General features: G+C 38.3%; 8 protein-coding genes, 3 long non-coding RNA genes and 1 pseudogene across 12 annotated transcripts in view; 6 read left to right on the top strand and 6 right to left on the bottom strand.

Moving 5' to 3' along the window:
* The window catches only part of LOC146458440 (integrator complex assembly factor BRAT1-like), a 16,029-nt gene extending 5,202 nt beyond the window's left edge, over positions 1-10,827 (top strand). Inside the window, exons 6-10 of one of the 2 annotated variants that reach the window (XM_085090926.1) lie at positions 420-594; positions 1,424-1,524; positions 6,165-6,450; positions 7,980-8,146; positions 9,635-10,827. In XM_085090926.1, the coding sequence (XP_084947052.1) occupies positions 420-594; positions 1,424-1,524; positions 6,165-6,450; positions 7,980-8,146; positions 9,635-10,495 (1,590 nt within the window). In that variant the 3' untranslated portion in view covers positions 10,496-10,827. The remainder of the gene's footprint in view (positions 1-419; positions 595-1,423; positions 1,525-6,164; positions 6,451-7,979; positions 8,147-9,634) is intronic. The other variant, XM_085090927.1, reaches the window with a different exon arrangement.
* Positions 10,828-10,967: 140 nt separating this feature from the next.
* Positions 10,968-12,717, top strand: LOC146458439 (nuclear apoptosis-inducing factor 1-like; annotated as a pseudogene).
* A 14,836-nt stretch (positions 12,718-27,553) lies between these two features.
* LOC146458438 (DELTA-actitoxin-Afr1c-like) lies at positions 27,554-31,823 on the bottom strand. The gene is made up of 7 exons (XM_085090930.1): positions 31,678-31,823; positions 29,956-30,085; positions 29,610-29,673; positions 29,296-29,375; positions 28,951-29,014; positions 28,461-28,658; positions 27,554-28,042 (listed from the first exon to the last, which is right to left on the bottom strand). Exons 2-7 carry the CDS (start codon positions 30,076-30,078, stop codon positions 27,675-27,677), a joined length of 897 nt encoding a protein of 298 aa, XP_084947056.1. The 5' UTR covers positions 30,079-30,085; positions 31,678-31,823; the 3' UTR covers positions 27,554-27,674.
* Positions 31,824-38,209: 6,386 nt separating this feature from the next.
* On the bottom strand, positions 38,210-43,938 carry LOC146458437 (nigrelysin-like). The gene is made up of 2 exons (XM_085090945.1): positions 43,834-43,938; positions 38,210-41,928 (listed from the first exon to the last, which is right to left on the bottom strand). Exons 1-2 carry the CDS (start codon positions 43,853-43,855, stop codon positions 41,579-41,581), a joined length of 372 nt encoding a protein of 123 aa, XP_084947071.1. The 5' UTR covers positions 43,856-43,938; the 3' UTR covers positions 38,210-41,578.
* A 2,101-nt stretch (positions 43,939-46,039) lies between these two features.
* LOC146458436 (uncharacterized) lies at positions 46,040-46,986 on the top strand. Its single transcript, XR_014858274.1, has 2 exons — positions 46,040-46,146; positions 46,501-46,986. It is a non-coding gene; the product is annotated as an uncharacterized LOC146458436 (long non-coding RNA).
* Positions 46,987-49,471: 2,485 nt separating this feature from the next.
* Positions 49,472-50,759, top strand: LOC146458435 (uncharacterized). Its single transcript, XM_085090938.1, has 2 exons — positions 49,472-49,847; positions 50,319-50,759. Exons 1-2 carry the CDS (start codon positions 49,472-49,474, stop codon positions 50,729-50,731), a joined length of 789 nt encoding a protein of 262 aa, XP_084947064.1. The 3' UTR covers positions 50,732-50,759.
* Positions 50,760-50,836: 77 nt separating this feature from the next.
* On the bottom strand, positions 50,837-52,580 carry LOC146458434 (uncharacterized). Its single transcript, XM_085090939.1, has 2 exons — positions 52,346-52,580; positions 50,837-52,233 (listed from the first exon to the last, which is right to left on the bottom strand). Exons 1-2 carry the CDS (start codon positions 52,384-52,386, stop codon positions 51,489-51,491), a joined length of 786 nt encoding a protein of 261 aa, XP_084947065.1. The 5' UTR covers positions 52,387-52,580; the 3' UTR covers positions 50,837-51,488.
* An 877-nt stretch (positions 52,581-53,457) lies between these two features.
* Positions 53,458-57,978, bottom strand: LOC146458433 (DELTA-actitoxin-Afr1a-like). Its single transcript, XM_085090940.1, has 4 exons — positions 57,910-57,978; positions 55,919-55,961; positions 55,306-55,500; positions 53,458-54,768 (listed from the first exon to the last, which is right to left on the bottom strand). Exons 1-4 carry the CDS (start codon positions 57,970-57,972, stop codon positions 54,314-54,316), a joined length of 756 nt encoding a protein of 251 aa, XP_084947066.1. The 5' UTR covers positions 57,973-57,978; the 3' UTR covers positions 53,458-54,313.
* An 11,148-nt stretch (positions 57,979-69,126) lies between these two features.
* Positions 69,127-78,121, bottom strand: LOC146458432 (DELTA-actitoxin-Afr1e-like). Its single transcript, XM_085090658.1, has 5 exons — positions 78,055-78,121; positions 77,209-77,353; positions 75,827-75,902; positions 74,743-74,904; positions 69,127-72,835 (listed from the first exon to the last, which is right to left on the bottom strand). Exons 2-5 carry the CDS (start codon positions 77,344-77,346, stop codon positions 72,489-72,491), a joined length of 723 nt encoding a protein of 240 aa, XP_084946784.1. The 5' UTR covers positions 77,347-77,353; positions 78,055-78,121; the 3' UTR covers positions 69,127-72,488.
* Positions 78,122-95,373: 17,252 nt separating this feature from the next.
* LOC146458431 (DELTA-alicitoxin-Pse2b-like) lies at positions 95,374-98,090 on the top strand. The gene has a single exon (XM_085090726.1). The coding sequence runs from the start codon at positions 96,276-96,278 to the stop codon at positions 97,758-97,760; it is 1,485 nt and encodes a 494-aa protein (XP_084946852.1). The 5' UTR covers positions 95,374-96,275; the 3' UTR covers positions 97,761-98,090.
* Positions 98,091-101,135: 3,045 nt separating this feature from the next.
* Positions 101,136-140,545, top strand: LOC146458430 (uncharacterized). The gene is made up of 5 exons (XR_014858273.1): positions 101,136-101,204; positions 101,309-101,493; positions 105,152-105,252; positions 129,559-138,088; positions 138,148-140,545. It is a non-coding gene; the product is annotated as an uncharacterized LOC146458430 (long non-coding RNA).
* The window catches only part of LOC146458428 (uncharacterized), a 19,038-nt gene continuing 9,917 nt past the window's right edge, over positions 135,059-144,179 (bottom strand). The window contains exons 2-3 of the long non-coding RNA XR_014858270.1: positions 141,743-141,812; positions 135,059-140,791 (exon numbers count right to left, since the gene is read on the bottom strand). This is a non-coding gene — a long non-coding RNA (uncharacterized LOC146458428). The remainder of the gene's footprint in view (positions 140,792-141,742; positions 141,813-144,179) is intronic.

Raw genomic sequence — 144,179 nt, 5'->3', positions numbered from 1 at the left:
GTAAGACATGTTGGGTTCAAGGTCAGAAAAGTCTAGATTCTACACATCTCAAAATTAGAAAGGCATTAGGATAAAATTTGTGTAGGTGGGGCATTTAATTTCTTTTTACATAAAACATATTTTTGTAGGTTAGGAGAAGAGAGAAAATGATCACTAGAGATTAATCATCTTGATGTGTGAACAAAATTTTTCCCAAATTACCACCAGAAGTATCATATTCATGAGGAACATTGACCATATGCAAGTCAATATTGGGCTGAATGTGGATCCACTGTGCGTCATCAGTGAAAATTGGGTTGCCATAGTGACAAGCCAGGATAAATCATAGCCTTGATCTTGGTGTTCTGCTCATCCTGATGGTCAACAACCCTTAACATTCTCTAAAATTATTGCTTTTTATGTTTGTATTTTTACCAAAGGCTTCTTCAACACATTGTTCTTATGTGTTGCGTTGGATAAAGCATAGCCTTGACCTTCTCCAGAACTGTGTTGATCCAACCCAGCAATGTATATTGAAGCTTCATGGCAACCAGAAAGTACTCAAAGCTTCTTTGGAATTCATCACCAGTTTCGCTGAAGTTCAAAGATCGAGAGGTAAAGAATATTATTTTTGTGGCTATGTTTTACTAAGTAAACTAGAATTAGAATAAGATTAGTTCTAATAAAATTATAACATTTAAAATCTTATTTTTTCTTGGGAAGTAACTGAAGAAAATCAAGGTTAGGATAGGTCCTGTTTCACTTCAGCATGGACTTTTAAAATTGCCCCTGTAATAGTCTGATATGGGAACTGTGGGACAATGGCCTCAGGCTTTGGCCTTTTCCTGCACAGGAGACTTGCATTTGTCAAGACCCTGACAAGAAACACATCTTGACACATATTTTTCTCTGTGGAATTATATTTTCAGTTCTATTTAGCAGTGGTAGTTTTTAGTGAAAGCTACAATTCTGGCCAAAATGTCGGGACGATTTCCAAAAGTCAACACAAAATACCTCCCCCTCCCATGCCCCCATGCTATGTTGTCATGTTGCTGTGTTTATGTACTATTCAAATGATTCTATAAACATTGCATGGGGGAGAGGATGGGGGGGGGGGGGGGGGCTTCCAAAAAATCGCAATGACAGCACCACCAAGCTTATGGCAACTGGTTATAGATATCCAGAACATAAAATTAATGCACACTGCATATGCTATTTTTATATCTGTCCCAGAAAATATTGGCCAGGATTGTAGCCTGATTTAATTTTTCACATAGAATAAGATTCTTATAGATTATTGTAAGGATTTAATTAGTGAGATGCACATGCCGGCACAACATACTTGAATTTTTCAGACCCAAGTTTAGCAAAAAAAAAGTGTGCTTAGTCAATAATTATCTAAATTCTGTTCATCTTTTTTAATAAAAGGACCATTGACTTTCAGATGTCCTTGGAGCCACAGATCCCTTCTCAGTTGACCAACTGTTTGATGACCTGGTCAAAAGATTACTTCAAGTCATTGAGAATTCCGATTCCAGTGCAACTGTAAGTATTGTTTCTGCCGGACCACATTACAGAATGAATGAAAAATGCAACACTGATCCTCTCTGTCAGACCTTTAGAAGCCAACATCATTGAAGCGAATGATACTTAGTGCAAAGCCCGCCCTTCACATATAGGTTTTCGAAGTTTGCAGAGACCTGTGCTTGGCCTTGTTACCTTTGCGTATTGCTACTCTTCCCCTACTCATCCCTGCATGGGATGCTAATACATCCCAGAGACACCACCAGCATTTTTTGGGTTACCTCTTCCTCTTTTTACTCTTTATTTTGGAGTTCCACACTAGTGAAAGAGCCTTTCCACAACTGATAGTCATAAGTCCTCAAACTGTGACATGGCCAGATCCAACCTCGGTCCCAGGGAGATGAAAGACCCTGGGAACGAGGTTGGGCCTGATCAACAATGCAGATTTTTCTCGTCATAAACTTAGCTTTCACTGTATATCGCTATAAAGAAAATTTTTTTTATTTGGCAATTTGTGGTGGTGTCCCTGTTAGGAGAACTCGGATTTTCTTTTCCCCATGAATTTGGTATTCCAATTCAAGGGTGCAACTCATCTACGACAGTATTGATGGCAAAGAACATCAACTTCTGACTTTTGTCAGTTTTGTCTTATAATTTATTAGCAATTAGGGAATGGCGCAGAACACTTAATGAGCAGAGATATTCCGATATTGTGCGGTGGATTCTGTCTGTAAAAATTACAAATGAGGACTAATATCGCCTTATTACACGCATGAAAAGGTTTAATGACTTGGTGATGACTCAGCTTATTGCTTCATACACGTGTATTTCAAAGATGAATATGCACAAGCAAAAACCGAAATACCGCCTTCATCAGACTCCTTTTGATATAACTTTGGTGGTTAAAGATGGAACAGAGTTTGAGGCTCACAGGCAAGCTCTTTCAGAAGCCAGTTCTTTCTTCGAAAAACTTCTCAAGAGCAATATGAAGGAGAGCAAAGAAGGGGTTATTCACCTGGAGATGCTAACCGAGCCTCAAATGGCAGATGTGCTGGAATTTATATACACCGGCAACATTAAGATTTCGAGTCAAAAGGATGCTGAGAACCTGATCGCAGTGGCTGATTATCTGTTTTTATCCAACCTCAAACATATCGCCGGAAAATTTCTAGAGCACAACTTGACCACTTTGAATTGCTTTTCAACTCTTCATTTGGCAGAAAAATATCTGTGTGATGAGCTAATCGACAGCTCCTTGAAATTCATGTGCTCAAATTTTACCGCCATCAAGGAATCTGATCACTTCATGAATTTGCCGAGTAATGAAGTTGAAAAATTGATTTCAAGTGATGAGATTGCCATAACGGCAGAGGAAGATGTTTTTAAAGTGATCCTAAGGTGGATCAATCACAACCAGAGCGAACGAAGCGTGAAATTCAGCGAGCTGTTTCGTCACGTCCGACTTACCTTTATATTACGTGACTTTTTAATTAGCAATGTCGTGACTAATGATCTTGTGACAGGTAACGACGACTGTCTTGATCGCGTGACTGAGGCGTTAGCGTGGATTGACAGAGGCACTGATCGTGATGTTCCACGGCCAGATTCTCCCAGGAAGGCTCTTGAGATGTGTGTTGTGGCTGGTTGTGGGAAGACAGTGCCTTTGCAAACGTTTTTCTACGTACCTGAAAAAGATGAGTTTTATCGCTTACCCAAGAGGCCCAGAACTGATCTTGACCGCCGACCAGAGCATGTATTTTCATGCCGAGGTCGACTGTTCGTTGTTTCCCAAGACATTGACAATGCCCAATACTATGACCCGGAAGCAAATCTCTGGCTGCCCGCTCCGTGGACGAATAAAATGGCTGTAAACCTTGAACTTGGTCATTTGAGTCAACGCCTTTTAAGTTCGGTATTGGTTGTAGAAAACTTTATCTGTTTCGTTCTAGAAAGAGTAGCGCTTGGCTCAACTTGGCTTTGGAAGTACGACCTTGATGCTGATTCGTTTGTTTCAACGATGCCTCAGCTCTGGCTGAAGATAGTACATTCTTGCTTAGTCGTCGTTGGGAAGTTCATATACATTATTGGTGGAGGGATCAACCGAAGTGGTTCTTTTATTGATGAAGACTTCGTTGCACTCAAGCTTTGTTCGAGATTTGACATCAAGGAGCACACGGAGGAAGCCAGAGCACAACTAAAACAATACAGATTTCATTCCATGGCCTCTGCTACAAAAGGAAAGATTTTTGTTGTTGGAGGATACACTGATTTTCAGTGCCCTGCTAAAACTTGCGAAGTGTACAACCTAGAGACAGACGAATGGCATTTCTTTGCCAATTTAACGGTTCCACGTTCTCGTGGTAACATGTTGTTGCTTGACGAAACGTTATACGTGCTGTGTGGACTTAATCACAACTCTGAGGATGAATGGACTGTGGAGTTCTTCAACCAAGAAGAAAATAAATGGAATGTAAAGACGCGTTTCCCAGCCGAAACTTGGTTGATGCACAATTATTTCGCTTCTTGTTTATTTCGAATTTTTACAAGGGAGTTTTCTCATCTTGAGTTTGTAAAATTTTAACCTAAGTTGCTTTATTTCCATGCATGTATCTTGATTTGCTTTGAAAAGTCTTGTTTCAGTTTGTATTTTTACACATACTACCTAATTTGCCCTTTCCTGGCCAAAGGAAATGCCTTTTTGCAAAGAAATAAATTTAAACTCTGTGTCCTTGTCTGATGTCATTCCAGTAGTTTTCATGAGTGAAGGAGACGAGTCTTTGCTTGGTAACCGAACCTACTTTTTCATCTGACTCGTCCCCAGTCGTCTCTTATGACCTCGTGCGGTCGAGAGGAGACTAGGACGGCAACGCAACGAAGGGGACGAAGGGAAGGAGGAAGAGAGAAAGAAGAGTCTTCTCCCCTTCTTCCTCCTTCCCATCTTCCCCCACGCGCATCTCCCTCGCGCTTCTCTCTTTATAATAACAAGACGACTTGGGGACGAGTCAGCTTATTCGTAGCGTGTTTTCACTTGGAAGCTCAAATCAGTGATCATGATTTCTCAAACTCATTAATAATTCGTCAAGTGAAAACAAAGAAAATCACTGCCTTGACCGTGGTTTGGATATGTGATCCTAATTGCCATAAAATTTTGCCAACTTTAGCCTTGAATTTCTCCAAGAATTATTGATCATTTGAGGTCGAAGTCGTTTAAAAAAACTCGGCTGCGCCTCGTTTTTTTAACCTACTTCTCAGTGTTTGGATATCTGATGAAACACTCTTCCTCGTGTTTGATATATTACATAACAACTTCGCAACAAATAATGACTAATTGTGATCATCGATGTAAACCATGATATAAGTTAATTTCTGTTACATTGAAGATGCAAGCGCATTATCGTATTTCGCGTGCATGTACTATGAACTGACATTTTTAATTTATTTTCAAATCATTGTATTTATTTAATAAAAGAAAATCCTGATAGTATAGAGTTGTAATCATAACTATGGTAAAACGTGATGTCGCACTTCGAAACTATCAGACTAAGTGGCCAGAGCTTAATTGGTGTAACAGTTTATGGAAGATGGTCTTCGTTGTACGAAAAGTTTATTGTTTCGTAAATTCCACCTATTAAATGTTGGTAAAGCTTTTCACTTGTTCTCAATTTAAAGCAGACGGAGTCTCCTCCCTTCTTTTTTCCTGGATAGACAGTAAATGTTATAAATGAATGTTGTGCCGCTGGCACTAATAACACAAATGATGGAGTAGAGAATTAATTCTGCAGTGTATGTTGTGATGCTAAAGCGAACCCACGAATTTCCTACCGAGTATTAGCCCTAGTAAGGAAATGGGAGATCACACGAGGTGAAGGAAAAAATCTTCCACCTCGACGGGAATCGAACCCAGGACTTCCGTATTTGATCAACTGTTGCTGTACCCCGGGAGCTACTCCTCGGAATTTTGGTAGGGTAGCCTCGGTTCTCCAAACCCCGACTCTATTTCAGACCAAAATATTGAAAATTTCCTGGTACCCTTTGTCAGACTTGGCCTTAAAATCCATGCCTATTTTCAGACCTGGTTTCTAGACTCCATACCCGTTTTCAGAACTTAAAACCAGAATGGCTATACTCTATACCCTGTTGCAGACCAAAATAGCTCAAAAACCATACCCTTGGCGCCGCACACACCTATATAGGGGTGTACCCCACTCCCCCACCGTCCATCCCCAGGTGCTCTAGCAACTGAGCTATGACGGAAAAACTAGCCGATGGCGGGATGGTGCAGTGGTGAGAGCACTCGCCTCCCACCAATGTGGCCCGGGTTCGATTCCCAGACTCGGTGTCATATGTGGGTTGAGTTTGTTGTTGATTCTTGTCTTTGCTCCGAGACGTTTATCTCCGGGTACTCCCGTTTTCCCCTCTCCTCAAAAACCGCCGAGGTGGAAGATTATTTTATTTATTTATTTATTTATTTATTTATTTATTTATTTATTTATTTATTTATTTATTTATTTATTTGCATCGTGTGATCTCCCATTTCCTTACTAGCGCTAACACTCAGTGGGAAATTCATGGGTTCACTTTAGCATTTTAACATACACTGCAGGGTTAATTCTCTGATGCATCATTTGCAAAAATGATAGCCAACTTTGATTTTTTTAAAGGTGATGTCTAGTTCCTTGAAGACGCTAGGTAAAGTACTCAGCGCTGCAAGACCAGAATTTATAACGGAGCTGTTCAGCAGTGATAAAGGAAAGGAAGACACCACCAGAAAACGTGTTCGACTCGACAGCGATGCTTCATGCGAAGATGTTCACCAGGTGATGTCTATAAAGGCTACAAACTGCGAGAAATTAGCTTTCGTGTTGTTTCGGAGATTATGGGACTCAAGATGGGAAGTGAGAGACTCGACTTTGGAATTTATTGCCTCTCTCTTGCTGATTAACAACGGTGAGTGTTTTGGTACGTCTGGTCACTCTAATGATATATCAACTTGCATGTTCTCCCAACTGTTCCTGTTCATTCGTAGGGTACAAGTTGGGAGAATTTGTTTCAACATCAAGACATTTTATCTTTGATGATCATTTTCTTTATTCTCATGCCCTGTATGTTTGATCAAGTAGGCACATTGTAAAGAGAAATTAGATGTTGATCAGTATTGGAGCTTAGAGGGTTCATTGACTTTTTTCTTGTTTTCTGAATGTAGGTGCTAGTACTGAAATCGCATTAGGAACCACCTACTTCTTAGAATTTATTTGTAATGTTGAATTGAAAATTTTGGAAACAGAACCTCATTGGTAACTGCGTTGTGGTGGCATCGTCGCGATTGCAAAAGATGACCGTGCTTTCCACGTCCCTTATCGTAAACATAACCAGCCCTTCTTCCAGAACAGGGCCAGTTTCTACAAGTAATTCTGTAATGTTGTAATGTTGAATTGAAAATTTTGGAAACGGAATCTCATTGGTAACTGCGTTGTTGTAGCATCGTCGCGATTGCAAAAGATGACCGTGCTTTCCACGTCCCTCATTGTAACCAGAAAATTAACCAGTCCTTCTTGCAGAGCAGGGCCAGTTTCTACAAGCAATTCTGTAAACTATTAGAACTCTTGTTTTACACAGTAGATCTACAGCTTTCAAAAGCTCTATTTTCACTGGACCCTGATAACCTGCAGCTGCATTGTTTTTTAGGGTTGGGAGCATTGTTCTGTTGTTCGTTCTTTTGTCCTCTCGACCAACCATGTAACACGTTGCAAACGGTGCAGATCGCCCCGTTTTACAGCGCTGTTATAAGGGCCTGATGTTCCCTATCCGTAAACAAGCGATTTGTGGAAACGTGATTGTTCTTTATCGCTGACAGTTCCGTGACAGGTAGACGAAAGGCCAAACCATAGAAACAAGTAATTTCCAGTGGTAGAGCATCCAAACTAGTAATCGGAAGTTCAGGTTCGACTCCTGATAAGAGCACTCAGATTTCCTTTGTCCGAGTATGCCTGTGTCACTCACTGAATAAGACATCATTCTGATTCATTCATCAGGCTTAACATATTCCATCACATTTAATCCATTGCGCCTATGCCGCACAGTGACATTCCAATCCTAGCAGTATGTAGGATGTTTGTCCCATGAACCTAGTTTAATGGCCTTAGCTCCCATAAGTCTCCCGACTGTAGGTCAGTGGTAGAGCATTCGAAGGTCTTAGGTTCGACTCCTGAAAGGAGCACTCGGATTTCCTTTTTCCGAGTTGCCTGTGTCACCACTGAATAATACATCATTTTCAAGCAATTTCCATTTTCATAAATCTCCACTTTGAAAGCGTTTTAAATGATCTTTGCTTACGATGCGTTTTCGATCCATCGTGTGCGTGTGAACGGAAGGCCTAACCTAAAGAAAATCTCCGCTTTCAAGTGAAAACCGTTACAAAAAGAACCCGGATTACGTTATTGCAAGGCCTGAGTGTTGTTCGCTGTCATATTTTTCAGATTCTGTTCACGATTTTCTCTGTGGACGCAGCATACCTCTGATAGTGTGGAATGCCACTGATGATGCCGACAGTTACGTCCGTGCCTCTGCTCTTTATGTGATTGGTTCCCTTACCTGTCAATCACAGCTTTGGGTATCTTTACTTCAAACTGGTCATGTGAATGAGGTATTTTCTTATTTTTACACTGGACTTCACGTGCGTCGCAAGGATAAGGATAAGCGCAAGCATAAGCTAAAGAAACCTACGGGTAGTGTAAACGGGTGCGTTTGCAAGGATAAGCCGGCTTATGTTTGTGCTTATGCTTGCGTTTTGCCCGGTTTACACGTGCATCGCCACGACACAATTTTGAATAAGCTCAAGTACAGGAAATTGGAACTTTCATTGTTCTTGCAGTACTTGTACTAATGGCTGGGTTGGGTCATTAGCGAGGTTTAGAATCGCGGGTTTAGAGAATCAAATGAATAGTGGAGACTAATTAATGCTGGCCTTAAAGCTTGGTTCACACTTGTGACATAAGCATAAGCATAAGCATAAGAATGTGTAGTGTGAACCGGTGTGACATAAGCATAAGCATAAGCATAAGCATAAGAAAAAGGAAACTTTTTCTTTTTCTTATGCTTATGCTTATGCTTATGTCACCTTATCATAAGTGTGAAGCGGTGCGACATAAGCATAAGCATAAGTATAGCGAGGCAGCAGTGTTTGGTATCAGCGGAAATATAATTGAAAATAGTGCCCAATCTCTGCCGGCTGATCTGCAGTTCCAAGATGGCGTCTTCTACAGATTTTTGCGGAAAAATTAGCCGAAGCTGTTCGCATTTATCCTTGTTATACGACAAGGCATCACCTGATTTTAAAGACAACAAAAAAAAACCTAGCCTGGCAAGATGTCGCCAAAGCCGTCGGCATAGAGAATGGTAAGTTGACATGATTTGTCTGAGTACTCAGCCTGTATGGAGAGTTTTTCGAATTTCCCGCTTGTCCTGGTTCCGGTTCCATTCTCCTGCGATCAAAGTCTGAAGCCCAATGCGCCTGCGTATGTCGCCTTTCTTATGCTTATGTCACAAGTATGAACATTCCTATGTTTATGCTTATGCTTATGTCACAAGTGTGAACCAAGCTTTAATGCTAAAGCAAAACTACTCAGTTATACTGAGAAACTGAAAACAGCGAGCGGCAAGCGTAGGATAGGCATAGTCACGTATTCATTTCTCAGTGTCGTTTGCCGTTCGCCGTAAACGCCGAAACTCGGCAAGTTATTTAAACAGTCTAACTTAGGCCGCGGCTTAAGACAATCAGTGAGCCTCCAAATCTATTTATAATTGGTTTATTTTAAGTAGATGAATAGTTTCCTAGTCTGGGATGCAAGCCTTCTTGTTATCGTCAGCAGCAGACAATGTTTAGATATGATTGGTGGCAAAATTGACTTGAACGTGGTTGTGTTAAACACCGTCTAAACTAGTTGTCTTTTAATAAATGACCCAAAAATTCTCTTTTGTGTCACACGTGTAAACAAGTGCGATGCAATCCCAGGCCAAAGGGAATTCCAAGTGTTAGGACAGCGATAGGACCGCTTTGGTGACGAGCTACTTCCCGAGCATTCTTTTGTGATGAATATTTGTTGATTGATGATCTATTTTCGTTTTTTTACAGGAGGGTATTTTGGAGAAGCTTTCTTCTGTTCTCGAGAAGGATGACGAGGCGTTCCCGCGGCGTAGAGCCATGGAATGTTTCACACTGTGGATACAAACACGGCATCGTATGGCGGACAGAATTCTTCGCTCTGACGAGTTCAGCCGTCGAGATGATGTAAATGCGTCGCCGAAAACAGGCACCACGGACACATCGTACACCGAAGGAATTCATAGTTCCAACGATGTTCAGAATTTCAGCGTCCTAAGTCTTCCTGAGGCTGTGAAAACACCTTCAGGTCTTGGAATTTCCCGAAGTGTGTGCCACGCTTGTCAGGATTTTGACTGGGAAGTTAAACTGCGGGGACTCGAGTTTTGGGAGGCGGTTATAGGGTTTTTCACCGGGTCCAAAACTAAGAAGGGAAGCGAAAACACAGGCGATGCTAAGTCCTTTTTTGAAGAAGCTTCTACTTGCTGCGATGACAGTAAACGTGAATGTGTGAAGACGGGTAAAATTCAACTGCTCTTTCAGGTGCTTTTTAACATGGGAGCTCTTAATATCTTGAGCGAAGCTTTAAACGACTGTGACCACATAGTCTGCGAGAAAGCTCTTGAAATATTAGCTCTTTTGCAGGGTTTCGGAGATCCTGAAAACTGTAACTTAGAAAAATGCATCAAAACAGCATTGCATTTCCAAGAATCACTTGGCAAAGGGTTTGGTTTGGAGGAGTTTAAGAGTATTTTACAAGCAACTGATTTTCCCGCTCTGACCCAGTCAACGGAGGCAGCGGATAGCGTGGTAAGATCCGACCCAGTCTCACTAATAGAGGACATTCTGATGGCAGCCACACAGCGAGACGAGAATTTACTGGATTGCTACTAATTGGATTTCCTTCTGCTCAAGTGGAATTTTCGGTCAAAAGAAGTCTAAAACGATTTAATCTCTACTACTCAGGTTGTTACTTGGAGTGAAATTTATCTCCGTATAGCACGAAACGTTTTCTTGCAGTTCTATTTTCGGGTAATTAGAAAGTGGGGTGTAGGAAGTGGATCATCGGTGACAAAAGAGGTAGGGTGTTACCCCAACCCAGGCATTTTGACCTTGATTTGCTTGTGAAAACGACTGAAACAGCTTCTTTTGTCAAATGCGCTTTATTGCCAACTCCAATGTACGGTATACAATGTGTAGTACAGCAAGTAAATAGACTAATTGCAGTCACGCTTTTGTAGCTTATATAAAACGAAGCCACTTGAAATTGCAGTTTGAACACGAATTGTGTTTTATGCAAACATCAAACAAAACAAAAAGCGCTACAACAACTTAACCATTACAAGAACACATTTGACCGATAAAAGTCACCTTAATCAAACTAAAATTCCACTGCGTTTACGGATGTTAGTCGCGGCGCTTAATTAACAATGCACCCATCTACTCCCAGTACACGGTTATGTAGACGAGTAGTGTACTTCGCAGCCGTCGTTTGGGCTCGTCACGCAACACGCTCCCTCCCCCACCAAGGCGTGATTGGTGCAATTCCTCATTATCACGTGCAATCGCCACGCACTCAAAACAAAGGGAAAGGAATGCGGTTCTGGTTTAAGCAGCCGTTGGTGGGGGGAGGGAGCGCGCTTGCTCGCAGGCTACTTGTGTAGTTGATTCATTGACCAATTTTAAGCCGTTACATATTTAACAATAGTATTCTACGAGCGCGCGCTGGATATTGTCCGTTAATTTCAAAAATGTTACACCATAGTTAGGAATAACTATACCTGGAATAAAAATGGGTTCCCGGAAGCACTATTTATTCTTGGAATAGCTATTCCAGGTATAAGTTTGCTATTCTAGGAATAAATCTTGAACCAGCAAAGGGGATTCCCACATTACAAACAGATTTGGCGGGAAATTGAGTGCAACGCGCGCAAGCTGCCTGTGGATAAAGCGGATAAAGCACTGTGAAGGGAGTGAAGGACGTGCAGACATGGATCCGGAAGAGGATACCGGAAACAGTGCCGAAAAAAGAAAAAGGAAACCAAATTTTACTACCAGAGAGTTGACAATAATTACAGAAAACGTGGAGGCAAATAAAGGCATCTTGCAAAGCAAGTTTACCGACAATTTTACTAACAAAACCGAAACATGGAAAAAGCCATTACAGAGAAGGTTAATGCCGTTGGTGTAGCCAGCAGAGCCATCTGCGAAGTAAAACAGAAATGGAAAGGGCTCTTCAGCACGGCCAAGAAGGAGTTCAGCCAACAAGAAGAAAGGCGCAAAGGAAGACGGGTGGTGGACCAGCACCGGGCGAGCCCTCCGAAACAAGTAAAATGATCGTCGAAGTTTATGACAACATGCCCGGTTTTTCGGGAATAAAAGGAGGTTTTGAGTCCGGTGAGTACCGCTGTGACCATTTTTTTACATATACCGTCACTGAAAACCTGTGGAAAAATTTTAAATTGTTGGTTAAGTCATGTGACTAAAAAGAAACATGTTTTGACTTGACACGCACGCCTGGCCGTTTTCGCAGTCGGCCATTTTGTTTAGTTTACTTGCGTACGTTGCAGGAAAGGGAGAAGCAATTGCAACTTATCTAAACGTGAGTAAGACCTGTTTGCTTTAATTAACGGGCAAAAGTTAAAATTAAATAACCGAATATTCTTTGGATGAAAGAAAATGAGTGCACGTTGTAGGACGATCTGAATCGAAATGAAACATCAACTGCTTTGTTAGAAGTTGGTACTCGTGCACTTTTGAATGAGGAGTCGATAAAAGGGTTTGATTTGCAGCCGCACTTTTCAATTACCTTCCGCCTGTCATAAAATTATGTCCCAACTCCAAAACATTTTGCAAGATACTTTTGAAATAATGAAAAACAGGACCTTGAAAGAAGTCCTGAAACTTAGTTTATTAGATCTAGACTTAGTCTACCCTGCAGCCTTAGGCAAGTGAAATCTCTAATCAATTCAAGCAATTGTTAAAGCAACATTTTAGTTTATTAAGTTAGATGCACGGCATTCATGGAAAACAGGTGTAGTTTGGTGTAAGTATGAGTAAGACTTTTTAGAAACATATTTATTGTTATTAAATATTGCTATGTAGTTTTGATAAAAGCAGTGAGGAAATTAATTTTAAGAAAAAACACGACACTCCTGAGTTTTACAGACATGTTTCGGCAGTTGCCTCTGCCATCTTCAGTGTGAAATGCCTATGTAGTTGTATTTTATATTGTACCAAAACTGGGTGTCTAGTGTCGTATGCCCCCCCCCCCCTCCCCTCTGGATTTTCCAAAATCAGCCCACAAAATACACCCCCCCTCTCCTCCGGAAATTCCAATTTTTCCGCACACCCCCTGGAAATATTTCTATTTCTAGTAAAAGCAAGAAATAAGCTTATTTATTGTTCAAGAGGCGTAATTTTGATGCTTACCAGTGTTTTCTAGTATTATTACCGTATACTGTGACCAAGATATCAGCAGAAGTCGCGTGGTAACGTACTTATGAAAAATGCATATCTTCATAACAACCAATTCCGCTTCATTATCCTGACAAAACAGCAACACTTCAATGTAGAGTGTTTTCGCATGACGTCACGGCGGCCATGTTGGTGTCCCAAAACAAAGAAACGGCAGCCATGTTGGTGTCCCAAAACAAACCTCTGGGAATTGAACTGTATTTTTATGCAAATACTTTCTTTTGTTTCAGTAAACCAATATGGCTGGTAGTCACGTGAATGAAAACACTCCATAAACAAACAGATATCAAAATCCAAATTCACATTCAAGGGCGCTGGGGAAAGAAACGCTTTACACTGCACCAGTAAAAACAAAACAATCAAAACAGTATCAAATTTTCGCGCCAAATATTTACGTGTTTCAGAAAGAATATGGTGTCTCAGATTACATGGAAAATCTAATCTTTCTTGGCCTTTAACGAAGATTCCGCTGTTTTTAATGTTTTCCAATGAGATAAGGTTCTCCAAGCCGTTCTTTTATAGTAACTGTTATTTTTGTGTCACGAAATAAAAACCTTCGATCTTTGATCTTGTCGGAGTTGCGTACAGTGTAATTCAATCTTTTCCCGCGACAATATTTAACGTAAGAAATACAACACCCAAACGTACGGATTTATAACCCCCGAACGTAAGGATTTACAACCCCCGAACGGAAGAAATACAACCCCCGAACGTAAGGATTTATAACCTCCGAACGGAAGAGATACAACCCCCAAACGTAAGGATTTATAACCTCCGAAAAGAAGAAATACAACCCCCAAACGTAAGGATTTCTAACCTCCGAAAGGAAGAAATACAACCCCCAAACGTAAGGATTTACAACCCCCGAACGGAAGAAATGCAACCCCCAAACGTAAGGATTTATAACCTCCCAACGCAAGGATTTATAACCTTCAAACGTAAAAAGTTAAAACCCCCGAACATAAGGATTTACAATACTGGAGCGTAAGGATTTATAACCCCTGAACGTAAGGATTTTCAACCCCCGAACGTAACGATTTGCAACCCCCGAACGTGAGAAATAGCACCCCCGAACGTAAGGATTTGAAACCACCGAACGTAAGGATTTACAACCCCCGAACGTTAAGATTTACAACCCCCGAACGTAGGATTTATAAACCCCGAAGGTAAGGATTTGCAACCCCCGAACGTAAGGATTTATAACCCCCGAACGTAAGAATTTATAACCTCCGAACGTAAGGATTTATAACCCCCGAACGTAAGAAATACAACACCCGAACGTAAGGATTTATAACCCCCAAACGTAAGGATTTATAACTCCTGAACGTAAGGATTTACAACCCCCAAACGTAAGAAATACAATCACCATACGTAAGGATTTGGTACCCCCAAACGTAAGGATTTATAACCCCCGAAGGTAAGGATTTGCAACCCCCAAACTTAAGGATTTATAACCCGCGAACGTAAGGATTTATAACCTCCGAACGTAAGGATTTCTAACCCCCGAACGTAAGAAATACAACACCCGAACGTAAGGTTTTATAACCCCCAAACGTAAGGATTTATAACTCCTGAACGTAAGGATTTAAAACCCCCAAACGTAAGAAATACAATCACCAAACGTAAGGATTTGGAACCCCCAAACATAAGGATTTATAACCTCCGAACGTAAGGATTTATAACCCCCGAACGTAAATAATACAACCCCCGAACGTAAGGATTTATAACCCCCAAACGTAAAGATTTATAACTCCTGAACGTAAGGATTTACAACCCCCAAACGTAAGAAGTACAACCACCAAACGTAAGGATTTGGAACCCCCAAACGTAAGGATTTATAATTCCTAAACGTAAGGAATTATAACCCCCGAACGTAAGGGTTTAAAACCCCCGAACGTAAGAAATACAACCCCCGAACGTAAGGATTTATAACCCCCAAACGTAAAGATTTATAACTCCTGAACGTAAGGATTTACAACCCCCAAACGTAAGAAGTACAACCACCAAACGTAAGGATTTGGAACCCCCAAACGTAAGGATTTATAATTCGAAAACGTAAGGAATTATAACCCCCGAACGTAAGGGTTTACAACCCCCGAACGTAAGAAATACAACCCCCGAACGTAAGGATTTATAACCCCCAAACGTAAGGATTTATAACCCCCGAACGTAATGATTTACAACCCCCAAACGTAAGAAATACAACCTCCAAAAGTAAGGATTTATAACCCCCAAACGTAATGATTTATAACTCCCAAACGTATGGATTTATAACCCCCGAACGTAAGAAATACAACCCCCGAAGGGAAGGATTTATAACCCCCGAACGTAAGGTTTTGCAATCCTCGAACGTAAGGATATTCAACCCCCGAACGAAAGGATTTATAACCCCTAAAGGTAAGGATTTACAACCCCCGAACGTAAGGATTTATAATCCCCGAACGTAAGGATTTGCCATCCTCGAACGTAAGGATATTCAATCCCCGAACGAAAGGATTTACCATCCCCGAACGTAAGAAATACAACCCCCGAAGGTAAGAATTTATAAGCCCTAAACGAAAGGATTTTCAACCCTCGAACGTAAGGATTTATAACCCCTAAACGTAAGGATTTAAGCCCCCCGAACGTAAGGATTTATAACCCCCGAACGTAAGGATTTACGACCTCCGAACGTAAGAAATAGAAACCCCGAACGTAAGGATTTATAACCCCCAAACGTAAGGAGTTTAATCCCCGAACGTAAGGATTTACAACCCCCGAACGTAAGGAATTTAACCCCCGAACGTAAAAATGTATAACCCCCGAACGTAAAGAATTTAACCCCCGAACGTAATGGTTTACCATTCCCGAACGTAAGGATTTATTACCCCCGAACGTAAGGATTTCTAACCCCCGAACGTGAGGATTTATAAACCTCGAACGTAAGAAATAGAACCCCCGAACGTAAGGATTTATAACCCCCAAACGTAACGATTTATACCTCCTGAACGTAAAGATTAACAACCCCCGAACGTAAGGAGTTACAATTCCCGAACGTAAGGATTTATTACCCCCGAACGTAAGGATCTACATCCCCTTAAGGCAAGGATTTATAACCCTCGAACGTAAGGATTTGCAACTCCCGAACGTAAGGATTAACAACCTTCGAACGTGAGGATTTATAAACCTCGAACGTAAGAAATACAACCCCCGAACATAAGGATTTATAACCCCCAAACGTAAAGATTTATAACTCCTGAACGTAAGGATTAATAACCCCCAAACGTAAGAAATACAACCACCAAACGTAAGGATTTGGAGCCCCCAAACGTAAGGATTTATAACCCCCGAACGTAAGAATTTATAACCCCTAAACGTAAGAAAGACAACCCTTGAACGCAAGGATTTACAACCCCCCATGGAACGTAAAGATTTATAACCCCCGAACGTAAGGATTTATTACCCCCAAACGTAAGGATTTGCAACCCCCAAACGTAAGGATTTATAACCCCCGAACGTAAGGATTTACGACCTCCGAACGTAAGAAATACAAACCCCGAACGTAAGGATTTATAACCCCTAAACGTAAGGAATTTAATTCCGAACGTAAGGATTTAAAACCCCGAACGTAAAGGATTTACAATTCCCGAACGTAAGGATTTATTACCCCCGAACGTAAGGATTTACAACCCCCCAAGGTGAGGATTTATAACCCTCGAACGTAAGGATTTACAACCGCCAAACGTAAGGATTTGAAACCCCTAAACGTAAGGATTTACAACCTTCCAACGTAAGGATTTATAACCCCCAAACGTAAGGATTTACAACCGCCAAACGTAAGGATTTATAACCCCCGAACGTAAGGATTTATTACTCCCGAAAATGAGAAATACAACCCCTGAACGTAAGGATTTACAATCCCCGAACGTAAGAAATACAACCCCTTAAGGTAAGGATTTATAAGCCCTAAACGAAAGGATTTTCAACCCTCGAACGTAAGGATTTATAGGCCCTAAACGTAAGGATTTACAACCCCCGAACGTAGGGATTTATTACTCCCGAACGTGAGAAATACAACCCCTGAACGTAAGGATTTACAATCCCCGAACGTAAGAAATACAACACCCAAACGTAAGGATTTATAAGCCCAGAACGTAAGGATTTATAACCCCCAAACGTAAGGATTTATAACCCCCGAACGTAAGGATTTACGACCTCCGAACGTAAGAAATAGAAACCCCGAACGTAAGGATTTACAACCCCCCCAAGGTTAGGATTTATAACCCTCGAACGTAAGGATTTACAACCCCCGAACGTAAGGAATTTAACCCCAGAACGTAAGGGTTTACAATTCCCGAACGTAAGGATTTGTTACCCCCGAACGTAAGGATTTCTAACCCTCGAACGTGAGGATTTATAAACCTCGAACGTAAGAAATACAACCCCCGAACGTAAGGATTTATAACCCCCGAACGTAAGGATTTATTACCCCCAAACGTAAGGATTTACAACCCTCGAACGTAAGGATTTATTACCCCCAAACGTAAGGATTTACAACCCCCGAACGTAAGGATTTATAACCCCCGAACGTAAGGATTTATTACCCCCAAACGTAAGGATTTACAACCCCCGAACGTAAGGATTTATTACCCCCAAACGTAAGGATTTACAACCCCCAAACGTAAGGATTTATAACCCCCGAACGTAATGATTTATTACCCCCAAACGTAAGGATTTACAACCCCCGAACGTAAGGATTTATAACCCCCGAACGTAAGGATTTATTACCCCCAAACGTAAGGATTTACAACTCCCGAACGTAAGGATTTATAACCCCCGAACGTAAGGATTTACAACCCCCAAACGTAAGGATTTACAACCCCCGAACGTAAGGATTTATAACCCCCGAACGTAAGGATTTATTACCCCCAAACGTAAGGATTTATAACCCCCAAATGTAAGGAGTTATAACCCCGAAGGTAAGGATTTACGACCTCCGAACGTAAGAAATACAACCCCCGAACGTAAGGATTAATAACTCCCAAACGTAAGAAATACAACCACCAAACGTAAGGATTTGGAGCCCCCAAACGTAAGGATTTATAACCCCCGAACGTAAGAATTTATAACCCCTAAACGTAAGAAAGACAACCCTTGAACGCAAGGATTTATAACCCCCGAACTTAAGGATTTTTAACCCCCGAACGTAAAGATTTACATCCCCCGAACGTAAGAATTTCCAACTCCCGAACGTAAGGATTTACAACCCCCCATGGAACGTAAGGATTTATAACCCCCGAACGTAAGGATTTATTACCCCCAAACGTAAGGATTTATAACCCTCAAACGTAAGGATTTATAACCCCCGAACGTAAGGATTTACGACCTCCGAACGTAAGAAATACAAACCCCGAACGTAAGGATTTATAACCCCTAAACGTAAGGAATTTAACCCCGAACGTAAGGATTTACAACCTTCGAACGTAAGGATTTATAACCCCCGAACGTAAGGATTTAGAACCCCCCAAGGTGAGGATTTATAACCCTCGAACGTAAGGATTTGCAACCCCCGAACGTAAGGATTTACAACCGCCAAACGTAAGGATTTGAAACCCCTAAACGTAAGGATTTACAACCTTCCAACGTAAGGATTTATAACCCCCAAACGTAAGGATTTACAACCGCCAAACGTAAGGATTTATAACCCCCGAACGTAAGGATTTATTACTCCCGAACATGAGAAATACAACCCCTGAACGTAAGGATTTACAATCCCCGAACGTAAGAAATACAACCCCTTAAGGTAAGGATTTATAAGCCCTAAACGAAAGGATTTTCAACCCCCGAACGTAAGGATTTATAGGCCCTAAACGTAAGGATTTACAACCCCCGAACGTAAGGATTTATTACTCCGGAACGTGAGAAATACAACCCCTGAACGTAAGGATTTACAATCCCCGAACGTAAGAAATACAACACTCAAACGTAAGGATTTATAAGCCCAGAACGTAAGGATTTATAACCCCCAAACGTAAGGATTTATAACCCCGAACGTAAGGATTTACGACCTCCGAACGTAAGAAATACAACCCCCGAACGTAAGGATTTATAACCCCCAAACGTAACGATTTATACCTCCTGAACGTAAAGATTAACAACCCCCGAACGTAAGGAGTTACAATTCCCGAATGTAAGGATTTATTACCCCCGAACGTAAGAATTTACAACCCCCCAAGGTAAGGATTTATAGCCCTCGAACGTAAGGATTTACAACCCCTGAACGTAAAGATTTACAACCTTCGAATGTGAGGATTTATAAACCTCGAACGTAAGAAATACAACCCCCGAACGTAAGGATTTATAACCCCCAAACGTAACGATTTATACCTCCTGAACGTAAAGATTAACAACCCCCAAACGTAAGAAATACAACCATCAAACGTAAGGATTTGGAACCCCCAAACGTAAGGATTTATAACCCCCGAAAGTAAGGATTTATAACCTCCGAACGTAAGGATTTATAACCTCCGAACGTAAGAAATACAACCCCCGAACATAAGGATTTATAACCCCCAAACGTAAGGATTTTTAACTCCTGAACGTAAGGATTAACAACCCCAAACGTAAGAAATACAACCACCAAACGTAAGGATTTGGAGCCCCCAAACGTAAGGATTTATAACCCCCTAACGTAAGAATTTATAACCCCTAGTTAAACGTAAGAAAGACAACCCTTGAACGCAAGCATTTATAACCCCCGAACGTAAGGATTTTTAACCCCCGAACGTAAGGATTCACATCCCCCGAACGTAAGAATTTGCAACTCCCGAACGTAAGGATTTACAACCCCCCATGGAACGTAAGGATTTATAACCCCCGAACGTAAGGATTTGCAACCCCCAAACGTAAGGATTTATAACCCCCAAACGTAAGGATTTATAACCCCCGAACGTAAGGATTTACGACCTCCGAACGTAAGAAATACAAACCCCGAACGTAAGGATTTATAACCCCTAAACGTAAGGAATTTAACCCCGAACGTAAGGATTTATAACCCCCGAACGTAAGGATTTACAACCTTCCAAGGTAAGGATTTATAACCCTCGAACTTACACTGCACGAAAAATTGGATTTGCTCTTTTTTTGATCCGTATCAAAGATGAGGTCAAATATAATAACATTTTTGACAACACATTTGATGCGCATCAAATATGTGACGCCTTTGCATATACCTTTGACTCGAATCAAAAGTGAGTTCAAATGTATTAACAACTTTGACCATACCTTTGACGCGCGCCGTCAAATTGAAATCAAACAACTTTGACTCCGTCTATGACGCGCATCAAAGGTGGATCAAATATATCACATCTTTGATTCGAAACAAATTTGACTCCACCGTGAATCAGATGCGGCCTTTGCCACCTTTGATTCGAATCAAAGGTAATCAAAGGCGGCCTTTGACAATCTTTGACCACACATTTGATGTGCGCAAAGGCGTTTTTTCACGTTCGTGCAGTGTTAAGGATTTGCAACCCCCTGAACGTAAGGATTTACAACCTTCCAAGGTAAGGATTTATAACCCTCGAACTTAAGGATTTGCAACCCCCTGAACGTAAGGATTTACAACCTTCCAAGGTAAGGATTTATAACCCTCGAACTTAAGGATTTGCAACCCCCTGAACGTAAGGATTTACAACCGCCATACGTAAGGATTTGAAACCCCTAAACGTAAGGATTTACAACCTTCCAACGTAAGGATTTATAACCCCCAAACGTAAGGATTTACAACCCCCAAACGTAAGGATTTATAACCTCCGAACGTAAGGATTTATTACTCCCGAACATGAGAAATACAACCCCTGAACGTAAGGATTTACAATCCCCGAACGTAAGAAATACAACCCCTGAAGGTAAGGATTTATAAGCCCTAAACGAAAGGATTTTCAACCCTCGAACGTAAGGATTTATAGGCCCTAAACGTAAGGATTTACAACCCCCGAACGTAGGGATTTATTACTCCCGAACGTGAGAAATACAACCCCTGAACGTAAGGATTTACAATCCCCGAACGTAAGAAATACAACACCCAAACGTAAGGATTTATAAGCCCAGAACGTAAGGATTTATAACCCCCAAACGTAAGGATTTATAACCCCCGAACGTAAGGATTTACAACCTCCGAACGTAAGAAATACAAACCCCGAGCGTAAGGATATATAACCCCCAAACGTAAGGAATTTAACCCCCGAACGTAAGGATTTATAACCCCCGAACGTAAGGGTTTACAATTCCCGAACGTAAGGATTAATTACCCCCGAACGTAAGGATTTACAACCCCCCAAGGTAAGGATTTATAACCCTCGAACGTAAGGATTTACAACCCCCGAACGTAAGGAATTTAACCCCAGAACGTAAGGGTTTACAATTCCCGAACGTAAGGATTTATTACCCCCGAACGTAAGGATTTCTAACCCTCGAACGTGAGGATTTAATATAAACCTCGAACGTAAGAAATACAACCCCCGAACGTAAGGATTTATAACCCCCGAGCGTAAGGATTTATTACCCCCAAACGTAAGGATTAGCAACCCCCAAACGTAAGGACTTATAACCCCCGAACGTAAAGATTTACGACCTCCGAACGTAAGAAATACAAACCCCGAACGTAAGGATTTATAACCCTCAAACGTAAGCAATTTAACCCCTGAACGTAAGGAATTTAACCCCCGAACGTAAGGATTTATAACCCCCGAATGTAAGGATTTACAATTCCCGAACGTAAGGATTTATAACCCCCGAACTTAAGGATTTACAACCCCCCCCCCCCCCCAAGGTAAGGATTTATAACCCTCGAACGTAAGGATTTGCAACCCCCGAACGTAAGGATTTACAACCGCCAAACGTAAGGATTTGAAACCCCTAAACGTAAGGATTTACAACCTTCCAACGTAAGGATTTATAACCCCCAAACGTAAGGATTTACAACCCCCAAACGTAAGGATTTATAACCCCCGAACGTAAGGATTTATAACCCCTAAATGTAAGGATTTACAACCCCCGAACGTAAGGATTTATTACTCCCGAACATGAGAAATACAACCCCTGAACGTAAGGATTTACCATCCCCGAACGTAAGAACTACAACCCCTGAAGGTAAGGATTTATAAGCCCTAAACGAAAGGATTTTCAATCCCGAACGAAAGGATTGATAGGCCCTAAACGTAAGGATTTACAACCTTCGAACGAAAGGACTTCTAACCCTTAAACGTAAGGATTTACAACCCCCAAACGTAAGGATTTAGAATCCCCCAACGTAAGGATTTATAACCCCCAAACGTAAGGATTTACAACGCCCGAACGTAAGGATTTATTACTCCCGAACGTGAGAAATACAACCCCTGAACGTAAGGATTTACAACCCCCGAACGTAAGAAATACAACACTCAAACGTAAGGATTTATAAGCCCCGAACGTAAGGATTTATAGACCCCAAACGTAAGGATTTATAACCCCCGAACGTAAGGATTTACGACTTCCGAACGTAAGAAATACAAACCCCGAACGTAAGGATTTATAACCCCCAAACGTAAGGAATTTAACCCCCGAACGTAAGGAATTTAATCCCCGAACGTAAGGATTTACAATTCCCGAAAGTAAGGATTTATTACCTCCGAACGTAAGGATTGACAACCGCCAAACGTAAGGATTTATAACCCCTAAACGTAAGGATTTACAACCCCCGAATGTAAGGATTTATAACCCACAAACGTAAGGATTTAGAACTCCTAACGTAAGGATTTATAACCCTCAAACGTAAGGATTTACAACCCGAACGTAAGGATTTACAACCTCCGAACTGACATAAGAAATACAACCCCCGAACGTAAGGATTTACAACCTCCGAACATATGAAATACAACCCCCGATCGTAAGAATCTACGTAACGTGCGGGGGTTGTAAATCCTTACGTTCGGAGGTTTTTTTTCTTACGTTCGGGGGTTGTAAATCCTTACGTTCGGGGGTTGTAAATCCTTACGTTTGGGTGTTATAAATCGTTACGTTCGGGGGTTGTTTTTCTTATGCTCGTGGGTTGCAAATCCTTTTGTTCGGGGGTTGGAAAACTCTTTGTTTGGGGGTTGTAAATCCTTACGTTCTGGGGTTGTAACTCGTTATGTTCGGGGATTGTAAATCCTTACGATCGGGGGTTGATAAATCCATGGGTTATAGATCATAGACGCTATATAAGTGAGACGATTTACATAAGGGGGTTCCTATTTATTTTTTGTGTCATTTTTATATACGGGTCGGTGCCCAGCTACAGATTCGATGATCATGGAGGTTTATCGGCCGCAAAAGAAGCAAAAGAGGGCAGTGAACAACGAGTTTCTCTTCTATTAAGATCGATATCTGTCTTTTTCATATTTAGGTTTTTAGTATGCTGTTTTAAAATAATTTTAGGTGTTAAGTATGACACATTTTACGATTTTAAGGTATATTGGTATCTCAGTGTGGAGAAAATATAGGGTATATTGGTATCCCACTACCCCTCCTGGCCGGGCCTGAGCCTTGTACCAGCATAAAAAATTATTATAGAAACCTCATGAATTCAGAGAGAGAAAAACTGTGTGCTACCGTATTGTTCATCGCAAATGATCCCGTACATGTCCTTGTTTGTCGAAGAGTGAAAGAAACAAAACCTCTAAACTGAGTTGTGAGACGAACACAGTCTGCTGGCCGCTTTACACAAACTCCAGCGAAGCACGAGGCAGAATGCTTTGCGCAACCAAATTGTGACGTCATTCAAAATGGCGCCGAAAAGGTGAACCATGGATGGAACGAAAAAACACGGGTCAGCTCTCGCTTGCGTGCACAGGGAACCTACGCGATAACAGGCAACCCAGAAGATTAGGAAGCGTTCTTCCTTCGTCGAACGCAATTAAATGAATTTTACGTTTCTAGATTGCACGCTACCAATAGTCCTTTATCCGGCTAAAGTTGGCAAACAGAGCACTGCCCTGGCTAATGGATGAAAAAAATTTAACAAGACTCTTAAAGACATAAGAACTGTTTCTTCTATATTAGTCTAGTGGTCTGTTTAAGACAATGTGCTACTAATCGTCAAATTATGAGAAGAACACGGTTAAAATTAAAAATAAAAGAGACAACTTGTACAGGTTGCCCATATTATTACTTTTAGTGGAACAAAGAATTCAAACGAGATAAATGTAAAATTTATTCGACAATTAGTGCTGTAATTTATGTTGAAAGAACTCCACCTCCTTGTTACATATTCTTTGTGGTAGAAGAATGACTGAACCAGCAAAGTGTCTCCTTTTTTTTCTTTTTTTTCATTAAAATTTCCTTTAGGATCCTCGCAGTTAGTACGCAACTTAAGCTTTTTTCAGGCTTTCTTTTCCCAACTGCTTAAGTTTCGTACTAACTGCGAGGATCTTTCTTCAATTTGATCTTTCATCCGCAGTTCAAAATGTATGTTTCAAAATGTATGTTTCATATATTTACATTCATTTATTCATCCTTCACGGGTATATTACGAACTCACAATATGACCAGCTCCCAGTTGGCTTGGTAGCTCAGTTGGTAGAGCACTGCACCGGTATCGCAGAGGTCATGGGTTCGAATTCCGTTCAACTCAGCCTGAATTTTGTTTCAGGCTTTCTTTTCGCAACTGCTTAAGTTGCGTGCCAACTGCGATGATCTTTCTTCTATTTGATCTTTCATCCGCAGTTCAAAATATATGTTTCATATAGTTACTTTCACAGTTTCTAGATTGTTTGATTTTAACTTGTTCGGAAGTATAACCGTGGTAAAAATGAAGCAATAATTTACCCTAGCTCGACAAAAATTGTCTTCACCTGGTGTTCATAATTGAGAAAAGTAATATTTTCGAGAAAACGTAAAACAATTGGACAAAATAAAATAGCCAACAAAGAGAAGCCTTTGAAACTCAAATTAAACTTTTGAACGAAGTAAAAGACTTGACAAAGTATACTTTTAGAAAGTGAAACGGACGGCAATAAATCTAGAAACAAATTGTTACTGCTGCCGATTTGAGTTTTTCCGTCCCGCAGCCAAGGCATGGCCTCGTAATAAATGTGTTAAATATTGTAAAAAAAGGTCCTTTTACAGCTTCGTTTTTTGGGGGTTAATGGTGATTAATTGAAATTACTTTAGGTCACTCTAGCTCACTCATTGCTGTTGTATTTATGGATCTGAATAAGCTACGTAGTCAACGTTTTATGAGGTAAACTATCGCCTCTACACTAAATACAGTAAATAGAACATACATAGCAGACGACAACCATCAAAAGCTTGTATTGTAGACCCGACACCAGAAAAGAAAAAAGAAATACCAACAAAAAACGAGTAAAGTAAGAAAATCAAGAAAACTCAGTAAGAAAAAAACAGAAGGGGAGTGAGAGTAGAAATAAAGAAAAAGAAGAAAGAATTATCTTCAAATAAAAACGTATCAGTGCAAAGAAGTTGTCCGCTTAAATAATCTCAATATCAAAAGAATTCAGCCAACTTATAAATGACTTGATAATGATAAACGATAATCGTTGCAATTATTATATAATGGAGAAATGGAGGAAAAATTAAATAAAAGAATAAATAAAATGATTTGGATAAATATTTTGACAAAAACTAATTCAAATATATATAACTTTAGAAAAAAACAAATCTATTTCTACTTTTGTTTATAAACCAAAACGATTTTATAACAATAAAAATCTTGTATGCACATTACCCTTGATAAATTGACACTCAAGATTTCTTACATTGTTCACAGACTTCTTCCATCAAACTTTCTCTATTATTTGATACTAGATTAGTCTTCTTACATTATTTGCACCCTTGTGAATGGAAAAACGTTAACCAGAAGTGAATAATATTAATGAAAAAACCTTCAAATTACAACTGAAATCTCTGCAAAATTCAATTAAGGACAGTGCCTACTATTGTTTACCTTTAGAAGTGTCTCGCATCCAAGCGATGAAGCACGTCCGGTTTAAACTGTAGATACCTAAATCCCTATATCAAATTAAAGCTTATAGAGCTGGCTATTAAATTATGCCAAAAATTTTGAAATAAATGGAATTGTCGAATTTTTAGCGCTGTTTTCTCGAATCAATTTTTTCACTTGAAGGGGACACTTTAAAGAGCTAAAACTCAAAGAAAATTAGGTCGTTTGCCTTGAAATTTGGACAGTAGCTAGTATAACATATACACAACAAAACTTTGTCTGCGAATGTTTTCTTTCAAAATATTTTTTCTCCGACAGCGACTTTTGTACGATCACTCCACAATTTTTTAACCCTATTTCGATAATGTTCTGTAACTTTTCACTGGAATTGAATATAGCAAAACGCAGACACTATTTTTAGCGCTTTGGGTCCGGAAACTGAGGTGCAAATTAAATGAGCGAAAGACAAAATTCGCTTTGACTTGTAGCTTTCAAAAGGTGATTTGGACGCTCGCATTTAGAGGTCGTGAAAAATTCGCCAATTCATTTTATTTCAAAATTCTTGGTATAGTTTGATAGCCAGCTCTATAAGCTTTAATTTGATATAGGGGTTTAGGTATCTACAGTTTAAACCAGACGCACTATATCGCCTGGACGTGAGACACCTACAAAGGTATACGGTAACCTTAACTCTAATTACAATGAAATTGAATTTTTAATATAATTTCAGTCTGGCAAGCCCACATCGTAGGAAGACTCAATTAACATATACTCTGGTGGCATATCCTTCATGCGACTGTTCTCGTTCATGCCATACCTCGCGCCGTCTTGGTGCTCGTTCATGGTGAGACGACTCTATTGTCTGTCTGTTTGCTCGGTCAAAACTTTGGCTGTTCCTTCCTTCCTTCCTTCCTTCCTTCCTTCCTTCCTTCCTTCCTTCCTTCCTTCCTTCCTTCCTTCCTTTATTTTTCTTCTCGAGAACTCCTACGCCCCCCCCCCCCCCCCGCCACCCTTAATCTTTAAATAAGGCCACTGGCAAATTAAACATGATTTTCGAAAATAGTTAATCCAAGGGTATCTTCAGACGAAATATCAGAAATTCGACTAAGTGGTCGCTGAAATGCAGTTCTCGATTCTTACAGGCAGCCGCTCTTAATTGATATGAGGCACTAAATAACAACGGAAGCAGTAGATAGCGCGGTAAGATCCGACCCAGTTTCTCAAATAGAGGACATTCTGATGGCAGCCGCACATCGAGAGGAGCCGGGATTTACTGGATTGCTACTAATTTGATTTCCTTCTGTGCCTGCGGGTTGAAGTTGCGATCAAAACAGGCCTGAAACGTTTAATTTAACATCTACCACTCAGGTTGTTTCTTGGAATAAAATTTATTTCCGCATAATGGAAAATTCTTCTGGGAGTTTTGATTTTCTGATAAGTAGGAATTGGGGTGTTGGAAGACTTCCATCGGCAACTAATGATGTACGGGACTCCATTAACCTTGAAACATTTTGGTTTTTTCAAATGCGTTTTATTGTCATCTGCAATGTACGGTGCAATGTGTAGTACAGCAAGTACATAGGCTAATTGTGGTCATGCTTTTGTAGCTTTTGTGAAACTGAAGCGGGCAGCTTGTCAATCATTTTTTTTTTTGCCGGGCATGACATGAAGTCTGAAGACAGTCTTTCCAGAAGCAGCCATGGAGCCCCTGATTTTAAGGACTTTATGCTCTGAGCCCAACGATAAGTATTTATCATACCATCCATTATCTCCGTCGAATTGACTGCCATCATACAGGTCATCATACATTTTTTTGTCGGCCTGTTTCTGTCCACTGTAAAGCTTCACATTCCACTTGTTGCTGTAGAGGTTGTAATCATACGGAATGGAGAACATGACGGCCAATGTCATGTCGAGGCCTATAATGTGGTATGTCAGGACTCCCACAGCACCTCTGGCGACCGGTCCATCGGTCTTGCGAGCCTCGTATAGCAAGGCTTTTCCTGATGCAAACAACAAATGAACAACATTTATTTTCCTGCTTGAAAATATGTAAGGATGTTTACTTGCTGAAATGATCTGTCCCAAGATAACTGTGGTGAGAAACAGTCAATCCAAGAACAGATATCCCACCGTATTTTTACGAGAATTAAAATCAAACTCCGATCATGTTAACTGAAAGGATAACGTTAGTCTAATGTGGTGGCATTGCCTGTCTGAAAACCTGCTCTTTCGGACATTACACCCCTTTTGCCATTCACAATAACGCCATATACATCTCCTTTCATTTTCCCACGCTCCATTCCGCCTAACTGACACCTTCCTTTGGCCGGGGGCCAACCAGTCGTAAAGTCCATTGCGATCTTCACTAGATCACCATGCCCCTACAGTTCTTTACTGGGTTGCTAAAATTATTGTTACCTGAATTTACGGTAAAGGGCAAGGGAGAATCCGAAGTGCCTGAGTAGAAGTAGACGTTGATTGCTTCCCAGGTTTGTTTACTTTGGTTTTCAATGCCGATGGCGACTTTACGCTTTACGTCAGCGATGGCGTTCAAAATTGTTTTGAGCAAGTCGACTGTAAGTTGAACAGCAGAGATAACGTCTCCCGCTCCTGGAACTGAAATGAAATAAGTTAGTCTTTTATGGTGGAACCCTCGCACGGTTTATGTACTTTAGACAATCCACTGAGGTGACAAGCGATCAGTTTGCAGAATTCAACAAATCAAATATCTCTATCAAACTAGTCCATTACGTTGTAACTTTCGCAAAAGCCTTAGTTTCTGTCGACTCTGCCTACTCCCTTTACTCATATATCATTAAATTTGTTTGAGATGTTTCAATTCTTCCTTACACAGTAATCTATGTTTGTTAACGCTGTAAAGAAATGCCAAAACGCTGGAAAAACCCACCTTTTCGCTTGACGCTTTGCTCATCTTGGTCGCGCTGTTGGAAATCTGACAAATTCCTTTGACCCTGATTATATCAAAGAAGCATGTCAACACCACATCTCTGGAAGAACTGTAATTTATAGCATCTCAGAGTATTAACGAACGCTGTTTATTTTGTCGGGTTAAACTTGCTTTTGCTACGCGAATAACAAGGCCGTGTTAGGAGGTGTTTATCACACTGAATCACCTGGAGTGAGCCGGAATATCAGCACATTTCTTAATTCGTAAAAGAATCATTTTCATAATTTCATGACAAACAAAATATGCAATGAGGATAACTGAAGTAGCTGCATAATATATCCTAACCTTTCCGTCTGAATGAATTTCATGATACTGCTTGGGGTGATCTTGCTTGATTGGGGATTCCAGTGTTGCAAAAGTCCCCGCTACGAGTAAGACAATCGAGATGTTAGAGAATTCTACAAATCAAATATCTCTATAAAACTAGTTCAACACGTTGTAACTTTCGCAAAAGCCTTAGTTTCTGTCGACTCTGCCTACTGTCGCCCTTTACTAATATATCATTGAATTTGGTTGAGATGTTTCAATTCTTCCTTACACAGTAATCTATATGTTTGTTAACGCTGTAAAGAAATGCTAAAACGCTTGAAAGCGCCTACCTTTTCGCTCGACGTTTTGCTCAGCTTGGTCGCGTTGGTTGAAATCTGACAAATTCCTTTGACCCTGATTATATCAAAAGAAACATGTCAACACCTTATCTCCAAAAGAACTGTAATAGCATCTCAGAGTATTAACGAACGCTGTTTATTTTGTCGGGCTATACTTGCTTTTGCTACGCGAGTAACAAGGGCGGGTTAAGAGGTGTTTATCACGCTGAATTACCTGGTGTGAGCCGGAATATATGCACATTTCCTAATTCGAAAAAATCATTTTCATAATTTCATGACAAACAAAATATGCAAGGAGGCTAACTGAAGTAGCTATATGATATATATATATCCTAACCTTTCCGTCTGAATGAATTTCATGATACTGCTTGGGGTGATGTCGCTTGATAGGGGATTCCAGTGTTGCAAAAGTTCCCGCCACGAGTAAGACAATCGAGGTAACAAGGCTAATCCAGCCCATTTTATTTCTGGAGGGTATAAGAACATTTAGTTATTTTCATTAGGCTTTTCTCCTTTTTGTTGTCTTTTTGCTTTATTGGCAGATAAATTTATAGCCATGCACGAGCCTCGCCACACATAGCTGCGTATTTCACTGCACGCCCGATTCACCTCAGAGATATAATAAATATCTTACTAACTTCGTTTTCTCGGTCCGTACTGTAAGTTATGGATCGGCCTCGTTTTTTCCCGTTGATTTATGGCCCAAGCGCGATAAATCAACATGATTCGAGGTCCGTAACTTACAGTACGGACCTAAAACTTGGTTAGTAATAGGTATGTAACATCTTGCTGACATAAGAATCACCACTGACTAATATCACGGTTGCAAGAATTTTCCTAATCTTTTTCTAAATCGTTCTTCTTTCCGGACATCTAAAAAGCGACAAATGAATAATTTTTAAAATCTCTTAAAGCCATAAAAAGATAACTGGAACTGAATTGTTTTCAGATCTTTAAACAATGATATTAAGAAAAATACAACACCAGACGTGTATCAATAAATAGGTTCTACGAGTACGATTGAACGCATCAGCATTGTTTTTTTTTTTCTTGTAGATTGATTGGTAAACTGTATATGTAAAGCTACTTTATATTCCGTTAAATAAAATCCTTAAGTTCCAAACAAAACTGGCCCTTAAGTGAATGTGTAAGTGGCGAAACGTGTTGTACAACAGGTTATATTGAAGTGTCGTTATTATAAGTTGTTAAAGATCAATACTTTCAAGTGCTTGTTTTGTTGAAGTAGAAACCAAGGCAAATGAAGAAGCAATGTTCTTTACCAATTCCATACTCTCTGGATTATTTCACTGATTTTGTTTTAAGTTAAACTGTGGTAAAAATGAAACAATGATTCCCCTTTGACGAAATTTGTCCTTACCTTGTGGTTAATATCAACAAAAGCAGTATTCGAGAAAACGAAAGCGTTATACCGGGCAAATAAAATAGTAAACAAAAAAAGGCCTTTGTAAAAATAGTAAAATTTTAAGCGTATTAAAAGACTTGACAAAGAATTAAAAAAAAAAAAAAAACGGCCGGCAATAGTGCTAGAAACAAATCTTTACTGCTGCAGATTTCTTTTTTTCCGTCTTTAGGCCAAAGCACGGTATCGTGAATGTATTGGGTAGTATTCTACAGAAACATTTCCTCTATGGAGGCAACTGTGAAAATATTTTAATCACTGAGAGAAAAGCCATAAAAAAATGTTTTCATTACAGCATTCTAGAATGAGAAAAAAACATCTCATGAATGTAGCGATATGTGTGCCGTTTATATCCCTATTCATCGAAACTTGAGAAATGTGAATGACGTCCATAAAAATGCATTGTTTTTGTCTCTATAGTGGAAAACGGAATCAGTTACAAACTTGGTTTCAGAAACTTTGTCACTGCTGTAGACAAAGTCAGATGGAACGCGGGATAAAATCGACAAATTTAAAGTATTGTGGAACTATAAGACCAATTAGTTGATTAATTTTAAACAGCGTATTTGTAAAAGTGTAGAAATGGTCTGTTATCATGAAAGTGTGATTCGCTGGATACAATGAAAGAAAAGTACTTACCTTCACTCTAAGGAGATTCGCTTAACTGAATGGTGAACGTTTTTTGTCAGCTGGATTTATGGAATCTAAAAATACTACTTAGCCAATGTTTTATGAATTAACCTATCTTGTGGAACAATCGATCCATGAAAAAGGAAAAGTTCTTTAAGAGCCATCCTTAATTGGGGGTTAATTGAGATTTATGGAAATTACAGCAGGTCACTCTAGCTCACTCAATGCTGTTGTATTAATGGAATGGTAAATGAGCTACGTAGCTAATGTTTTATGAGGTAAACTTACTTGTGGAACAATCGATCCACGAAAAAGGAAAACCTCTCTAAGAGCCTGTGTTTGGGAGGTTAATGGTTATTGATTGAAAATACAGCAGGTTACTCTAGCTCACTCAATGCTGTTGTATTTATGGAAACTGAATGAGCTACGTAGCTAATGTTTTATGAGGTAACCTATCTTGTAGAACAATCGATCCATGGAAAAGTCCTTCTAGAGCCTTGTTTTTGGGAGTTAATGGTGTTTAATTGAAATTACAGCAGGTCACTCTAGCTCACTCAACGCTGTTGTGTTTATGGAATTTGAATAAGCTACTTAGCCAATGTTTTATGAGGCAACCTATCTTGTAGAACAATCGATCCATGGAAAAATGCTTTTACAGCCTTGTTTTTGGGAGTTAATGGTGATTAATTGAAATTACAGCAGGTCGGCTCTAGCTCACCCAATGCTGTTGTATTTACGGAATTTGAATAAGTTACTTAGCCAATGTTTCATGAGGTAACCTATCTTGTGAAACAATCGATCCATGAAAAGGGATAAAATCTTTAAGAGCCATGCTTAATTGGGGGTTAATGGAGATTAATTGAAATTACAGCAGGTCACTCTAGCTCACTCAATGCTGTTGTATTTATGGAAACTGAATGAGCTACGTAGTCAATGTTTTATGAGGTAACCTATCCTGTAGAACAATCGATCCATGGAAAAGGAAAAGTTTTCTAAGAGCCTTGTTTTTGGGGGTTAATGGTGATTAATTGAAATTATAACAGGTCACTCTAGCTCAGCGGGTTAACTCATCTCAACCTCGTAGCCCTCTGATCGTCTAGGTGGCACACAGAACGGACCACCAAAGGGGCAATTACGTGAAAGATGTGATCGAAGTTTCTTTTCTTCTTAAACAGGCTGATGGAAACTCCTCTCTTATGTCCAACCCCTGGCCTTTTACTGAAATGGTACATGGTACTCCTTCTACAAAAAAAATCCCTTTCTTATACGACAAACATAGCAGTGTGTTCCCTATACGTTTTCTTGTATAGCAGTACTATTCACTATCTTTGTGCTATAATTTCTGCTTTGGTTTTTGTATCCTCTCTGAAAGTTCGTTGCGAATGCTACCTTCTCGGTTGGTTGTCTATCCTAGCAAGCCTTTATATTTCTAATAGTTTTTTTTTAACATTTTCAGTAATATTTTACTGAAAAAACTAGCAGGGTGATAAAGGCACTAATGTCGACGGAAACGTCCCCCATAAGTCACGATATGGAGTAACGGCCCACCCCTCCCCTTAGGATGTTCTGTTGAAAGTAATTCCTTGAAAAAACTGTTTACAATTCTTGTTGCTGAGTAGCAGCAGAGATCATATTTCGGTTGTCAAAAGAGATTTTTTTCATCGTTGTGTTTTAGGGCGAATTTTAATATATTGTATATATTCAAGTTACTGTGGGTCTGAATTACCCGCGCGACCAGTTTATTTTACCGAGCACTCGGAGGTTGCAGATTCTTAACAGGCATTGGTTTCTAAAGCCGTGTGGATGTATTTTAACATCAGTTTTTAAAAACAATGTACAAGCTATTTGAAGTTTGACGACCGCTTTCTGTCCACTTTTTTCACATTTGTGCTTATAAATTCAAGCTAAAGCAAATGTTACAAATCTTCCAACGTGGTATTTGAAGTCAATACCTGCTAAACGTCTTGCAACCAACGGAAGGCCGGAGTAAAAAAATTTCCCGCAAGTTGTCTCAACGCAAATATCTAGGAAAATTAGTTCACGAATCCAATTCTGAGTTGGTAACAAAGTCATATTTTTAGTTATAAACTTACTTAATATTACTTTGTCGTGATGCTAAGCTAAAATAAAATAAGTGTTCACTTTGTTTGTAATTCGCATTAAATGCAAATTAACACTTCCATTGTTGTTAAACCTAGTTCATAATCAAATTCAACATGGGTTGCTTGTTAGTAACTAGCTTCAGAGTGATCTTTTCGTTTCATCAGAAAAACAAGAATGATAAGTATTAGCTCGTAATCTTCTGCAAAAGGCTACTTTTGAAAGAGTCCATCAAAGCGATCAGTTCCAACTGAAATTACGCGCATGCTCAGTCCTTGGACCAACTGTTCATGAGCACGCGTCTCAATTTATTCAAGGAATCCCTTCGTTTGGTAACAAAGTCATACTTTGGTTATAAACTAAGTTAATATTGCTTTATCGTAATACCAAGTTCAGCACTCGTACGTGCTCAGTTTGTCTTTCTTTCTATTTTATACGTCATCTTTTAAGTCATCTGCACGAGCCAGATTCACGAGGAACCTTAAGATGTATCTTAGAAATTGGTTCTGAACAACAGTCGATTGCTAAGATAATAATACGCTATTGTTAACAAACTATACTTAGGACACATCTTTACGTAGGAGGGCTGGCAGGAGAATCTGGCTGGTGGACAACATAACTGAAAGAAGTTAAGAAGTATTCTTAGCATCGTTTCTAGAGAATAGCCTATTGTTAGAACGAAAATAGACTATTGTTAAGGGTCACTATTGATGATACATCTTAACTTTAGGAAACCTTGGTGAATCAGTGGGGCGAGATTTACGATGCTCTTCAAAGTTAACACATATCTTAAGTATTGTTTCTTAACAATTGACTATTGTTAATCCAACAACTTACTTTTGTTAAACGGACAGTATCACGCTATTTTTTGGTAACACATTGAAAATCGGAAAGACGCTATTCAGTTGATAGCAGTCAAGATAGAATGCCAAAATTCCATTAAAAGACTACCAGAATGCAAAGACTCTATCCACGGATATTTTCGCCGGCAGATGACCAAGATTGGGAGGGGTTCAAATTTGAAAACGTCCGCCGGACGTTTTCAAATTTCGTTGTTGTAACGCACTAGAAATCGCCGGTTGTACTATATTTTGGTTCAACCTTTCATCTTAGAATCACTATTAATATTTCTTTAAATTAGTGATTGAGAAATTAATTAGCACACTGTTCAAAGTTTAAATTTAGTGAATTTTGGCCAAAAATAATGATATCTCCCATCGATCTCCCATGATACTGCCCCTCTAAGAAACAATCATTAGTGTACATGTTAACTTGGGGAAATTTTGTGAGTTTGGCCCCTGGTCCCTAACCATTACTTGCATACTTTTCTATAAAAGTGTCAAAAATTAAATCCTCAAGACGAAATAGAGATAGCTGTATTTTTTGTTTAGAATCTCGTTGAATTTTTCAGATGGAGTTTCCCGCTGTGTGCTGTTCTTGTTTAGAACTTGAGGTAAAGGGCGGTATGGTTTCTCAGGCGAACAATCTAGATCGTTCAAATTTATTGCTTATTTAGAAACTATACGGCTCTGCAATTTTACCCATCACTGTATCTTTGTTTGAAACTTATTTTTCAAAAGCAGTCGATATTTTAGTCTTAATCCTGTAGAGCGTTTCACCTGCCTTTACTTATTGTTAGTCGGAGCGCTTGAAGTGGCATGTACCCGCAATTTTTTCCCGAAATTATTCTCCACAGCAATAACATCTTCTGAAAGAATCCAGTTACAATTTATATCATGAAAGCGGTTCTACTAGGAAACAATCTTTCTTCGTAGAATTCAAATTCTGACTTTTTATCCCAATTAAAAAAAAGATGGGCTAAAGAAATATATTTCTCAAACTCATTAATAATTCATAAAGAGAACACAACGGAAATCACTACCGTGAAGGAGGTTTGGAAATGTGATCTTAATTATTATAAAATTTTGTGAACTTTTGCTTCGAATTTCTCCAAGACTCTTGGAGAATTATCAATAGTTTGATAAGCTATATCAAACACTCGAAAGAGTGTTTCCTCCTATTTCCAAACACCTCGAAGTTGGTTACAAAAAACTCGGCTGCGCCTCGTTTTTTCAACCCTACTTCTCGGTGTTTGGAAATCGGAGGAAATACTCTTCCTCGTGTTTGATCTATTACATCAAACATGCGACGACGTTCTACACAAAAGCGAGCTTTATTAAACCTTTCCAGGAAAATAAACTGGTAATCGTCAGAAATCGTAAAGTTTAAAATAAATACAAACTAAGATAACCCTCATATGCCTACTGACACAGAATTTAAAGTGTATTAGCCATAACATTTAATGGCTTTTTAGTGCTGTGATATGTAAACAAATAACTCTACGTTGTCTCAAGATATTCTCAATCAAGCGGCCGGAGCAAAACGACATGTTTCCAAAGGAAATTGAGTGGCGCGCCCACTTGATAGAAAGATTATTTCTCTCATTATTCTTTTTGGTAGCTGCGGAGCCGACGATCTTGGGCTTAACGCTTGTCAGAGTCTCACAGTTTTTCTCTTTTGCATCCATTTTGTATTGGAAGGTGGAACGCTACGGTGTACTATATCAACAGCCTTTGAAAATGGGCCTAAAACAAAGAGAGAAAGGTGACAACGAAATATGACAAAGGACGTATTCTTATAATTAAATGACTTTTACGTTTCAAGATTGCACGCTAATAACAGTCCTTTATCCGGCTAAAGTTAGCAAACAGAGCACTGCCCTGGCTGATGGGATGGAAAAATTTAACAAGACTCTAAATCTTTCTATATTAGCGGTCTAGTGGTCCGTTTAAGACAACGTGCTACTAATCGTCAAATTTATGAGAAGATCACGATTAAAATTAAAAAAAGAAAACGACAACTTGTACAGGTTGCCCATATTCTTGCTTTTACTGGAACAAAGAATTCAAGCGAGATAAATGTAAAATTTATTAAACAATTAGTACTGCAATTTATGTTGAAAGAACTCCACCTCCTTGTTACACATTCTTTGTGGTAGAAGAATGACTGAACCAGCAAAGTATCTCCTTTTTTTTCCATTAAAATTTGCTTTAACCCTAATTTTTGGGGAAGGAATCCTCGCACAAATTAGGACGCGTGCTCATTGAGTAGTTGGTCCGAGGACTGAGCATGCGCGTAATTTCAATTGGAACTGATGATTAGCTTTGATGGAAGAGGAAGTATCACGGGTTCTTTGATATCTATTGTTAAAAATGATGATATAAGACCCTCAATCAGCTGCAAAATAATTCTAGAATGACGAGAGGAAATAAATCAACTCAATTTTTGAAAAGAACAACTCGTGATCTATTGTAGCGCATTTTGGAAACAAAAATACGAGAACTTGAAAAACACTAGGCTAGCTTAACAAAGCCTGTAATGCAGGCGTATTTTTGGAGCGGGAGCGCTGAATAATCCTTCGTTGCTGTCATCTTGGGCGAGGAAGCGCGAGAGGGCTGGAGCGAGTCAAAAGTGACCCTAAGGGAGAGGACGACTGGCTGAAAAATAAAGGAGGGGGGAGGGGGAGAGGAGGGAAAAATTCGCTCTCATTTCCGCCCCCCTCCCCCTCAGCCTCCTTCAAATACGCGACCTAAATTTATTATTCAGCGCTCGCCCATGAAAAACGCCTGCACTGCAGGCTAGCTTAACAACAAAAGTTGTAATTTGCATCAGTCAGTGCGAATTACAAACAAAGTTTTCACGTATTTTATTTTGACGTAGCAGTATGACAAAGTAATATTAAGTTAGTTTATAACCAACATATGACTCTATTACCAACTGAAAATTGCATTCGTGAACTAATTTTTCTAAGTTTTTGCGATGAGACAACTTGCGGGAAATTTGCTGGTACTAGTTGTGACGCCATGTGTGATATCAACAATGGAAAAAGGTATCCAAGAAACAAAAATCAAGACAATTGTGTGTATGAACAGAAGAAGCTAACACAAACTGAATAAGGGGGGTACCATTTCAATGAAATTTAGCACGGGAAAGGTCAGGAGTTGGACATTGGGCGAAGGCTCTATTTATGGGACGGAGAAGATGAGAGGGCTGAGTTGGGTTCACCTGCTGCTAGAGTGACCTGCTGTAATTTCAATTAATCACCATTAACCCCCTCTTAAAGAACTTTCTGTTTTTGATGAATCAAATACTCCACAATATACTTAACTTCATAAAACTTGGGCTAGCTTATTCAGATTGCAAACCCAACAGCTGCAAACCTTTGACAGTTAGTTAAGCGGATCTCTTCAGGGTGGAAGGTGTTTTTCTTCAATCCATTCCCACTTTTCTCCACTACAAACGTTTTCTAAACTTTTACAAATGCAAGGCTTAAAATTTCGTCAAATAATCAGTATAGTTCCACAGTTCTTAAAGATGTTGTATATTTTAGTCAGTCTACGAGAATAAAAAGGATCAATCAATCAATACTTTGTACTGTTATATGTCACACTTTATTTTTTTATTCAAATCATGAACACAATGCTTACAAGGATTATATATCTAATTGATCGAATTGGGGCTTTACATTGGCCGCGAGGTTACAAAAGTCACGGCATGTTTTAAAACCCGGAACACCACAGATTTCTGGAACATTAAACCAACCATATGAGGGTGTGGTCAGGCCTAGATCTAATAAGGACATTAATTGGGCACGTCACGCAACACGCTCCCTCCTCCAGGAGGGAGGAGCGCGTTAGTCCTGAACTTTTTAATTTTACCTTTGTGTTCCAGTGTTCCGATCTATTCCGTGTTGTCACGCGTTCCTGGCTTCAGCCGGTTATGATGTCAAGTGTGTTTCACACAATTCTAACTGTAGATAATATCCTGAATAAGCAATTACACTCAACAGCTAAGGAGAAGCTGTTTGCACACATTTCACACAACTCGAAAAAAGGTTAATAAAATATACTGAAGACGAACCACCAACACTCATGTTTAAGGCCGATTTAGACTATACGACTTGGTCATTGCGACTGACATCCTGGGTCCAGTTGTTCAAAGCCCGATTAAGCTAATACTGGGTTAACTTGAAGTTTGATTTGAGTTTAATTGCTAATCAATCAGCATTTTTCCAAAATATTCTAATTGCCTTTCAGTTTTGACTTAGACTTTTCTTTACCTTTAGCTAAAAGTCAGCTTTTACAAACATTCTAACAAGCGAGGTACAAACCTCGGTTAACTTTAAATCAGGGATTGGCGTTCAGCGGCTTTCGGACAACTTGGCCCTGGTCAACAAACCTATGATGCAAATTGTTTCGTGTAAATTATACAACTTGCCTTGCGTGATACGCAAAATGTTGTAGGATTTTGAACTTTGATAATCGCTGGCGCGGGCAATTTGAATAACGAGAGTTGTATATACGTTATTTTTGCATGCCTCACACGACAGTCGTAAGTAAAATTGAGTTATTATACCGTCTTAGTCATAACCATTACAATCCCCTTGAATGTGATTGATTCACAAACTGCTCTATTTTGCACTAATTATCCTGCAAACAGTGTAATCGGACAATGTAATCTTACAGTTCTATGAGCCAATCACATTAAAGACTGCACTAAATCCACCAATCATAATTATGGTTACAGTTTCTATAGCAACAGTAACTCACAAGCTTGACTTTGTCTAAAATGGAGGATTTCTTTGCCAACAGTTTTCTTTTCTTCTTCTTTTTTCTCCAAAATTGCTTTCAATTAATTGAAGGCGTTTTGTAATGGTCTCGATCAGGATTAAATGTTAATCTTCAAGTTTTCCTCCTTCATGTCTGACTGAATTTTTTGTCACATCCACTTGTTCTCGGAAATTGTAATGGTCATCATTAATTCGTAACAGGACTTCGTGTCGTCCGATTCGGTCTGTTATCATACGACTGATTAAACAAAACGCACTCCCGCTACGCGGTCGTCCGATTTTTTAATCACTTGTATGATTACAGAACGAATCGGACTCCAGTCAGTCCTATTACCATTATAAATCGGCCTTAAGTCTACTCGTTCGCTTGCGATTTAGCAAGTAGAATCGACAATTCTAAAATGTGGAACGCCAAAGTTAAAAATCAAAGTTATATTGCTTAAAGATAAACTCGACTGGTGTCAGAGCTAAAAGGAAATTAAAGTAAAACACAAGGGTGATGGGGGTTGGGGATACTCCTCCATACTAACTATACTGGGGGTAAGGTATGCATGGCCCTAAATGGTATGGTTTTTAACCGTTTCATTCTGATACCTTTTAACCATTTTGGTCTGAAAGTCTGAAAACAATATGGATTTTACAGAAATGGGTATGGATTCTAGAAACCAGTTTAAGGTCTGAAAAGGGTAACCGGTAAATTCAGTTACAGATTTTCGTCTGAAATAGGGTCAGGGTTTGGAGAACTGAGCTGCACACCCCACCAAACATCCCTAGGAGTACCCCCCAGGGGTAAACCAACATCGAGGGGTTTCTGTCTTGGCAGTTTCAAAACTAGTATTGAAACGAAAAAATTGTCAGCCTCAGTCAGTTTATCCAATCGAATCAAATGACATAAATTCTAACATACCAGTCGCTAGTTAATTAAAGCAGTAATCAATAAGTCGAAAATTAAGCAAGCCTGTTACCTATTTAGGGGCACCCAGCGATGATCATTTTGGCGAAGTACTGAGCTGTTTGAAAGTGAGGCCTAAGCAAAGTTAATTGAGGGACTGGTTATGAAACCTTGCAATGACAACAATAGTGCTACAATTCATGCTGGAAGGGCCGCGACCGTACACAATCCTTTTTGTTACGCGCGCTCATGCACACTACAGTTGAATACCTTAACAGAAAAGTTTCTATTGGTCGGTTGGGCCAACGCACTTCAAAATCCATTGTGGTCTGTGCATGTTCGAGCCAAAAATGCTAACAAAAACATATAACAAGGACCTTTTTCAGGCTTCATAACCATTGCCTTTTATTAACTCTGGCCTAAGTAAACAAGGGAGAAATTGAAAATAATGTTGTTTCAATTCAAACTTCCCAATGTGAGGTGGGGAAAAACAATAAGATTTTCCGGCAGATTATCACAAACTACAGCTCACTCACTCAGAATTCTAGTGAATTATCCGAAAAGATAATAGAAAGATTTAGAATCGCGTTTACGGCAAACGCGCGTTTTGAAAAAATGGGAATATTGATGCATGAGAATAGTGCAAAATAATTCTGACCTTTCATAATACCGCAAAACTACTAAATTTTACTGAGAAACTGAAAACAGCGAGCGGCAAATGAAAGATAAACGAAATTCTAAATCTCTCTAACATTTCTTTTCCTTCAAGTTTCATTATTAAGAAAAACTCCCTTAAAGAATCCTGCCAAAATAGAACAGAAAACCATTGCCCGCGGAGCAAAAGGAAGAATGCGTGTATTTTGGAAACACGCGCGAGGGAAGAACTCACGATTCCGCAATATCACTATAACTACTTGTTCTCGTTGCAGGGTGCCCCTAAAAGTGGAAACTAATTAAAAGCATAATCACACACAGTTTTAAATGAAATCACACGCCTCTAGCTGAAGAGGGAAACACATTACTGAGTACCTACACACTGTACGTCAAATGCCACATGAGCAAGGATCAAAAACTACTGACACCATGTCTTCTACCGTCTTCGTATTTTTTTAGGGTACCCTTGCTTACAATGGTAAACAAAAAAATATGAAAACTTACAAGAGCTGCATTATCAGAGAACTGTACGGTCCGAAACGTTACGAATTCTCACGCAAATTACCATTTTAATTTTTGAATTTTCGCTCAGTAGGCAGAGACGAACTTTGGTAAGTACACAGTGAAGTGATCATTCAGTTTTTGTTTTTGTACACTGTAATGTGAAGTGCAGTGTTACTTGAACTTGCCATTGCACCCCTCATTTCGATTTTATCATTTGGGTTGAGGTACCTATGGTACCAGGCGTTGTCCCCTTTGAGCGGGTAATTATCTTTTTTTTCCATCTCTTTGTAAATCGATTCTGTAGCTCGTTCTTTTCCTTTGTAAAGCTTGACGTTCCACAAGTTGGTTGTTGCCAAAGGAACGTAGAACATGACAGCCAATGTTTCGTTGATCTTCGGGATATAGTAAGTCATAACCCCCCTGACTCCTTTTGCTTTTTTGAAACCTCCACCTAGTTTTCCTTCGTACCCGAGAGTTTCATCTGATAATGACGATAGCAAAACACTCGTGAGTCATGTATACCCATCCTTAGAAACCCAGGGGCAGATCATCGTGACAGGGTCATGATCCTTACCCTTTTTTATCGTTTCATGTTGACACGGCGCCTAACCGTAAAACGGACCTACCTCCTACCCACCTACCCACCCACCCACTTACCTACCTACCCTACCTTCCCACCCACCTACCTACCTATCCACCAACCCACTCACCTACCTACCTACTCATCTACCTACCCACCCACCCACTTAGCTACTTTTAGGTGTATTGTAACTGCCTACTTTACGTCTCCTTTAATGTCCACAAATGAAAATGTGGGAAGTTTTTCTGACGTAAGTCAACAATCGTTGCATTGAAAAATGTGGATGTGCACTGAAACGTTCTCTCTCAGCTGGACTGTATGACTTTAATACGGGTTAAATCGCATGACTTTTCATCGGATGCACATAACAACTAACTATCTTGTATTATCTTTGAGCAACCCATCAGTCCGTATTCGCTTTTAAGTTAGCCAATCAGTTTGCGTGGCTTGTAGTAGTTGCTTACTTAGTAATGCTACAAATATTAATCCTTTTTAAACAGTTAATCACTGATGCTGATCACTGATCAGCAAAATTCCTCCTTGTAATATCAATCCTTAGTATATACCACACAAGTGAATAGCCTTTCGCGACGGCTGATTAGCTAGCTCGGAGGTGATTAACCAAGTACTATTCACCTCCGAGCAACCGAAGAGAAACAAGATGATTCCCGCTTCGCCACGGTCACTAAAGAGGAATTTATTTAGATAAACGAGGCAGCTGTTACAAAAAATACAAAAATGGCAACAAAGTTTAGTTTGACGGTATTAAATGGTAAGTTATTTAATCGTTCCAACCTCATATTCTAAGGCAAAAAATGAAACTACAATGCCTTGTTTACGAAAACTGCCGAACACTATAATTACAATGTAGACAATGAAACATCTAGTGTTTAGGAGCATGGTTTCGAAATCAAGACGAATTTCACTCAACAATCGAAGAAATGACATCTTAGCAACTAAACAAGTGTCTCAAAAAGTTTTAGTTGTTCGCAAGAAAGCGAGACGGAACTTTCTGCAACAAGAAATCGCTTACCGCGCGGCGCGCGAGATTTTAAAATTTCCCACCATTTGCCGGTATAATGTCAACAATAAAGGAAATTCGGCCCGCTAGTTATTCTGCTTGTGTGGTATATACTAAAACAATCATTCACCTCAGTGTCGGTGACAGTGGTAGATATTTACCTCGCCACTTCGCGGCTTGGTAAATATCCACTCCACTTCGGTGTATAATTGTTAATTATTCAACCCGTAAGGTCATGAGAATTAAGGATGTGATTATCCAAGATGAATTTTTTTGATATTTTAATAAGTTCTCTCCAGTACTTTTATAAGAAAAGTATTGGGAAAGAATAGAGAATTTATTTTTTGATAGTACGGGTTAAAGGGTTAAAAGTGCCTATGAAGTAGTAAAATTGTTCTAATAAGATAGCTTATTATTTTCTGATTCTTAATATGTAGATTTTAGGCGGTGAAACATTCTCAACGCGGAATAAATCGAATCGAAAGTCTTAAAAGTGTCTCCATCTTGCACTCGGCCAAAACGATCGTATTACGAAGCTGCGACGTAGGAAATTCTTCAGAAGTGAGAAGTAAACAACTCTTCGAGGCATTTGCTACGTCTCAGCCTTGTCCTGAGCAAAGACTCGTTCCCAGTCCCCGCGACACGATTTAGTGAATTTTGAGGTTCTTTGGGAGGCGAAAAATGTCGGTTTTAGTTGATTTTTTCAAATTTCTTTTGTCATTTCGTAATCAGGACACAACAAGCTTCAAAAATACGAAAACAAATTTTACTTCATAGGTACTTACTTGAATTGACGATGTAGGGCATGAGTGCGTTTGAGGTTCCAGCTTGGAAGTGTACATTGCTTGCTTGCCAGCGATATCCAGTTAGGTTTTCAATGTTGATGGTAATTGTGCGCTTAATACTACCAAGCAACTTCGTTAGCGTTGACAAATGTTCTAAACCAACTGAAATACAACAACAATATATTACTGGATTCAGTAAAAGAACTCCGTTAACTCGAACTGCAAAGGGAAACAAAAAATAGTTCGAGTTAATTTAGCGGGGTTGGTGTTAATAATAAACTAGTAGTAATCAGAGATTAGTGAGATGCGTTCGACCATTTGGGAAAAGAAAGTTACATTAACTGCCAGATATTTTTCACATGTTTATTTAAATCACAAAAAAATGTTATCATTGTATAACCCAGTGTTTATAATATAATGGATATTTGGTGTGCTTGCTTGTCGGGTTTGACCTTCTCTTCACGTTTGGTGTGCTTGCTTGTCAAATTCTGTAGTGTGCTTCCTTGCTGTGTGGACTGTTATCAGGGAAGATGCATTGTTTACTTTTGAAGTTTGGAATCTTGCGAAAGCATATCGATATGTTCATTTCCTTCGTTTGTTGCGGGAGTTGAGTTTCACGTTAATAGAGGAATAGAAGCCAAAAGATTGATAATTATATAATAAATAAATAAATAAATAAATAAATAAATAAACAACTAAATAAATAGCTAAAATATACTAAATGAAAGAAAAAATATATAAAAATATATTTGCTGCGTAAGCAGTACGCAACGCGAGATTATACTTGATTGTACTTGAATCTTTTGAATGAAAACTTCGAAAAAAGCATTTCCTTATTTTAAAGCGTACAACATTTACGGTAGAATTCGGCAAGGAACTGGGGAAACTTCAACGTGGCCGTTCATATGCCATTGCCTTTGAGCAGACATTGAAAGCCGCCACGAGACATCTTCGGCGTAGCGTTACAAATTTGCATAAATATTATTGAGATCATCTCAAAAGGCAATGTCACGTTTTCTCCATTTTCTATCAACTGATTCAGATTGTAACCGTGTCTTCCACTGATAGATGACTGGATAACTTGTTCACTAAACCCAGTTTTAACAGTGAATGAAGCGAAACTAAAATATTGCGACTTTTTGGCCGCTGTTAATTCACAAGCCGAGAATTGAAACACGCGCGATCGCTTTTAACCTCGCTAAATCAGTACGCTGCACATAATTATGCTTTAATCTTTTGAATCAAACCTTCGAAAAGAGCATTTCCTTGATTAAAAAACGCACAATACTTTCGCTTGTAATTGGCAAAGAAGCGACAAAACGCTTGAAGAGCGAACTCTTTCCAGCTCGAGCATACACGTGCGCACATCCATAGCTCCAACAAAATTAAGAACGCAAACAAAGTTGGCGGCTGTCTCGCAGAGTTGGTCCCCGTAAAACGGAACCGAACTGTGGCCGTTTCACTACAAGAAACCAACGTTGCCTTGCAAAAACAAAAACTGGGTACCACCAAGTGCTTGCAATCCCTTATAATCGAATGACTCGATAAAGTGTTTGCCATTGCAACTTCACCAATTCGTTTCACTCGCACTAGGAATGTTGCTTTTCTCGAAACAAATCATGGCCATTTGCCGAACTACACAACTCGGCAACTTTTTGCTTTAATGACCACAAATCATGGCCATTTGCCAATCTACATAACTCGGTAAGTAAATTATTTGCCGAGCTACACATCTCCCAAAGTAAATGTAATATATTTTGCTGAAACTACGCAACTTGTCTCTTGATTTAGTCAGCGCAAGCAAGGCAGCGTTGGTTTCTTGTAGTGAAACGGGTAACAACACTACGCTGAATTTATCCATGTGTCTTCGCAGTCGTACACACTTCGTGAAGGCGTTGATAAATCTAAATTTAACCCGAAAGTATTTTTTTCTAACTTAAACAACGCAACTTCCCTAACGAAGCACAGCCGTCCAGCCAGCACACCAAAAACGATGCAAGAACGTGAAACTCGACTCCCGCTGAAACGAAGGAACTGAACATCGATAAGCTTTCGCAATAATTTCGCAAGATTCCAAATGCCAGTAACTCTAACTTCAAGCGTAAACAACACAACTTATCTGATAACCAGTGGTGGTTGGACACGGTCCGAAAAGCATCATGGTAGCAGTAATTGGCCAATCACATCACCATATTCTCTCACCAGCGTTTTCATGAAGTATCTTCACGCGAATAATTCCTTCGTGTTATTTACTGTTTTATTCACCGTGAAGACGGCTTTTCTCCCAAATGAAAGGATTCAACAAGTGAAGAGGTATGTAGGTGACCAGTGATTGTATTTTCTCATAATTTCCTTGATTATTGTCGTCAATATTCGACTTCCTCGCAAGCTTGTCCAATATGGCGGCTTTTCTCCACGTGCAATGATCAATGAACGCGTTTGCTTTTTGACGCTATATCGTCAGGGTTCCAAGAAAAGAAATTGCACCATTTGTTTTATGGAGAGTTACTCTTGGATTTTAAGGCATCGCACCCCATCGCACCTCTCACCGTTTTTCTGCTATGTGTGTTCAAAGTTTGGCAATTGTGAGGAGCAAACAATGAGCTAGTCACGATGTAACATAAAGATTTATTGTGACGTTTTCCTTTTTGCCTGTTTTGTCTCTAGGTGTACAACTAAAGCTAAAGTGAAAGCTATAGCCAGCTGTTCTAAATGACTTGCTATTTCACCTCAGGACAAAAATGTTGAGGCTTCAGGGCTATGGACTATTGGTAGATGTCACCTAAAATATCAGAAATATTATTATCACAAGCACAGATCCACAGAAAAAATAATAACTACTGAAGGGGAAACACTTGACTTAGTTCCATAGAGAATCAGTTGAGCAGAAATTACATTCTACTTATACTTTTAAAGTATATCTTGCATGCCTGAGCTGAATACACTCTATGCATTAACTGACAGTATACATTTCCATATATTCCCATACAAAAAAAATATTTAGTCACTTCAGGCATGTATTTTACATCAAAAGTCAAGCATATATGAAATCTCTAGTGATGATTTCCCTTATTACCTCTGTGCTTATTGTATAAATATATATTGTGTAAAATTGTATATAATTTGTGTTGTTAATAAAAGAGATTGACAGCTGATTTTTAAATATGACCTTCAAAGTAGATGTATGTATATTTTATGTCAATTGCACTTGACTGTTGTCAGTGGCTGAAATCTCTGGTATGCTCTGCAAACTATGTCAAGTCATCCACCTTCACATTGGTGTACAAGATACACTTCGATGTAAACAGGCCCTTAGTTTATGAGTGGGGGGCATGCCTTGTGAGCAGAGTTCCCCTCAATTTGTATTTCAATATTTCTCCAATTCAATTACATAATTATTGGATATGTTGTAGATTTAAAGTGACAAGTACATGTAAAGGAGAGGGGGACATCTGGTGTGATTATAATACTGCCCCCCTTTGCCAAGTTTGATCTTAATAATATTGTACTTGACTATTGTCAGTGGCTGAAATCTCTGGTATGCTCTGCAAACTATGTCGAGTCATCCACCTTCAAATTGGTGTACAAGGTACACTTCGATGTAAACAGGCCCTTAGTTTATGAGTGGGGGGCATGCCTTGTGAGCAGAGTTCCCCTCAATTTGTATTTCAATATTTCTCTAAATATCCAGTTACATAATTATTTGATCATATGTTGTAGATTTAAAGTGACAAGTACATGTAAAGGAGAGGGGGGCATCTGGTGTGACGATAATACTGTGCCCCTTCGCCAAGTTTGATCTCAGTTGTAATTGACTGTTGTCAGTAGCTGAAATCTCTGATATGCTCTGCAAACTATGTCGAGTCATCCACCTTCACATTGGTGTACAAGATACAATTCGATGTAAGCAGGCCTGTCGTTTATGAGTGGGGGGCATGCCTTGTGAGCAGAGTTCCCCATGTAAAGGAGAGGAGGACATCTAGTGTGACTATAATACTGTGCCCCTTTGCCAAGTTATTAATTACATGTGCAATATGTGCAGCGGTTTTCATTATTAATATGATTGTTATTATTTTAAAAAATAACATAAAAAACATAGATTTGATAATTGGAGCTTTTCATAAGGCTGAACCATTGTAGTAATGGGAAAGGGGGGGAGGGGGGCAAAACTGTTGTTAAGTCAATATTTTTATATTGTGTGCTATCATAGTATGTTAGACTATGGGAACGAGTAATCATTTTGGAGCAGCTATTTGTACTTACTCTGAATTTTTATTGTTCATTTGTGATTCCTTACCACCTTACTATTTGGCTTTCACACTCTCTATGTTTGAGGGTACTAATGTACATAATCTCCATAACATTGTTTTGTGTATTGATGTTTGTATTAAAAAGCCTTATTTTCTTTTAAATATATAAAAGAGGGAGCATGCACCTCGCCTTGATCCAATACACTGTCTGTCATACAAAGTAAAGGTCTGCCCAGTAAAGGAAAATAAAGTATTTGGCAATGTTTACAAGGTTTTTTTGACTTATTTCATTGAAAATCAATTTGATGTTTTCATTCCCCTCATGCAACATGTGATGTAATAAAACAATTATTGAAGAACTTATCATATCAAACATATATTTTAGTGGCTAAAATCTATGACTCTTGCAAGATGAACTTTTGTGAGAGCTTTTTTCCATGTCCCAGTCTCATTGACAACAAGTATACAGAATGATAAAACAAAATTCCTATCCAGCAAATCTGTCAAAATCTTCATTTCCCTATCCTTGTTTACCTCATTTTCATATTATAATATTCGGCTATTTCCACCAGAATAGGATTCCAGTAGTTATGAACTCTGAATATTTCAATGCCAGATTTTCGAGCCCGTGATCATACATTATAATTCAAAAGGTACGATTTCATAGAAGGACGACAGGATTGGTTTTGGAATTGAATTGTATGGAAATGGTAATCAGTACATGAAGCGTCACATGGAGCAGTTGGGGCTGTACCGGCTTTCGATCGATCGATCGCCGTGTAAAACCAACGTTTTGAGCATTAAATTAGTCAGTCGATGTGCGCTAACGGTAATCGGAGAAAACGTATCGAATAAATTGCCGAATTAACCGATTTTCTGCCTTTTTGAAGCGAAAATTTGTCATTCCTTGAGATCCGCACAGCACGAAGGTTTGTTTCAACTGAGCTCGAACCGACAACTCGCCCCAGCATGCTTTGCGAACCGTGTCCAACCACCACTGTCTGATAACAGTCCACACAGCAAGGAAGCACACTACAGAATTCGACAAGCAAGCACACCAAACGCCAAGAAAAGGTCAAACTCCACAAGCAAGCACACCAACAAGCACGCAAAACGTGAAACTCGACCCGCTTGCAACATTAAAAGATGGCTCTAGCGCGAAAACGAGGGGGCGACACTTATACGAAAACGAGACTACAAGGATGGCTCTAGCGCGAAAACGAGGTCAGAGTCGTCATAAGTTCGCACCAGTTTCTCGACCGACACATGCCCCTGCAAAACTCAAGCGGGGGGGCTATTTGGGTGTCCTTACAGCAATCTCGAAAAGTTCTGCATAGCCGTTCACAGGCACACCAACTCAAAAGACACAGGACGCAAAAACGAAATTAATGCTGCTCAAGCGAATGTCGTACCCTTGTAGGTATGGCGATATGATTCACAGATTTGCTAAACCTGTACCAGTTCTAAGTATGATTACCAACCAAATGCTTGACTACATTTACAATACCCATGGACACAAGGTACTGCACTGGAATCATGAAATTCTTAGTCCTGCAAACCTCCAGACCTACGTTGATGCTATAACAGCTAAGGGAGCTCCCTTGGACAACTGTTTTGGGTTCATAGATGGCACCGTTAGACCCATTTCACGGCCTGGAGAGCACCAACGAATTCTTTACAATGGCCACAAGCGGGTTCACGCCCTTAAGTTTCAAAGCGTGGCTCTACCAAATGGTTTGATAGCAAACTTATATGGTCCAATTGGTAAGTTATAAAATAATTAAGAAGTACAAAATATTGACAGACTGTTCTGGGTAGTGTCTTACAAAGGGTACTTGTTACTTTGTTTATTAAACAACTGTCATGTGGGGTCCTCACTTACCTTTCACTCTTCACCCAGATGTGAGGCAATGCTTTAAGGCATGCTCCTGTTGCTTTTTAAAGTTATTTCCATTAAAAATCTTATGAAGCCTCCCACCTCTAGGGCACAAACATTCCACAAGTCCCCAATACTCCCCTACGTAAGCCCCACGCCCCCCACCCGCACCCTACCCTCAGGAAAGTGGTTGACATTTTCGCTCCCTATGGGTGATAAAATGTGGTGCATGAAGTCACTCTCAAACCCTAATCCTTGTCCAGTTCCTTCCTAACTAAAATATACATGAATGCAGCTCCTATTTATAAATTATTTTATCAATTAGCTAATAATAATGTTTTTTGGTGTGTGTGTTTTAGAAGGAAGGAAGCATGACGCAGGCATGCTAGCTGACTCAGGGCTGCTTCATGACTTGGAGCAGTTTGCGTTTAATCCAGCAGGCCAGCCACTCTGTGTGTACGGTGACCCGGCTTATCCACTAAGGATACACCTTCAAGGCCCTTTCAAGTATGGTGTTCTAACTCCTCAAATGGAGGAATACAATGGCAAAATGAGTGCTGTTAGGAGCTCGGTCGAATGGTTATTTGGTGACATTATTAACTCTTTTAAATTTAACGACTTCAAAAAAAATTTGAAAATCTTTTTAAACAATGTTGGGAAAATGTATGTGGTTTCTGTCATACTTCGAAATGCATTGACATGTTTCTATGGAAACCTGACTTCAACTTATTTTGATCTCAGACCACCAAGACTTGAAGACTATTTTGCTTAGGAGTGAACAGGTTCCAACGACTTGTGGCTTGTAATATCTTATATATGAAAGCTGTGCAGCCAAACGTACATGCAGTCCAGAAAAATGCTTATGAAGTGATGGTTGACTGATTACTAGAGAGTAAAAATAAAACAGAACTGAAAAATCCATTAAAGAATCTTCTTTCTCCTTTTTTACTTAATTAACCCTTTAAGCCCTAACAGTAATCCGTATCAAATTTCTCCTTGTAATATCAATGCTTATTCAACCCCTGAGGTCATGAGAGTTAAGGATCTGATCACCCAAGGTTAATTTTCGTATTTTAATAACTTTTCCCTAGTACTTTTATAAGAAAAGTATGAGGACAAGATAGGAGAATTTGTTCTTTGAAATTAGGGCTCAAAGGGTTAAGGTTAATAACTGAATAAAAAGCACAAACACAACCATTCCAAATATAATAAACACAGTTTATTCATGAAAAACTCAAAACACAACAATCTGCATGCACTAGAGAATTGCAAAATAAGCAATAGGAAGTACGGCTGACATTTGTGTGAAGTTTAGAAGCCATGAAAACATTAAATTCTACACTGGTTACACTACACCGTGCAACAACCATTTTTCTGGTTCAGTTCTATAACAATTCAAATGTAAAATGTAAAACTTAAGAGACACCTCTAGTAACTGGGAGGGTTCATAACAAATTCAACTGCAAATTGCTTTTAAACTGATCTTATGAGAGAGTATTACTCACAGTCTTGAACTAAGCTTAACAAGTTCACTGTTTCTTGTTATTCTCCATGAATGCCATCAGAAGCTTGGTTTGCTGCTGCTGTTGTGCTGCTAGCATTGCTTGCACATTCTGCTGTTGCTGTTGTTGCTGCTGAATTTGAGCCATTAATGCTGAAAACATAGCCTGTTGTTGCTTTTGAGCTTGATCTTGCTTTTCAGCTTGCACAGCAAGTTCTCTCTTCTTGATCTCTAATTCTTCTTTTTTATACTCCCTCTCATTTTCTGATCTCTCTCTCAAGTAATCTATAGCATCAACAGTGCTTCGCCTGATCTTTGGCTTCCTTTGTTTGTTCTCCTGGTCATCACCTGTTCGCTTAACCATTCTCTCCATTGCTTGCTTCCTGACTTGTTCAGCTGTAGCCTTTTCCTTGTCGGCCTTACTCTTCTTTTCACGGTCTTTTGAGTCTAGTTCCCTCTTTGCGTCCTTCTCTCGCTCTAAGATTTCATCTATCAGTTTCTCTAGCTCTGTCTGTTCCACTTCGATACCTGAAGCTCTCTCCTCCATTCTTAATTTTTGTGCATACTTTGTCGACAGCAGTGAAAACCGATCACGCACGGATCTGGCGGTTACTCTGAACTTCGGCTGATGAATACTGTTGAGCTGCTGAGCTAAGGATTCCCAGGCTTGTCCTCTTTCAGGGGTTCTTAGCTTGAATTTGTAGGGTTCGCTCACGAGCACTTCCCTACACATAATAACATCATGATCTGTCGTCCACTGGAAGTACTTGCTTCTAGATGCAATAAAAAACAACAAATAAGTTCCAAGTTGGTCGAAAAATGTATTAAGCTGTCACTGTATCGAAAAGAAAAATCTACCAAAATACATAGCTGTTTGTAGCTTACGTTTTCTCGGTTTCTTCCTCTGGCAAAAGGGAGGCGGCCATATTGAGAAGAGTTTCAATAAATACTTGTGAAATATGCCTGCAAAAGAAGCAAAAAAATTCATCCAATGCGATCCACTCGCAATCTAAAACCTTAGCAGGTACCAAGCTTCGTGAAAATAGATCAAAATCCTTTGAACATAGTCCTAACGACGCTACTTCTACTTACGTTTTCAAGAGAACGGCTTTCCTGGAAAAATTCCCTCGTGGACGCAACGTGGACGACGAAATCTCAAACAAAGACATGCGCAGTACGCCCAAATGTGAGAATTCGACTTCCGGCCGTCGTCGTCCTCTCGTTTCGTCGTCGGTGCTTAAGTTCCCTATTCTTATGATTTCGTTCGCCGAAGAGTTCTCCGAAGCACTCTCACGACTTCCACCTCGGCTCCGACTCCGTCGCCAGTAGGGACTTCACGAAAACACGACGCCGACGGCCACGAAAACGTCAATAAAGAAAAGGCTAAACAATGCTGTGCACGTGCATTACAAATTTTGATACATTTCGTCTCCATCTTCGGCCAAACAACAACGTGAAATGCCCAAATTCAAGGTTTTATGGAGAACGTGAGCACATGACAGTAAATTTTTCATTTTCTGTGTTAACCTGAAGACCGTTCCCACCAGTTCTGTTACTGGATAGTTCGGCCACATTGTAGAAGTTGAACGAATTGGAATAAGCGCAAAGTAGTACAAGTAACACGAACTTGTATTTTCAAGTGACGTTTTCGTTGGCGTTGCCGTTGTGGTTGCGTAAAGTCCCCAGTGAAAACCAACCTAAGCTGTTATACTTAACCAGTTGGCGCTGAAGAAATCTCGTTCAAAGAGCTTACTGAAATAGGAGTCAATTAACCAGAAAAGCACAATTTTCCAGCGAGTATGTAAACGAATACGGCCGTCTCTAAAACCGTTGAATTTCTAACCTATTGCAACAATTCTTGAGAGAAAATAAAATCATAAAATCACAAAAGGCACTCAGTCGCTTGCGGGAAAGCACCCCAACTTTCTTGGGACCAGAACCACAAAGATAGCATTACAAAAAAAAAAATACAGGAAACGAGAATAAAACTCTGAGAACTTTGGTTCCAACAGTAGTTTATTTTACTCCAAAACATTGTCAGTAAGTCATACAGTAAGCTTAGTATATACTTGGTCGAGTGGTACTTGTTACATTTCCAGTAAAATATTAGTTTGAGCAGATACTTAATGAGTTATAGAGTGTTGATGAGCAACCTGGGGCCGCTTGGTCTCAACTCTATAATTAACAACGTAATTACTCGTCAAGATTTCCTCAATTTTGAATCAGTCAGTAAAAACAGTCAACAGGTCAGCTAAAACATTCATAATCAAAACACTGTGAAGTCAGCAAAAACACTTTTACTTGATATTTGGGATCCGACTTGGAAAAGTTTTTCCGTTGGGAGGACTCCGATATTTTCTCTCAGGATCACTTCCAGTTATGTTATTTCACGTTGTTAATTGATCTTATAGAACTGATTTCGGAGCGGAACTCGTTTAGAGAAATAAATTCAAACTAAAACAAGTTCTTAACCCATTGACTGACCCTTTCTAGAAATCGATAAAACTAAAGTTGTTTTCAGAATAACTACTGTTGGCTTTTAAAGTTTTCATTGGCAGTTATAATTAACAAAACATGAAAAGTAAAGCGATTTTAGTTTTTTAAAGCCTACTTCTTACGGTAGCATGCAATTTATTACTAAAAAAGCCCCCGAATATACTGAGCAACGAAGCACAAACTCTGATTAGCTATCAGCTAACATTCTACGAGACACTGTTAATTTTAGCGATTTGCCAAAAAATATGATGTGAAAATACGCAAAAAATAATTATCAAAAAATAACCAGCACAACTGCTTATCCTGGGGGACCCAAGGAATTTTGTCTCAGACTTACATTTTTGTAAATTAGTCGCCTCAGATATTCGACTTCAACTTAGTCAGTGGAAGAGAACCATTACTTTCTTTACTGAAACTTCGAGAAAAAGGGGGGTAACGTCTCTGGGTACGGTTTTTTTTAGATATTTCCACATGTATCTCAAGAGTAGCCGTACCAGAATTAGACATGGCACCCCTGGCTTTAAGGTTGTGGCCTAAATATCTAGATTCCCAACGGTTATTCCCTTTCATCGGTTTCTTATAACCAAGTTCAAACGTCCCATGATACATTCCATCGTACATGTCGTTGTCGGCCTTGAGATCCCCACGCTTTAGCGCCACATTCCACAAATTGCTGTGCGAGTTGTAAACATAAGGAATGGAGAACATGACAGCCAGTGTGCTGTGCATTTTTGGGATGTAATAGGTCATCACTCCCACAGCACCGCTAAAGGAAAACGAGGTTTTTCGTGCTCCATACAGTAAGGCCTTTCCTGATGTTAACAAAATAGGAGAGGCCACAAAGGATCAGTATGAGCATGGATTTTAAAACTAGCTAGTTTTTATAGTCTTTTTTTTTGGACATTTCCTAAACCTCCCTGATGTTGATCAGTATTGTCTGGTATACAGTTGATGAACTTCTCCAGGGTGTTGTCCCCAGGAGTGTTGAGATTGTAGTTTACAAATTTCCTTCTTGACACCAGCAAAATAATAGCTGCTACCGGTGAACAGCTTGTAAAACTTTAAATTTAGAAAGACAGTGGCTAATTGTTTGAAAAACGAACGTTCTACAACGACCTTGTCCTTGTAGTGCCATTTACGATTGGAAAGCGTCCTATCGAGGGGGAATACTAATGCCTCTAGTCCCATCAGTTTCATAAAGAAATTTCGTATGTCAACTGTAATACTAAAAGGAATTGGTTTACACTTTTGGGTCAATTTGCATCCAAAATGACAAACTTAACCTTATGCAGCTTCTCTACCCAAATCCCTTCCGATCCGTTCCCCTATATTAAACTCAGTTCCAGTACCTGAATAAACGTCATGGGGCATGACTTTGTCTGTAGTGCCAGAGTGGAAGTATACGCAAGGTGCTGTCCAGTTATATCCACTCTCGTTGTCGATGCCGATGGCGACCTTGCGTTTTACGTCACCAAGAGTGCTCAGAACTGTTTGCAGCACGGCAACGGCTAGTGTAACACCGGCGATAATAGTGACTGGGTCAGCTGTAAACAAAAAGATTCGTGCTATAGATGTTGTTGCGATGGATAATTCACAGACTTTGCCATACACTTTAAGTATTTCTTTATATATATAAGGAATCAATGCAGGATTGACAACTAACTACTGAGGTCACTCGGCTAAGTTGAAGAAAACAAGGTTGGTTTTTTTTATTAATCTGGGCTGATAGCGAGCGATTACCTCGTAGAACAGACGTTATTATTTATTTATTTATTTATTTATTTATTTATTTATTATTATTAGTTTTTGCGTTCTTCCAGCACGAGGCAAGCACGAGCCCCTACTTCTGTTTCGAGGCGCGTAAAACTTCCCATTAAACACGAAGTAAGAGAGCAATTCTCAACAAGAGCAGTCATTAATTAAATGAATCCGTCTGCAAAATCCCCGGCTTTGCTTTCTTACCTCGCTTGGTCTTACTGCTTCGATCAAGCAAGTCATTTGGTTCCTGTGTAGGAAAGAAGTAAATTTAGCAGTTCAAAAGTCTGTCGGAACCAAAAAGAACGCTTTACAATAGTACTTATTTGTTACGAAATAAACTCAATCGCTTCTCATTTTACCATCCCATTCATGTAATATTCATGACCTGCGCTGCCGCATCTTCTTTACATGATCCATAATCCGTCATTCTGCTCTGACGCTGGCTAAATGTTACCTGTTCTGACGGTTGTAGTGGCGTAGGCCGATATTCGTTTTTCATTAAATCTGATCCGATACTACAAATGAGACGACAAGTGAGACTATACGACTACATAATTATTCAAGACTCATTCTTTGACGTTTTCGCTCAGGGGGACGACGTGTACCATTTACAACGTCTTTCATGGTTGGTCGAGACGACAAAAGAACGAACAACAGAACAATGATCCCATCCCTATAAAACAATGCAGCTGCAGGTTATTAGAGTTGAGTGAAAATAGAGCTTTTGAAGAAAATAGCTCTACTGCGCTGATGAAGTAGTCCGGGATGGAAAGTAGAACGAAAAAGAAAAGAAAACATGCCGATAATACCCTAATGTCGTAGTCAATATCAAGTGATACACTTGCCCACGGATCATGACCCCATAGATTTCTGATCAGGATTGTTTTTTTTTTTTTAATTTTTATTAGCATTATGTAACACTACTAACACTGATTTACACTAATAGCGGTAATTACAGTACTGACTGTACTTACAATATAAGCATACTATACTATACTACGGTACTAACAAATAATAACACTGTATCTTCACTACCAACTTTTTTTAAAAATATATACAATATTATAACTGACATTATTTACATTACAGTACGAAAGCCACTTGCATTGCTCTTCTAAAAGGTACCTAGATAACCCATCCACACACTCCTCTAGTTTTTGTTTTTATTGTTAATTATTTACAATATTTCAGATCGAATGAACCGGTAAGCGAAAAGAAACGATCGAAAGAAAACAACAAAAATAGAACAACAACAAAAAGAGAAATGGAAAGTGATTCAAGGGTTCCCTCAAATAGCCACGTCTTCGATGAATTTGTTGCGAATTAGCGGTTCCCATTTAATCTTGGAGTGTTTAAGATAACCTTTCCCCTTGGTAATATCATATTCGACGCGAGCTTTCTCATGTAATTCTGTTTCAAAGACGGAGAAGAAAAGGGGAGCCTCGTCTAGACTGCAACGATGTATATAAAATTTGGCAACTAGAAGGGCAAAATTGAGCAACGTACAGAACTTTGAATTGTCTATCACACCGTATAGAACATTAGCGGGAGTAAGGTTGAATTCAATCTGGGTGTTTCGAAGCCACCATTCCCGAAAATTATTCCAAAAAACTACTGTAAGCGGACAGTGAAATAGCAGATGCAGAAGTGTCTCAGGATTTTCTTTACAAAAATAACATTTATCGTCTTGTACAATACTTGCAATGAAAAGCCTGTCCTTTGTAAACACCGTTTTATGAATAATTATAAACTGAAACATACGCAATTTAATTTCCTCAGTTAATCACTTATTCTCCAAGGTAGAAGATATATCTTTGATAGATTTCCTCTGATGAAGGTGGCACAAATTTACTGTCAGCGATAGCATGTAGCAGGTTTGCGGTGGTAACATTCAAGTTGTTAGTGCGTGAATTAGCAATTAAATCAACAAGGGCTCGGAATTCCTTGGAGATGTTGCTCCAATTTTGACGGATTGAATTGCATAAACCGTAAGATGTTGTAAAGCAAGCTTTAACGTCAAACCTACTACAGAAAACTTCAAAGGGGAGAAATTTACCATTGTCACTCATTAGGTCTCTTATTTTGTGGACCCCTTTACGAAACCACGTGATCAATATCCACTTATATTTCCATCAAATGTTACCAATGTCAATTTTTTATTTATCAGAAACAACAAAATTGTTGAATTTATTCACCTGTCTGTATAGAGACATTTCAGTATGCTTTTCCATGAAAGGGTTGGACTGGTTAGATCGCATCAGCAGGTCTTCTTTAGGTCTTCTCTAAAAAAAAAATGCAATTAGTTTTTATTCACGATTTGCTTGCCGCCTACTTCCGCTTAGCCTTTTTACAGCTACTTCAAATGCAGCCTCCATCCCGGGGTCGAGATCTAGTTTGGAAACGAGGCTACCGTTTAAATTATGTTTAAAAGGCCTTTTTATGATGGCGTCATCTGACTACTACTACCAGAATTTATTTCGTTTTTGTTTTCTGTATAGCGGTTTAGGGTTAGGGTCGGGAAACCCATGAATGCGAAAAATTTTGGTTTGGTTATGACGTCACTTTTGTCCATCCAACCGTGCGTCCTTACGTAATCCCACAATGCTAATGCGCCCGTGTTTGTTTGGCGGGCAGTTGCATGGCGAGATGCGTTTAAGTCAATTTATATCTATTTGTTGGATATGTTGACAAACGTGGAAAGAAGAGAATTAAAATTCACGGCATGTTGATGAAGACCTTTGGAATATCAAATTTCAACCCGCTTAATAAGGAAATTGTCCTTGATTACGCATCTGTCGCTTCTCAAACATTTTATTGAAATAAACAATACATTTGAGGTTTAGTATTAGAGGCAAAAACCTTTCAGTTGTTTTGCGTGTGTGCACAAATCATCACTATAAACTATTTGTAACAAGAAGCTGTTTCCAGCTTATACTCGGGCCTTATTTGACTGTGTGGTGCGTAAAGCCTACAATCTTTTAACAGTGATAACCTCCAGCATCGCCAATTCCCCCAAATAGATAGCCTGCGAGCAAGCTCTCTTGGGGGTGGATCCTCTTTCCCCCTCCCGCCCCCCACCCCTAAGAGAGCTTGCTCTCAGGCTACCAAATAGATAGATACAGAGATATAATCACTAGCTAGATATCACTAGATATAGTGGGGCAATAATTAACCACCAGATAGAACTGCATTTCTTGCAGTCAGAATGTAATACAGGGGAAAACGACATTTGTCATACGAATGCTTTTTATAATCCCGGGGCTTTAATCTTTACGTTTTCACCTTTCGTTTAGAGACAGAAACCATTTGTACGGTCCTAATATGTATGTGACGCCGGGTCAATGACGGATCGTAATTTTCGGTATGATCTAGACCCGGGGGGTACTCCCTTATGTGACCTTAACGGGGACGTGCGGCCCGATAAGGTATGGTTTTCAGGGTGTTTTGTCTTGAACGGGGTATCTTTTTCATCACTTTTTAAACAGGGTATCCCTACATGACCCAATGTTATTTTAGTACAATGTCGATATCTCGCGGCATTGACCTTTTTTTATTACGCGCGGTTCGAAAAGCCGAGAAGCTCGCTCCCTCAAACTTATGTACCGTTAAATCAAGTATTTCATCAGCATTCAGTGATAAACTTTCTATAGTGTGCGAGAAGGCGAAGAACGAGAAATCCGCAAGCTTCAAGAAGCGATGCAACCGTTTAGTGACAACAGCACTGAGCGTCCTTCCGAGATGCTGGAATGCATTTGAGAAAACTCTGCCATGGTGGCAAATCAAAACTGCGTTTGCCATCCGCAATGACCATAATTTTATACATAAATGAATACCTTAGAGTAGATTTTGTAGTTTGCCGCAAATCTTTTGGGGTTTTTTTCTACTGCCCGCTATTCGAGCCCGCTAATAGACGACTACACATTTGATACTACTCGCACATTTGATCACAAGCTATCACATATTTATTCGCTTCGCGTCTCAGTGTTGTACAATTTTTTCCATCCAAAGCAAACCACTGATGTTTGATGCTGTTTGTCCGTCGAATTCTCCGGTTTTGATAGTTGACTTCCATATGAACAAACAGTACGATTGAAATCTGGAAAATCCTCGCGAGTTCATCCAAAGCCAGTTGGTGACCTTTGCCATTTCCAGTGAAAGCAGATGTGCCGCGAAATCGTTGTCTATTTTAAACAGACTTATCCCTTTACCAATTTTCCACGTTTGGTGGACGTATCTTGTTAACCACACAGGATTTCTACATCCACTCCACTCTGTCCGCCTTAACTTCTGTGCTTCCAGAGCCGTCCACAGAACGTCCCGTCGCCGGTCGGCTGCGACGTCTCCTTTGACGATCCATCGACAAAAATGTCGTTTTCGGATGCTAAAACACTTTTAACCTTACAAAAATCGAACTTATATTTACAACAGGAAACAAAGATTATAAAAAGTGAAGAACGAAGAGCGGATGATCCAAGTTCGGGCGCGATTTCAACAGATTGTTCCACCACAAGCTCGCATCGAATTTAGTGTCGGCCCGTACAATTTATTTTTGAGCCGGTCTGCTCGCGCATGCGCTTGACCGTGAACATCGGCCTTTAACGAAAGGTGCTTATTTTGTCGGGTTAAACTTTCTTTTGATACGCGAGTAACAAGGCCGTGTTAAGGACGGTGCCTACTATTGTTACTGCGCATACGTTCTGCGCATCGCGAGATACTCGGGTTTCCTATGGGTGGTGCCTACTAATACAGGAATATTTTTGCGCAGTTTAAAACTATGCGGATAAAGCAGAAACTTACCAAATGCCTTTGGTGTTTCAAAAGAAAATTGGGGGTAACCATGCATTTTTCAGAGAAAATTAAGCTTCAATTTGGGAAAAAATTCCATACATTGCTTTATATTTTGGCACTTTTTAGAGATATTGTTGCTTAATTATCTCTGAAAAATGCGTGGTTACCCCCAATTTTCTTTTTGGATTCCAATAGGCCTTGCTAAGATCTGCTTTTCCCACATAGTCATTAACTGCACAAAAATACTTCGGTATTAGTAGGCACCGTCCTTAAGAGGTGTTTATCACACTGAATCACCTGGAGTGAGCCGGAATATCAGCACATTTCCTAATTCGTAAAAAATCATTTTCGTAATTTCATGACAAACAAAATATGCAAGGAGGCTAACTGAAGTAGCTACATAATATATCCTAACCTTTCCGTCTGAATGAATTTCATGATACTGCTTGGGGTGATGTCGCTTGATAGGGGATTCCAGTGTTGCAAAAGTTCCCGCCACGAGTAAGACAATCGAGGTAACAAGGCTAATCCAGCCCATTTTATTTCTGGAGGGTATAAGAACATTTAGTTATTGTCTTTTTGCTTTATTGGCAGTTAAATTTATAGCCATGCACGAGCCTCGCCACACATAGCTGCGTATTTACTGTACTGTCCTTTCCCACACGCCCGATTAACCTCAGAGATATAATAAATATCTTACTAACCTCGTTTTCTCGGTCCGTACTGTAAGTTACGGATTGGCTTCGTTTTTTCCCGTTGATTTATGGCCCAAGCGCGATAAATCAACGTGATTCGAGGTCCGTAACTTACAGCACGGACCTAAAACTTGGTTATTAATAGGTATGTAACAGCTTACTGATATAAGAATCACCACTGACTAATATCACGGTTGCAAGAATTTTCCTAATCTTTTTCTAAATCGTTCTTCTTCCCGGACATCTGAAAAACGACAAATGAATAATTTTTAAAATCTCTTAAAGCCATAAAAAGATAACTGGAAATTGTTTTCAGATCTTTAAACAATAATATTAAGAAAAATACAACACCTGACGTGTATCAATAAGAAGTTTCTACGAGTACGATTGAACGCGTCGTCATTGTTTTTTTCTTGTAGATTGATTGGTAAACTGTATATGTAAAGTTACTTTATATTCCGTTAAATAATATCCTTAAGTTCCAAACAAAACTGGCCCTTAAGTGAATGTGTAAGTGGCGAAACGTGTTTTACAACAGGTTAAATTGAAGTGTCGTTAGTATAAGCTGTTTAAGATCAATACTTTCAAGTGCTTGTTTTGTTGAAGTAAAAACCAAGGCAAATGAAGAAGCAATGTTCTTTACCAATTCCATACTCTCTAGATTATTTCACTGATTTTATTTTAAGTTAAACTGTGGTAAAAATGAAGCAATGATTCCCCTTTGACGAAATTTGTCCTTACCTTGTGTTTAAAATCAACAAAAGCAGTATTCGAGAAAAACGAAAGCGTTATACCGTGGAAATAAAATAGTAAACAAAAAAAAGCCTTTGAAAAAACAGTAAAATTTTAACGTATTAAAAGACTTGACAAAGAATTAAAAACGGCCGGCAATAGTGCTAGAAACAAATCTTTACTGCTGCAGATTTCTTTTTTTCCGTCTTAAGGCCAAATCACGGTATCGTGAATGTATTGGGTAGTATTCTACAGAAACATTTCCTCTGTGGAGGCAACTGTGAAAATATTTTAATCACTGGGAGAAAAGCAATAAAAAAATGTTTTCATTACAGCATTCTAGAATGAGAAAAAAACATCTCATGAATGTAGCGATATGTGTGCCGTTTATATCCCTATTCATCGAAACTTGAGAAATGTGAATGACGTCCATAAAAATGCATTGTTTTTGTCTCTAAAGTGGAAAACGGAATCAGTTACAAACTTGGTTTCAGAAACTTTGTCACTGCTGTAGACAAAGTCAGTTTGAACGCGGAATAAAATCGACAAATTTAAAGTATTGTGGAACTGTAAGACCAATTAGTTGATTAATTTTAAACAGCGTATTTGTAAAAGTGTAGAAATGGTCTGTTATCATGGAAGTGTGCTTCGCTGGATACAATAAAAGAAAAGTACTTACCTTCACTCGGAGATTCGCTTAACTGAATGGTGAACGTTTTTTGTCAGCTGGATTTATGGAATCTAAAAACACTACTTAGCCAATGTTTTATGAAGTAACCTATCTTGTGGAACAATCGATCCATGAAAAAGGAAAAGTTTTTTAAGAGCCGTTCTTGATTGGGTTTAATGGAGATTTATGAAATTTACAGCAGGTCACTCTATAGAATGTAGATGAGTTACGTAGCTAATGTTTTATGAGGTAACCTAACTTGTGGAACAATCGATCCACGAAAAAGGAAAACTTCTCTAAGGGCCTGTGTTTGGGAGGTTAATGGTTATTGATTGAAAATACAGCAGGTTACTCTAGCTCACTCAATGCTGTTGTATTTATGGAAACTGAATGAGCTACGTAGCTAATGTTTTATGAGGTAACCTATCTTGTAGAACAATCGATCCATGGAAAAGTCCTTCTAGAGCCTTGTTTTTGGGAGTTAATGGTGGTTAATTGAAATTACAGCAGGTCACTCTAGCTCACTCAACGCTGTTGTTTTTATGGAATTTGAATAAGCTACTTAGCCAATGTTTTATGAGCCAACCTATCTTGTAGAACAATCGATCCATGGAAAAATGCTTTTACAGCCTTGTTTTTGGGAGTTAATAGTGATTAATTGAAATTACAGCAGGTCGGCTCTAGCTCACCCAATGCTGTTGTATTTACAGAATTTGAATAAGTTACTTAGCCAATGTTTCATGAGGTAACCTATCTTGTGAAACAATCGATCCATGAAAAGGGATAAAATCTTTAAGAGCCATGCTTAATTGGGGGTTAATGGAGATTAATTGAAATTACAGCAGGTCACTCTAGCTCACTCAATGCTGTTGTATTTATGGAAACTGAATGAGCTACGTAGTCAATGTTTTATGAGGTAACCTATCCTGTAGAACAATCGATCCATGGAAAAGGAAAAGTTTTCTAAGAGCCTTGTTTTTGGGGGTTAATGCTGATTAATTGAAATTATAACAGGTCACTCTAGCTCAGCGGGTTACCTCATCTCAACCTCGTAGCCCTCTGATCGTCTAGGTGGCACACAGAACGGACCACCAAAGGGGCAATTACGTGAAAGGTGTGATCGAAGTTTCTTTTCTTCTTAAACGGGCTGATGGAAACTCCTCTCTAATGTCCAACCCCTGGGCTTTTACTGAAATGGTACATGGTACTCCTTTCACAAAAAAATCCCTTTCGTATACGACAAACATAGTAGTGTGTTCCCTACGTTTTCTTGTATAGCAGTACTATTCACTATCTTTGTGTTATAATTTCTGCTTTGGTTATTGTATCCTCTTTGAAAGTTTGTTGCGAATGCTACCTTCTCGGTTGGTTGTCTATCCTAGCAAGCCTTTATATTTCTAATAGTTTTTTTTAACATTTTCAGTAATATTTTACTGAAAAAACTAGCAGGGTGATAAAGGCACTAATGTCGACGGAAAGTCACGATATGGAGTAACGGCCCACCCCTCCCCTTGGGATGTTCTGTTGAAAGTAATTCCTTGAAAAAACTGTTTATAATTCTTGTTGCTGAGTAGCAGCAGAGATCATATTTCGGTTTTCAAAAGAGATTTTTTTTCATCATTGTGTTTTAGGGCGAATTTTAATATATTGTATATATTCAAGTTACTGTGGGTCTGAATTACTCGCGCGACCAGTTTATTTTACCGAGCACTCGGAGGTTGCAAGATTCTTAACAGGCATTGGTTTCTAAAACCGTGTGGAGGTATTTTAACATCAGTTTTTAAAACAACTTACAAGCCATTTGAAGTTTGACGATCGCTTTCTGTACACTTTTTTGACATTTGAGCTTATAAATTCAAACTAAAGCTAATGTTAAAACCTTCCAACGCGGTTTTTGAAGTCAATGCCTACTAAACGTCTTGCAACCAACGGAAGGCCGGGGTAAAATGTCACCCTGTTAACAATCCTGTTTGGCGACAAGAACCTGCAAATTTCCCGCAATTTGTCTCAATGCAAATGTCTAGAAAAAGTAGTTCACGATTCCAATTCTGAGTTGGTAACAGTCATATTTTTAGTTATAAACTTACTTAATATTACTTTGTCGTGATGCTAAGTTAAAATAAAATAAGTGTTCACTTTGTTTGTAATTCGCATTAAATGCAAATTAACACTTCCATTGTTGTTAAACCTACTTCATAATCAAATTCAACGTGGGTTGCTTGTTAGTAACTAGCTTCAGAGTGATCTTTTCGTTTCATCAGAAAGACAAGAATGATAAGTATTAGCTCTTAATCTTCTGCAAAAGGCTACTTTTAAAAGAGTCCATCAAAGCGGTCAGTTCCAACTGAAATTACGCGCATGCTCAGTCCTTGGACCAACTGTTCATGAGCACGCGTCTCAATTTATTCGAGGAATCCCTTCGTTTGGTAACAAAGTCATATTTTGGTTATAAACTAAGTTAATATTGCTTTACCGTAATACCAAGTTCAGCACGCGTACGTGCTCAGTTTGTCTTTCTTTCTTTTTTATACGTCATCTTTTAAGTCATCTGCACGAGCCAGATTCGCGAGGAATCTTAAGATGTATCTTAAAAATTGGTTCTGAACAACAGTCGATTGCTAAGATAATAATACGCTATTGTTAACAAACTATACTTAGGACACATCTTTACGTAGGAGGGCTGGCAGGAGAATCTGGCTGGTGGACAACATAACTGAAAGAAGTTAAGAAGTATTCTTAGCATCGTTTCTAAAGAATAGCCTATTGTTAGAACGAAAATAGACTATTGTTAAGGGTCACTATTGATGATACATCTTAACTTTAGGAAACCTTGGTGAATCAGTGGGGCGAGATTTACGATGCTCTTCAAAGTTAACACATATCTTAAGTATTGTTTCTTAACAATTGACTATTGTTAATCCAACAACTTACTTTTGTTAAACGGACAGTATCACGCTATTTTTTGGTAACACATTGAAAATCGGAAAGACGCTATTCAGTTGATAGCAGTCAAGATAGAATGCCAAAATTCCATTAAAAGACTACCAGAATGCAAAGACTCTATCCACGGATATTTTCGCCGGCAGATGACCAAGATTGGGAGGGGTTCAAATTTGAAAACGTCCGCCGGACGTTTTCAAATTTCGTTGTTGTAACGCACTAAAAATCGCCGGTTGTACTATATTTTGGCTCAACCTTTCATCTTAGAATCACTATTAATATTTCTTTAAATTAGTGATTGAGAAATTAATTAGCACACTGTTCAAAGTTTAAATTTAGTGAATTTTGGCCAAAAATAATGATATCTCCCATCGATCTCCCATGATACTGCCCCTCTAAGAAACAATCATTAGTATACATGTTAACTTGGGGAGATTTTGTGAGTTTGGCCCCTGGTCCCTATAACCATTACTTGCATACTTTTCTATAAAAGTGTCAAAAATTAAATCCTCAAGACGAAATAGAGATAGCTGTATTTTTTGTTTAGAATCTCGTTGAATTTTTCAGATGGAGTTTCCCGCTGTGGGCTGTTCTTGTTTAGAACTTGAGGTAAAGGGCGGTATGGTTTCTCAGGCGAACAATCTAGATCGTTCAAATTTATTGCTTATTTAGAAACTATACGGCTCTGCCATTTTACCCATCACTGTATCTTTGTTTGAAACTTATTTTTCAAAAGCAGTCGATATTTTAGTCTTAATCCTGTAGAGCGTTTCACCTGCCTTTACTTATTGTTAGTCGGAGCGCTTGAGGTGGCATGTACCCGCAATTTTTTCCCGAAATTATTCTCCACAGCAATAACATCTTCTGAAAGAATCCAGTTACAATTTATATCATGAAAGCGGTTCTACTAGGAAACAATCTTTCTTCGTAGAATTCAAATTCTGACTTTTTATCCCAATTAAAAAAAAGATGGGCTAAAGAAATATATTTCTCAAACTCATTAATAATTCATAAAGAGAAAACAAAGGAAATCACTACCGTGAAGGAGGTTTGGAAATGTGATCTTAATTATTATAAAATTTTGTGAACTTTTGCTTCGAATTTCTCCAAGAATTATCAATAGTTTGATAAGCTATATCAAACACTCGAAAGAGTGTTTCCTCCTATTTCCAAACACCTCGAAGTTGGTTACAAAAAACTCGGCTGCGCCTCGTTTTTTCAACCCTACTTCTCGGTGTTTGGAAATCGGAGGAAATACTCTTCCTCGTGTTTGATCTATTACATCAAACATGTGACGACGTTCTACACAAAAGCGAGCTTTATTGAACCTTTCAAGGAAAATAAACTGGTAATCGTCAGAAATCGTAAAGTTTAAAATAAATACAAACTAAGATAACCCTCATATGCCTACTGACACAGAATTTAAAGTGTATTAGCCATAACATTTAATGGCTTTTTAGTGCTGTGATATGTAAACAAATAACTCTATGTTGTCTCAAGATATTCTCAATCAAGCGGCCGGAGCAAAACGACATGTTTCCAAAGGAAATTGAGTGGCGCGCCCACTTGATAGAAAGATTATTTCTCTCATTATTCTTTTTGGTAGCTGCGGAGCCGACGATCTTGGGCTTAACGCTTGTCAGAGTCTCACAGTTTTTCTCTTTTGCATCCATTTTGTATTGGAAGGTGGAACGCTACGGTGTACTATATCAACAGCCTTTGAAAATGGGCCTAAAACAAAGAGAGAAAGGTGACAACGAAATATGACAAAGGACGTATTCTTATAATTAAATGACTTTTACGTTTCAAGATTGCACGCTAATAACAGTCCTTTATCCGGCTAAAGTTAGCAAACAGAGCACTGCCCTGGCTGATGGGATGGAAAAATTTAACAAGACTCTAAATCTTTCTATATTAGCGGTCTAGTGGTCCGTTTAAGACAACGTGCTACTAATCGTCAAATTTATGAGAAGATCACGATTAAAATTAAAAAAAGAAAACGACAACTTGTACAGGTTGCCCATATTCTTGCTTTTACTGGAACAAAGAATTCAAGCGAGATAAATGTAAAATTTATTAAACAATTAGTACTGTAATTTATGTTGAAAGAACTCCACCTCCTTGTTACACATTCTTTGTGGTAGAAGAATGACTGAACCAGCAAAGTATCTCCTTTTTTTTCCATTAAAATTTGCTTTAACCCTAATTTTTGGGGAAGGAATCCTCGCACAAATTAGGACGCGTGCTCATTGAGTAGTTGGTCCGAGGACTGAGCATGCGCGTAATTTCAATTGGAACTGATGATTAGCTTTGATGGAAGAGGAAGTATCACGGGTTCTTTGATATCTATTGTTAAAAATGATGATATAAGACCCTCAATCAGCTGCAAAATAATTCTAGAATGACGAGAGGAAATAAATCAACTCAATTTTTGAAAAGAACAACTCGTGATCTATTGTAGCGCATTTTGGAAACAAAAATACGAGAACTTGAAAAAAACTAGGCTAGCTTAACAATAGCCTGCAATGCAGGCGTATTTTTGGAGCGGGAGCGCTGAATAATCCTTCGTTGCTGTCATCTTGGGCGAGGAAGCGCGAGAGGGCTGGAGCGAGTCAAAAGTGACCCTAAGGGAGAGGACGACTGGCTGAGAAATAAAGGAGGGGGGAGGGGGAGAGGAGGGAAAAATTCGCTCTCAATTCCGCCCCCTCCCCCTCAGCCTCCTTCAAATACGCGACCTAAATTTATTATTCAGCGCTCGCCCATGAAAAACGCCTGCACTGCAGGCTAGCTTAACAACAAAAGTTGTAATTTGCATCAGTCAGTGCGAATTACAAACAAAGTTTTCACGTATTTTATTTTGACGTAGCAGTATGACAAAGATATATTTAGTTAGTTTATAACCAACATATGACTCTATTACCAACTGAAAATTGCATTCGTGAACTAATTTTTCTAAGTTTTTGCGATGAGACAACTTGCGGGAAATTTGCTGGTACTAGTTGTGACGCCATGTGTGATATCAACAATGGAAAAAGGTATCCAAGAAACAAAAATCAAGACAATTGTGTGTATGAACAGAAGAAGCTAACACAAACTGAATAAGGGGGGTACCATTTCAATGAAATTTAGCACGGGAAAGGTCAGGAGTTGGACATTGGGCGAAGGCTCTATTTATGGGACCGAGAAGATGAGAGGGCTGAGTTGGGTTCACCTGCTGCTAGAGTGACCTGCTGTAATTTCAATTAATCACCATTAACCCCCTCTTAAAGAACTTTCTGTTTTTGATGAATCAAATACTCCACAATATACTTAACTTCATAAAACTTGGGCTAGCTTATTCAGATTGCAAACCCAACAGCTGCAAACCTTTGACAGTTAGTTAAGCGGATCTCTTCAGGGTGGAAGGTGTTTTTCTTCAATCCATTCCCACTTTTCTCCACTACAAACGTTTTCTAAACTTTTACAAATGCAAGGCTTAAAATTTCGTCAAATAATCAGTATAGTTCCACAGTTCTTAAAGATGTTGTATATTTTAGTCAGTCTACGAGAATAAAAAGGATCAATCAATCAATACTTTGTACTGTTATATGTCACACTTTATTTTTTTATTCAAATCATGAACACAATGCTTACAAGGATTATATATCTAATTGATCGAATTGGGGCTTTACATTGGCCGCGAGGTTACAAAAGTCACGGCATGTTTTAAAACCCGGAACACCACAGATTTCTGGAACATTAAACCAACCATATGAGGGTGTGGTCAGGCCTAGATCTAATAAGGACATTAATTGGGCACGTCACGCAACACGCTCCCTCCTCCAGGAGGGAGGAGCGCGTTAGTCCTGAACTTTTTAATTTTACCTTTGTGTTCCAGTGTTCCGATCTATTCCGTGTTGTCACGCGTTCCTGGCTTCAGCCGGTAATGATGTCAAGTGTGTTTCACACAATTCTAACTGTAGATAATATCCTGAATAAGCAATTACACTCAACAGCTAAGGAGAAGCTGTTTGCACACATTTCACACAACTCGAAAAAAGGTTAATAAAATATACTAAAGACGAACCACCAACACTCATGTTTAAGGCCGATTTAGACGATACGACTTGGTCATTGCGACTGACATCCTGGGCCCAGTTGTTCAAAGCCCGATTAAGCTAATACTGGATTAACTTGAAGTTTGATTTGAGTTTAATAGCTAATCAATCAGCATTTTTCCAAAATATTCTAATTGCCCTTCCGTTTTGACTTAGACTTTTCTTTACCTTTAGCTAAAAGTCAGCTTTTAAAAACATTCTAGCCGAGGTACAAACCTCGGTTAACTTTTAATCAGGGATTGGCGTTAAGCGGCTTTCGAACAACTTGGTCCTGATCTACAAACCTATGATACGAATTGTTTCGTGTAAATTATACAACTTGTCTTGCGTGATACGCAAAATGTTGTAGGATTTTGAACTTTGATAATCGCTGGCGCGGGCAATTTGAATAACGAGAGTTGTATATACGGTTTTTTTTTTTTGCATGCCTCACACGACAGTCGTAAGCAAAATTGAGTTATTATACCGTCATTACAATTCCCTTGAATGTGATTGATTCACAAACTGCACTATTTTGCACTAATTATCCTGCAAACAGTGTAATCGGACAATGTAATCTTACAGTTCTATGAGCCAATCACATTAAAGACTGCACTAAATCCACCAATTATAATTATGGTTACAGTTTCTATAGCAACAGTCACTCACAAGCTTGGCTTTGTCTAAAATGGAGGATTTCTTTTCCAACAGTTTTCTTTTTTTCTTCTTTTTTCTCCAAAATTGTTATGCTTTCAATTAATTGAAGGCGTTTTGTAATGGTCTCGATCAGGATTAAACGTTTATCTGCAAGTTTTCCTCCTTCATGTCTGACTGAAGTTTTTGTCACATCCACTTGTTCTCGGAAATTGTAATGGTCATCATTAATTCGTAACAGGACTTCGTGTCGTCCGATTCGGTCTGTTATCATACGACTGATTAAACAAAACGCACTCCCGCTACGCGGTCGTCCGATTTTGTTAATCACTTGTATGATTACAGAACGAATCGGACTCCAGTCAGTCCCCTTACCATTATAAATCGGCCTTAAGTCTACTCGCTCGCTCGCGATTTAGCAAGTAGAATCGACAATTCTAAAATGCGGAACGCCAAAGCTAAAAATCAAAGTTATATTGCTTAAAGATAAACGCGACTGGTGTCAGAGCTAAAAGGAAATTAAAGTAAAACACACGGGGGATGGGGGTTGGGGATACTCCTCCATACTAACTATACTGGGGGTAAGGTATGCGTGGCACCAAATGGTATGGTTTTTAACCGTTTCATTCTGATACCTTTTAACCATTTTGGTCTGAAAGTCTGAAAACAATATGGATTTTACAGAAATGGGTATGGATTCTAGAAACCAGTTTAAGGTCTGAAAAGGGTTACCGGTAAATTCAGTTACACATTTTCGTCTGAAATAGGGTCAGGGTTTGGAGAACTGAGCTGCACACCCCACCAAACATCCCGAGGAGTACCCCCCAGGGGTAAACCAACATCGAGGGGTTTCTATCTTGGCATGGTTCAAAACTAGTATTGAAAGGAAAAAATTGTCAGCCTCGGTCAGTTTATCCAATCGAATCAAATGACATAAATTCTAACATACCAGTCGCTAGTTAATTAAAGCAGTAATCAATAAGTGGAAAATTAAGCAAGCCTGTTACCTATTTAGTTGCACCCAGCGATGATCATTTTGGCGAAGTAGTGAGCTGTTTGAAAGTAAGGCCTAAGCAAAGTTAATTGAGGGACTGGTTATGAAACCTTGCAATGACAACAATGGTGCTACAATTCATGCTGGAAGGGCCGCGACCGTACACAATCCTTTTTGTTACGCGCGCTCATGCACACTACAGTTGAATATCTTAACAGAAAAGTTTCTGTTGGTCGGTTGGGCCAACGCACTTCAAAAAAAATTGTGGTCTGTGCATGTTCGAGCCAAAAATGCTAACAAAAACATATAACAAGGACCTTTTTCAGGCTTCATAACCATTGCCTTTTATTAACTCTGGCCTAAGTAAACTTGGGAGAAATTGAAAATAATGTTGTTTCAATTCAAACTTCCCAATGTGAGGTGGGGAAAAACAATAAGATTTTCCGGCAGATTATCACAAACTCCAGCTAACTCACTCAGAATTCTAGTGGATTATCCGAAAAGATAATAGAAAGATTTAGAATCGCGTTTACTTCAAACGCGCGTTTTGAAAAAATGAAAATATTGATGCATGAGAATAGTGCAAAATAATTCTGGCCTTTCATGATAACGCAAAACTACTAAATTTTACCGAGAAACTGAAAACAGCAAGCGGCAAATGAAAGATGAACGAAATTCTAAATCTCTCTAACATTTCTTTTCCTTCAAGTTTCATTATTAAGAAAAAATCCCGTAAAGAATCCTGCCAAAATAGAACAGAAAACCATTGCCCGCGGAGCAACAGGAAGAATGCTTGTATTTTGGAAACACGCGCGAGGGAAGAACTCGCGATTCCGCAATATCACTATAACTACTTGTTCTCGTTGCGGGGTGCCCCTAAAAGTGGAAACTAAAGCATAATCACACACAGTTTTAAATGAAATCACACGCCTCTAGCTGAAGAGGGAAACACATTACTGAGTACCTACACACTGTACGTCAAATGCCACATGAGCAAGGATCAAAAACTACTGACACCATGTCTTCAACCGTCTTCGTATTTTTTTAGGGTACCCTTGCTTACAATGGTAAACAAAAAAAAAATGAAAACTTACAAGAGCTGCATTATCAAAGAACTGTACGGTCCGAAACGTTTCGAATTCTCACGCAAATTACCATTTTAATTTTCGAATTTTCGCTCAGTAGGCAGAGACAAACTTTGGTAAGTACACAGTGAAGTGATCATTCAGTTTTTTTTGTACACTGTAATGTGAAGTGCAGTGTTACTTGAACTTGCCATTGCACCCCTCATTTCGATTGTATCATTTGGGTTGAGGTACCTATGGTACCAGGCGTTGTCCCCTTCGAGCGGGTTATTTTCTGTGTCTTCCATCTCTTTGTAAATCCATTTGGCAGCTCGTCGTTTTCCTTTGTAAAGCTTGACGTTCCACAAGTTGGTTGTTGCCAAAGGAACGTAGAACATGACAGCCAATGTTTCGTTGATCTTCGGGATATAGTAAGTCATAACCCCCCTGACTCCTTTTGCTTTTTTGAAACCTCCACCTAGTTTTCCTTCGTACCCGAGAGTTTCATCTGATAATGACGACAGCAAAACACTCGTGAGTCATGTATACCCATCCTTAGAAACCCAGGGGCAGATAATCGTGACAGGGTTATGATCCTTACCCTTTTTTATCGTTTTCATGTTGACACGGCGCCTAACCGTAAAACGTACCTACCTCCTACCCACCTACCCACCCACCCACTTACCTACCTACCCTACCTTCCCACCCACCTACCTACCTATCCACCAACCCACTCACCTACCTACCTACTCATCTACCTACCCACCCACCCACTCTGCTACTTTTAGGTGTATTGTAACTGCCTACTTTACGTCTCCCTTAATGTCCACAAATGAAAATGTGGGAAGTTTTTCTGACGTAAGTCAACAATCGTTGCATTGAAAAATGTGGATGTGCACTGAAACGTTCTCTCTCAGCTGGACTGTATGACTTTAATACGGGTTAAATCGCATGACTGTTCATCGGATGCACATAACAACTAACTATCTTGTATTATCTTTGAGCAACCCATCAGTCCGGATTCGCTTTTAAGTTAGCCAATCAGTTTGCGTGGCTTGTAGTAGTTGCTTACTTAGTAATGCTACAAATATTAATCCTTTTTAAACAGTTAATCACTGATGCTGATCACTGATCAGCAAAATTCCTCCTTGTAATATCAATCCTTAGTATATACCACACAAGTGAATAGCCTTTCGCGACGGCTGATTAGCTAGCTCGGAGGTGATTAACCAAGTACTATTCACCTCCGAGCAACCGAAGAGAAACAAGATGATTCCCGCTTCGCCACGGTCACTAAAGAGGAATTTATTTAGATAAACGAGGCAGCTGTTACAAAAAATACAAAAATGGCAACAAAGTTTAGTTTGACGGTATTAAATGGTAAGTTATTTAATCGTTCCAACCTCATATTCTAAGGCAAAAAATGAAACTACAATGCCTTGTTTACGAAAACTGCCGAACACTATAATTACAATGTAGACAATGAAACATCTAGTGTTTAGGAGCATGGTTTCGAAATCAAGACGAATTTCACTCAACAATCGAAGAAATGACATCTTAGCAACTAAACAAGTGTCTCAAAAAGTTTTAGTTGTTCGCAAGAAAGCGAGACGGAACTTTCTGCAACAAGAAATCGCTTACCGCGCGGCGCGCGAGATTTTAAAATTTCCCACCATTTGCCGGTATAATGTCAAAAATAAAGGAAATTCGGCCCGCTAGTTATTCTGCTTGTGTGGTATATACTAAAACAATCATTCACCTCAGTGTCGGTGACAGTGGTAGATATTTACCTCGCCACTTCGCGGCTTGGTAAATATCCACTCCACTTCGGTGTATAATTGTTAATTATTCAACCCGTAAGGTCATGAGAATTAAGGATGTGATTATCCAAGATGAATTTTTTTGATATTTTAATAAGTTCTCTCCAGTACTTTTATAAGAAAAGTATTGGGAAAGAATAGAGAATTTATTTTTTGATAGTACGGGTTAAAGGGTTAAAAGTGCCTATGAAGTAGTAAAATTGTTCTAATAAGATAGCTTATTATTTTCTGATTCTTAATATGTAGATTTTAGGCGGTGAAACATTCTCAACGCGGAATAAATCGAACCGAAAGTCTTAAAAGTGTCTCCATCTTGCACTCGGCCAAAACGATCGTATTACGAAGCTGCGACGTAGGAAATCCTTCAGAAGTGAGAAGTAAACAACTCTTCGAGGCTTTTGCTACGTCATCAGCCTTGTCCTGAGCAAAGACTCGTTCCCAGTCCCCGCGACACGATTTAGTGAATTTTGAGGTTCTTTGGAAGGCGAAAAATGTCGGTTTTAGTTGATTTTTTCAAATTTCTTTTGTCATTTCGTAATCAGGACACAACAAGCTTCAAAAATACGAAAACAAATTTTACTTCATAGGTACTTACTTGAATTGACGATGTAGGGCATGAGTGCGTTTGAGGTTCCAGCTTGGAAGTGTACATTGCTTGCTTGCCAGCGATATCCAGTTAGGTTTTCAATGTTGATGGTAATTGTGCGCTTAATACTACCAAGCAACTTCGTTAGCGTTGACAAATGTTCTAAACCAACTGAAATACAACAACAATATATTACTGGATTCAGTAAAAGAACTCAGTCCGTTAACTCGAACTGCAAAGGGAAACAAAAAATAGTTCGAGTTAATTTAGCGGGGTTGGTGTTAATAATAAATAAGATATTTCAACAGGGAGCCCACGTCACAATTTGTGGTTTTCAGTGAGGCCCTGCATAAATCTAACGTAAGAATACAAAAAATTACAAATATAGCTATCTAAAAATAAAAAGTAAAAAGGATAAGATCGATAAAAGAGTCTACATGTTTCTAATAAGACGTCTAAAAACTAAATGTTGAATGTCAAATATGGATCCTGTTAAAATGTCAGAACATCAGTATCTGATTGATTCTTTCATCTTCATTGATAACGTGGTTTTGATGTACGGAAACGACTCTAAGTAGACCTTTCCTTTAGTATATTGTTCGAATTTTGTGGGCTAAAATTCCCAAACTCAGTAGACATTATTTATTGAAGGGTTTCTGTGAACGAATGATAGAACCACGTTATTGATAATGCGGTTTTGATATTTTGTTAGAATTTTGTGGGCTAAAATTCCCAAACTAGACGTTCCTCTGAACAAATGATAGAACCACGATATTTTATTACCGGCTGCCGATAGAGTTCGAGTTATCGAGGTAAGTGTGAACCAAAGGAAAGTAAAATTAAGTTGGGTTAGCGGGGAGTTCGAAGCAGCTAACGGTGAATGACCGAAAAAATGAAGTCCAGTCCGAGTTGTTTGAGTTAGTCGGGAGTTCGACTTAGCTAATCGTCCGAGGAAATGAAGTTAAATCTGGGGTCCTTCCCTGGTTTCCATTCAGGGATTCCGCTATTATCAAGCTAACAGGCAACTAATCGAGAGTTGATTTACGTGCATTGCAAAGTTTTTAAAGAAATGTAAGAGACCTCATAAACATACATATTCGTTTGGCCATGTTGTGTTCATCAGTTGAAGATGAAAGCAAGCTCTTCAGGTTCTTTCGCTCCTTTTGCCCCTATCAAATTAGTACAGAAACAAGCATGATTAGAGACAATAATATTGTTCCTTTAAATAAACACTTTCACTTTATTGTACTACAATGACGTTTATATAGACTAGTAATAATCAAAGAGTAGGCGCGGTGCGTTCGATGTTCTTGATACCAGGCCCTCTCTTCTTTGCTAAGTTGGTGATGATGTCATCCGCCCCTGCAAAATCTACGGGGGATGCCAGATACGCGTCCCAAGATCTACTTATTCATTCCGGTTTATCGATCGACTTCCCCATACAATCTCGCCTCCAAATACAATTAGGAGTGCATTCTTTCTACGTCGAACACAACACAAGGGTGCCAAACACGGCCTATAACCTTCCATTTTGCTCTGAAAAAGTGTTACTTGAAATTTTTTAGGGAACGGGAAGTCTTAAGTGCAGTCTAGTGTGTCCACATCTCAAACATATCCGTAATACAGGTAAAAGGCTACGGAAGATATTTACTGTGTTTCAAGCATGAGAAAAAGAAAACAATGGTAGAAAGACGTGTGCTTTAGGGCTACTCTGCCTTTTGGCTTGTGAACAGGCCCTCGATTTCACTTTGAAATGACATTAAACTTATTTGTGTCAATGGAAACGTTAACATAATGATCCAGTTTTTTGTTAACAATTACTCTGTTAGTGCAAAGAAACCAGGATTAATTATCTTTTGCTGCAGATGACTCAGTAGGGTGGAACTGGATTGGCCAAATCGTTTAAAGCTAGTTCCCTATATGTACTGGGATAAAAACACTAGAAACTGATTTTGCTTAGTTCTTTCTTCTAGAAATCACTTGATATTTTCTTCTCGGTGCTCTAAGAGCAATTTCATGTTTGAGCAAAGGTACTTTGTCAAATATTAAGTGTGCAGGCGTTGACCAAAACATTAAGATGGCGGCCATTTACATTTCGCATTGGATTTATTAACCGTTCACGATGTGAACTGTTTAATAAGAAGTAAATAACTGATTGCGTGCAATTGGGTGTTGTGAGATAAAGTTCAGGTTATGAAATAAATAAGCAATGCTCAAATGTTAAAAATTTGGTGCTTCTCGGCAGCAATTTATCAGAGTAACCAGTAGCAAAACCGCTACTGAAAATTACCACGTATCAAAATTAAAGTGAAATTACAACTTGCCCAAATATCACTGACTTATGTACATGTACACTTGCGATTTGCGTGAAGATGTAGCTCGATCACGAGAATAATTGCTTCGAAATTGCAGTGGAAATCGCGACGAAAACAAGGGTCTCAACATCAGAAACTACTGATAACATTCTCCTTTTACCTTTCCTGTTGAATCTTCTCCAGTGTCAGTAGATGTCTCTGTATAGTCTTCAAGGTAGTCCTCTATGTTCGGAGACCCCAAGGTGGAAATAGTCCCTGCGACAATCATCAGCAAGATGACAAACGTTGTCTTGTCCATTTTGAACCTGCAAAGGAGTTCCAAAATAAAAGATTATTCATTCGCAGTGAATAAAGAAATACAATACACAAACAAGTTTTTTTTTCCGAAGAGATGCTATTACGCTTCTATTTTACAAGTTCCTTCATCTAATGAATTTTTTTTGTCAACTCATGACGAGTAAATTATTCAGTGGGAATGACTGATGGAGGGACTACATACAGGCCATTAAGAAGACTTAAAATTTTTATGCTCTGAAAACGGAAGGACCCTAAAAGTCTCTGTTTTAAAAAACAAACAACAACTGACAACTAACGCAAACATTGATGGTTCCTATCGAAGAATTTCCCGGCCCTTGTCCATGAAATTTCACGAAACCTTTTTGTTGCATTAAAGTACTGAAACATTTTTCGTTCTCCAAAGTGGAAGGTACATAAACAAGGGAAAAGACGCGGACTTGCATCTTCCGAAGTTGCAGGCACTTTTCATCCGAAGTTTAACAACTTCCTTAAAGGTTCTCTATTTAAAAACACTTTCTGCTTGATGCTGAAATGAGTAGATGAACTTTGTAAGAACGACCCCCATTCTACATAATTTTTAGTTACCCCGCTTCTAGATAGATGGGTGGGACATGAGGTACTGATCAAGCTACATACGTTTATCTTTGCGAGCCCCTTTGATAACATTGACACCTGTTAAGTGTTAACTCAAGGCATAAAAATTACTTACTTTCAGGCTTTTCGGCACGTTAGACGTTCTTCTTCAGTCAACCTTAGCTGGTGTAGTTGCAGCAAGCAGCTTCGAAACACTACAGATATCACGAAAGTTGGTGCCTTTTTATAGGGAAAATTTATGCACAAACAAACCAGCTAAATTGGACAAAACGGAAAAAAATGTGCCACTTAGCGTTTGATGTGGGCAACGCCTTTCATATAAAATATGTCAATTCATTGTTTCCGTGACATTCCGAATATTGTGGGAGGCAATCTTTTTTACCACAACCGCGGCTTCCTGAAGCACTCAACTTTCTAGAGACGTCTAAAAATTCAAATCTGGCTCACATTATAAGCATAATCGGTATCACATTTTGTAGGAAGTTACACGATTTCACGAGTATTCTAAATGGCACTTCCTTTTCACTGCTGAACATCAACATTTATAAAGGCAGAATGCCATGATTCGGTAACACACCTGTAGATGTTGTTTACAGATTGTCTACGCTTCAGTTAACACTTCCTGTTTTGACCAACTCGTTATTTTTCTGTCTCTTTATTTTCCGTCGAAAAAGGCTATTGTTAGTTTGGAAATTTTAAATGTAATTAACACTTCTTCAACGAAATTGAGCCTTACAACTGACAGTCAACAATGCGCGCGCAGCGCCGAGTTGGATGCATGCGACGATTGAATGGCATAACTATTCGTAAAGTACAACTGTAATTCACAGGAAAAAAGACAACCACTTAAAAAAAGAACAGGGAAAGCAAGAGAAGCAAAATACAGCTTTCATGCTTCTTGTGAAAACCAGGGCTTTGCAAATAAGGTCTTAACGGTATATTGCCTTGAGTCAGGAAGTAATGAGATTGCTCAAAAGTGGATTAACGGACTTGTACCTGATTCCTTAATTAATGATTTTCAGAATAGGCCTTCAGTGTATAGCTATAGGATTTGGATGAAGGACCTGTTAGATTCCCTCTCTCGAGACGTTTCGTTTCAAGGGTCTTTTTGAATTAATGGTGCGAAAAGGTGGAGCACACTCCTTTAAACCCCTCCGGCTGAGTTCAAAAAAAGCTCTAGCGAAAGTCTTTTAAAACTTAGTAATTTTTGCTCCATATTTTTGTGTGTGTTGTTCCAATATATGTCGACTATGTGATTTAATACTCAATATTTAATTTAATGTAAATACAGGACTCCATTTCAACCAGCCCTGTTTAATTGGTCATTTCCTGTGCTGTATAAATATTCGTCTTAATGAAAAAAAAAATACTGTTATAAGTGTATTTTAAAAAAAATGATATCGGCGATATCGAGGTTTCGAGACCAAAAACCCGTGTTGTAATGAAATACGGATATTGTAAAGTGCCGGAAAAAATTCTGTTTTTCCTTCAAACAGTACTGTTATTGCGTGGGCCGGATCAGTCACATTAAGAAAAACAAAATGCTTGACTTAATTACACCGTTCTGCGGACTAAATATCTAACCACAAACACGCAAAAACAGCAAGGGTTTGCTAATTATTTTCGATTTGTTTTTCCTCATTGTCGATTTTAGATTTGGGCTCAAGAGTCAAGACTAACTGAATTAACAAAACTTGTTATCGGAACAAACCTATGGAATGAAATCCCTGTAAGTTTCGAACACGCAAAGTATCTATCTTCAAGACAGAAATACCACAAACTAATTCTGCAGATTTGGAGAGATCAGACGGACTATGCTGATTTGCTCAGTCAGCTTTTATCAGATCTGTTAAACTCTTCAGCTGCTAATTTGCCGGATAACCATTTTAGTTTGTTTCTTTGTTCGATTTTTAAAACCATCTCTCTTCAGTGTTCGTATAAAAATTAGCACTCAATCCTATCAATTCCTGTTTTCATTCACTTTCCGCTACTTGTTGTCACCAGTAGCCTTAAGCTATCTGCTTGTTGCAGTACATGTATTCTAAATGCAGTAAGTTAATTGTAATTTAGACGAATGTATATTAAACAAGTTATGTATGTACCCATGGAAGAATGAATGAATCAATCAATAAATGTGGATCGGAAAGCTTGATATTTTGGCAGGAATTTAATGATGTCTGTAAGAAAAAATTTCTGTTGACAACAGCCTTTCTATCCCCTAGTCTCAGGAAGTCTGTTCATATAAACTTACAGCTTCATTAGGCTTCCTTGTACATTTTACTAATATGTAATTAACAACGATTTCTGTTCATCCTGTTTTAAATATGCTCTGTTTGTGTGGGCGACTAAATGATACGGAAAACAGGAACTATTAACTCAAGCATAGACAACACATAGTTTAACCAATTTTTGAAACTGAACTTAAGCAATCATAAACCAAACAGTATCAGAAAAACGCTAATGATGCTGCGTCTTGTGTTCCCAAGTCGTTTTGTGCCTTTTGTGTAAGTTAATTCAGATCGATCTGTCGGATGCTTCTGCTGAAAAGGTAAGTTGCAGAACTGGTTTTAGGAAAAGGAAATTTACTCCCCGAATTTACTGCTGATGTTTTTCACATTGTTAACGACATATTTGCGCCTTCGAAAACAAAAGGAATTAGTTTTCCAATGTTACAAAATTTGGAGCTGACATTTTACCGAAGGAAACTTTAGATTTTTTACGACTAAATCCGAATTTTGAGGCGATTAAGGTCTTCCGAACAGATATCCACCGAAATAAACCGATGGTTGCCCCCTAGTAACAAGTACCACTGAAGGAAACTCTTTAATACTGCTCAACACACTGTAGATAGCTTTGATTTGATTTGAATGTCACTTAGACTTGCCACAAGTCGACTTCTTTAAGGGGAGAAGTCGCGAAAGTGGTTGACGAAGTCACGACAGCGAGCGACAAACGAGGGAACCAAAACCAACTTAACATAAAGAGTGAAGAGTGAAGAGGGAAAATAATATTGGAAAGGGCTTTTAGAAAGTCTATATGTCACATTAAACCTACAACTTTGAACCACACAAATTTTCCATCTAATTTTCATCGTTTTCAGCCGGGATGGAAAGGCTGTTGCCAATGAACAGAAATTTCCTTAAAGACACCAATAAATTCGTGCCAAAATATCAAGCATTCCCATCCACATTTATTGATTGATTCATTCATTCTTCCATGGATACATACATACTTGTTTATTATACATTGGTGCAAATTACAATTGCCTTACTGCATTTAGAATAAATGTACTGCAACCTGCAGTACGTGGCGGGTTACTAATTAGGGTGATAACAAATTAGCGGAAAGTGAATGAAAACAGGAATTGATAGGATTAAGTGCTAATTATTATATACATAAACACAGGCTGAAGAAAAAAGATTAAAACGAACAAAGAAACAAACCAAATAGTTCTCCAGCAAATTAGCAGCTGAAGAGTTTAACTCTCTGACGAAGGGCTAACCTGACACTCGGAACGTCAGCACTCGAATCTCTTTACGGTGGCCAATTTACCTTTAGTTATCAACTCTGTTGATAAACTAAACATTCATTTCTACTCTCTCTTCAACTTTTGAGCAAGCATTTCCCCCCCCCCCCCCCCAAAAAAAAATCTTAAATTTCGTTTACATCTAAATCCCAATTTCTAAGCGATCGAAATGAACCTTTGGGTGTCCCTGTACACTGTGTAGTTTCTTCCTTATTAAGGAAGAAACGAATAGATTCGTTTATAAAGTATCCAACTACTGTTAATACGTTTCACAATATTCCACTTTCATGTAACAAAGTGATAAATGGTCGCTTGATGTCAGTCGCTTTGGCCAAACCCTCACCGTTATGTCACCGATTGGGGCAATGCGTCCATGTTAGCCTCATAAGAATCCCCATATGTAACTAAAGTGTATGAGGGCAAATGGAAATAGTTTGAGGTGTATGAAGGAAAATAAAAGTAGTTCAGTTGAGGTGCATGAAGGAAAATGAAAGAGGTTTGAATTGTGTGAAGGCAATGAACGTAGTTTGAGGTGTGTGAAGGAAAATGAAAATAGTTGGCGGTGTACGAAGGAAAATGAAAGAGATTTGAGGTGTGTGAAGGTAATAAACGTAGTTTGAGGTGTGTGAAGGGAAATGAAAGCAGTTTGAGGTGTATGAAGGCAAACCGAAAGCATTTCGAGGTTTTTAAATGCAAGTGAAAACATTTTGAGGTGTATGAAGGAAAATGAATGAGTAGTTGAGTTGTGCGAAGACAAATGAAAGTAATTTGAAGTGTATGAACATGAAAGAGTATTTTTTGTCGGTGTACGAAGTTAAGGTTGAGGCATATGAAGGCAAAGATAGATTGAGGTAAGCATTACTATAGTTGCATAGTTATGGAACTTCTGTGTACTTAACATACATCGACTTCTTATGAGGCTAGCATGGTGCACGATTGCGAATTTCAGGTTATCTTTTCTAACGTGAACTTTGATTTAGTTAATTACTAATCAATGAATACTCTTCCAAAAGGTTTTTTTCTCAGTTTTGATTCAACTTTTTCTAGCTTTTAAAAACATTTTTATGAGCGAGATGAAGACCTCAGTAATTTTTTAATCGGGCATTAGCGTTAATCGCCTTTCGAACAACCGGGCTCAGGTTATTATGTTCAGAATTTTTTTCCAGAATGTTTTTCGAGTTCCTCGTTATGTATGCCGTGACTTTATCTCACAGGATGACCATTCCTCGCATACAAGGAACTAATTAATTCAAAGTAACTGAAAGCTTTTGATTTAACAATTACATTGTTAAGAGGGTATCGTCATGACATATATTGGCCCGCATACCAGGAACAATACAAGTGCATCCACTTGTATTAGCAATATTTTCCTCATTCGATATGACTCAAAATAAAAAAGGCTGGCCTTTTTTCTTTAAAATTCAATTATATGACACCGACTCTTATTTGTGAACTAAAGTTTCTTCCACCATCAGAAGTACCTTGAAATTATTCCACCAGATGATCATTGCGCTCATACAAGGAACTAAACAATGACCAATGACAAACAAAAAGCCGGAAAGGTTTTATCTTTTAATAATACCTTTGTGCCCACAAAATATGTCTAATTAAGCTTCGCAAAATAATCAGGCGACATCTAAAAAGAAATTTGCTAGGGGTTCCAAAGATATACGAAATACTTGACTTAATTACTTTGTTTAAGCAGCCTAAACACTTTAGCACAAACAAGCACGGAACAGTGTGTAAATTGCTAATTGTTTTCTGTTTTTTCCTCATTCGGTTTTGAGCAAACGCAAGCCCTGGATATTTTGAAGCCCTGTCGTCCAGTGCACAGCTGTTACTTCAGAACGAATTGATCTCGAGTAGCTAATCGATGACTGTATCAAAAGCCATTTTTACACTTGAAGATGGACAACTGAATCGTCTGGACGGACACACAAATAACTCGTGTAAGCACATTTTTGATAATAAAATTATAACTATAAAAACATTAATTATTTCAGCCCTTGTGTAATATGTAAACTTATGTCTTGTTCAACTTGTTGAATGAAGGACCTGGTGAGACTCCCTCTCTCGAGAAGTTTCGTTTCAAGGGTCTTTTCGAATTAATGAAGCGAAAACGTGGAAAACACTCCCTTAGACCCCTCCGGCTGAATTCAAAAAAGCTCCAGCGAACGTCTTTAAAAGTCATTGATTTTTGCTCCGTCCTTTGGGGTTGGCAATATTTTCAAAAGTTAATATCAACTATGTGATTACTGAACGATTTCATTTAATGTAAGTATAGGACCTCCATTTAAACCCGCCCTGCTGAATTGGATATTTCTTCTATAAATACTTGTCTAAATGGAAAGAAAAAATGTGATGACCCGGTATTAAAATAAGTGATATCGATGAACATCGAGGTTTACAAGTTAGATCAGACACCCCACGTGGTAACAGAACACGGATATTATTAACAAGTGCCGGAAAAAATTTCTGTTTTTCCTTCAAACAGTATTCTGCGTGGGCCAGATCAATCGCGTTAAGAAAAACAAAATGCTTGATTTAATTACACCGTTTCTTCGGACTAAATATCTAACCACAAACACGCGAAAACAGCAAGGGTTTGCTAATTATTTTCAATTTGTTTTTCCTCATTGTCGATTCCATTTGGGCTCAACAGTCTAGACTAACTGAATTAACAAAACTTGTTATCGGAACAAACCTATGGAGTGAAATCGCCGTAAGTTTCGAATATGCAAAGTATCTATCTTCAAGACAGAAATTCCGCAAACTAATTCTGCAGATTTGGAGAGATCAGGCGGACTATGCTGATTTTCCCAGTCAGCTTTTATCCGATCTGTTAAACTCTTCAGCTGCTAATTTGCCGGATAACCATTTTAGTTTGTTTCTTTGTTCGTTTTAATCATTCTCTTCAGTGTTCATGTGTATAAAAATTAGCACTTAATCCTATCAATTCCTGATTACATTCACTTTCCGCTAATTTGTTATCAACCTAGATAGTAACCCGCCGCGATTAGCCTTAAGCTACCTGCGGGTTGCAGTACATTTATCCTAAATGCTGTAAGGTAATTGTAATTTGCGCCAATGTATACTAAACAAATATGTATGCACCCATGGAAGAATGAAAGAATGAATCAATAAATGTGGATGGGAATGCTTGATATTTTGGCACGAGTTAAAAACGATGAAAATTAGAACTAAAGAGTTTCCTTCAGTGGTACTTGTTACTAGGGGCAACCATCGGTTTATTTCGTGTATATCTGTTCGGATGACCTTAATCGCCTCAAAACTCGGATTTAGTCGTAAAAAGTCTAAAGTTTCCTTCGCTAAAATATCAGGTCAAAATTTTGTAACACTAGGAAACTGATTCCTTTTGTTTTCCAAGGCGTAAATATGTCGTTAACAATGTGAAAAACATCAGCAGTAAATTCGGGGAATAAATTTCCTTTTCCTAAAACCATTTCTGCAACTTACCTTTTCAACTAAAGCATCTAAACAGATCGATCTGGATAAGCTTACACAAATTGTCTTTGAAAAGGCACGAAACGACTTGGGAAAACAAGACGCAACATCATTAGCGTTTTTCTGTCTGTTTTCTGATTGCGTAAGTTCAGTTTCAAAAATCTGTTAAACTATGTGTTGTCTATGCTTGAGTTAATAGTTTCTGTTTTCGGTATCATTTAGTCGCCCACACAAACAGAGCATATTTAAAACAGAATGAACAGAAATCGTTGTTAATTACATATTAGTAAAATGTACAAGGAAGCCTAATGAACAGACTTCCTGAGACTAGCTAATGAAAACGTGGCTTAATAAAGAGTAAGCAAAATGAAATAAAAACAACACACATCGAACTAAAGTCACAAATCAGCTTATAACAGCGTATTTTGAAAAAAGCTACTAACAGGTTACTATTTTCTTTCGAATGTCTGGTTTTATCGAAAGAGTTGATTCGCGATTAGCTCTGACGAAGAGCTACCTGATGCTCGAGACGTCAGCACTCCCTCAATAAGGTGGCCAATTACCTATAGTTAGTTAATCCAGATCGATGTGTTTGGATGCTTTAGCTGAAAAGGTAAGTTGTAGAACTGGTTTTAGGAAAATGAAATTTATTCCCGAATTTACTAGCTGCTGTTTTTCACATTGTTAACTACATATTTGCGCCTTCGAAAACAAAAAGAATTAGTTTTCCAGTGTTACAAAATTTGGAGCTGACATTTTACCGAAGAAAATTGTAGATATTTTTTTAGGACTAAATCCGAGTTTTGAGGCGATTAAGGTCATCCGAACAGATATTCACCGAAATAAACCGTTGGTTGCCCCAGGAAACAAGTATCACTGAAGAAATCTCTTAAGTACTGCTCAGCACACTGTAAATAGCTTTCATTTGATTTGTATGTCACTCCGGGATGGACAGAACTCACAGCATTACACCTACAACTTTGAACTACACAAATTTTTCATCTAATCTACATCAGTTTTCAGTCGTGATAGAAAGGCTGTTGTCAACAGAATTTTTTTCTTACAGACATCATTAAATTCTTGCCAAGATATCAAGATTTCCGATCCACATTTATTGATTGATTCATTCATTCGCATAACTTGTTTAATATACATTCGTGCAAATTACAATTACCTTACTGCATTTAGAATAAATGTACTGCAACCAGCAGATAGCTTAAGGCTACTGGTGACAAAAAGTAGCGGAAAGTGAATGAAAACAGGAATTGATAGGATTGAGTGCTAATTTTTATACGAACACTGAAGAGAAATGGTTTTAAAAATCGAACAAAGAAACAAACTAAAATGGTTATCCGGCAAATTAGCAGCTGAAGAGTTTAACGGATCAGATAAAAGCTGACTGGGCAAATCAGCATAGTCCGCCTGATCTCTCCAAATCTGCAGAATTAGTTTGCGTATTTCTGTCTTGAAGATAGATACTTTGCGTGTTCGAAACTTACGGGGATTTCATTCCATAGGTTTGTTCCGATAACATACAAGTTTTGTTAATTCAGTTAGTCTTGACTCTTGAGCGCAAATCGAAAATCGACAATGAGGAAAAACAAATCGAAAATAATCAATAAACCCTGGCTGATTTTGCGTGCTTGTGGTTACTGATATTTAGTCCGCAGAACGGTGTAATTAAGTCAAGCATTTTGTTTTTCTTAATGCGACTGATCCGGCCCACGCAATAACAGTACTGTTTGAAGGAAAAACAGAATTTTTTCCAGCACTTTACAATATCCGTATTTCGTTACAACATGGGTTTTTGGTCTTGTAAACCTCGATGTTCGCCGATATCATTTTTTTAAAATATACTTATAACAGTATTTTTTTTTTCATTAAGACAAATATTTATACAGCACAGGAAATGACCAATTAAACAGGGCTGGTTGAAATGGAGTCCTGTATTTACATTAAATTAAATATTAGTATTAAATCACATGGTTGAAATTAAAACAACACACATAAAAATATGGAGAAAAAATCACTAACTTTTAAAAGACTTTTGAACTCAGCCGGAGGGGTTTAAAGGAGTGTGCTCCACCTTTTCGCACCATTAATTCGAAAAGACCATTGAAACGAAACTTCTCGAGAGAGGGAGTCTTAAGAGGTCCTTCATCCAAATCCTATAGCTATGCACGGAAGGCGTTTTCTGAAAATCATTAATTAAGGAATCAGGTACAAGTCCGTTAATCCACTTTTGAGCAATCTCATTACTTCCTGACTCAAGGCAATATACCGTTAAGACCTTATTTGGCAAACCCTGGTTTCACAAGAAGCATGAATAATGAAGGAACTTGTAAAAAGGAAGCGTAATAGTATCTCTTCGGAAAAAAAACTTGTTTGTATATCGATATTTCTTTATTCACTGCGAATGAATAATCTTTTATTTTGGAACTCCTTTGCAGGTTCAAAATGGACAAGACAACGCTTATAGAGGACTTATAGGCTTATAGCTCATAGAGGACTACCTTGAAGACTATACAGAGACATCTACTCATACTGGAGAAGATTTAACAGGAAAGGTTGTTAAATTTTCCGATGTTGAGACCCTTGTTTTCGTCGCGATTTCCACTGCAATTTCGGAGCAATTATTCTCGCGATCGAGCTGCATCTTCACGCAAATCGCAAATGTACATAAGTCAGTGATATTTGGGCAAGTTCTAATTTCACTGTAATTTTGGTACATGGTAATTTTGAGTAGCGGTTTTACTACAGGTTATTCTGATAAATTGCTGCCAATCCCTGATTTAAAGTTAACCGAGGTTTGTACCTCGCTCGTTAGAACGCTTTTAAAAGCTGACTTTTAGCTAAAGGTAAAGAAAAGTCTAAGTCAAAACTGAAGGGCAATTAAAATATTTTGGAAAAATGCTGATTGATTAGCAATTAAACTCTAATCAAACTTCAAGTTAACCCAGTATTAGCTTAATCGGGCTTTGAACAACTGGACCCAGGATGTGGCAATGACCAAGTCGTATCGTCTAAATCGGCCTTAAACATGAGTGTTGGTGGTTCGTCTTCAGTAGATTTTATTAACCTTTTTTTGAGTTGTGCGAAATGTGTGCAAACAGCTTCTCCTTAGCTGTTGAGTGTAATTGCTTATTCAGGATATTATCTACAGTTAGAATTGTGTGAAACACACTTGACATCATAACCGGCTGAAGCCAGGAACGCGTGACAACACGGAATAGATCGGAACACTGGAACACAAAGGTAAAATTAAAAAGTTCAGGACTAACGCGCTCCTCCCTCCTGGAGGAGGGAGCGTGTTGCGTGACGAGCCCAATTAATGTCCTTATTAGATCTAGGCCTAACCACACCCACATATGGTTAGTTTTAATGTTCTAGAAATCTGTGGTGTTCCGGGTTTTAAAACATGCCGTGACTTTTGTAACCTCGACGGCCAATGTAAAGCTTCAATTCGATCAATTAGAATATATAATCCTTGTAAGCATTGTGTTCATGATTTGAATAAAAAAATAAAGTGTGACATATAACAGTACAAAGTATTGATTGATTGATCCTTGTTATTCTCGTAGACTGACTAAAATATACAACATCTTTAAGAACTATGGAACTATACTGATTATTTAACGAAATTTTAAGCCTTGCATTTGTAAAAGTTTAGAAAACGTTTGTAGTTAAGAAAAGTGGGAATCGATTGAAGAAAAACACCTTCCACCCTGAAGAGATCCGCTTAAATAACTGTCAAAGGTTTGTCAGCTGTTGCGTTTTTGCAATCTGAATAAGCTAGCCCAAGTTTTATGAAGTTAAGTATCTTGTGGAGTATTTGATCCATCAAAAAAGAAAGTTCTTTAAGAGGGGGTTAATGGTGATTAATTGAAATTACAACAGGTCACTCTAGCAGCAGGTGAACTCAACTCAACTCTCTCATCTTCTCGGTCCCATAAATAGAGCCTTCGCCCAATGTCCAACTCCTGACCTTTCCTGTGCTAAATTTAATTGAAATGGTACCCCCCTTATTCAGTTTGTGTTAGCTTCTTTAGTTCATACACACCATTGTCTTGATTTTTGTTTTTTGGATACCTTTTTCCATTTTTGATATCACACATGGCGTCACAACTAGTACCTGCAAATTTCCCGCAAGTTGTCTCATCGCAAAAACTTAGAAAAATTAGTTCACGAATGCAATTTTCAGTTGGTAATAGAGTCATACGTTGGTTATAAACTAACTTAATATTACTTTGTCATACTGCTACGTCAAAATAAAATACGTGAAAACTTTGTTTGTAATTCGCACTGACTGATGCAAATTACAATTATTGATTGTTGTTAAGCTAGCCTAGTGTTTTTCAAGTTCTCGTATTTTTGTTTCCAAAATGCGCTAGAATAGATCGCGAGTTGTTCTTTTCAAAAATTGAGTTGATTTCTTTCCTCTCGTCATTCTAGAATTATTTTGCAGCTGATTGAGGGTCTTATATCATCATTTTTAACAAAAGATATCAAAGAACCCATGATACTTCCTCTTCCATCAAAGCTAATCATCAGTTCCAATTGAAATTACGCGCATGCTCAGTCCTCGGACCAACTGCTCATGAGCACGCGTCTTAATTTGTGCGAGGATTCCTTCCCCAAAAATTAGTGTTAAAGCAAATTTTAATGGAAAAAAAGGAGATACTTTGCTGGTTCAGTCATTCTTCTACCACAAAGAATGTGTAACAAGGAGGTGGAGTTCTTTCAACATAAATTACAGCACTAATTGTTTAACAAATTTTACATTTATCTCGCTTGAATTCTTTGTTCCAGTAAAAGCAAGAATATCGGCAACCTGTACAAGTTATCTTTTTCTTTTTTTAATTTTAACCGTGATCTTCTCATAAATTTGACGATTAGTAGCACATTGTCTTAAACGGACCACTAGACTAATATAGAAAGATTTAGAGTCTTGTTAAATTTTTCCATCCCATTAGCCAGGGCAGTGCTCTGTTTGCTAACTTTAGCCGGATAAAGGACTGTTATTAGCGTGCAATCTTGAAACGTAAAAGTCATTTAATAATAATAAGAATACGTCCTTTGTCATATTTTGTTTTCACCTTTCTCTCTTTGTTTTAGGCCCATTTTCAAAGGCTGTTGATATAGTAGACCGTAGCGTTCCACCTTCCAATACAAAATGGATGCAAAAGAGAAAAACTATGAGACTCTGAAAAGCGTTAAGGCCAAGATCGTCGGCTCCGCAGCTACCAAAAAGAATAATGAGAGAAATAATATTTCTATCAATTGGGCGCGCCACTCAATTTCCTTGGGAAACATGTCGTTCTGCTCCGGCCGCTTGATTGAGAATATCTTGAGACAACGTAGAGTTATTTGTTTACATATCACAGCACTAAAAAGCCATTAAATGTTATGGCTAATACACTTTAAATTCTGTGTCAGTAGCCATATGAGGGTTATCTTAGTTTGTATTTATTTTAAACTTCACGATTTCTGACGATTCACTAGTTTATTTTCCTTGAAAGGTTCGACAAAGCTCGCTTTTGTGTAGAACCTCGTCACATGTTTCATCAGTATATATTTCTTTAGCCCATCTTTTTTTAATTGGAATAAAAAGTCAGAATTTGAATTCTACGAAGAAAGATTGTTTCCCAGTAGAACCGTTTTCATAATATAAATTGTAACTGGATTCTTTCAGATGATGTTATTGCTGTGGAGAATAATTTCGGGAGAAAAATTGCGGGTACATGCCACTTCAAGCGTTCCACCAACAATAAGTAAAGGCAGGTGGAACGCTCTACAGGATTAAGACTAAAATATCGACTGCTTTTGAAAAATAAGTTTCAAACAAAGATACAGTGATGGGTAAGATGGCAGAGCCGTATAGTCTCTAAATAGACAATAAATTTGAACTCATTTATATCGTCTCTAAACTGATTATTCGCCTGAGAAACCATACCGCCCTTTACCTCAAGTTCTAAACAAGAACAGCACACAGCGGGAAACTCCATCTGAAAAATTCAACGAGATTCTAAACAAAAAATACAGTTATCTCTATTTCGTCTTGCGGGTTTAATTTTTGACACTTTTATAGAAAAGTATGCAAGTAATGGTTAGGGACCAGGGGCCAAATTCACAAAATCCTCCCAAGTTAAGATGTATACTAATGATTGTTTCTTAACAAAAGTAAGTTGTTGGATTAACTGATAGTCAATTGTTAAGAGACAATACTTAAGATATGTGTTAACTTTGAAGAGCTTCGTGTATCTCGCCCCACTGATTCACCAAGGTTTCCTTAGTTAAGATGTATCATGAATAGTGACCCTTAACAATAGTCTATTGTCGTTCTAACAATAGGCTATTCTTTAAAAACGATGGTAAGAATACTTTCTAACTTCTTTCAGTTATGTTGTCCACCGGCCAGATTCTCCTACCAGTGCTCCTACGTAAAGATGTGTCCTAAGTATAGTTTGTTAACAATAGTGTATTGTTATCTTAGCAATAAACTATTGTTCAGAACCAATTTTTAAGATACGTCTTAAGATTCCTCGTGAATCTGGCTCATGCAGATGACTTAGAAGATGACGCTTAAAATAGAAAGAAAGACAAGCTGAGCACGTATTTTATCTTAACTTAGTATTACGACAAAGCAATATTACCCTAGTTTATAATCAAAACATGACTTTGTTACCAACTGAAGGAATTCCTCGAATAAATTGAGACGCGTGCTCATGAGCAGTTGGTCCAAGGACTGAGCATGCGCGTAATTTCAGTTGGAACTGATGGCTTTGATGGACTCTTTTAAAAGTAGCCTTTTGCAGAAGATTACGAGCTAATACTTATCATTCTTGTCTTTCTGATAAAGCGAAAAGATCACTCTGAAACTAGTTACTAAAAAGCAACCCATGTTGAAGTTGATTATGAACTAGGTTTAACAACAATGGAAGTGTTAATTTGCATTTAATGCGAATTACAAACAAAGTGAACACTAATTTTATTTTAACTTAGCATTGCGACAAAGTAATATTATGTTAGTTTATAACTAAAAATATGACTTTGTTACCAACTCAGAATTGGATTCGTGAACTATTTGTTCTCGATATTTGCATTGAGACAACTTGCGGGAAATTTTCAGGTACTTGTCGCCAAACAAGGTTGAACAAGGTTTATAAACCTGAATTAACAGCGTGACATTTTACTCCGGCCTTCCGTTGGTTGCAACAGCAGGTATTGACAAATACCGCGTTGAAAGATTTTTAAAAATTGCTTTAGTTTGAATTTATAAGCTCAAATGTGAAAAAAGTGGACAGAAAGCGATCGTCAAACTTCAAATGGCTTGTACGTCGTTTTCAGAACTGATGTTAAAATACCTCCACACGGTTTTAAAAACAAATACCTGTTAAGAATCTTGCAACCTCAGAGTGCTTGGTAAAATAAACTGGTCGCGCGGGTAATTCAGACCCACAGTAACTAGAATACAATATATTAAAATTCCCCCTAAAACACAACGATGAAAAAATCTCTTTTCACAACCCAAATATGATCTCTGCTGCTACTCAGCAACAAGAATTATAAAACACTTTTTTTTTTCAAGGAATTACTTTCAACAGAACATCCCCAAGGGAGGGGTGGGCCGTTACTCCATATCGTGACTTATGGGGGAGGTTTCCGTCGAAAGCAGTGTCTTTATCACCCTGCTAGTTTTTTCAGTAAAACATTACTGAAAATGTTAGAAAGTATTAGAAATTTAAAGGCTCGCTAGGATAGACAACCAACCGAGAGGGTAGCATTCACAACGAGCATTCATAAATTGAGACGCGTGCTCATGAGAAGTTGGTCCAAGGACTGAGCATGCGCGTAATTTCAGCGTTGAGTGAGCTAGAGTGACCTGCTGTAATTTCAATTAATCGCCATTAACCCCCAAAAGCATGGCTCTAAAGGAAATTTTCCTTTTTCACGGATCGACTGTTTCACAGAATAGGTTACCTCATAAAACACTGACCACGAAGCTTATTCAGATTCCATAAATACAACATCTGACACAAAACGTTTACCATCCAGTTAAGCGGATCTCCTCAGAATGGAAGGTAAGGACTTTTCTTTTATTGTATCCGGCAAATCACACTTCATGATAACAGAACATTTCTACACTTTCACAAATGCAGGGCTTTAAATTAATCAACTAATTGGTTTTTTAGTTCCACAATACTTGTTTGTTGATTCTTTTATCCCGCGTTCCAAAGTACGTTTACAACAATGACAAGGATTTTGAAACCAAGTTTTGTAAGTGATTCTGTTTTTCGCTATACAGAGACAATCAATATATCCTTACCGTCATTTCACATTTCTCAACTTTCGAAGCAAACTTTTGATGAATTGGAAAATAAAGTGCGCGCAAATCGCTACACTCATTTGATGTTATCACTCATTCTAGAATGCTGTAATGAAAACAACTTTTTCTACTTTTGTCTGATTAAATCTCTTTAACAGTTGCCTTCACTGAGAAAATTTTTCCTTACAATATTCAACACATTTTTTAAAAGGGCATGCTTTGGTTCCGAGACGGAATAACTCAGTCAAATCTGCAGCAGTAACAATTTGTTTCTAGATTGCCGTCCGTTTCACTTTCTAAAAGTATCCTTTGTCAAGTCTCTTACTTCGTTTTCTCAAATATATTAATTTTCTTAATTATGAACACTAGGCGAAGCCAATTTTTATCGAGGGTGAATTACTGCTTCATTTTTACCCCGGTTATACTTCCGAATAAGTTAAAATCAAACAACGTAGAAACTATAAAATTGGCAAAGAAGATTGCTTCGCCGTTTACGTCTGTTTTTAAACCAAGCAAGATAAGCACTTGAAAGTATTAACCTTAAACAATTTAAACTAATGAAACTTCAATTTAACCTGTTGTAAAACACTTTTCGCTACTTAAACATTCACTCAAGGGCCAGTTTTTTTGGTTTTGTTTTGATTTCTTTTTAATTTAAGGGGTTCCTTTTACGGAATATAAAGTAGCTTTACATATGTAGTAAAATAATCAATCTACAAGAAACACAATGCTGGTATTTTCAATCGTACTCTGAGAAACATGTGATTGATGAATGTCTTGTGTCGTGTTTTCCTTAAGAGTGAGGTTTATTTTTTCATGGCTTTACTTGGTGTTAAAAATTATCCAGTTGTCATTATTTGGATGTACAGTTGTCCAGGAGGAAAGAAAAGATTAGAAAGATTTTTGCAACCGTGATATTAGTGGCTGTTGTTATGACTATAAGTTACAACACTGATAAAGGTTGGATTTCTAAAATTTACTCAAAGCCAATTTCTGAATTTTTCTCGAGTTGGTTCACACTCAGCTAAGTAATAAATCTTAATAGGACAAGATTGTTCCAAACACGACTATTGGTTTAATTCAATGAAAAATAACCTTGAACCCTTCTGTTCAGGATTAACCGTATATATCGAACTGTTTATGAATGCTTCTCCGTAAAATTCAACCGCGCTGAAAACCGTGTTCTTTTTGAAAAGTACGAAAAAAAAATAGCTCAGAGATATTTCGAGCAGCCGCAGACAGTTGTTTCCCTCGTTAAAACTCGGATCTATACATCGGAAATTCGTCGCTTTCGCTCAACGCGTCGGCTCCGATTATTGTGCCCCGATGCGAAGGTTACACTATACTAGCAGCTCATAGTTATCAGTGTGTTTGCTGTGGAACGTAATGCGTGCCCAGCGAATCCAAAAATAATCCCTACATGATTACAGGTAAATATAACACCAGAGTAAATGAATTTTAAGGCCTGGGACTAGGTTCACGAATCCCTCCTAAGTTAGGTGTTGTTTCGACTAACAATATAAGATAAGATAGATAGGATAGATAGTTTATTAGATCACTTCGCATGCAGCCTCACGGCTGAATAATGTAGATTTTACAATGGAACTATAATAATAAAACAATAATGGCCAACAATAACATGGCCAGGCCAGGCCCCTTTTATACTTAAACAAGAAGTTCCACTATAAAAAGGCAAGCCCCTCCTTCATTTCACACCTTTGTGGGCGTGAGATAGAAATTTAGACGCCGTTCAGTCGTATAAGTTGTTGACTCAAGCGTCCTCTGAAAAATATCCCTCAAAATTTCACAATATCACCACAGCAAAATAAGACATCAAGTTCTAATTTGTTTAGCAGAGTTTATTCTGAAAACTAAGCCAATTTTATCAGTAATGACCGTAGAAAAAGACGTATGTTGTTTGTCAGTTGTTTTACTCTGATGGTTGATTGACAACTGAAGGTGAGAATGGCCAGGCCAGGCCCCTTTTATACCGGGCCTTCCTGTTTAAGATACATCAAGCCCCTAGTTCCCACTTAAATGCGCTAAGTACAAGCATAAGTCAAAATTTGGGAAACCGGTGTAAGACGTGTAGTGGGTCTGATTTTATATGTTTTTTTTTGTCCTTATCTCACACCATTCTCCACCTACGAAGTAATCCAGACAAAGGACACACCTCCTGCAATCTTGGTGATTTTATGTGCTTCTGCTTAACAGTACTTCACGTTAGCTCACACTGGCAAAAGAAAAAAAAAATGTTTTCCTCCTGCTACATATTTTCCTTACCTCGACCCGGTTCAAACTCGATTTTTTTTATGCTAATGTTTGTGTTCATGCTCATGCTAAACTTGATTTGATATTCGTTCTTGGTAAAAGAAACAACATTGCACAACATTTTTTGTCAAAATGACGCAGTACTGCAGCTAATGGGAACTGATGAAGTGGTTAAAGACGAAACAAGACGAAGAAATACCAAAGGCATTGAACTTGCAATTTGCAAGCAAATTCATCTAGCATGAATTTTTCTAAGAGCAGAATTTTTCAACTATTTGTGGATCAGGACCTAAAAACACTCACACATCTTTCTACATCTTTTTTTTTTTTAATCTTTTTATTTCTGTGGTGTGGACAAAGTTTTTCCAAACAATCAACCTCGTCCTCAGGGTCCTAGCAAAATCCCAAATGGTGGACGGCGATTCGTGGAGTATTTTTGCAGCGTGTGCCCCCTGGCGTGTGCCAGGGTTTTCGCCGGCCGACATTTTGAATTTCGCGAGGACCCTGGGGACGGGGGTGGTTGTTTAGAAAACCTTTGTCCAAAAATCCGAAAGTGTATCTTTTTTTTTCACTTTAATGACATAGATCGTACAGCAAGCGCTTGATTAGATGCCCTACTAATGGTAAATGAACTCCAAAACTAACAAAATGGAATTGCACTCACTTATTTCGTTAAATTTAATTTCGCAGTTATACGCTGACCCAAGAATTTTAAAACCAAGAGCAGGCGAGAAAAACACCAAGAGTCATGGCAGTGTTTTTTATGCTGATTATTTGCCTGATAGCTGCATTCAGCGAAGCAAAAGCGAAGATTGAGTCGAAGCCGATTGGCACAAAGCCTGGAAAAGGAAAAAATCTTGATGGCACTGATGAGCTTGGGAGGGCAATCAATCTTCAAGGCATCAACTTGCTAGCTGATTTCCGGGAAGAGGAGGCAAGCATATTTCAAAAAATCCCTCAGGAGTGTTTCTCAAGGCCAGAGACACCTGCATCAGGGAGTTTCTATGACTACTACGAAAATACCAAAAAATTCTACTCGAGTCTGGCAGTGTCGGCACATTTGGACGTCTCGTTGCAGTCTACCTTTGCCCTGAGCGCAACGCTTTCAAGCGTCATATCAGGTGAAAAGTCGACGTCATCCAACGTAAGTGGTATATCCTTGACAAAGAGGGCTTACAAAGAAAAGATTTTGGTGGACAAGGACTGTTTAAATGATAAATCAAAAACCCCCTTTACAACGCGCTTTGTCCAAGCCTTGAAAGCATTACCCGAGGTAGTTAACAAACCCTGGAAGCAACACTCTTGGACGGAATACCAGGATTTCTTGAACACATTTGGCTCGCATGTTATAACGTCTGTTAACCGTGGGGTAAGCATCAAACAGACGACATTTGCACAAAGTTCTAAAGCATACAGTCAAAGAGAATTTCAGGTAAAAAGCTGCGTTTCACTATCGGGTCCCACGAAAGTTGGCAAGCTGGGTGTTAAGGCCTGTGCAAATGTTACAGACAGCGAAGTATCCAAGTCCAAAAATATGAACGTAATATGTCACGTTTTCGTCAGAGGAGGCACCGAGGAAACCAAAAGTGCGTTGACCGTAAAGAGGACCAAAGAACTGATTGAAAAACTTTTGAAAGAGGCCAGTACGCATCCCGCATCTGTCGACCACACCTTCAGGTCGGTATGGGATATCCTCCATAGCCGTTTTGTAAGTGGATCAAAGAACTACATGAGAGCTACAAACCTGAAGAACTACTACCTCGGCTTCCTGAATTATGGCTGTGAGTACGAAGAAAGTGGAGGAGTCGTATTACAGAAATTCGACAACATTCCTGGCTCACGTTGGCAGTCTCCAGAATTCGAGTGCACGCTGGCATCACAGGGTTGCCATAGCAGCGACGACTGTCACTACACGCCAATATGGTGCTTCTGTCGTGGACCATCTTGCGTTGCCCACGTATCAATAGAACGGGACACTGGGGTCAAGAAAGAACATTCAGTTGTAAACACTCAGTCAAAATGGGGGTGGCATGGCTGCGACTGGGAAATAACGTGGTCAAAGTGCAACTGCTACAACAAAAATCGTAAGACTCGAAAACAGGTGTGGAGGTTGCCAAGCAGGGATGTCCCGCAGAAAAACGCAACCCATGATGCTCATCAAGATGATGATAATTCAGGTCAAGATCAAGATCCAGAAGTCGATGCATTTTCTGGTTGGGAAAAAGGTGAATGAAAGTATTGACGACGGGCTTTTCGGCCAATTTAACAGGAGAACTGTATCATGATTTAAGAGTAAGCCACTCAAGAAAATATAGCATTTTTGATCCACATCATAATCATTGCAAACAAAATACACTAAATCTATTAATTCATCTTACTTGCCATGATAAGAATCTAAAACAATCTGAATTCAAATACAGATCAACTTCAATATTAAAATTAGAAACAGGAATACTAGGCTCTAGGCTAAATATTCTAGCCCAACTGATTATCATTCATAATTTCAGAACCGTGTATTTTAATCATATAACATGAGATTACATTAAAGAAAAACAATAAGTTAGTTGTTTGAGTAGTATTTTCTTCAATCTGTCCTGACGCAGTGTAATGGTTCCTTTAGACACAATATATTTTACCAAGACTTTAGATCGTCTCAAAATAATTGTAATCTTCTTGTGATGTCGTGAAACGCTAATTGCAAGTTTTACTCTCTCGTTGTTTTGTGTCTACGGCCTCTTCACATAGCAGTGGACAGATACGTAACCGTAAAAAATGGTAACTATTAAGTGTTAACTGCCGACAAAATATCGATGAAATCGATAAGCATTCAACAGTGCTCGGCCACCTACCGAAGCGCCGGGAAATCGATAACGTCTAGCAGTGATCTAAAGGGCGATTTAGACGATACGATTTTGCCTACGATTTGTCGCATGCGACACGCTTACGCCATGCCTACAACACGAATCGCGTCGTGTAAATCAACCTACAACATCCTTACGACAGACGCACATAACACGAAAAATGTCGTAGGATTTTAAAACATGTTTTAAAATCCTACGACAATCGTAGGTAAAGGCAATGTTGAGTGGCGAAAGTTGTGTACGATTTTTACATGACGCAAGCAGCGTGCGCTCTAGAAATCGCATGCGACAGTCGTAAGAGAAAGTCGTACCGTCTAAATCGCCCTTAACAATTATCTCCCGACTATATTTTATTTCCAGCCGGCTGTTCGTATCTCTAGTGCAGGCGGCAATCGCTTTTTATAGTGGCGATCAATATTACTCCCGTCTGGCCTTGTAGCTAAGTCGGTAGAGCAACGGACGATCAAATCCGACGGTCACGGGTTCGTTTCCCGTCGAGCCGAGGTCAAAGATTGTTTTCTTTGCCTCGTGTGGTCTCCCATTTCCTTACTAGGGCTAACGCTCAGTAGGAAATTCATGGGTTCACTTTAGCACTTTAACATACACTGCAGAGTTAATACTCTGATCCATCAATATTATGTTAGCCTGTTTTACTTGTCCCTTGCTTATATTTGCTAAGTTTTTCGTTAGAGGTGGTTTGATTACGTAACGAATTTCAACTTAACTTAAATTTTAATGGTACCGGAGTTAGCTACTGGACTCTTACTAAATCTAACGTTCCATTTTCTTTAGCCAATCCTACGCGACAAATATTTGGACATGACAGATTTTAATGTTGATATTTGTAGTTACGAATCGCAATTGAAAAGGGCGAAATATTTCGATGGCAGTGATAACAAGCCTAAAAGCGATAATATTGCGCGATCAACGGCCCGAAAACTCTCAGAAGTTCTCAGAAATTTTAAAGGTACAAAATTTAGAAACCAGGAACTTATTGTTGTGTTAGTTTAATGGCATACAACAGTATACAGTTGTACATCAAATACTTTATTCTGAGTCTGGATGGTAGCAGAACTTATTCCTTCTGAGAATAAACTTTCTTTCTTTCTTTCTTTCTTTCTTTCTTTCTTTCTTTCTTTCTTTCTTTCTTTCTTTCTTTCTTTCTTTCTAGTCATTTGCTTTTTCATGGACATTAGTAAAGTCACAGAATCCTTGACGGTTCCCGGTTTCTTAATTTTCTACCATTAAAATTTCTGAGAACTTTTTGGGCTGTTGGTCGTGCAATATTATCGGAATTAAACTGGTGATGGGTCAGTGATGGAGCTGTGTTTAACTTTTATAATTCTTTTAATTGCAAAAGGTTGCGTTTTCTAATGCTGATTACATTTCGATAGTAAAAAATGTATTATAAAACAAATAAAAGCACTGAAGGAATTGACGACAGCACTCAAGAAGTACGGAGAAATACACGCTTGCGGCTCGTGTTTTACCCTCACTTTGCTCGTGCTTTGCCGCCATTGGTCACTTCCTAGCGTGCTTCATGCACTATAACTGTTAAACAGTTTGTAAGAGAAGTGCAAAATCTTCTGGAAATTCTTCAACTTACAGTTAAACTTGAGGACAGTGAGGTTCCCATGGAAACTGACACTGGTAGTTCTGCAACGTTGTTAAGTTGTATTGACTTTGCTAAATTGCGAGATTAATCAATACACTTAAACCGACTACAGTGATTCTGAGAAAGGGCTCAACTGGGAACATAATTGAATGTTTGGGGAAAAAACGCGAGAGTAAAGAATAGAGATCAAGTAGACACATTTGAATTCGTGTGGTTCATGGGCCGTAAACGCGATTCTCAATCTTTCTATTATCTTTTCGGATAATTCACTAGATTTTTGGGTGAGCTAGCTGGAGTTTGTGATAATCTGCCGGAAAAACCTTATTGTTTTGAATTGAAACAACATTATTTTTACGCGGTCATAAAGGTTTAAGTCAGTGTAACCTCAATTGAATGCCAACACCTTTCGATAGAAGCAAGATTATTCAAGAAATATTTTTATTCAAAGTTTAAACTCATAAAGACAGTGTTTTAGGAGATCGCCAACCAAGGTGATTTTTTGTGTCGGATCGATCAGGTCAAAGAAATACTGAAGCGCGGCGAATCAATTGGCGTACGTGCACCGCTTGATTCGACCTAGCTGCTGTATATACAGTCGAACCTCCATGTGCGACCACCTCTCGCAAGCGACCGCGACCACTTTTTGAGGTGACGGCTTTACAATTTTTATCGTTTTTAACCTCTTGTAAGCGACCACGCTACTCAGAGCCTACGAGGAACTTTTAGTGACAACCTGGCACTGCTCGTATTATAACTAGGAAAATACATGCGATAAATTCTCTTCTAATAAGCAGCATCATGGGCCAATTGTTCAAAGTGTGATAAAGCTAATCCTGGATTAACGTTAACTTTGATTCGAGTTTTATTACTAATCAATAAAGATTCTCCCAAAAGATTTCTGTCCCTCAGTTTGGACTTAGACTAGCTTGAAATAAGCCCTTTAAACCATTTTGAACAAGCGAGATGAAAACACCGATTAACTTTTAAGACGCCTTTTAATCGTGGATTAGGGTTAATCCATGGCTTTCGCTGAGCACGCGCACTTTGTTACAAACAAAAATTTTTCCTTAGCAGACTGGGAACTAGCTGAGCGACGTCGCCCTGCTTGCAAAGCGCGATGGGATTGAATGCTGGCGGTGCGCGTTTTTTCACCTTCGGCGCGAAAACATGAGAGATGTCATCGAAAAACAGTCCAAAAAAGGTCAGTTTACTTTCTAACACTTCCTAAAATGTGTTCATTATGCTCTATTTACAATTTACATTTTATTTGTTTACTGGTAAGGTAAATTTTAATCCTGTTTTCAGGTGTAAATGACTTAACGAAGCGCCATGTGCAAAAATTTGGCTCGAGCATGGCCGCAGTTGGGCCGTGGAAAAATTGATGGTTACAACAAAAGAACAGCTTGACGTATAACTTTGGTTGCTAGTGTGGATTGAGAAAGTAAAATCCTGACTTAGGAAGCATGTGAAGCTGCCAAGGGATATTCCAGGTAAAATCTTTTGTTTTCTTGTGTTTACATATGGTGATAAGGTTCAATCTGGTATAGTCCTAAGAAAAGCGGTTGCTTCTGTGAGTACCGGACTACAGATGACGTAAAATAAAAGAAACAAAAGACGGAAAACAAAACAACTCCAAACAAGACCTAACCACAATAGGTCAAAAACAATACAAATACAATGCTTTCCGGTACCTGCAGGAAGACCCCAAAAAGCGGGACGGTGTATGTGAGAGGGGGAAGGGGTGGGGGGTACTCTTGGAGTCCTAGAGCAAACAAATTTTGTCCTTGAAGCCTGTACCAGACGTAACTAATTGATGACATCAATGGAAATCAATGAGTAATCAATACATTAACTAATCGAAAGATAATCAGTTGATTAGTCATTGATTATTGCCGATGATCAATGAGTAATCGATGAATAATAATAATAATAAATATGAAACTATATAACAGAAATAATAATCGATAGGCCACAAAATTTAAAGTCATCAATTAGTCATTGATTACATGTACATTGATTAGTCAAAGATGACATCGATTAGTCATCGATCTAATCCCATGGCTACACAAACCATACCAAATCAAAAATAAAGAAATAAAAACAATTTCATATTTACATTAATAAATTGAAACGACCACCTCAGATGGGTAACTTACCCCAGCAGGAAAACTGGTCGAAAATTTTACGCGTATATTTTCCCGACTGTGATAGCCAGGAAAGTGAGACAGACAACTGGCACAACTCGACCTTCTGAAAATTTCCTTTTCGGAAATTTTACCATCCATCAAATTAATATGATGCAAGCTGTTTCATTTTTCTCATAGTTGGCCTATACATTATAATAGAATAGCGTTGAGTCTTGCATTCCTATGAATTCAGTTACTTTCCCGTAGAATTTGAAGAACTTTGAAGCAATTTTGTTTGAACCAAATTATAATTTCTTTTAGTAAATGCTCAATTCTTAATCTGAAAGTTTCTCTTAGCAAGTTTGATGATTTATGATGATGCTCAATTTGCAAAAATGGGCTCGCACATGTCACAATTGGTTTTACATTAGTATTGAAGTTATCACCATACTTGCAGAGTTCCTTCAGCCCCCAAAAGAAAAATGTTGGTTCCAGAAAATATTCAACCCCACCACCACAGAAGGTCAATGGATATCCCAAAGGGGAGGGGTGGCTAAAAGGCATGCAAGGGGCTGGAAGTGTCCATATGAGAAATTTCTCCACAAGGTGAGGAAATCCATGAAAAAATTGTAAGCTATAAAGGCACAAAGTTGGCAGTTGCCATTGCGGAAAAATAATAATTATTATTACTCAGGACAAAAACAGCACAACCTATGCATCACTCTGCAAAAAGTCATTTTGGTATCTAAGTGTTGTCTGTTTATTATCCCTCTATAAAGCGAAAGTAAGGTGCACCTTTCCTTCGTCTGACAGGTATTTTTCTTAACTGTTTGACTTTATGATGCAATTAATCGGCCTCTGAGGCCCTAACCGTAACTTCATGATCATTTAAAGTTAAAGTTTTAAGGTATCAGCCACCCTTCAGGACCGTCCGCGCGCGGATCACGGCCATATTTGAGGTTTCAACGTTTTCAATAAGATATACTTGAGAGCTTTCTTTTAAAAAAAAATCAGAAGAAAATATTTATTCCGTCGAAAGATATCGGGGGTAAAAGAATTTTTCTCGTAAATTATCTTAATTGATCGTTGACAAGAACTGTCATGCCCGTGTCATATACCAGTTAATGAACTAGTAACGTGATACCAAGTGCGTGCTTCGACATAACACGTGCGAATTGTCTTTGTGTTGTTTATAGCCTTTAGTATTCTCCGTGGATATTTAGCGTTTGCTTCGGTTAAAATGCCGCCAAAAAAAAAGAGAAGGTCGTGTCCGTTTTCGTCATCGAAACCGAGAGCGAAAAAGAGATCGAAGAGCGGGTTTGACAAAGAATGGGCCGCAAAATTGGCAGAGAGCGACAAAGGCTCATTTTATCGGCAGGAGAAGTGGCTCGAGGAGAAAAGCGAAAATGCTGCAGTTGCTGAGAGTGCAAGCCGCTCCAAAATCCAGCTTGAAGACCCAGAAGAAGATAGCCAATCAAGCTCATCGACCCCATCTGCTGATGGAACGTGGAAAACGATAAGCAGTCGAGCTATCGTATCGAGCGAAAAGCTGCTTGAGAAACTGGACGAGTCTGTGTCTTGTCGATTTTGCCAGGGAAGAGTCCAAGTCATGGAAAATGTAGCGACTAAGCATGGACTTGGTTCTACCTGGAGAATCCAGTGCGAGAATGAAAGCTGTCCGTCGCACAACGCAAATTCTGTTTTTAATTCTTCCGAGAAGAGCAGAGCGTTTGAAATAAACACACGCACGACTGCAAAATAATTATTTCCCGCTACTTGCCGCGAAAGTTTGTTCCTGTTACGTGTTACCTGTCAAAGTCCTATTGTTCGAGAAAATTGACCCCTCTCTGATATCAATCAGAATAACCATTTAGGTGTTATAATCTCATTCCAGGTAGGATGCCGCCAAAAATGTATTTTCTATTATATCTCCGAACGCAAATTTGGCCGATTGACTCGTACGTTTTGAACTCCAAGTCGGCAGCCTTTCAATCAATTTGGCTAAAATTTGGCCAGAGTGATGCCATATATCTCTTCTACAAAACCGTGTCTGCGAATTTTAATACTCCTTTTGATTTTAGAGCTAGAGCTTTTTTTCCACAGGGAGTGTTGACTAATTGCTTTCCCCAACTTCATTTGCTAATAAAAGAGAAACAAACGAACTTGTCAAAAATCTGAGACACGGTTTTTTAGTGGAATGTGTTGAGAAGCGAATGCGGTGTTAATTGTTTTCTTCCGTTTATTTCCGTTGGGAGTGGAAAATGATTTATAGAGACGTGTACTTTTTCACAAAGCGTTCCAATTTCGAAACACATTTAAGTAAATAGTTTTTGTTAGTTCAAATCCATAATCTGGAATTATTAAGCTTTTAAAAAATATATGGTTTATAGGGGTTTTTATAAAAACAACTAACGCTACAGCGATCCGCGCGCGGACGGTCCTGAAGGGTGGCTGATACCTTAAAATAAATCAAAGCCCTCAAATGAGGAAATTAAAAAGTTTCTGAATCCAGCAAAAAAAAAAAAACTGAGGAGTTGAGCCTGTTCGTAGCTCCACAGGCGAGTTTCGTGTCATAAAATAGTAACTTTTATTTGATAAAAACCTGAAAAATTCATTTCATTCAAGAACTGTACAGAGACAACTACAATGTGCCAAGACTTGAATCTACAGACTAATTCCTTTGAAGTGCTTTCTTGTTCTTGCAGCCAGTTTTCGACTGGGTTTTCAAAGTCCTTCAAATTCTACTTGATAAATTTAAATCTAGCGTTGTATCGCTGGTGGTGGGGGGTCCTCAAAGAACCCCCTGGAATGGAATTTCCAGGGAGGTGGGGGGAGGGTCTTAAGTGAAAAATCCCTTAGGTGGGGGTATGGATATTTTCTGGAACCACACAGTCAATTGTAAGGTGGAAAGGAGCTCATAACTAGCAAGGCAAATTGATTTGTTGTTATTTTCGTGCAACAAGAGACTCTTTTTTTAACTCTTTTTTATTTATTTATTTATTTATTTATTTATTGTTATTAGCCAAAAGGACAGCTTGACATATAACTTTGATTGCAAGTGTGGATTGAGAAAAAGAATCTCCTGACTTAGGAAGCATGTGAAGCTGCCAAAGGATATTCCAGGTAAAGTCTTGAGTTTTCTTGTGTTTACATACGGTTTTTCAATCTGGTACAGTCCTAAAAAAGCGGTTCCTTCTGTGAGTACCGGGATTTAGATGATGAAAGACAAAACAAACAAAATACAGAAAACAAAACAGGTCCAAACAAGACCAAACCACAATAGGTGTAAAACAATACAAAATACAGTGCTCTCCGGTACTTGCAGAGGTGGGTTGGGGGGGGGGGGTACACTTGGAGTCCTAGAGCCACCAAATTTTTGTCCTTGAAGCCTGTATCACAAAGCCTTTCTCTTCTTAGTGTCTGACTCTGGCTGAATGGAGTGTAGGGTCCAGTTGTATGAAGCATCTTAAGGACGATCGCGCGAAAAAGTTCTGCCCCACAGATTTTTTTCATAGTTTAGGTATGGTCAGCTAATAAGTTATTGATGTCAGAAATGCAAAAAAAATTGGGGGTCACCAACTTCGTTTCAGAGATACAGTGCTGGAAAAATACCCTGATTTTGAAAAGTTGGGCCTTCGTAACTAAAATTGATCTCCACAGTTTTAAGTTTAAAATTTTCAAGATGATTAACTGGAGACAAACTATTTTAGTCAAATTTTATCTAAGCGTATATGTTTCGTAAATTAGTCCAACTGGTGTCATCCTTGTAATTAAATGTAGCCCTTAAAGAGGACATTCGCGATCGTCACATAGACAAAAATGAGTGTAATTCGATGGTGTGTGGACAGAAAAATAGAAAATAATCAAACTTCTGCCCCATAGATTTTTTTCATTTTTCTCTAAAACGTAGACAATTGATAGAGAAAGTGATCAATTGAAAAAAAAGTGGGGGTCACCAGACATCTAAGAGAGTTATAATGAAGACAAGCTAGCCGCTGTGGTGACAGATTCCAAAGTCACGTTTTTGCGTGACAGGTCAGAGAAGCACTGGAACCTAAACAGGGATATCTATCCCATCATGCACAGCTCACAATGATTGCTTGAGTCAATGTTTTCGTTCGAGTGTGCTGTCAAAACCCTGATCGTTTAAGTTGGTTATCGTTATTCTACCTTCCAAACTTATACAGCTGTTTAGCCAATGCCAAGAAAATGTATCTATAGCTGTTAGCGAGGCGAAAATGTGAGAAGTAAGCTTATTTATTTACCTAGAATGGGTATGTGGAGATTGATTACACGGGTTTGATGATCAATAAAATTGCTCTCTTGTAAGGTAAGACTTTCTCGTTTACTATCAAAACTTGAAAAAGCTTAAAGGTGACTTCGTTTGACGAATAGACTACATAAAACATTGCATTTCAATTATTTTGTTATATCGAGAGTCAAGTACAGTGCAGGCCAGAATTAAGCGAACCAAAACATACGCATAAAACGCGTCTGCTGCAGACGCGTGTACGCGTCTAAAAATCTGCAGATGTGCGTCTAGTCAGACGCATTAGTATGTATGAGCTAGCTCATTGTTTTCATATTGTTGATCTTTCATTGTTCTTTTGAATGGCCTGGGAATAGCCTTTCAGAAAGGTTTGACAAAGTATGACTACACTTGTCGACTTTCTTGTAGAACCGGCTCAGCGCAAGAACAACTTCATGTTGTTGAGCGCATGGAAGAACTTAAAAAAAAAAAAAAACTTGCCACGAGGCTTACGAAACGAAACGAAATGATGAATAACATCTGTAGAATTGAAGATATCAAGACTATAAACAGTCAGACTTCTGTGTGTGACAAGCTAAAAGAGGAATAAAACGCCGGGAATGCAGAGTTTCTAAATTTAAAGATCTGTACTTTGCGAAACGAGCTCTGCGTACGTGGACCGTGTAAGGATTTAACTTGTTGGTTTATATTTCTAAACGCTATTCTTATTTATTCCTTGTCGCAATGATGATTCGGGTAGTTCGAGAATAATACAGTATTTGTGGGTAAATCTTATAGAGAAAACAAATAAACTACGACCCGGAATAAAATCAGTCAATCCACCAAATGATTTTCAACAGACTTCGCTCCTCTCGCGCGCTTCGGTTCAGATTTGCTTACTTACCGTGAACTTTCCCTCATTCTACCTCAAGCATTTACTATCTTCGGCCGCAAAATGTAATCGTTCAGTTGACTATAAAGATCCAAGGCAAATTCCGTTGGTTAAAGGCTTAGGGTAAAATAGGAAACTTCAATTTTGCAAAATTTCATTCGCGACTAGTGAGAGCGATAAGATCGATTCCCCGGAACAAACCTAAACGTAAAACACTGAGAGTCTACTGAGTACCGCAACGCTTGATGCATTCCTATATTTACGTTCACTTGGATAAAGCCATAATAGCAACTTTTGCAAGATTGAAAACTTCTTCTAATATTGTAAAACACTGACAGAAGCCGTCGTTTCGACGTAGAAAGAAATTGCCACACTGATAACATCGGGAAGATTTCAGTCATGTGCTAGGCAACCAAATTCCTGCACATGTATCAAGTTTCATTCGACAACAACACAATGTACGGAGGTTCTTGGAAGGAAAACTGGATGTTTTTTTATTCAATCAACACGGGAGCCACAGTGCCTTTCCAATTATAGCCAACTTGTGCCAATTTCACCCCTTCGAAGAAACATCGAAACGCTTTCTCTTTCGAGTCACAATGTGCGTGTAATTTTTAAAATAACCGAAGGCATAACTCGAAACACTCACCTATCATTCACGAGTTCGCGCACAGAGCGCTTTGATTTCGAAGAAGTAGTATTCGACTAATTAGCTTAGATTTACATTTTCTATAACATACAGTGAATATTCAATATCGGCTAGGAGTTGTTTTTAAAGTCGCCAGTATTTACAAAGCAGATAAGATTCGAAATATGATAGCTGTCGCTGGCTGATTTCATAAAATGCTAAATTTGTGGTTGTAGTTAACCGGTTGAATTCTTTTGTTTTGTTTGACAATACCACACAAAGAGAACTTACGGCGATGCATAACAATGGCAAAAACGCGCACATTTAGACGCGTCTAAAAATACGCGCATACGCGTTTTTGCTGCGTATAAAACGCGTCTGCGTAGTTCGCTTAATTCTGGCCTGCACTGTAAATATCTTAAATCTCTTCGCGCGAAATACCCGCAGGACCGTATCAACGCCTTTACTTGGGCTTTTTGTTGCAGCCTTAACCCGTCTAATCGTTTCACGTCGAGTTTTCGTTTTTAAAACTGTGCAACGGAAATGAATTTTCCCCTTTTTAATGCTGTCACATCGCCCGACATGTGTGTTAACCTCTGTGTATCGTCAACCATGAATTGCGCGTGACATTGCGTGGCGTGTGCGTTACTTGCGCACTAAAGATGCGCATAAACAATTAGCGCGAACGTCCTTAAGATAAGTGGGAATTTTCTGCAGTTCCAAACGATTTTCCCCTGTTCTGTTTAGTGTTCCCTATCCTATTTCCTTAGCAGTTACAAAACCCCTTGCTCCCTTGGACATTAAGCACTTGTTATGGGCTTCCCTTGGGGGAGGGGACACCAGGCCATAGCATAGGTGTGAGAATTTGGGTTGTTGTGTGAACTTCGCAACAAATTCAAGCACTTGAAGTGGAGGAAATGTGGGGGCTTAGATTTATGGCAAACCAATTCAGGGAATTTTGAGGGACTGTCAACTTTCTTTTGCACAGTACTGTAGCACTTCAAATATCCTGTATTAAGGAGGCTCAAAACGGTTTTCATCTGCATGGGCACGCATAACCTGCCCACGCCATAGCTAAGGTGCAAGCGTTAGCTGAATGAATCAAATTATCAAAAGTTGCATGCACAGAACACCAGAAGTGGAAACGCAGCATAAAATCATGCGAACCGGAAGTAAAAGTTGCAGGAAACATTTGTTTTTATCTTGAAATTTTCACGGTGACCTACATGTATCTTGAATTTTTGCATGAAGTGCAAAAGTATGCCACTTCAAATGGAAACCTTTGGGAGAAAGTTATCCAACAGAATTTCCTATAGATGAAAAAATGCCTTTTTAATGTAACACAAAATCTACTAAATAATTTTTTACTTGGGCGGAGCCCAAGTTATAAAATAGGATTTCTCTGTAAGTCTCAAATGGCAAATAGGGGTTTACTGCGCGTGCGCTACATGTTGGCCGAGTCTGGATGTATTCATCATAAGCCGCCATTACGGAATAAAAAACAAGGACGTGAAATCAACACAACGAATAACGTATTCGTAAAAGAAAACGGCTAGTATGTGTGTTGTCTGCTAACTCCTTCCATTGAACAAAACTAAGGGGCAACTTTACTTTCAGGACAAATATTTTCCAAAAGTTCGACTTCGATTAACCTCCCTCGCAGACGCTCTTTTGACTCTTCTCGATAAATCCCCCCTCGGTGTCAAACGTAATCGATAAGATCAGGCCGTAAACACTGAATTTACATACAGCCGAGCAAAACATGTCATTTCTCTGGCCGCAATATAAAAAAGAAAACGTTCAATTAACTTTAAAGATTCAAGATCATTCTGTGGGTGAAAGGCTTAGGGTAAAGTAGGAAACTAAAACTAAAGCTTCGAAAATAAATTTCATTCGGGGTCCAGTGTGAGCAATAAGATCTATTCACCAGAACAAATGTAAACACTGAAAGTTTGCTAATGCACAGCGACAATCAACGCTTGACAAATTAATTTCTTTATTTACATTCACTTGGATAAAACCAAAATGTGATCCTCCACGGGAAAACAGGGAAAAAAGTGAACGCACGGGCACGCCAAATTGACACGCTAAACAATAGGCAGTGAGTGAAATGACACGCCGGCATCTGAGCTGTGTGTCAGAATGCAAAGCTAATTAATTTTTTTCATTTGTTCTTATCGCACGATAAAAATAAAGGTGCGTGTTGGGTCAAACAATGAAGTGTGTCAAGCACAGCACCAGGTGAAATGGCACGCCAGCAAGTAAAATGGGATGCAAGTGACCAACATGACACGGTAGCCGTGTCTAAGATTTTGAATTTCATTCAATTTACCGTTCTCTCGTCTTGTCAAACAATCCCAAACTTGGGGAGCTCTTTTCAATCGAGTGTGAAACCAAAATTACTCAATTCATCTTTATTAGACGTTCTTTAATGCGACACAAACTAACGAGGGCTACAAGAAAATGTCAGATGACTTGTGTGCCTGTTTTAGCAAACATAAAGCGCAAAAATGAAAACTTTCAAAGGAAATTACCATAAAAATCCGAGTTAATGTTGTGAATGAAATTATAACAGTAGAATCTGAAAAAAATCTTTCCTTCGGGGTCGAGAGTTAGCGATAAGATCAATTCATTGGAACAAACGTAAACGCCGTGCAGTGTCTTTCCACTTTATAAACCCAGCTTCTTTCATTTAAAACCCTTTTAAAACCTGGAAACACTCTCTTTTGTGTCATGATATTTTGCCCATTGGCAATCCAGCAAAACCACTAAAAGAATGAACATACACTTCGACCTTTGCGTTACCTTCCAGTGCGAGTGAAGTTTATTTTCTTTTTTGCGTGTTTAATAAACAAATAACTGTAGACATAAATTTGAAATACTTCATTCTTTGGTCGCTCACAGAGCGCTCTGATTTTGTCATTAAAGTTCTGTCCCATTCCAGTGATCATGAAATAGATTCGTTGAGTTAACTTTCTGTAAATCGGATGTTCTGTGAGGTTTGTCTTATCACACGCGTCCCATATACATGTAGAACGCATGTCTTTTCGCACGCATTTCATATTACATGTTATGCGTGACATTTTGTGATCGTGCACTGTTACCAGTGAAAAAGCTGGAACATCTCTCATAGAAAGCCCAGAAAAAAAATGGTATCAGGGTGGAAAGGTATTCGCACAAATACCCCTCTGTCGCCAAAATTCATCATTACCACTGGAACCACAAATACTCCTTTGTCACCAAAATCCATCATTATCAAGTAGATGCACCTCATGGTTACAAAATCCGACATGTTTAGTAAGAGAGTAATGTTTTATTTTGTTTGCGTGACATTTTCGGTCGAACTACATCACGTTTATGCCTTAGACTCTCAGCGAATCTTTTATTGTTCACCTGTCACCAAAGACCGAACTAACGTGCATGCTCAGATACTCCTAATACAATGACGTCCAAGTAAACGCTCCCACAGCTTCTTGTTTTTAAGATATTACCAGAGAAGTAAATAATTTAGGGAGCAAACAATAAAAACAGTAGGTCACCGACTTAGTTTTGAAATAATTTGCAAAACGTGAAAGTTAGAGGTCTTTTTGTGGAGCTGCCGAGTTGCCATGCTAACGGCCATGATGTCAGAACTAGTCTTAAAATATTGCCAAATAACAGAACTACAAAAGATGTATATAGATTGCCTACATGATCAGAGACAATTTTTTGTAACCTTTCATCGTTTCACAAACCCTTATAACAATAAAAACACCCTTAACATCTCCTTAAGTGTAAGAACTTGCTTTCGATCAGGAAGGAAAACTGAGATTAAAGAAGACAATAGTTTTAAGCTTCATTTTAAAGTAGGTAAAGGCCTAAAATCTTTCAACCGAGCGAATATTTGGAGGTGCGCTTGTTTCAATTTGCGGCATCCGTGAATCGGATGTAAACACTTTGTGGTGTTTTGGGCCAGAGGCCAATACACATTGAGCATGCGCACTTATGCACCATTCCGTAACATGCCGTTTCGAATCAAAGATGTAACACACTTCATGATCTGCCTTATCTGCGGCTGAATGTTATCAGATCACTGAAACTTGTGTTCAGCTGCGTAAAAGAACTTACAAGTCTCGGCAATTGGAAACAAATCAGAAAGCCAACAGTAAAATAACACGAAGAATCACAGAGCATAAGAATTCCTTTGTACATTGATCTTTTTCTCACGTGGGCCGTTGCTATCAGATAGTGTTTACACAACGGCTAATTGTATTTGTGTAATTTCCTGTGGCGAAAGTCTGCAATTTAAACATTTTCTGTAAAGCGTTAAAAGGGGCACAGTCAACTACAACTTCATACATCGAAACTCATTTGCTTCAATGGAATCATCAAAATAATGGTAGAGTTTTGTTATCAAGACCCCTACTAGTGCACACAAACTACAGTAACTATTAAAATTATACGTAGCTGCAGATGGTTAGGGTGGAAGTGGATTGATTAAATAGTTGGCCAACTTTTTCAAGTTCTTCCAGGCAAGGCACTAAAAACTGATAATTGTTTGTTCTTCCTAGGAGAAAAACCTTAATATTAATTTTCTTTCCAGTGATGTAAGAGCAATTTTATTTTACAAACCAGGTTCAAATACCGTAAACTGACGCTTTTAATCCCCCCCCCCCCCCCCCCTCTAGCTTTCCTTGTTCAGGGAAATACCAGTAATGGTGCTAAGCTCAACAAATTTAGATCAAAGATAATCAGTGGCGAGCCCATTTAGTGATTTATACACCGTTTAAGCTTGTTGTATCTGGTGCTGGGATTCAAGCTTTCTCCAACTCAACACTTGAAAAGTATTCGGTACTGATGTCAGAGGTAGAGGAGATCAGGACTGATCTAGCAGCACGATTTTGTAGCTTTTTTTTTTTTTTCATTTTTATTAAAGACCACTTTATTTATTTAGTGCACAAACAAATTACAACACACTACTTAAGAAATACTACTTGTGAAGTGATACTTATACTATTTACAATACGGTACTAAAAAAATACAAAACTACTTACAATATGATATTACTAACAAAACAAATAAAACAAATTGATAAATTTAATCAAGTTGCTTACAAATGGATAGTAACAGTATTTGCATTTGCACAGGTTGACTCCAAAAATTAATTGTTTAAAAAGTTGGACCATTTTTTGTTAAAAGAAAGTAGTTTATTTGTCATAATCGTAATGTATTTTTCTAATTCAATTTTTTCGTTAACGAGGGTGACAAAATCTGTGAACTGGGGTCTTTTGTCTTCTTGTACTACGTTAATGTAAAGAAAATATTTTCCAATAGTATGATCAGGTGATTTAGGGTTAGACTGGGCTATGTGAATTTTAAAACCACATATATAATTTTGTTTTGCTCCAACACAATGTTTCCTCTTTGTACAGTAGCGTTTTACCACTTTGTAAATTTATTCCAAAAAAAATTTAGCAATTGGACATGTATTCCACAAATAAATGGAGTGGTGTCTGATCAATATCATGGCAATAAGGACAAATTAATCGGTTTGCTGTTTCTTTTTCATCTTGTACAGAATTTTGTTTGTATACAGGATATTATGAACTACAGTAGAATCCCAGTAACTCAAACTCGGATAACTCGAACTCCCCCGCTAACTCGAATTGAGTCTCAATTCCCTTGAATTTGACCCAACTTTTCAGTCATTTTTACTCGGTTAACTCGAACTCGGATAACTCGAAAACCCAGCTAACTCAAACTAAATTTTGTTTCCCTTGATCAAAATTTACCCCGATAACTCGAATTTCTGGTTCTTATAACTTGCCACGGATGCCCATTGAGATATTCCAGTAGTTTTTCTTATTGAACAAAGACTGGACGATGCAAAAGGGAACATAAAATGAGTGTATTAAATAAACTAAGTTACATTCACAGTATTGCATTGTCGTAAGAATGCATAATCGTTACAGTTGTTACAAAATGTTTTAGTTTCTCGTGAAATAAGTTTAATTTACACTGTATTGACCTGTATTGTATACCGAAGTGCTGAAAATCAATAAACTATTAATTATTAACCTGGAAAATTCTATATTTTAATCGACCCCGATAACTCCAAACCCCGCTAACTCGAACAGTTTTTCGTTTCCCTTCAGTTCGAGTTACCGGGGTTCTACTGTATTTCATATTTAAACATGGATTATTTTACCTCATTTGTGACATGAAAAAGTAGTGAGAAGATTTTTTGTCTTTCTTGGAAGATAAAACTGCATTCAATGAGTCTTCTCTCTGTAGTTGGAGGAGGGAAGTGCTGGTGATTGAGTAAAGTATTGTAAATTGTTTTGCATGTGAGCTTTTTGATTGCAAGTGATACGTATTCAGTTGACGGTGGAAGACATTCCTGCTTTAGCATAGTTTTCCATTCCCTTTCTTTCCCTGAAAGATGAAATTGAAGAGTCGAAACGATTAAGCGAAGAACTGGATGACCTAGAACAATATACAAGAAAAAACTCGCTTGAAATTCATGGAGTTCCTGCAAATGCTTATACCAGCACCGAAGAGGTATTTTTAAAGCTAGGAGAAGCCTTACATGTGCCGATTAAAGCGGTTTGTCGCTCAATGTTCGTGGTCTTAGGGACCCAACAAAGAGAAGGAGCATATTCTCTTATTTAAAAGATCAGGGAGCCTCTTTCAATTTTTTACAAGATACCTATTCAGAGGTTAACGATGAATCTGTTTGGAAAAATGAATGGGGAGGGCAAATTGTTTTTTCTCATGGGAGCCGTCATAGCAAAGGAGTGTGCATTTTGATTAACCCATCAGTGAATACAAAAATAGAGTTTTCTTTTTCTGACACCCATGGTAGAATAGCCTTAATTACAGTGAGCTTCACGTGTTTTAGGCTGTCATTGTGTAACATTTATGCCCCAAACAATCCAAACGAGCAATTGCAATTTATACAAGAGCTTAATAATTGTTCGATCGACAAATCAGAACTTACAATGCTAATTATAGGGGGAGACTGGAACTGTACCTTGACAAAAAAAGACAAAAAAGGTGGATTGGCATGGAAAGCTACGAACTTTAGAAATGCAATTTTAATAACAATGGATATGTTTGATCTCATTGATATTCAAAGGGAACGATACCCCAACACAAACAAATTTTCTTATACATCAAAAGCTTTGAATGTAAAATCAAGGATTGATTTCTTTTCAGTATCGAAAGAGCTGAAAAAGTATGTTAAAACAGTAGATATCCAGGCTTCAATCGCTCCTGATCACAAAACAGTCTACATGTCACTAGATCTGCCAAAAAACACCTCGAGGGGGCCGGGGTTTTGGAAATTTAATAACACACTGCTGGATGACAAGGAATATGTTGAAAACATACCGAAGATATACCCGAAGTTACGAGAGAAACTTAAAAACGTGGAAGACAAACGGTTATTCTGGGAACTGTTAAAAATGGAGATCAGATCGGTCACCATTGCGTTCACAAAAGGAAAGTGTAAATTAATAAATAAGCGAGAATCTGAAGTAACGAAACTATTAGATGATTTAGACGTGAAAATTTGCCAAAGCAATGACCTACAAAACATAGATAGCGAATTAAAAATATATGAGGACTTAAAAAAGGAACTCCAAACGATATACGAAAACAAAGGTAAATTCCTTCTTAACAGCAATTACAATGTCAAGTATTTACTCGATCTACCAAGGTTCTACAGAGAAATGCTCGAGTTTTTTAGTTTTTTTTTATTCTACCAGGGACTTTCATGACACAATTTTGTTCAACAACAAGGATATCCTAATTAGTGGTGAACCCTTTTTTATTAAAGAGTGGTTCTTGAAAGGAGTACGAGAAATCAATGACCTACTGAGAAGCGATGGTAGTTTCTTATCTTTCAATGACTTTCGAAGGAAATATGGCTTAACTAACACTAACTTTCTCCAATTCTATCAGGTCGTTAACGCTATACCAAAACACCTGGTCTCAAAATCAATATCAATGCAATATTCCGCCTTGGCTCATATCAACGATGTAACTTCTTTTCATCTTGGAAATGAGGTACGAATCAACCTTATGGAAGCGAAGGCGAAAGATTTCTATTGGCTCATAATTAATAAAACGTATAACGACAAGCATTCTGGTCCCCAATGTTGGGACACTACTCTCAATTTAGATGAAGAAAAATGGAGTGACATTTTCAGTTCCGTTCGGGATATCAGCAAGGAAAATAAAATGAAAGAATTTCACTTCAAGTTTATACACAGAATTATCGTTACGAAGAAAGAACTTCACAAATTCGGAATTAAAACAGATAATGAATGTATTTACTGCGGGGATCAGGACTCTATTGACCATATTTTCCTGGAATGCCACTTCACTCAGCGCTTCACTAGAACTTGTTTGTCTTGGTTTAATGATAACAATAACACAAACTTTACTCCAAACAAAGAAGAACTCTTATTTGGAATCTTTAATAACTCCATGCCATTATTAAAGAAATTTAATTACACACTCGTATTCATCAAGCGACATATATACACCAGGAAACTTAACGAAGAAGCATTGCTTCTCTCCGACTTTATAAAAAAAATTAAATTTAAATACCGCATTGAAAAATTTCAAAGTTAATTTCACCTGTCGAAAAACAATATGCTCCTTCTTTTACCTACATTAGCGTCAGCTAATTTCTTAAGTAATAGCTGCCGCGCTAATGCAACGGCTTATGCAGTTTGGTTTTGTGTGTACGTGTGTTTAGTATCTGCGTTTAAAATAAACTTCTGTCATATAGAATTGTATAGCCTGCGAGCAAGCCCCCCATCCCCAAGCTAGAGAGCTTGCTCGCAGGGTAAGAATTGTAATACGGTAATATATTATAACAACTTTGTAATAATAGTAGCATTGTAGTTGTTGTTGCTGTTGTTGTATTATTTTTTTTTTCTTTTCTTTAACTATTTGAAAAGTGTAATAAGTATTTATGTAGTGAAATAAAGTTCTTCTTCATTAAAAATAAAAAAAAAATGGTTTTCCATTCCTGTGGTATTGCAGATAGAAGGCTATAATACTGTAGAAAATTACTCGACGTTGTATTTCTACACGAAGGTTGTAAAAGTCATCAAGGTGTTACCTTCGTTGTTGAAAAGGCCAAGAGATTTTCAATGGCTACTTTTTCCAAACAGTCCAAAAAACAGATAACTTGTTTACTCAAATAAACTGATTGTTCCATATTATTTGATTTAACACGTCTCCTTTTGTTTTCGGGTAATTGCTATTAATTTTCTGCCTGTCGGAAATTATATCTCAAAAGAATTTGGTAAGTTTTCATCCAGGGGTAGATATTAAATGTTATAGTTACACCAGAAAAGAAGGTTGCCGCCAACATTGGAAAGTAAGGATGGTGGGATAAATTTCCATGGTCTTTTATCGTTAGCGCACAAGCGCTTTACCCAGACTATCTTTAGCGCTTTAGCCCTCCTTACTGTTGATTATAGTCGGGTTTTTTTAGTTTTGGATTCTTGTACTTCCATATGTAATCGAATATTATGTTATTAACTTCATCGGTAAACCCTTTTGGAGTGTCTTACACTGCAGTTAAAAGTTAGTTTGGATATTGCCAACGTTTTGACTATATTTACTCTTCCATATATAGAAATGTCTCAAGAGGACCAAATGTTCAGTTTCTTTTTAAGTTTAAGCAACAAGCTTTTTTAGTGGCAAGTTCTTCATCATGTGAAAAATATACACCCAAGGCGTAGACGGGCTCATCACTTAATTTTAGATTTAGAATGGAATCCTTTCTCTGACGCAATGATCCCAGCCAAAGTATTTCTGATTTAGATTGATTTATTTGAAGACCAGAACAGTTTTCAAATTGTTGCAGCAGATCAAAGAGCTTGTGAACAGACTGAATATCCTTAACAAAAACAGTTGTGTCATCTGCATACTGGGTTATTTTTATAGATTTATTTGGATCAATTTGAATACCTTCTATTTCCCTCGAGCGTTTGATTGCATTGCTTAAAATTTCTACACTAATAATGAACAAGATCCCAGAGAGTGGGCAACGCTGCCTGACACCTCTGCTTAGATTAAAATGTTTGGTGGCAAAGCCATTGTTCAAAATAATAAAAAAAAAAACTTGATATGTTATTATACAAGACTGATCCATTGTCGTAATTGAGGACCAAAGTTAAAAACTTCAAGGCATTTTTGAAGGTAGCACAATTCAATAGGATCAAAAGCTTTTTCAAAAATCAAGAAAGACCGCTATGCCTGGAATGTTTTTTCTTTTTAGTGAAGGACATCACATCTGTTATGATTCTGACGCTCTCACCTATATATCTTCCCTTTACGTATCCTGTTTGATTCGGGCTAATAATCGTTGGTAACACTCTTTCCAGGCGTAAAGCTAAAGCCTTTGTGACCATTTTGTAGTCGTTGTTCAATAGGGAGATTGGTCTCCAATTTTTGAGGTATTTTTTGTCTTTGTCTTTCTTTGGTATTAACGATATAATACCACGTTTTTGTGAGATTGACATGTCGCACCATTTTCAAAAGCATAGTTAAAGCTATCAACCATGATCATTTGACCAATGGCATTCCAGAATTACTGGCAAAATTCAATAGCAAAGCCGTCGGAACCAGGTGTTTTATTTCTAAAATTGTTTCAGCAAATTGGTACATTCCGTAAGGGTTAGCAGCCCTTCTTCCTGTTTAAGAGTATTCAGTCCGTCAAAAAGGTGCTTGAGATTGGCAGATTCTGGACAGACATTTTTAGCTTGATAAATTTCTTTGAAAAAATGTTCCTGACTTCTTCTAAAATTTGTTTAGGCTCGTGAACTATGTTACAGTCTTCTTTTGTTAACAAGGCTATGTGTTTCTTCTTGTGGTTGATTTTGTAGCTTTTGGAGTTTATTGGCAAGAGTTTTATTAGAGCTACCCCAAACAACACTACCATAATCAAAATAGGGTTTCACCAGAGAATTGTAAAATTAATAGCAATATTCTTCTATAGATTCTCAATGTGTACTATCCAAGTCAGATTTTTGTCTTCGTGAATACCAAGAGATTTTCGAATTTACTTCAGGGCCCCAATAACAGAAGCAATATTCTTCGATCTATAGATTCTTGATGTGAACAATCCAAGTCAGATTTTTGTCTTTATGAATACCAAGAGATTCATCAGGTCCCTTTCAATTTTTAGAAAGAGGGGAAGGAAAAGCGTTTTCAATCTTTACCAAGATCCAATTAACATGAATTCAGTCTTAGATTTATTTAGTGTGAGCTTATTGGCAATAAGCCAGTCACTGGCAAGATTTTTATTGAGAGAAAGTTCATCACTGTTAACATTATTACCTGCAAGCGCCAAGTTGGTGTCATCCGCTTACATTCAGGGATGTGAGTGCAAGAAACAATTCAGTTGGTCTGATTATTGTATAAGTCTAAGAAAATTTAGGAGCAGTCCCAAAATTGTCTCCTGAGGGATTTACCATGCGCAGGGCCGATACACAATTGCGAGGTGCCTCTTATACCACATGCAGCTTAGAAATCAGAATACTTTGATCCACCTCCACTGCCTGTACTAGAGTTCTCAAGATCCTTGGCGTGAGCAGTTTCTGGCGTTAAGGCCACATACTGTAATAAGCAGTTACCAGCAAAAAGGCGTAAAAGGAAAAAGTTTCTATTCACCAATCATTCCAGATTTTACCCCCCAAAGGCTTACACCACCTATTCGGTGCGGGCAAAGTTTAGCCTATTTGAGTGCTCCTAGTGCTCCAGTGCTCCTCTCAGGAATCGAACCTAAGACCTTCAGATTACTAGTTCGGATGCTCTACCACTGAGCTATAGGAGACTTGTGGGAGCTAAGGCCACTAAACTAGGTTCATAGGACAAACATCCTGCATACTGCTAGGATTGGAATGTCAATGTGTGGCCCTATGCGCAATGAAATAAATGTGATGGAATATTCCCGCGAGTCTCCTGTAGCTCAATGGTAGAACATAAGAACTAGTAATTGGAAGGTCTTAGGCTCAACTCATAATAGAATCACTGGGATTTCCTTTTTCCGAGTGTGCCTGTGTCATTTAGTGAATAATTCATCATTCTCTCTCATTTGGAATTATTCCGAATGTTTTTCACGCATCCCAAACCTTTATAACTTTACTATAGGTTTATTGAAGTTAGATTTTCTCTTCAAATTCTAGCCCAACTCTCCGTCTTTTGTGTACAGATCAATCGTGAAAGGCAATAACTATAAGTACACAGTTAAGCATCAACACTTTGAGTAGTGTTTGTTTGTTTGAGTCTTGGTGGGGGTTAAATCTATGATGTCATTAATATTGTGTGCATGGTTCTCATTGTGTGACCCTTAGTCATGCCCCTCAAATCTGAGCAATTTGCTCTTTTGATCATGGCATAACAGAACTAGGATCTTGTCTTTTTATGCCTTAAAATTTACCATGGCTAATGCAACACCTGTAGGCTTGTGTTTCCGAACAATTTTTGGATATGAATTGAAGTAGTGATTGTGATGCAGTGCCTTTTCATTTGCTGATTGGAAATTTTTCTGCATGGCATAACATTTTGCATTTTTTACACACCTTTCTACATCTTACACGGCAATGTGTCATGACACTCTCTGGCTCTTGTTTCAACTCGGACAATTTTCACTTGTAAATAAAGAACGCTGTTATGGAGACTTCTCGGCTTTTAAGAGGCAATGGCTTCCAACAAGACTGAAAACATAAAACACCATTTTTTCTGCAACAAAGCAAAAACATAAACTGTCTAAACCACTCTCCACGCAATCTGCACACAGAGACGCGTGACTTAATTTATTTATTTTTTTATAATTTTATTGCCTTACAGAAAACAGAATAAATGATTATAATACTAGATACTACTTGGAAATAGTTACTTACAGAGTTGACATTAATTGTTTTACTAGATGAAGCTTGCTATGCTTTACAATACTATACTTACAATGTTCACACTTATAGTATTTACAACACCTTTTAATCCACAATAATAGATCTAACAAATTACAATGAAAAATCAATAAGATGGTACAAAAGGGAATAAAACGAAACACAGATAACAACACGTGTTACTTACACAGATCTTACTCAAAATTTGTGCAAACTGAAGAATTAATAAGACAAAAAAAATATATTATTAGGTTGAATTTGGATACCATTACTAGCGTGTGAGAGCGAAGATAAAGAACAGCTTGCTGTGAAATGCTCGTTGGTGACAGCGTACACTGTATGTACATTATTTGAGTTTACGGGATTGGTTGCCAGAGTTTGAAGATATTGGAAGATAGCTGCAATTGCTTCAGAGGAAGTGATGCTATCGGTCAGTAGGTATATATTCTGCACAAGACTGTTCCCATTTTTCCACATCGCCTCTTTTTGTCTCCAACTCGAGCGTTGTTCTCAGAAAGCGTAAATAATGGTCAATAGGGGATGTTTCTTTAGATTTGGCTAGCCAGATGTGACGTCAAGCCAAAAGAAGGCAATAGTTAATTTGAAGTGCAAATTTTGACGTTTCCAGCTTCAGACCAAAAGCTGTAATGTTTAACAGGGTGGAGGTTTCGGACATTAGTTTTATACAGTCAACTCTCTCGTAAGCGGACACCCTCGGGAATTGAAAAACGTGTCCGTTAGTAGAGCTGTCCGCTTACGAGAATTATTCCCGTAAGCGGACACCAAAGAAAAATAGGGTGGATGTCCACTTACGGGAGAGTTAATTAGCGGGTGTTAATTGTGTTTTATTGCGTAGACAAAAATAACAACTGAAGATATAAAGCGAAACTCTTTATTGATGTCAAATGTTAAAACTCGAAAAAGTATATATACAGTATTTCTTCTACATTTAACAAACCGTTCAACGGGACTTATTGCTGCCGTCCATATATGTAACTCTGGTGCTTCTTAAAAACATAACTCTTCTAACAAAACGTTCAACGGGACTTATTGCTGCCGTCCATATATGTAACTCTGGTGCTTCTTAAAAACATAACTCTTCTAACAAAACATTCAACGGGACTTATTGTTGCCGTCTATAAATGTAACTTTGGTGCTTCTTAAAAACGTAACTCTTCTTATAAAACGTTCAACGGGACTTATTTTTGCCGTCTATAAATGTAACTTTGGTACTTCTTAAAAACATAACTCTTCTTATAAAACGTTCAACGGGACTTACTGCTGTCGTCCAAAAGGTATATCGTGACCAGAGAAGGTTTGCTCGGTCCTATGACAGTTAGGAGAAATAGTCCGTTATGGTTGACTACCTCCTTGCCAATAGAGACTTCAGTCGCATGTCTACTAAGACATCATTGACCTTGGTAATTGCCCGGACTAGCGGCTCGTTTCCTTGCCAGTCAGAAAATGCCGCTAGCTTCCCAACAAGTTCCAGCGCCTGTTCCGCAGATGTAATTTCCGGAAGTTGCAGGGGCTGGTCTTATTCCTCATCATCGTCGATTATCTCATACACCTGCTCTTCGTTGATAGACGCAGCGATTATTTCTTGTCGTAAGGTATCTCTCCAGTTTGTAAGTGTGGTATCCACTGGTGGCTCAAAGGCCTCAGCTTCGTCATCGAACGCTGACATGTCTAGTCCTGGGGAAATATGGCTTAGCAATTCAGGAATATCCATCAATTCTTCTCCCTCGAACGGGTCGTCATCTTCTTCAGCATTGAGATTTTCAACAGGATACATCCCAACTTTCTTGAAGCATTTGGAGACGACTGCAGCTGGAACCTCTTCCCAGGCGCTGACCACCCATCGTACAGCCATCAGCAAATTAACGGACTTGACAATCTCACTCGCAGTTTTCTCTCCATCCATTTGGCCAGCAACATATCGCAATAGCTTCCGCCTGTAGTACGTTTTCCAAGTTTTGATGATTCCTGCGTCAAGAGGCTGTGTGCGTGACGTGGTGTTTTTCGGCAGGAACTCAATTCGGATGTTGGAAAACTTGCCTTTTAGGGAGGGAGGATGACAGGGAAAGAGTATGATGTTACGATTTTCCCGCTTCATCTTGCTGTTTAACTTGGATACCACATTTCCCATTATCTCAGTTTTCATCCATGCCTTTGCGTTGCTGAAATACTGAGCACCGCACAGGGGGGGATATATCTACAAGGTTTGCAAAACAACGGGGCTTCTTGCTGCTTCCGATAAGAACAACACTATCCTTTCTTCCGTCGGCGCTCACAAAGAAAGCGACAGTGATCCTTTGCTTGGCGTTCTTTCCTCCACGACATCGCTTTCCCTTCTCTGAGAGAGACTTGCTTGGAAGCGCTCTCCAAAATAGAGATACTGTATTTCAATCAACACGATAAAGCAAACGAATTTTTATGGTAGAATTGATACTGCACTCGTATTTTTAAATGATGTTAGCTTTCTGTAAGAGTTCTGGAAAATTTTCACACCTCCTACCGACAGTTTAACAGGCTAAAAGTACCAACGTCAAGATTTTAGGAAATTAAAATGACCTGCCCACACACGTACAAACACTAAATTTACTTTCATTGAAAAAGAACCCGATGACAAGCAACAACAGTAAACACACGCTGTGAAAAGAGCTTTTACTGTACTGTATTCAAAAGTAAGACCTCGCATTACGGACCCCATTTTGCTGTGATCTCTTGACTGTAGCTGTATAAAGCGATGGCAAACAGGATGACAGAATCGTACGTAATGGTAGAGTCCTACATTCGCGGTTATCATGTATACAAAGATGCGGCTGGCTGGGATCCACAACTAAATGAGGAAAGGGCCCTTAAACGCGAGCCAAAGAACATCAAGGACGTGAATGCGGTTGCTGTAGTAAAGCCTAATTTAGAAGATTGCAGTCTTGAAACCACAGCCAAGGAACACGCTAACAGTGTCTGGATTCGATGAGATACTTGGTCACATTCCTTTGAGGATGGCTGAATTTGTCACCAAGTTTTTAAAGCGCGGAACAAACAAAGGGAAAGCCATCATAACGGGTAAACCTGTCGACAGAGGAGCTGGGTACAGCATGGAAATTCCTTGTAAATACGCTTTTTATAGTGATGTTGAAACATCTTTACCGTGGCTCAAGTCCAAGCTTGATTATCTGGGATACAGTGTTTGGTACAATCAGTGATTGAAAAAAGAAACAAGAAGTAAAGTAGACCATGACGAACGTGGCCATAACTAGCCCCTTCACAGACGTTTATTTTTTTCGTAAGATATTGGCGAGCGCCAATATCTTACGAAAAAAAAAACGTCCGTGAACAGGCTAGGCCATAATTAACGTGACACTACAAATGTTTCGTCGGACTCTTGTTAATGTCAAACGAACAGACAGCTTGCTTTGCCGCGGACAAATTGAAATTTGTAAAAAGCGATCCCCGCTGTTCTGTTGCTCTGTTAAAGGTCATATTTTTGTTGATTTATTGCAAATTAAAGACAAATTTCATTGCCAAGAGTCAATTACGTACATGGTGTGTCCGCTTACGAGAGAGCGTAAACAAAAGAAAAATCCAATTTTCATTTTCAAAAGTGTCCGCGTCCGCATACGAGAGAGTGTCCGTTTACGGGAATGTGTAAATAGAAAGTTTGACTGGGAGGTAAAAACGGGGATTTAAAAAGCCGTCCGTAAGTAGAGCTGTCCGCTTACGAGAGTGTCCGTTAGCGGAGAGTTGACTGTACTTTACAGCCATTCTGATACTCTTTTCCAAAAGTTAGATGTTTCGTGGCACGTCCAGAAGAGATGCATTAATGACTCTGGGTCTTCTTGACAGAAAGATGTCTGTGTAAAAATTTAAACTGGAATTCTGTCAGTTTGGTACTCCTGGTGCATGATCGTGATGTCAAAAGGTGTGCTGAGCTCCAGTCGAGATTTTCATTTCTTGAGTAGTTACAATCTAGACTCCTGTTTCTCACAGCCGAACCAGACTAAGTAATCCTTATAACCTTAAAACTCCTGTATGCAAAACTAGCACTTTTCAGGCCTCTTACTTTAATCGTATTGTTAAGCTCTGGAACTATATATGTAAATTATCACCCCCTACCAGTTTTTCAACTACTGCTTCCTTCCGCAACTTTGTTACTGAGCACATGTTTCACCTTTTGCAAAATCACTTTGACATATTCTATCCCTGTACCTGGTCAATTGTACGATCCTGCTCCTGCCATCCCTAGTTTTTTAGCGTCTTTTGGTTGTTTGTGTTTTAATTATTATTTGTATCATGGGAGGTGCCTCGCATGGGTCCTCGCGTCCTGTTCGCACCTGCCCTTTTGACCTTATCACTTTTCACGTATTTTTCATTTCTTTCTCGTTGTTTAATTTATTGTATTTAACATGTGTGTTGGTCAATAAAGCTGTTAAAAAAAAAAATAAAAAAACCCATTTCATTTGGCTGTTTTTGGCACTTTGCCGTTGATTCTTGTTAGTATTTTGTGTACAAGTGAGCCTACTTTTTTAGCCTCTAAAAGCTTAGTGCAAAAAGGTTTGTACTCCTGACTATTATCATGATGATCCACTTTTTTATGGAGGGTCTCTACAGCTGATATTATCCTGAAGAATTTAAGAGGAGAGACACTTAAGCTGTATTTTAATTGAAATTCGCCCAGACCCCCAAAGTTTCTTTGAGAACTGCATCCATAGCTTTAATAGATGTTGTGGTGTCTTCAACATTGAGATTGCCAGCAAAAATATTTTCACGACCATAATGTGTTAGTCAAAAATTTTTTTCCATTTTGCATTACTGGTAGTATCCAGGTATTTCTTGATCCATGTTGTTTTTAGAGCTTTGTTGAAATAATAAGATCAATCATCTTTAGGCCTCCATCACAATAATCATTTATCATAATTTTTCGTTTGATTTTGTCGCCCCCAATCCGTTCCAAAGAAACTGATAAAACAGCTTGTTGATCTGATGTAATGCATTGTCATTCAATGGCAAAGGGGATAGCAAATAAACTAATTGCGACGCGGCTAACAATTTCAAAATGGTAATTCTCCCCAGCAAGGTCAGTCTATGGTACTTCCAACAGCTAAGGATTTTCCTTATCTTTTCCACCTTTTCATAATAATTATAGTTTAGCAGAGCAGCTATTTCAGGCTCGACTGATAGCCACAGTCCTAATGTTTTAACTTTGGATTCCGGCCACTTTAATTCCTTTCCTGGCAGAAAAAGTTTGTCGTTTCCAATACTGGAACCGATCCAAAGGGCTTCCGCTTTATTCTCATTGAGTTTCAGACCGGAGGCTTTACTAAATTCATCTTACATGGTAAGGGCTGAGAGTAGAGCTTGTTTTGACCCGTCCAAAATCAGTGTTGTATCGTCAGCATATTGGCTAGTTTTAATTTCATTGTTGTTAACACAGATGCCTTTTATATTCATTGTTTCTGATTGCCTTGGCCAATACTTCCGCTGAAAGGATAAATAAATAGACAGACAGGGGACAACCTTGTCTAACACCTCTTTGGATCTGAAAGAAATTACTGGACCAGCTGTTATTTAGAATTCAGCTTTCCGTTTTACAGTAAAAAGCCTTTATCCACGTAATGATTGATGGACCAAATTAAACCAAAGAAACGCGTGCTTTCGTAGATGAAAGACCACTCTAGTGAGTCAAATGCTTTTTCAAAATCGATAAAAAGTAATAAGCCAGGAATATTATTTTCTATGAGCGGGATGTTTTCTCCAATAAATCTACCTTTGATAAACGCTGCCTGATCGTTGTTAATAAGTCTTGGGAGGACGATTTGCAATAGCTTTAGCAGCAATCTTATAGTCAGTATTCAGGAGTGTTATTGGACGCCAATTCTTAACGAAATAGAGTTCGGTGTCTTTTTTGGAAATCAATTTAATGATACCACGTCTTTGTGTTATAGAGAGGCAGCCAGATTCGAAAGCGCAATTAAGTGCGGAGATCAAGAGGGAGGAGATATCTTTCCAGAAAACTTTATAACATTCGGCTGGGAGACCGTCTGAACCAGGCGTCTTGTCCGAATACTGAGCTTCAGCACATTCCTTTTCAGACAAAGGATCTTCGCAGCTCTCTTGTTCCTCGAGCCCTAACACAATTTCATTGCCGGTAACTTGTTGAAAGAAAGTTGACTGGGGGCCATCATCTTGCTTGGAAGTATGAAGACTCTTGTAGAAAGAATCACTGATGTCTAGTCCTCGTGTGGTGTGAGGCTAAGTGCTTGCACCGTAAGCACACAAAAAATACAACAATAAAGAATAGAAAAATAGAAATGTCAGTGTTCAACAAAACAAGAAAAAATTTTCTGAAACAAACGAAGTTATACTCTGTGCATCATAATAATGTTCGTCGTTAATTTTGCCATCAAAAATAGAGTATTTTCTCATTTAAAACGTCTTTGTTGGCCTCATAGCTCCAAAGAGATCATAATTATTGTCATCATTGCCTTCAGTTGACGGCTGGCCATGATGCTAAACCAGTCAAAGAATGTGTCATGATGTTTGCTGGCTATTGTTTCAACTCACACAGTTTTCACTCTTAAATAAATAACCTTGTCATACTCGGCATGTCGGCATTGAAGGGCTGAGAGAGTAACTGGCCTGTCTATAATAAGATTGCTTTTGGTTGTTTTAGCTCAGATTCACCAGAGTTTTTGCATGTGGCCTAGAATTCCTTCAGGAAGTGTTGCTCCAATGTTTTATCTGCAGCTTTTTGCTTTGTTTTGTGTTATAAAATAGCCAGGGCCAAGCAAGCACTGTGATTGGTCAAACTGAGTTCTTTATAACTCCACAATGCACGAAGCATACGTATGGTGTGTGCATTATAATTGTACATATGCACGGAGCACACGTTAGATTTTTTGCCTGTGAAAAATCTGAGAAATTCAGAGACAGAACGCGCTGTCGCTCCAGCGATTCGCAAAGAACAGTCTCTTGTACTGATGCTTCCAGACTTTTAATTAACTTCAACTTGTCTCTCAACACCTTAAAACTTAAGCTTAACTTAGAGTTAACTTCTTGAACTTGCTTACGACGTGACGAAAAACTAAAACAGTTTGACTTTTTACTTGATTGCGCGCGCTGATGCGTGCCCTGTCGTGATCGTGTCATGATCGTCAAGAGCGCGCGCTATTAAATTACGCGTTATCTCGCGTAAGGAGAAACTTTAAAAAATTCGCACTTGTCTGAGGAGTTGCGATTGTTTATATTTTATAAAAGAAATAAAAAACTTGTTCCTCGTGCACTGTTGAGTGATATAAGCACTTGGGAATTTTTAAGAACACTCGAGAAGTGCAGAGAGGCACGAGCCTACGGCTCGTGCCTCTCTGCACTTCTCTCGTGTTCTTAAAAATTCCCGCGTGCTTATATAACTCAACAATGCACTCGGCGCGTTTTTTATTTCTTTAATAAAAATCACAGGTTTTTATTGCAAAATCATGAAGTAGTGGATGAAACATCAGAGCAGTATTTCCCAAAGCAATTCAAGGCCACACACAAAATCTCCAGTGAATGTGATCTGAAACAACAAAAAGTTATCTGAAATGCAAGTGGCTAGCTGGTTGTGGTTATGCTCTGAGCCCTTCAATTTGGATCTGATTCATACATTTGCCATTAAAGGTAGTAAAATTTTTTTGCCATTTTAAGCGTCTTTGTAAACCTAATTATAGAACCAGAGGTATCATACTTAAATCATTGCTTGGACGGTCAGCCAACTTGCTGGGTCTTGTTTGAACTCACACAATTTTTATTTGTAAGGAAAATAATGTAATAACCTTGTAATACTAGGGGCGTAATAATAACTGGCCAACACAAAAAATATACAGTATTATGGCTCCAAGACAGAAGAATAAGGGTTCTAGGGATCCATTGGTTTACTTCAGAGCTCCATTTAGCCATAATCAGGATTTGTGTCTAGGCTCCAAGCAGAGAACAGCTTTAGGCTTCAGCCTCCATGCTAAAATTTTCATGGCTCCAGGGCTCCAAAGGTAGTGGGAATGAAGGTGTTGAATGTATGATGATTGTTGTTTTCCCAATGTGATCAGTAAAACAGTCCTGTGCCATGTTTTTATTTTATTTCAAAAGAAATAGACAAGTAAACTTAAGCTGTGTTTCCACCCGTCTCTCTTCCCCTTGCAATTTACATGTATCTCAACAGTGTTACCACATATGTTAACTTAGGTACCAAACCATATCTATACCCCCGCCCCCCCCCCCCCCCCCCTACTCCTTCGGGCAGTGGAACTCTTTTATTTGGATGCTCATGACCAAAAAAATATGTAGATCACAGTGATCTGTTGAATCAGGCCTGAGTTAACAATTAGAAATTATCTTTCAATTAACTAACAAACTAAGAAATTTTCCAGGAAAAAATCGAAGAGATTTGCGGCCTTTTGACAGACCGCTATTTTTGTTAAAAATTTACTCTTTCCATGACATTCAGGCCAAACTTTTCCCTTCTCAATGAACTTCTACTCAGTGGCTAAAATGTCCGAACAAAAAGTGAAAACAACGAATGAAAATGAAAGAAAGAGTGAGCATGCAAATTCAAAGAACCACCCAGGTTGCTGTTGCTCTCATAAAAAAAATTGAATTGTTTACATGCCTGAAATCAAATTTTCCACACATTAATTAAATTTACAACAGATTTATATTTGTGTAACACATTGAACATTCTCTAAAGTTATTTTCTCTTTTCTGGCAGACAGAGAAGAAAACCAGATGGAAAGAAGGTAGACATTTGTGGAGAGTGGATCGAGAGGCTGAACTGGAGGACAGCAAGGGCAAGAAGAATCCAGATGACTTCAAACACCTATGGATAAAGTAAAACGGTCTGAATTTTAAAGAGCCTCAAGATTACTTTGATTATTTAATATAATTAACTTTTTCCAAAGCTTTAAGAATTTAAATGAACTCTGACCCCGCCCGGGAGGTCTTTGAATGTGGGGTACAGCTGGCCCGGGGTTTTCCTCCTAGGAGCAAGTGGAGGTACGGGGAGGTTTTTCACCCAGCTGTTGTTCCACAACCCCCATTCAATTTAGCTGTTGCTTTGGAATTTTTTTTTTTTTCACTTTATGCTTTGATAGTTTTTCAGCCCATTACTATTTAACCGGCTACAAAGTTTTTGCCTTGCATACCATTTATAATAACTTGCAAACTTATTAAACCATCATCCTATCTGATTTTTGCAACACTTTACAATTTCAAGAATGTATAATAATTATCTCAATTGGGTCATTTCATCTTAGGAGTAAAGGCTCAATGAAAGCAATTCATTTCTCCTTTTTTTGTAAGTAAAATTACCCCTAGCTAGCAGAAATGCAAATATCATCTTCCTTCTGTAGCTGGTTAAATAATACTGAGCAAACCCAAGCTTGCCAACCATCCAAGGATGATGCAGGGCATTGCCTGTACCTTATTAATTTTTGTTCCACAATTCAAGTTTGATTAACCTTTTTTACTGGATGTTTGGGCACTAAATTTAGCAAAGGAAAAATACAATTTCCAATCGTTGGAATGCACTCAAATGCTACTGTATTTGTGACTAAATTTCTCCTAACTTTTATACTTAAGCAGAAACCAATTGTCAATTTTTCTAGTAATTTTTGCTGGTTTGGTTGGCAAGTTTTTTACGCCCTCTCTTGTGAGTGTGTCGCCATCAAGTATACAAACAAGTGTCCATTTTTGTTTGATAGTAAAAAAGGTTTTACAACTAGGCTTAATAGACAGATCTATTCTTTTTCCTAAAAAAAAAAGGTATGGAAAATTACCATGCTCCTACACAGCTTTCAACTCAGATTATTCCTTTGCTTTTTTAGAGGTATTTCTTTATCTTAAAGCACAAATTTGCAGAATTCGTAAAATTTACCTTGGCTGAAAAAATAGAAATTCTTCAGAGGAATTCAGTTCATGTAGTTTGAAGATCATATGAAACTAAACATCAAAATCAACAGACAGTTAACATTTTCCTTTCAAACAAAAAAATAAGAAGGTAAAGTGCTAGAAATTATCTTTCATTTGAAGTTTGTTTGAGGATTCAGCGTGAAACATTGCAGAAAAGAAAGTTGGTGGATTAAGTTTTTAATACAGAAGTGAGACACTTGTTTGTACCCAGTTGGGGGAATAAGTTCATTGTTCAGACTGAATTTGAGCTGACATTCCAATATTCATTTTATTGTAGCGGCAAAATTCATTCTTATCTCCGGAATGTAAATTGATGTGCGTGAATTCTTTTCTTTGCGGAAAAAGGTTTTAAATTTGGAGCTTTTGCTTCTATCGCAGAAGTTCATCTGCAAAATGAAGTGTAAAAGCGTAACTTTTCATCATTGAAAAGCCGTGTTTTTACACTTCATTTCATTAATGACGCTTCTGCAATAGAAGTGAAAGTTCTGAATTTAAAACATTTTTCTCCGAAGAAAAGTATTTACAACTGTTAATTTACATTGACTTAGAATATTAAATGAACACCTGACAGGTGGCCTTCATTTTATTCTTTTAATATTCTCAAAGATTTGCCAAAAACTTATTCCTCCAGCTTCTGCACTAAACTTGCATTCAAAACAGTGATGGAACTGCTTTATTGGGCCTTTTTTCAACCTCTTAAAGAAAAATAATATCTTTATAACTTTTTTGGCCAAATTTAATGGTTCTTAAACTTCACCGAAAAGCCAAAGTGAATAGCAAATTCTCCTGTTCAAAATCCATCTGATTGCCAACAATTTTTGTTGCAATAATATTTATTGTGACGACAACCAACAGAAAATAAAGAGGACAAGATAACTTGAACGCATCAATCACAAGCCTTCAACAAGGCCTTTTGAACTGACAGAACAAAACTTTTAATTGATTCTTTTAATTGAGATCAAATTACATGTTAAACGTAACTGTTGGTTGCAGTTTTGAAGTTCAGAGTTTGCCTGTTAATGCCCTTTATCATTCAAAATTAATGTAAATAGCAGTGTCCATCGCTGTTTTAAATTTACATTTTATTATGACCTACAAATTTCAGTCATGATCATGTTGAACAAAAATCTTTAATGCATTAAGCATTAATAAATTGGGAAATGAAATGAGTTTGGACAGTTACTGAAACAATGCAGCATTCAATGGTGGTGACAATAATTCCTTTCTTTTTGGCTCTACTATGGAATGACATCTCATAACATGTTAGACTATTCCACACTAATCATTGTAATATCAGTATTTTCATCCAATTAGTACATTCTTAGCATTACATGACAAACAGACTCTGCTGTCGTTTACAGTAGATGATTATGATTGGGTAGTTAGTTAGTCTAAGTATTGTTTTACTCATTTCAAAACAAAGGAAGCAGCTTATAAATCTATTAAGTAATCACTGTTATGCAAAAATGGAGCACTAGGTAACTATTTTAATTTTTCTTGGACACATTGTTCACATTATTTTACAAAATTTTCTTTTAGTTTTCATTACTTAAATTTTTTCCTCTCTCCATGAGGGGCTTTCAGGGATAATTTTTCATACATAGACACGATGATTCTGCTTCCTTTGTTTTGTAGAACTCAAGCTCATTGACACTGAAATTATGTTAAGCTTTTATAGGTATATTACACAGATATCTTTCAGCCACTTTATGCAAATTATACACAATATTATTGAAAATGAAATTTATTATTATAGTGTTGGCCTGGGTCATAAAGTGGCACCTCGGCTTATCAAAGAAATCAACTTCACTGTTTCATAATTATTATTTTTGGCTTTCCTCTGGAAAACCTGTAGGGATTTGGAAAAATAAAACTAGTGGCGGAAGGATCTTTTCTAATTTTTTGTTGTCAAAGAGCTTGATAATTAATTTGTTAATCTATAGTTATTTATTGTTTTTGCTGAGCTTTATTACCAGGTAACACAAATTGGCGGCACACTCACAATCTAGCCAACCATCTCCCTGCCACTGGGTTGCGGAAACTCTGGCTCTGAGAAGGTCTGTGTTTCTGGCGTCCTCTGCAATATTCCAACCGAGAATCCTGGAGGGTTTATTCTGATCAACTGACTTCTGAGGGGTGATGTGGACACTGGGAGATTCTTTGTTGATTCACAAGAGGAGGTGACAACATGGAGGCAGGTGAGGGTTTGTTTCCTTTGTCTTCTGGGTTTAATTCAGCTTTGCCTGGATACCACATTGCTAAATTATTGTAGGGGGAAGTTATTTTGGTCGAGATGCTTGTTTCACTTCCACTGTCATGGATGGAAAACTTAGGTGTTTAAGGGATGGGGTTATGGTCAGGCTACTCTGATGGATGGTGATAGGGGGGACATTAAGAGGCTGGGGACCCTGCACGCCCCTCTCTGTCGACTAACATGTAGCAATTCGGATTGAGCTGGAAGCCTTGTTGAGGGGATTCTTTGCTGTTTAGCCTTGTAGTCTGTAAGCAGGGTGGGGAACTCCCCACTTTAGGCATGTTTACAGCCTACTTGCTGTGTTACTGCCTAATCATCTTTTTTCTGCGCATTGAGCATTTTCTGCAGTCGCAAAATCCTTGTTTTCCAAATTCTTCACTTTGAACCAAAACATTTCCCAAAGGTTTTCAAAATTTGTTTGTACAATCACCAAATTTTATGCCAGAAATGGATTGATCATTTCCTTCCGATGAAAAATTATGAACTAAAATTTACCAATCAAATTTTATTTAATAATAAATAAAATAATTGTTTGTCTCACAATGTAGTCACTTAAGTGGTAGAAGATTGATCTACATCTTAAGTAACAGCATCACAGGACAAACTATTGTTTATTTATTATTGTAACCCACTGATTAAGGAATTAATCAGAGGGTTATAGAATAAATAAACCTCTCTGGTTTACTGGTATATCGGATGATAATGCCCTCCGTTTAAAGATTGTCTTCAAAATTTCACAGTTTCCCTTGAAGCTTTGTTTCTGGGCCAACTGTTTACTTGTTTAGATAATCTTTCAGCCTTGGGCATTATCCTTTACTTGTTTATTTATTTATTTTTGTAATATTCTCTGATATACCAGCTGCCTGATGGGGGTTTATTTATTAAAATAATGATCAATTGTCCTTTCCACAAATTTTCTATCTAAAAGATCTTTCAGTTTTGTTGAAAATTAACCTTTTGTCTCCAACAATAATTCTTGAAGGAACATGACTACTGTATTCATAAAACAATTTCTTGATGAATTTTGGTCAGATTCCAGGACCCCAAGTACACAATACAAGAATCCTACACCTTTCAAGTGTTTGTCTTCATGTATAGTGTTTGGGCTGCCTGTGATCAGATGAAATTGACAGGGAAATGTACAATGACATCATGTGACATAACAGTTTAAAAAATTCAGTTGGTCCTACCTTGATTCTTTATTTTTTATTGAAAAACAAAACCAACCAAAGCAAAATGCTTATAGATGTTCTGTTGTCTAATGATGTCACAGTTCAAATCTCTTTCTCAAAACATTAATAATAATTCATGAAACAAAAAGGAAATCGTTACAGTGAAGGCGGTTTGGCAAATGCGACCTAAATTATCATAAAATTTGGTAAACTTTCTCTTTGAATTGCTCCAAGAATTATTAATGGTTTGAGAAGCTATATCAAACAAGTCGATTGAGTTTTACCTGATTTCCAAATACCTCGAAGGTGGTGTAAAAAAAAAAAAAAAAAAAAAAAACTCGGCCTCTTTTTCAAGTCATTTTCCAGTTTGGAAATGGAATGAAACTCTTCCTTTGTTTGATGTATAATTCCAGAAAATTGATTTGCAATTAGCCTAACTTTTCATTTCTTAAAAATAAATTGGCTAAGAAAATCGCATCAAGAAGTTTCTTTTCACGGCCCGCACCAATCTCTTACCCAGAGCCCTCAGACTCTTTGGCCAGCGGTTGGTCGCCTGGAGACCTGGCGAGTAAGTACGTCATGTATGAGGACATATTGTACCGAAATATATATTTCCATTTAGGTACTATATGTCCCCATACATGACGTATGTACTGCTTGGCGTTGGTCAACCGCTGGCCAAAGAGCCTGAACTGGGTACGAGATTGGAGCTGCACTAAATATTGCATGCTTACAAATTTTTAATGCCTTCAAAAACACTTTTTTTTCTTTGAATGCCCTAAACCGTTTCATAACCACGAAATTCTAGGTTGAAAAAACAAAACACTTTTGGTACCATGCGGCCAACCATTTTGAATTCTTAGATTGTTTTTGGATCACCGCAAATTAGCATAATATTGCACGTGCTTTTTACGTCATCCGAACCTGTTTGCATAATTTCATTTCGCCATTTCGCATTTCAAACTCTCAAAACCATAAAAGTTTTTGTCAAAATGCCGTTATTTGCCTTATGTTTCACGCCCAATGTTGAGACAACATGCACAAGTTTTACTGCAGGCGAGCGAACATCAAAAATTTAACCGGCAAAATTCTTTTCTGCTTGGATTTTGCGACTAAATGGCGGGATTAGGGGCGGCAAATTTCGCTTTTGGCAGCTTCATGGAAAGAACTACCCTCCACGAGACTTTATGGTGCTCTTTGATTTGCTATATGACAAGGTGCGGCCGGGGAAATGGTAGACGGCACGCTGAACCGGCCTCGTCCTCCTCCTCCTATGATGAAACGCCGACCTTGCTCTAGAACAGCGACGCTTATTTTTTTTCATACAAGACAGTGGAAGATTTAAAACCAAACATTGAATTTGGGGAAAATTTTATTTTATTTCACTGAATGGCCAAATTATGGAACAAGCATATTCCAACCACTTTCAAACTGATTGGCGCTTAAACAAAAATTTAGGAATTGTGGTATCCAGGCAAAGTTGGATTGGACTCTAGAGGATAGGGAAACAAACCCTCACCAGCCTCCGTGTTGTCATGTCCACTTGTGGATCAACAGGGAATCTCCCAGTGTTCACATCACCCCTTAGAAATTAGGAGATCAGATAAAACTTGACAGGATTTCAAAGTTGGAATATTTAATGAGGACAAAAGAACACAGAACAACTCGGACCAGAGCGGAAGCAACCCAAAAGGCAGGGAGGTGGTTGGCTAGATTTTTTTTATTTTTTGTACAACTTTGTTATTGATAAATAAAATAAACCTTTTTTCACTGCAAACTTAGTGTGTTGTTTGGCCTACATAATAGTGAACCAAGCAAAGTTAAGATTACACTAAACCTTTGTGGCCATGTTACGCGCAAAGCCCCATAAGCGCTCAGCCTTTAGAGTAAAGTATCCAAAGCTGTACATCATCTTAGAGCTTAAAGAATGGAAAAACAATCAAACTTCCTTACCTCAAAACTGTACCCACTACAAGACTTAAAGTGCAAATTTACTGAAGTTTATAAACGTGAATTTCCCGCGTGACTACTTCACTCTACTGAACATCCAGTGGTTGCAAAATGGTTAGGAGGTATTGGCCCCTAAAACTGTGTCTGGGATTTTCAAGTCTGCTTTTGTCTTGAATTTACAAGCTCAGACACAAAAAATGGCGGACAGAAATCATAAATAAAACTTCAAGTCGCTTTTGTTTTGAAAACAAATGTCAAAAATCCCTGACAAAGTTTTCACAGTAAAAGCTACTTGAAGTTTGACAGTTGATTTCTGACTGCCTTTTTTGCATTTGAGGCTATAACTTCAAAACTAAAACAAACTTCAAAAATCCCTGACACTATCTTTGAGGCCAATACCTTCTAAACATCTTGCAATCATCGGATGTTGAGTTAAGAGAAATTGTCACACGGGTAATTCACGTTTATATTCCTCAGTAAATTTGCAGTTAAGGTCTTGTAGCGGGTACAGTTTTGAGTAAAGGAAGTTTGATCTCTTTAGATTGTCCATTCTTTAAGCTTTAAAATGACGTACAGCTTTGGATACTTAACTCTAAAGCTGAACGCTTATGGCTCTTTGCACGTAACATGGCCAAAAAGGTTCAGTGTAACCTGAAGTGTCTATATGGCCCATGACTATTTGTTTACTTGACATCTCCACAATGTGTAGACAAATGTCCCACCAAGATTTAAAGACTCAGTGCATAACAAATGGCAGCTATACTGAATTGCCAAAAAGCATCAGAATCAGACAGGCTTGGGACACTTGCCTACACATCGTAGAGATAACAGGAAAAAGAATAGCCATAGGACATGTAGACACTTCAAAGCCCTGGGATAGCTACATAAACATCAATGCTGGGCTTCTGCTAACAACAGATATTCTGGCCCCAGTTGTTCAAAGAATGGATAACTTCGTCCAGCAGCTAAAATGTACTGAACTGACACATTCACTGTGATTCATTTTATCCACTGGATAACGTTATCTACTCTTTAAGCAACTGGAAGCAGTCATCATGTCTGATGTTACAGCCTGGCAATGATTACATAACCAGCCCCATTTTAATAAAGAGCAGATTGATAAAAATTTGTTCTCAAAAGACAGCCTTACATCAAAATTAAAAAAAATTCTGTTTTTTTCTGTCTTGATCTCAAACTGCCAAGCACTTTGATTTTAGCTAATACTTTTGTCGTCATCAAACAATGTTTTCTGTTATTCTTTTTGCCTGTTTCCATGGCAATATTGTAACATCTATACAGAGAGTCCTCAGATATTTTGCTTGTGACAAAGTAATTTCCTGAATTTTCCCCCCAAAATTTGTAAACAAAATCAAATTCTCTACACATCCTGCTCATGATTTGATAATGCCTTCACAAATCCTCAATGGATTGCATTTTCAAACATTAAACTGAATATTTTTATCATCCAACAAAAGCCTCATCTGACATAACAAATGTTGAAATGTTCCGGTCTTCTTATTCATTCCATTATATTTCTTAAACTACAACTGGTCATGCATTAGACTCACAGTTTGTTTAATTAGAAGACTAAGTTGAAGTAAATTGGCTTACAAGCTATAGTCCAAGTAATCACCACAATAAATTCTTCATGGAGTTTACCACTCAGCTACATTTTTTCCAAAGCTTTTGTCCACCGAATTTTTCTGGCATTTTGGTCCCAGAATTGTCAGAAGAATAGTGAGCGAGTTTACTTCTTTTTTATAAGGCTTGACAAGTTTGATTACATCTTTTGACTTTTTTTGGGAAGACCTTTGCCAGACGTGTTTTGATTTTGAAGGTCACGTAACAGTGAAATCAATGCTAAAAAGGAAAACAAAAATTTTGAAAGCAAATCTGTTTCATTGCCGACAGTCTCTTTTCTTTTGTTGTCGTTTCATCTTGTGATCTGATTTGTGGTGGCATAATAAAAACATACCGTGAATCAATCAAAATTTGTTACTTCACATGAGGCCAGAGGTGGATGATATTTAACAATATTCGCTGAAGGCAAAGTAAATATTGACGAATATTTGTCTCGGGAAATATTCACCAATATTTACTGAGAGTGAGGCGAATAATATTGTTTTAGTATAACTAAATTACTCAGGTGATTATCAGAGAAAAACAAGAACTGTCCAAAAAATGTCATTTTTGTTTGTTTCGGCAGTCTGCCGATCACATGCTCAATCGATAAACTGCACATGCCTCAAGCAGAATGTCAGTATTCTTTAACCGCTGCTTCAGTGAGATGAAGCATTGACTTCTGAGAATGATTGTTGGGTTTTTCCGGCCCATTTACCAAAAAGAGACATTTATTCATCTTGTTTACTTCCATGCTTTCAAATTTTGTCTTAAATTCGTTTTGTTGGTGAAAATCATTCTGTTAAACAAAGAAAATCTTGCCCAAATTTAACTTAATTTGTTGTTTTCATTTTAAGCCATCGACATCCACAACATTTCCACTGTAATTTGCAAGGTTTTTTTTATTACAGTTAGCAACATTTTCAAATTTCCATCGAAAAGTGTCACCCCAGACTTAGCTGCATCTTTAGTGCCTTTTGGAATTGCATTTTCTTTCATCCTATTAACTTCTTCCTCAAAAACATCAACAAATTGCCAAGAGTCCATTTTGGAAATTGGTGCTCCCACTATAATCACCTTGTGTGAGGGGATTATAGCAGGATATGACGCAATCCTCGACCAATATGATCACCTGAGTAATTTGCATACTAATATTATAATACTTAATTTAATGCTAGAAGTGAAAAACCAAAAAAAATGAATAAAACCATTTTGGAGTAATGACAGTAAATGTTATTCTAAAATCAAGTGCTTATCGTTAAATTCTCAGGAAAGAAATTTTGGTTTGTTTGGGTCAAAATATCAATCTGCTCTTTATTAAAATAAACGCTCATAAGCCAAGTAAAGTTCTGCTTGTCCAGAGTACACCCAAGTTTACTTATATCCCAAATACAGTTTAAATGTTTTTCAATTTGTAGCGATTGGCATGATGACATCATGTTTCCACGATGATAAAAAATTGTCCTACAGTGTGATGCAGCTTTGTGATGTGTGTAGTTGATTGGTTTGGGTTGCATTCCAGAAGACATTAATAATTCCAATGGACAGAAAATCAAGCAATCTGTCTATTTTGTTCATCATCCATGTAAAACAGTCATTGTGCTGTGTCAGCATTTTTTGTTTCTAATAGTTTACTATCCATCCATGAAAAGGATCCATGTCATATTTGTAAAGTAAAACAGTCTTCAGAGTGGCAGTGTCTGTTTGTGTAAGTTGAAGATCTGGCACTTGTTATGTCACATTCCAATAATTTGAGCCTACGGTACAAATTTTTAAAGCAGGAGAATCTGAAGCTTGACATACTCTTTTATACTGGTTGTGAGCAACGTTTTATCCTGCTCATGCAGTTCAAATTGTGACTTTTTTAGAAACTAAAATTGTTGTGACGGATATCAGTTTGGCCACCTTTCAAGTTTCATACAGTTGAATGCTCAGTTGTTTCTTTTTAAATTTGTGATCTAAGAATTAAACAGTTAGAAAGCACATCCAAACAGCTGTTCTGTACTCTTCCTTCAAACTTTTTGGCAGTTCTCACGGACATTCAAATCAAAGTAGTTGGCAGTGTCAATAGTCATAGCCAATAGTCATAGTTTGCCCAAGTTCATCTAAGATGGATTATTCATCTCTTGTATAATGGTCTAAATGGTCACTTTCAGAGGAAAAAATCCTTTTTTTGGATCACATTCAAGTTTTATCTGGTAACCACCACTGAGTGAAGGATTCCTGTACTCAATTACTGTGGTTTCCTTTTTCTTTTGTAATAAATTTCTGTTCAAAGTTATTGCTGCCTTGATCATTCTTAACTCTTGCATGCCAAAACTTCAATAAATGCCTTTATTCTTCAGAATGCCAACATTAAAAAAAAAAAAAAAAACAAGACAACCAAAGTAAAAGTTGGTCTTTTGTCTGATAATTGGATGCAAACGTGGGACAGCAGAACTTTACTTGGAGATGCAGCAAGTACAAAGAAAGTGTTTGATTACAAATCCCCATTCTCACAGCACAAATTAACCATGAAAAATTAAGCATGAAATGTCAAAAAACAAAAGCAATTTCAAGTTTTCCCTGTGCCCCTTACAAATCTGCACGTTGAATGGTCAGTAGACATAAAACAGTCTCTAGTAAAAACATCCAGACTTATTGTGTTCATGTAGCTGGGGGAATTACGTATAATCATTCACTTTGTTTGCAAATATAGCTGCATCCCTAAATCAGAAGGAGAAGTGTTGTTGGTCTCAAATCCAAAAACCAATGTTTGAAATTTTGTTGTTTGTCCATTATAATTTGTCCAAAGCTCAATTCAGATGTTCAAACAAAACTTGTCCAACCCATAAATACAATTTGTATGCAATTTAAGCTGTTGTGATAGGAGTACAAAAATTTATACCGCTATCTCAGTGTGCTTGCACATTTCACAACACTTCTCCTTTAATGCTTGGTTCACTATTGAGAGAACAAAACAAAAGATTATCTACACTGTCCAGCTGGTCACCACTTGAGCAGTGCACATCTTCCATCATCTCATCGTGCCTCTGATCCTGTAATACAAATATGCAGATGTTAAAAAATCAGGCCCAGTAGCTCAAATTTTGCACAATTTTTGTTTTATAGATAGCTAGATGATATTTTTAGAAAGCAAAAAAAAAAGGCAGACAAATCACAGGGTTATGCTCCAAATGCCAAGTTTATTGTACTGTTCTATTACAGAAGAACAAACCTCCTCAATTTGAAATTCTGTACATAAACTCCTTTTAAACACCCTCAAATGTAACAATGAACAAAAATTTAACACTGCTCTACCACATGGTCAGGTTAGAACAGTATTATTTTTCACCTGTTCTTTTTTGCAAAAACATTACAAATTAATGCCAACTCTAATGCATTGTTGTTCTATGCCATGCCCATATTGGTGTCATTCTATTATGCTCTTTGTCACATAACTCAGGTTTTACATTATGGCCTGCCATCTGTGTCACTAAGGGGAGGGAGGTTATTCAGTGATATTTTTGGTGGTTGTGCACCACCGGGACTCTGAAGACCTTACCCTACACCAACACCAACATGACAAAAATCTCTCCCCTATCTCACACTTGTTGAGTCACTTTCGTCTGAAAATCTTGCAGCTCAATGGGCAATTGGATTTTATGAGACTAATGTCTGAAATTGTGTTGGAAAATCATTCCTACTTTGGTCTGAAATTTGGTCAGGATTTGGAGAACAGGCAGAACCTCCCCTCCCCATCACCAGAAACTGCGAGCAGTACCTCCTTCCCCCACCCCCCACCCCCTACCCCGCCGACTTCTCCTTGTATCTCCCCCGCGTGACTCATGGCTCTTACAAAGTTAATTTAATACCCCAATTTTACATAATTCTACAGCTTTAATCCAGGAGTTTATTAATAAAAACTCTGCCATTACGTAGAGCGTTATACTCTCTAATAACTAAATACGTTATCCGATATTTCATGTTTTAAGAAGACCTCGGCTTACCTTCGCGATGTTTTCCCGGTAAAGTTGAGTCAGGTCGCATTCAAACACAAACTTAGAACCTTGCAAACACCTGAAAAACGGTAAATATGGTTTCTTCATCATATTTTAAATGCTTTTTAAACTTAAACCACAGTTATGACGACTTAAAAACGCAATATTTTTCAAATAAAATACCTTGAAGTTCAGAGATGTAGAAAGCTTGCGGCCACGGTTGGTTATGGAGTTGCAAAGCCTTTTGGGTCAACAAAATTTAACACGTGACGACACCACGTGGCAAACTCGTGACAAAACTCATTCCCAGGCCAAGTGAGTAGGTTTGTGGCATTTTTGACTTCTGATTCAGATTTGTTTTAAAAAATGTATTCTTTCTCTAAGCATTTGGAGACGCTTCATGGTAAATAAATGTTTCGCGATCTTTGGAAAACTTTAAAACTCAGCGTCTAGTGATTATACAGCTCTATGTTTCAAGAACTTTCCGCAGTTGGGGTTTATTTAGTGTGAGTTTCTGTATTCTTTCCTGTAATTTGTCAATCATTATATAATACCACAAATCACTACAAAACAACAACAAAAAATGTGAAGAAAAAAAAAAACCGCGGGAGAGAAAGCGAGAACGAGAAAGAATTTTAAAAAAACTGCTGAAAAGGAGCTAGACGGCTAAAATGACAATTCGGAGTACAATCAAACCTCCCGTAAGCGACCACCCAAAATGTCAAGCCTAGGTGGTCGCTTACGGGAGGTCAGAACATAAGGGGTCTAAATTTTGCACTCATTAGCATAAGGTGACTCCAGAGATTTAGTAGCCACAAAAAACGTTTTTAAACTTTCCAAAACTACATTGCCAAAGAATTTCAGTATCCAAGTTGATGGTTTGCCTGTGATAAATTAGAACCTAATACGTTGAATGGGGCAAGTCTATATCTGGACACCCGGTACCTCCGATTGTGACTTTCATATCCCTTGAACTACCCAAGAATACACGTGATAATGTTACAAAGGCAATTTGTCCAACTTTCTGACAGGGGATAGATATGTGGACGTTTGTGACAAGTGGTCATTTATGGGAGGTTAAAAACAAAAGAAAATTGCAAACTGTCATCTCTAAAAGTGGTCGCGGTTAACTACGGGAGGTGGTCGCTTATGAGAGGTTCCAACTATAGTGATTTGACTGAAAAACGTTTGGTATTTTGGAAAAGTGGTCGCTCAAGAGAGGTGGTCGCTTACGATGGGTGGTCGCAAGGGGAGGTTCGACTGTTTTTTTTTTTTTTTTTTTTTGTTTGTTACAATTGTTTTGTGTTGGTTTAGGGAGAGGAGAAAAAAACTACCGGTGCTAGCGGGTGACCAATTACTCAGGTGTTACAGTTACAGGTAGCTCAATAGCATGCTCCAATACCGACAAATGAAAACAAAAACGAATAAATTTGAAAATAGAACGTAACGAAGCAAAGAAGAACTGTAATACCTAGTTAAAATGTTTTGATATGAATTTATATTTGCATGATGGATGAGGTTTGCAGGAATAGGTGGTTAAGGAGTTTCACTCGTTGCAGGGCTAGTAGGGTTTGCGGATGGGCTTGGATAATGTTTTGTTCCTCTCCTTGCCTCTACTATACCGGAATATCCTTAGTGGGGGATTAACAACTGTCTGCATAGAGGTACCTCAGACAACTGGGATCGTAAACACAACGATCACGCAATGTTTATCACGTTAACAGCAACAACAATCGATTAATTTACACATATCATTCTTCCTTTATAGTGTCTTTACAGGAAATTACTGATGAAACTTTAACACTGGTACGATTGTAACAACAACTAATTAGAAATATAAGAAACGATCATGTAATTGTGTTAGTAATAATTTAGTAAGCATAAGTGGGTTCCTTTAGGTAGTAGACAGAATAGTTAATTAGCTGGTAGTTTTGAGTGGATTACAGAATCGTGCAAAGCTCAGTGAAGCCTTAACTTATAACTTAAGGTTAACGCCTATCTAATTATTTTATGAGCTGTTAGTTTAGAGGGTGACTAAAAGAACAGGGGAAAGCAGGTGGAGATTTTTAACCGCACAAAGTTACAACGAAAGCGGATATTAACAAACCTGCTTGGGAAATATTTCATTTCGGTTCGTGTTTAAACTAAATTATAACTATAAATTAAAACTAATATTGTCCAACGTTTTGATGTAACTACCATCATTATCCAGACAAAGTGACTGTTTCTTCGTGGTTTGAATATAAATGAGTGAAAACAATATAATCAGAGACATTTTTGTTTCTTTTGAGCTTATGTCTGACTAGACTAAACTAAAAAATACATTGTTATAGTAGCCGAATCCAACGTTGAACCACGTTAGTAGTTAAAAAAAAGAAAGAAAGATGTGTTGCAGTTTTCTCTTAAAAATTAAAGAAGCTAGGACAAAGCAATGTATTTTTCCTTG

Source organism: Pavona decussata, unplaced genomic scaffold, assembly GCF_977016875.1.
Source record: "Pavona decussata unplaced genomic scaffold, jaPavDecu1.1 SCAFFOLD_233, whole genome shotgun sequence".
Taxonomy (NCBI): Eukaryota; Metazoa; Cnidaria; class Anthozoa; order Scleractinia; family Agariciidae; genus Pavona; species Pavona decussata.
Note: the sequence above shows the minus strand (reverse complement) of the source record. Positions and strands in the feature narration are given on the sequence as shown.

Coding starts and splice junctions, on each gene's coding strand:
- LOC146458431 (XM_085090726.1), top strand. CDS start 96,276: ATGGCAGTGTTTTTTATGCTGATTATTTGCCTGATAGCTGCATTCAGC.
- LOC146458437 (XM_085090945.1), bottom strand. CDS start 43,855: ATGCCCTACATCGTCAATTCAA. Junction 41,929..43,833: donor GCCCTACATCGTCAATTCAA/GTAAGTACCTAT, acceptor CGTCATTATCAG/ATGAAACTCTCGGGTACGAA.
- LOC146458433 (XM_085090940.1), bottom strand. CDS start 57,972: ATGCGATCTAACCAGTCCAACCCTTTCATGGAAAAGCATACTGAAATG. Junction 55,962..57,909: donor AAATGTCTCTATACAGACAG/GTGAATAAATTC, acceptor TTTCCTACACAG/GAACCAAATGACTTGCTTGA. Junction 55,501..55,918: donor AAGCAGTAAGACCAAGCGAG/GTAAGAAAGCAA, acceptor TTTTGTTTACAG/CTGACCCAGTCACTATTATC.
- LOC146458434 (XM_085090939.1), bottom strand. CDS start 52,386: ATGGCCGCCTCCCTTTTGCCAGAGGAAGAAACCGAGAAAAC. Junction 52,234..52,345: donor GAGGAAGAAACCGAGAAAAC/GTAAGCTACAAA, acceptor TATTGCATCTAG/AAGCAAGTACTTCCAGTGGA.
- LOC146458438 (XM_085090930.1), bottom strand. CDS start 30,078: ATGGGCTGGATTAGCCTTGTTACCTCGATTGTCTTACTCGTGGCGGGA. Junction 28,659..28,950: donor GCAAAGCGTCAAGCGAAAAG/GTGGGTTTTTCC, acceptor ATTTCATTTCAG/TTCCAGGAGCGGGAGACGTT. Junction 28,043..28,460: donor GCCCTTTACCGTAAATTCAG/GTAACAATAATT, acceptor TGTTTGCATCAG/GAAAAGCCTTGCTATACGAG.
- LOC146458432 (XM_085090658.1), bottom strand. CDS start 77,346: ATGGACAAGACAACGTTTGTCATCTTGCTGATGATTGTCGCAGGGACT. Junction 75,903..77,208: donor GAGAAGATTCAACAGGAAAG/GTAAAAGGAGAA, acceptor CTAATTTGATAG/GGGCAAAAGGAGCGAAAGAA. Junction 74,905..75,826: donor CAACATGGCCAAACGAATAT/GTATGTTTATGA, acceptor GTTGTATTTCAG/TTGGTTTAGAACATTTGTCA.
- LOC146458435 (XM_085090938.1), top strand. CDS start 49,472: ATGCTGCTCAAGCGAATGTCGTACCCTTGTAGGTATGGCGATATGATT. Junction 49,848..50,318: donor AAACTTATATGGTCCAATTG/GTAAGTTATAAA, acceptor TGTGTGTTTTAG/AAGGAAGGAAGCATGACGCA.